This window comes from Schistocerca piceifrons, chromosome 2 (genome assembly GCF_021461385.2).
Source record: "Schistocerca piceifrons isolate TAMUIC-IGC-003096 chromosome 2, iqSchPice1.1, whole genome shotgun sequence".
Taxonomy (NCBI): domain Eukaryota; kingdom Metazoa; phylum Arthropoda; class Insecta; order Orthoptera; family Acrididae; genus Schistocerca; species Schistocerca piceifrons.
Genome location: NC_060139.1, coordinates 459,017,452 through 459,161,630, shown reverse-complemented (window position 1 = coordinate 459,161,630; position 144,179 = coordinate 459,017,452).

Sequence of the window (144,179 nt, the reverse complement as noted above, 5' to 3'; positions counted from 1 at the left end):
TTTAATCTTACGTAACGGAAGTGTGGGGCAATCGTTCGATTTGTTGCATTTGCTAAAGGCTGTTTCACTGATTACTGAAATGGGACTGCCAGAGTCAAGTACTGCCGTAAATTTTACGTCATTTACAGTAATGTGAATCACAGGATATGCAATGTTGTTATGTTTTACGTCGTGTTCCTGGAGTAAGATGCCCCTAATGTCTTCCATTTTTACGTAATTACTAGCTACGGCAGCTGCGTCGTTAGTGTCATAAGAACGTTTTGTGGCTGCCAGCGGTGTGAGTCATTGCCTATTGTCTCTTTGTTGGTGCGCGTCGTTATTGGGATTTGGAGACCTAACTTCTACAAATTCACCTCCTCGAGAGGGCCCTGCTCTGTTTGAATCCCGCCAGTTCTGATGCAATTCAGGTCTGTCGTTACGATCACATCGTCTGTCGTCATGTCGGTAGTTCCTGTAGTTTCTTTCTGGTCGGTTAAGTGGTGGAGAATTTCTCCCTGAATCGTAACTGCGCGCTGAACTGTTGCGTCTGAAGTTATTCTGTCTCCCTTGATAATAATTATTTTGGTTCCCATATTGTCTGTTTCTCTGATTGTCTCTGTGATAGTCACTACCGTGGAGAGGTGATCTTTCCCTGTAATTATTACTACTCTGCCAACGGTTGTCGTACGGGTGGTGTCTATTTTGGTCACGATTTACGTTGTAAGAATAGACCAGTCATGTCTGGTTATTGTTTCTGTCGTCACGGAATTGTGACGGATGTGACCTGTAATTGTTGTGTCCTTGTTTTTGCGTTCCGCGATTATCGGTGTCAATTTCTAGTTCTTGTAACAGTCCCTGAAAAGCTTCAATGTCGTCTTTGCAACGTCCTGCTAAAATAATATGCCGTAAATGTTCAGGTAATTTGATTAAGCAAATGCGGATGAGTTCTGAGGGGCTGTATGGGTTTGACAGGTACTGATTCTTGTGCAACATGTCTTCAAAATATTTCACAAGACTGGAGAATTCAGATTGTTCGAAATGTTTCATCATTATGATACCATGTTTTACTCGGTCTTGTGTGGCTTGAGACCAATATGCTGAGAGGAAGGCATGGTAAAATTCTCCTTCACTGTGGCAATCGTGAATGACCGATCGCATTCTTACAGCTGGTTCATTCTCTAAGTAGCCACACATAAATTCTAATCTGTGTTCCAACGACCAGTTGGGAGGAAAACAATGAGAGAATTGATGGAGCCATGCTTGTGGATGAATGTCGTTGCCAGAATTCTTAAATGTTTTGAATTTACGTGTAGTAATGAACAGCTTATAGTCAAAATCATCATGTCAGCGAGTCGCATATCGGTCATTGTTAGGTTGTGTCGGCCGTTCCATCTCAAAATTCGGTGCACATTGCCAATTTCTTTCATAACTTCCGAAATGCCCTGTGTTATTATTTTGCGGCTTTTCCGTGTTTCTAAGTCCCTCTTCCCGTGTTGGAGCGCCAGTGTCCTCTGAAATACGTAATTCTTGTATTACCCGTGTCAGCTGATCTTGTACTTCCTGGATTTCTCTTTGGTGTTGTGTATTAATTTGATTCTGATTTTGTTTGAATTTTCTTATTTGTTCATACTCTTCTGTGTCAGTGAAGGCTACGGGTCTTGTGTCATTCAGATCATCATCTACCTTTGTAGATAAGTTAGTGACCTGATCCGAAAGTTCGGCTACTTTCTCCGATAGTGTCCTTATTTCTTCAGTGTGTTTTTCTGAACCAAGTTTCAGAGTATCTACTGTGTCCTTAAAGTTTTCCTGAGTTTTTGCAAGTTGCGTAACCGAATCGGTAGATGCAACTGAGTCAAATTTAGCTTGCAAGGTCTCATGATTTTCATGAACAATAATTTGCAGTTCTTTTATGGCTGCTTCGTGATTCTGTAATGCATTTTCATGCCGCGAAAAAATAGGTTGAAAATGCTCACAAATTTGTGTTTTTACGTCATTACAGACTTTTTGACATTTCGATTCAATGTTATGTAACTCAGTAGTTAAATCTTCACGTGTTTGTTCCAATGAGTCTAACTTTTTAAGATTTTGTTCCACTGTGTCTAACTTTTGAAGCTTTTGCTGTGTTTGTCTCTGATTTTCTTCCATTGTGTCTAACTTTTGAAGCTTTTGCTGTGTTTGTCTCTGATTTTGTTCCATTGTGTCTAACTGTTGCTGTGTTTGTCTCTGATGTTGTTCCATTGTGTCTAACTTTTCAAGCTTTTGTCCCATTTGTTGCATTAATTGTAATAACAATGCACTGGTGTCTGAAACATGTTCCTCAGTGCTTTTCGGCAGTGAAGTTGCACCGGCAACATTCACATTTTGACAAGTGGAAAATGTGTCTTGACTCATTTGAGAAAACGGTGGGAACCCAAAACCTGAGTCTGCAGTATTTGCAATATTGTGTTCTGTCATTCCCGATTCCTGAGGCGAGCTGTTGCCGACCAATCGATCGATAACGCTTCCCTGTTCACTACCTGTTTCACTGTCTACACCATTGTTTGCCGCCCGCTCCATTTCCCTATGCGCAATTACCAAATTACTACTTTGAACATTAGTTAATTCATTACTCTGCGGCGCTAACACACTGCTTTCGTCTTCACTGTCATTTCTCAGTTTACTTTGGAGCCTAGTATTACGTTTTTCACACGCCATTATTGTCACAGTATTTCACACGATAACACAGAAAAGCGCAATTTGAAGAGCAAAATAAAATAACATAGCAATGGAAATAATGTCTACTTAATTGCCAGCGCAGCTGCGAAATACTTGGTGCAAATCTACATGCATGCCACAACTGTTTTACTGTACAACAATGAAAAACTACAACTACAAAGGAAATTCTCTCTATAATTACGCGCTAGCAATAAACAATAGCTACACTAATTACACAAACTACAAGAAAAAAATCAGAAGATTCCAGTGAGGTATCCTAGGCTAAGGGTCGACATATGAAACGTCCCCTTTGAACAATTTATACAAGACTGTGCTTATACTGACACACAATGTTTTTAGCGCAACGCAATCTGACTTTCAAAATTCCCTACTAAAGAATGGCCCTGACTAACATTAAACTATACCTTTCACAAATCACTTACCTCACAAAAATCTTCGCTGCTCAAGCTACTGCAATACAGTGAGCGCCACTACTGCCAGCTAAATAAAAGATTCAAACTATGGAAGGCACTAACTACTGATAGGGATAGTTAGCAAATGAAAGATATTAGTAGAGAACAAACAATGTATTTACTTTGATATCATCATATATAAATATAGCAGTTCATGACAAATTACAAATCTCCGCCATCTCTCTCCCCACATCCACCACTGCTGGCGGCTCACCTCCAACTGCGCAACGCTATGCGCTGTTCACAGCCAGCTGCCTAACACTACAATGGCGAGTATTACAACAATGCAAAGCAGCCACAGACTGCACACAGCACAGCCAGTGATTTTCATACAGAGGTGGCGTTACCAATAAAAAAAACCTAAACAGCCTACTTACAACCGATACAAACTGAAAGAGGAAGTGCCTGGTGGGTATTACCACAGCAGTGGCCTGCCCGGAAGGCACCGCCCTCTTTCGTAGTTATATTTTTGGGAGATATGACTCTCTGAAGATAACAGGTAGTTACTGTCGAAACTGGTAATGAAACAGACTGTCTCACATCAAACAACCTTGGCTTCTAATATTACTAACTAAAACAGTGTTCGTAAACGGAGTCCGTACTTTGCAACAGTGATGGAATTCTAACGCTGTCATTGAAGTGCTGGAAGTAGGATACATTCTTCGAGACAGAGGTCAAACAATCTATTAAGAGAGAAGCAGCCCTTTACAATCGGTCTTTCGCTTTTATTTAGTGGCGGAGACTGATATTGAGAGGAAATAGTGAATGTACAGATGATTTCGCACGATATAAAAACGAGTAAAGGACAATTATCCTATACAGTGTGCATTATTTGATCAAAAGTATCCCAGCACCTAACAGTTGACATTAATTTGATGTGTGAGCGCCCTTTGCCTTCATAACAGCCTCAGTTCCGCTGAAGGCAGTTACAAGCAAGTGTCTGGATATCTGTGGATGAATTACAGCCCACTCTTCCCCAAGAGCCACAACCAGAGAAGGCGATGATGTTCGACGCTGGTGCTTGAAGCGAAGTCGACATTTTAACTCCTCCCACAGATGTTCCATTTCGTTCAGATAAGTGCTCTGTACAGGTTAGTCGATTTCAGGAATGTTATTGTTCACAATATATCGCTTCACAGGTTCTGACAGGATGCAGTGTCAGGCTGCATTGTCCTGCTGATACAAGGAATCTCCGTTTCCAAACGGATCCTCTACTGTACGCTGTACACAATCGTGTAGATGTGTTGATATACTTCCGCATTTAGAGTTTTGTTAAGCACGATGAGGACACAATACACTAACAACGAAGATCTCTCCCATACCTGAAATTCACCACCTCCGTGCTTCGCTACCGGCGCTACACTCGATGGCATTTTTCAAACCCAAACCATTGCAACCACTTGCTTAAGCCTATAAACTGATTCATTACTCGAAATTACTCGTTTCCAGCCCTCCACTGCCCTGTGGCGTCGCCCTTTACACCACTTCAAGCACCACTAATACAAAATGTTGCTTGTGAGGGGCTGCTCTACCATTGTGCACCATACGTTTTAACTCCTTATTCACTAGTCACTGTGCTAGCTGGACTGCCGGTAGCACTTTCGAAGTCACGAATGATTTTTCCACTGATTCCACGTGGCTTTTTCAACCTCCCCCCTCCCAGCAGTGCACTCAACTTTCCCCATTTGTCAGCACATGAGAAGAGTCTGGTCTCGGTTTAGTTGTGGTTGTTTCTTCGCATTTCCGCTTCACAGTCACATCATCAACAGACGACTTGGAGAGCTTTAGAAGAGTTGAAATTTCCCTGATGGATTTGTTACTCAAGTGACATCCAAAGACCAGTCTACATTCGAAGTCATTGAGCTCTCCTGGCCGATCCATTCTGCAGTTACTGCTTCTCTACTCACACTCATAGGACAATACCACCTCCGACCCCCCCCCCCCCCTCCCCCCCACACACACACACTAGCACACACCTCTTATTATCCTTGCGGGTCCGGCTATAGTGACATGTAATAGCCAATTCCGCGTTACATGAGGGCTTCCGGACACTTTTAATCAGATAATGTCTTGCTGCGTGTACAGAGTGCAACAAAAACCGCATGGCGGAACTTTAAAAGCATACCTCTCATACGGACAGAGGTCAGGAAATGCTGTATTTCCACACTGGAATTTATTTCCTACCTAGGCTCTTAGGGCGCACTCACAATTATTTTTAAGGGATTAAGCAACTTTGACTGCTAGAAAAAGGGCCTTTATCAGTGAGGCATAACAAGCGTACGTCATACGCGATGGAGCTCCTCACTTGAGCATCAACGCCCCCCGGCTTGGAAATAACTTGTTCCACAAAAGAATAATAAAAAAACAACGACCAATACTCTTGGCTCCCTCTTCTCTGGTTCTGAACCAACTAGATCAGCGGTCGTCAAACTCTTTTTCTCAAGAGCCAATACTGCCATTCTGGAGCGATACCTGGGGCCTCATATCTACTGATCCTATTATTAACTAATAAGCTTCATAAATTAGTATTTATGAGCTCCCAGTGAACTCGATACACTAAGAGTGCTTCAAGTTGGCCTGGCGTCGAAATACTGATTGTTAAACACGGTACAACTGATCTCTGTTTCAGTTTGCTGCCACCGTCAGCGATTCTGAAGTTGTGACACTGTCATTGCATTGTAAGTATTACAACAGCGTTAATTAAATTACATATTCCTTGCTCCAAATATGCACCGCCTTTCAAGATGACCATTTCTGTAATGTGTATTCACGGATCCATGATACTTCCAGTTGAAATGTATACCATAGCGACTGCTCGGTACGAAGCACTCATTCCAATGACACGTAAGCAGTGGAAGACAAACGGGAGGGCACCGTTTCTATTCCGTTCCCTCGCCCTTCCATGACACATCTATCTGTGACATCACCCGCTTCGCCTCTGAAGTGGCCACCCAACCTTCCTCCTCTATATATTTGATTCGACGAATGAGTCCGGTATAACCAATAGTTGAAAATCGTCAGCCTTTATTCTTCACTGGTTTATAACTTATCTTTTTTTTCAGAAGCAGTTAAGCATTATCACGTGTTAAAAATGGAAACGTATGTTCAATATTGGTAAAGAACAGTTACTTACTATTTGCAGGAATTGGCTCTATCTGACTCCTTCGTCGAATAAAATTATTGTGTAGTTGCTAACAGTCGTCAGCCATGTTTATCATATTAACACCGTCCAGCATAGGGAGGAAGATTTTTGATTTGCCGTGGGCCAGTATGACAACTGTCGGATTTCGAGAGCTGTAGTCACAGAAGTCGACTGCTGACGCGCGCCGTTTTCACAGCCAGATTTTTAGTCATGTGTAGACTGTAAACTCTCTTTCTGGAAATTAATGTGCCGGCCGGAGTGGCCGAGCGGTTCTAGGTGCTACAGTCTGGAACCGCGCGACCGCTACGGTCGCAGGTTCGAATCCTGCCTCGGGCATGGATGTTTGTGATGTCCTTAGGTTAGTTAGGTTTAAGTAGTTCTAAGTTCTAGGGCCGGCCGCGGTGGCTCTGCGGTTCTAGACACTTCAGTCCGGAACCGCGCGACTGCTACGGTCGCAGGTTCGAATCCTGCCTCGGCCATGGATGTGTGTGATGTCCTTAGGTTAGTTAGGGTTAAGAGGTTCTAAGTTCTAGGGGACTGATGACCTCAGATGTTAAGTCCCATAGTACTCAGAACCATCTGGAAGTTAATGTAACAATAATATTTCTATACCTATACGTATTTCTGTTCATTACTGATAGAATAACTGAATTCTTAAAAAGTATTAACGTTAGTTGATGTTTCTGGATTCGGCAGTAAGTTGCAAAATTCATATCACTATAAAATTCGGCTGAGAACTGCCGGCCGCAAAAATGCTTAATTCGAGCCGCATGCTGTTCGTGGGCCGCAGTTTCACGACCACTGAGCTAGACTATTCCGAGGCATATTCAGAAAGTAAGGTCCTATTAGGCGCGAAATGTACACCACAGTCAAAATCCAATGGAACTTTTCACATATCTTTTGGGCAGTGTCCTTAGTGTGCCTGTCGCTCGCTTCACGTCGCTCTTACCAGTTAAGAGCGCAAAGTGATTATATAGAAATGTCCAAAACAACAGCTTCTCCGCCAAAGTATGTGGATCTGGTGAGAGATTTCGCCTGAAGCTATGCAGCCGACATAACGTAAATGTCATGCGTTTCCTTCTTCAAGACAATTCCCAGCCACATTCTGCAGAGACAATGAAGATGCTCCAGCACCGTTTCAAGTGAGATTGTTTGATCACCCACAAAACAGCCTTTAGTTGGCCCCCTCCGATGTTCATCTCTGCTCACATGAACCGCTGGCTACGAAGACAACATTTTGACACACATAACGAAAGGCAAACCAACGTAGTAAATTGGCGGAAAGCACAGGCAGCTGCTTTTTGTGACGAGGGGTCAGGAAAGTTTGTAGGACGCCACAACAAATGTGTAAGTCGTAGCGGTGATTAAAGAGCTAGCTGGAAGGTGTGACCAACTGTGGCGGAAAAAAAATTTTTATTTTCGCTGTGGTTTCCATTTCGTGACCGATCGGACTTTACTTTTCGAACAGCCCTCGTATTTTTAGGATCGTTTCAAATTTCTTGTGTATCGAACTCCGGCACGAGGTGCAGAAAGTCTACGTGCCCGCATTGTGGAAGGCTGCAAAATCACAAGCAGCTGATACTTCACCACGTCGGAGACTCAATGGGACGATGCTAACGGAGGACGTTTCGAACATTTCATGTAATAAACAGTTTCACATTGCGTGCTAGTGTTTTCTGTTCTTGTGCGTTTCTCATGATTCATGTACAGTGAAGAACTCTATACAATGAGTTCTAACACGGAAGCCATCTCAGTAGAAAAATTTTTTTTTCTTCTTCGTGTGAGGAATACTCCCTGAAATTTTTGACCCACCTTTCTGTTACAGCCTGTACGCCAGAGACTCAGTCTGTGTATTTTGGAACTTTCTCTGCCTATGCTTCGTTATACTAATGAATTTTCTTTCATTGTTTCCGTCTAGAAATGAATATTCACGAAATGCAGAAAGTGTGTGCGGCACCAGGAGCCGAACGCGAACCCCTGCCTTTCGGAGACGGCGCACTGACGGCTGGGTTCTGCCGGTACGCACCGCGTTCCACCTCAGAGCTCACCACAGAGAATGTCGCCATTATTTCCCTCGGAAACCGCACAAAGACTCTTCTGATAAGTATGCAGGACTAGTTCCGGGATTCATTAAGAATTCAACTTCCGTTCCCGCTTGTTACGATTTGAATTTCACGCTCAGCGGCCCCCTCTGCGGTTGTGACGAAATACAGTAGTGGAACTCCAAATTGAAGCCACGCCCTGAACGCAAAGTTGAGTGTGAAACTCAGAGAACGCTACATGGCGCATTAGAAAGCTGCATTACGGGAAGAATAGTAATTGGTACGTGGGGAAGAAAAGTTCCGTGAACACAGATTGCTCCGTCACGTGCTGGGATATTTTTCCTCTGTATTGAAAACATGATAGATTTATTGACGCTATAATCTACATCTACTAATGATTGTTCTGGAATGTCCTTTTCCATGGAAATAATGTCCTTATTTATCCGAATCATAGCAATAAATATTTCTCAGTTGGCATATCTGCTTGCCTGGCATGACTTTGCCTGAAAATGAATTGTTATTTTCGGTTTTGGCTGTGAAGACTCTGAAAATATATGTGGGAGAGAATAAACAATAAACTGATGACTCAGATTACAGAGAACTGGTGAGTAACATTGCAATGAAATGCAATTGCGTCTTTGATTTGATGTATTATGCAAAACTTACATCGTTGGGCTGTTGGTAACATTCTGGCGGAGTTGCTTTGCCATTGCCGCTTTACAAAGTGCCTTATATCCTTTACGACCGACAGACAAAGTCCACTTTTGCAGATCGTACCATGGAGGAAAACCACCGCCCAAGCACTGCTCAAACTGATCTCAAGAGCATCAGGGAAAGCAAACGTCTCCACTAAAAATTTACAGTAGGGAGTTTTCCACATAGAAAAAGCGGTAATACAAGGAAAGAAGGTTTTTAATCGATACATGGCACTGGCTTACGTCACCTACGTCACACCTCACTGCGCATACCGCGCCAGAGGCCAGCAGCAGTATTGCAAGGAGCACATTGCCACGGAGAGACTACTTCCACCTGCAACAGATACGTATGTGAACTGGTCAGCGCCACTGCATACCTTGTGAGGAATGCAAGTGTACATCTCACTTCTTTCAATCGATAAAGGTTGTGTGCCTCTTCACAATCGACGCGCTCTAAATAGGATTTACAAATGACGACAGGAGACATACATGCAGCAACTCACCGAATTTTCACGTCAATTTTATGGTGAAATCAGCGACTGAAGTATCGAAATTAATTAAACTTGTTCCTAAAGAGGTGTCAAACACTTTCCAAGTGTAGCTTTAGCTCTTAAAACGAATATTACACTGAAACTGAATTTTGCCCTGAAAACTGTGAATATCTATTGAATTATAGCTCTAAGATGCACCCGCACACTAAAGTACCGTTACTTGCCATAAAGAGGTTAGATTTAAAATTATCCATGTTATATGGATGTTAAATGGTTCAAATGGCTCTGAGCACTATGGGACTTGACGTCTGAGGTCAACAGTCCCCTAGAACTTAGAACTACTTAAACCTAACTAACCTAAGGACATCACACACATCCATGCCCGAGGCAGGATTCGAACCTGCGACCGTAGCAGTCGCGCGGCTCCGGACTGAGCGCCTAGAACCGCGAGACCACCGCGGCCGGCACACAATCTACATCATACAAAGTATATGACACAGGTTCTGGTTAAAATGTGAAAAATAAGATGCACAACATGTCTTCTTATAACCCCACAGACACTGTTACACAGTCTATATCACACAAAGTACATGGCGTAGGTTTTAGTTCTTAATGTGAAAAATACCCGACAGTACCATGGAGCTGCAAATAGTTGCTTAATAATGTATTCCTTTTGTCGTGGAACTTCATAAATTCATCTATAGACGACGACCAGTCTGAAGTCTAAGCTGAAGTCAAGTCAAGTCACAATACTGGCACAGAACCAGGTATCAATGCTCTATGTTGGGAGGAACACCATGTAGCTAATGTAAGACCTGTTTCCAGCAATACAGCTCTTACTAACGTTATTGATTGTGCATAACCCTTCCATTGCCATAACTGTCTGACCTACTTTCACGTTTAATGTTTGACGATAATAATGATGTAAGGAGGAAAGTACAATTATCTTCCTACAAGACACCACAAGCAAGAGTGATTTAAACAATCCAATATTAAATGCTCGTATACAGTATACTACATACACTGAATTTTGCAACAAATTTACGCAATTTTATTGTGCTTCCTATGCGGTGATGTTATACAGCATTATATAGAGAACACTCAAACTGAGTATTATCAATATGTATCTGAATGGTCATGAACCGAAAGGTGTAAGAAATAGATCTTCTTTTACAGGTTTATACAGTTTCATCCAACAGAAGGCCAAAGTCGACTTCTCTAGAGCATAATTTCCTGGTACGTGTTAAGCACCAGCGTTGCCACTTCAGGTGAGTCACCACCTCAATTATAGGGGTTTTATTTAACTCATAAGACTCCAAACACGAGAGTGAGCCATGCTATCAGAAGTCAGAGTCGTCCTATGCCGGTGAAAACTGGCGATTGAGATGTCCTGTCTCTGAAATGACATAGCCGCATTTCGCGCACAAAAGAAAGGTTTCGTACACGCTAGAGAATGGAACATTAAGCGTTTAAATCTTACATAAAGCTAAAAGAAATCTTATCGTGTGTTCTCAAAAAAAAAAAAATTAAAATTGCTACACCACAAAGATGACGTGCTACAGACGCGAAATTTAACCGACAGGAAGAAGATGCTGTGATATGCAAATTATTAGCCTCTCAGAGCATTCACACAAGGTTAGCGCCGGTGGCGACACCTACAACGTGCTGACATGAGGAAAGTTTCCAACCGATTTCTCATACACAAACAGCAGTTGACCGGAATTGCCTGGTGAAACGTTGTTGTGATGCCTCGTGTAAGGAGGAGAAATGCGTACCACCACGTTTCCGACTTTGATAAAGGTCGGATTGTAGCCTATCGTGACTGCGGTTTATGGTATCGTGACATTGCTGCTCGCGTTGGTCGAGATCCAATGACTGTTAGCAGAATATGGAATCGGTGGGTTTAGGAGGGTAATACGGAACGCCGTGCTTGATCCCAACGGTTGGCATCACTAGCAGTCAAGATGACAGGCATCTTATCGGCATGGCTGTAACGGATCGTGCAGCCACGTCTCTATCCCTGAGTCAACAGATGGGGCCGGCCGCAGGTGGCCGAGCGGTTCTAGGCGCTTCAGTCTGGAACCGCGCGACCGCTACGGTTACATTTCAGGTGTGTTACGACCCGTGGCTATGCCCTTCATTCGATCACTGCGAAACCCTACATTTCAGCAGGATAATGCTCGACCGCATGTTGCAGGTCGTGTACGGGCCTTTCTGGATATGGAAAATGTTCGACTGCTGCCCTGGCCAGCACATTCTCCAGATCTCTCACCAATTGAAAACGTCGGGTCAACTGGCTCGTCACAATACGCCAGTCACTACTCTTGATGAACTGTGGTATCGTGTTGTAGCTGCATGGACTGCTGTACGTGTGCACGCCATCCACGCTCTGTTTGACTCAATGCCCACGCGTATCAAGGCCGTCATTACGGCCAGAGGTGCTTGTTCTGGGTACTGATTTCTCAGGTTCTATGCACCCAAATTGCGTGAAAATGTAATCACATGTCAGTTCTAGTATAATATATTTGTCCAATGAATACCCGTTTATCATCTGCATTTCATCTTGGTGTAGCAATTTTAATGGCCAGTAGTGTATAACAGCTCACTATAGTGGATATCTTCTCTGGAGTGTAATTTCTGATCACCAGTTAAGCACAACACTTGATCCTGCAGCTGTCAGGAGCCTGCTGCTGTTAATAATTTGTATTGTCACAACTAACAGACCTTAATGAGGAAAAAATAGGAGCTAAACATCACAATCTACTAGAAGCGTGTAGAGGTACCGGCAGCTGGACTCATCACCCTGCCAAGAATGTGGAGGCTGCTGGACACTTTAGAGAAGAACAAGCGTATATAACGAGTCACAATAATATATAAATTATCGTACAGATATGAATTAAACTATGAACAGTTGTACCAGATAAGGTTTGTATTTTAGGCACAGCAATGCTTTCTACATATTCGCAGAGCATGCAGGAGTGCAGCCATCTCGAGCATGCGGTTTGTAGTGGCTTTTATCAGGCAAAGTTATTTGTGTACGTTTCTCACTGAATAATGAGGCGACATCAGCACTATTCTTATAGGCGAAAGTGTCCAAATTCTTAGTGGTGCATCGTACAGTGTTCTGACTCATGGCGACCAGCAGGCTCTGTGCATGCTGAGTGTGGGGCAATGGTGGCGCGATGCGAACACTTCAGCTACAGTGGGGTGGCGGCGGCAGAGTGGTTGATAGCATAGAGGTGGAGAGCCGTCCACCTTCCTTCCCTAGTGTTTGTTTCAATAAAACGAAAATTACAACTATGTTCCTGAATCTCCGATTTTTGCATCGTTTTCACTCAGGCCATGTGAGCTGTACCTGCAGAGCTGTCACGACAGCGTACTAGCATTGGGAATCGGAACATCTATACTGCATTTCACGTTAGGTTATCACATCGATATTATGTGTAGAGCGTCTCAGTTGTCACGGGCCAACATATCGTGATCCATGGATAAAGAAGCTCATCGCAGTAGTACAAGACGCCAATCGGCCAGTGGAGTCATGGCACAGCAATTGTTTCTTCTTTATGAGGAACTGAGTGAGAAAATGGAACTGCAAGTCATCGTGCAGAGCACATCAGACTGTGAGTCCCATGCTACTCCACCCGTGGAGTGTCACAACCATTCCATTGCATTCCTGTAACACAACAGGAGGAAGACTTGTTCTAAAATTAGACTATTTTAAGTGTAAAATCGTGTCGTCTTAGGAATATACCAGAAAGCATGCAGAAGTTCGTGTGGGCGCACTGCTTTATCAGGCAGTAGGTAGACTGCTGACATAGCGTACGCAGAATGTGGATCACTTGGCTGTGGTGTCTTGGTGGGGTGTGGGGTGGGGGTTACTAAGCAGTCATGCCAGAACCGTTTGCGCGGGGCGCGAGGAGAGTTGGGGTGGCAGAGCTCCTTTGTGGCCAGTGCGATGCAAAGCACCTCCAGCCACTAGTAGGCATCTAGTGGTGTCAGCACAATGTGGTGGTGAGGTGCGGTGAGGTGGCGGAGGTGGAGTGCCTTCCCCTTTCATCCATGGTTTTTGTTTACTTAAAGATGCAAGTGGAGAGATCCAAACTTAGAGTTAGCAATGATCATACACCTCTGGGTGAACAGTAGCTTTTGGAGAGAAAGACATATCAAGTAGGCCAGCAGACAGGTCTGGACCTGGACAAACAACTCTTTGTCTCTGACGTCATAGTACCATTATTCCAGAATGTCGTTCCTGACATCATAGAACCCACCCTACTTCCTAAAGTCTGGAGCAGTATGCCAAAGTTATACACTGATACAAGAATAGCCAGACAGGTCGTAGCTGGTATATGACGTCTTAATTATACTGCCTTCGTATTCCATATCTGGAGCAGTAGACCAGAATTCTACACTGTTTATACAGCCCAACAGGTCTCAGCTAGACGGTACCTATTATCATTTGCACATGCAGGCACATGCAGTTTGACGTCATAGAGCCAGTGTCAGAATGTAACTCAAACTGATATTCACCAACAAGTTTTTATGCGAGGGCAAATGATTGAGTTCTAAGTTGATTTTCATAAATTCCACATCTTATGTCAATGCACTTTTTCTCTTTACAGTATCACATGTACCTCTTCTGAGGTCATCTTGAAGTTCTTTTACGGATCAACGCTATTCATAATCCGAACGATCAGTTCGTCTCTTGTGTTTGCAAGTGACATGTAGGAGCTCATGAAGACCTACCGTATTTATATGTGAAAATAATAGTGCTACGGAACAGATACTGTGGCGCTAAAATCGGGCTCAAACAGGACTACGCGGTCTTTTCCTACCACAGTAAATAGGTAAAAACATGGCGTCCTGAGCTAACAAGCAACCAGCGTCGACATCACCATTGGCCACGTCTTTCTGCCTCTCTCTACAGGCTGTCTTAGTCACACGGGAATGCCCACTCGCTCTGTCGGCAAGTGGATAGCCGATTTGCATCTCGTACATAAGGCCTCCATACGTCGTTCTCGAATTCTCGCTATTCTGACCTATGCATTGAGTTGGAACTCTGTGTGATCATTTGTTGCTGATGAAGACTATTCTGGCTTCGTTCATCTGTACTGATTTCAGATCACGTTGGTTGCAGCCGTAACGTTCGCTCGGCCACCATCTGAGCACCGACGTTAGTTTTCACACGGCGTGTGGCTCGCAGTAGTGGCCTGGTTGATGCTGATGAAGAGCCCAAGTCCTTGTGTGTACTAACAGTGGTGCAACACGGGCGCAAAGTTTATTGGCCTGTGGCAGTAGCAGCAATAGCAGCAGCAGCAGCTGAGGCTCAATATAACAACAGCAGCAACAGCTGCAGCAGATTCAGAGACAGGTCGGGGTACAACAGAAGCAACGGATCGCCCTACAGAGCCCAAAATGTTCCGGCAGTAGCGTCAACAACAAGGATACGTACGCAGTCCTTCTCAACACCTACTTTTTCGCGCTTGATAATTCGATGAAATCTTCGAAAACGAATAAGCGTGCGGTTGCTGCTGCTTTTCAAGGTTAGTAACAGTTTTTGTACGCAATTTCGTTCTCCTTTAATATCGTCTTCAGGTATTCACATTAACGAGCTGATCCTGGGAAATCGCTAAGCGTGTCTAAGGCTTCCATTAAGTGCCCTGTTGACCACTCTGGTGTGGTAGTTGAAGAGAGGAAAACGAAAGGCGAAGTTTTAAATTTCTCGTTCAAGAAATCGTTTACATAGGAGAATCGCGCAGACATACCATCATTTAACCATCGGACAGACTCCCATATGGAACGACGTAGTAATAAGCACCCCTGCGTAGAGAAACAACCGAAAGATTTGAGAGCGAATAAATCACTCGGTTCGGATGGAATCCCAATTTGGTTTTACAATGACTACTTTACGGCATTGGCCGCTTTCATAGCCTGCACTTTTCTCTCTCCCAGCACAAAGTCCCAAGTTACTGAAAAAAAAAAACGCAGTTGACTCCAGATGGATAAAAGAAAGGACCCGCAAAATTGCAGACCAATAACCCTAACTTCGGTTTTCTGCAGACTCCTTGAACATATTCTCAGTCACGATATAGCAAACTTTCTTGAGACTGAAAAGTTTATGTCCACGAATCAGCATGGTTTTAGAAAGCGTCGCTCTTGCGAAAATCACCTTGCCTTTTTCTCACATGATATACTGCGAACTATGGATGAAGAGCAACAGGCAGAGTCCATATTTCTACACTTCTGGAAAGCATTTGACACAGTGCCGCATTTCAAATTGTTAACGACGGTTCGAGCATATGGAATAAGTTCACAGATATGTGAACGGCTAGAAGATTTCTTAAGTAGTAGATCCCAGTGCGTTGTCCTCGACGGCGAGTGTTTATCAGAGACAAGGTATCGTCAGGGGTGTCCCAGTGAAGTGTGATCGGACCGCTGTTGTTCTCTATACAGGGTGTTACAAAGAGGTACGGCCAAACTTTCAGGAAACATTCGTCACACACAAAGAAAGAAAATATGTTGCGTGGACATGTGTCCGGAAACGCTTACTTTCGATGTTAGAACTCATTTTATTACTTCTCTTCAAATAACATTAATCATGGAATGGAAACACACAGCAACAGAACGTACCAGCGTGACCTCAAACACTTTGTTACAGGAAATCTTCAAAATGTCCTCCGTTAGCGAGGATACATGCATCCACCCTCCGTCGCATGGAATCCCTGATGCGCTATTGCAGCCCTGGAGATTGGGGTATTGTATCACAGCCGTCCGCAATACGAGCACGAAGAGTCTCTACATTTGGTACCGGGGTTGCGTAGACAAAAGCTTTCAAATGCCCCCATAAATGAAAGTCAAGAGGGTTGAGGTCAGGAGAGCATGGAGGCCATGGAATTGGTCCGCCTCTACCAATTCATCGGTCACCGAATCTGTTGTTGAGAAGCGTACGAATTCTTCGACTAAAATGGGCAGGAGCTCCATCGCGCATGAACCACAGGTTGTGTCGTACTTGTAAAGGCACATGTTCTAGCAGCACAGCTAGAGTATCCCGTATGAAATCATGATAACGTGCTCCATTGAGCGTAGGTGGAAGAACATGGAGTCCAATCAAGACATCACCAACAATGCCAGCCCAAACGTTCACAGAAAATCTGTGTTGATGACGTGATTGCACAATTGCGTGCGGATTCTCGTCAGCCCACACATGTTGATTGTGAAAATTTACAATTTGATCACGTTGGAATGAAGCCTCATCCGTAAAGAGAACATTTGCACTGAAATGAGGATTGACACATTGTTGGATGAACCATTCGCAGAAGTTTACCCGTGGAGGCCAATCAGCTGTTGATAGTGCCGGCACACGCTGTACATGGTACGGAAACAACTGGCTCTCCCGTAGCACTCTCCATACAGTGGCGTGGTCAACGTTACCTTGTACAGCAGCAACTTCTCTGACGCTGACATTGGGGTTATCGTCAACTGCACGAAGAATTGCCTCGTCCATTGCAGGTGTCCTCGTCGTTCTAGGTCTTCCCCAGTCGCGAGTCATAGGCTGGTATGTTCCGTGCTCCCTAAGACGCCGATCAATTGCTTCGAACGTCTTCCTGTTCGGACACCTTCGTCCTGGAAATCTGTCTCGATACAAACGTACCGCGCCAACTGTTATTGCCCCGTGCTAATCCATACATCAAATGGGCAGCTGCCAACTCCGCGTATGTGAACATTGCACTGACTGAAAAACTACGTTCGTGATGAACACTAACATGTTGATGCTACGTACTGACGTGCTTGATGCTAGTACTGTAGAGCAATGAGTCGCATGTCAACGCAAGCATCGAAGTCAACATTACCTTCCTTCAATTGGACCAACTGGCGGTGAATCGAGGAAGTATAGTACATACTGGCGAAACAAAAATGAGCTCTAACATGGAAATTAAGCGTTTCCGGACACATGTCCACATAACATCTTTTCTTTATTTGTGTATCAGGAATGTTTCCTGAAAGTTTGGCCGTACCTTTTTGTAACACCCTGTATACATAGTACAGGAAGGTGTCGAAGTTGAGTGACTGTAGGAAGATGCAAGACGACTCAGGCAGAATTTATAATTGGTGTGACGAATGGCAGCTAGCCCTAAACGTAGAAACATGTAATGCGAATGAGTAGGAGGAACAAACCACTAATGTTGGGACACAGCATTATTAGTGTCCTGCTTGGCATTGTCATGTCATTTAAATATCTGGCCTTAACGTTGCGAAGCGATATGAAATGGAACGAGCATGTGAGTACTGTGATAGGAAGGCGAATGGTAGACTTCGGTCTGTTGGTAGCATTTTAGGAAATAGTGGTTCACCTGTAAAGAAGATCGCATATAGGACGCTCGTGCGGCCTATTCCTCTAGTGTTTGTGATCCTTACCAGATCGGGTTGAAGGAAGACATCGAAGCAATTTAGAGGCGGGTTGCTAGATTTGTTACCGGTAGGTTAGAACAACACGTGAGTGTTACGGAGATGCTTCTGGAACTCAAATGGGAATACCTGAAGGGAAGAGGACGTTCTTTTCGTGAAACACTATTGAGAAAATTTAGAGAACCGGTATTTGAAGTCGATCGCCACATGATTCTAGTGCCGGCAACATACACTGCGTGCAAGGACCACGAGATAAAAAAACGAGAAATTAGGGCTCATACGGAGGCATACAGATAGTCGTTTTTCCCTCGCTCTATTTGCGTGTAGAATAGGAAAGGAAATGTCTAATAGTGGTTCAGGGTACCCTCCTGAGGAGTATCTATGTAGATGTAGATGGAATCCTCGAATTATAACTACTCATAGAAGCTGAAAGCTTATCTTTCGACATTATTTGTAGTTTGTTGACTATTCATTCTGAGACACAAACGCATGCAATGGCTACTAGAGTACGTTTCAGCCAGTGCCAGAAGAAAGTGAACCAATCGCATGAATACTGGTTGGCCAATCTACTGGGGTCTTACTCGGCAGTGGAATTTTCTGAGCCCACAGTGTAGTACATATTATTCCTAATCTTTAATTCTGACTCACGTTCAGCTTACGTCTCCCGATATGGAAGTCTGGGTTTGCAGTCTTAGAAAATCTGATCCTAATTTAAGTAATGTTATTGACAAACCTCAGCCATTTGAAACTGCATCATTGAGACAACGTGCATTCGACGTTGACTCGTCAGCTGCACAATATGCATCCGACGTTGATTTTGGCTCGTATTACAGCGTAAAGTAACATTGTCGTATATCTGTTCAAAACACTTTTTGTAAAAAATTTGACAGTTTAATATGGGCTTTAGCCGTAGAAGAACTGCAACATAAACAATGTCGGTCTTGAAATTCAACTGATGGTAGGACAGCGATATCATCTGTACATAGTATGGCACCATCACACAAAGGTACAAATCAAATAGGCCGATTTGGAACGCAGTTAGAATTCTCAACATCGAATCAAGCAAAAATGTAGTTGTACTAGTAGTACTAGTGCAGTACCCCTTGTGTGTGAACTTCGAAATCGTTACCGAAGAGTACCTAAACTCCAACACACCCCTTAAGACCCAATGCTGACACATTTACATTTAGAACAATGGAAATTCGTTGTCCGAAATTTGTAGCTAACGTGAGATCCAAAGGTGAGGAATTGATATAAAATCAGTTAATAACTATATTTTAAAATCAACTGGTAGTGAAAATGAGATGAAGGGAACACTACCTTCTTTAAATGCAATTCCAATCAAAATAAACTGGTGCTTTATTACAAAAGTTCGAAACAAGAAAACCAGCAGATCAACAATACGATCTAACATGTCAGACTATTAATGAGCAAAAGTATGATGCTCAGGGAAGGATAATGGAGTCAGGCTGCCCATTCCCCCAGTGATGTGAATAAACTGTACTAACATGAACCTTACTACGCAGTTGTTGGTTGGGCGAACTAAAATGGAAAGAACCAGTCTTCGAAACTGGAATCTAACGGAGCTGTGGCGTCGGTGTATCCTTGAAAAATGGTAAACCCCCACCTAAAGAGCGAGTGTTTCACAGTGTGAACTGAAGAGTGAGTGATCACGAGATCTGCACCAGTTCGGAATCTGTGGGTCGCACTAATTCGTCAGCGTCACGTCCTACCACAGGACACCAGTATAATCGCCCCCTCTGCGATCAGACAGTTGAAGTCGCCTTTAAGACGACCCAACCAGGAGTGTTCGTGATCATGCGTTCCCGCATCCATCTCCTCCGTTTGTTCCGGTGCAGCAGCAAACCCCAATCAGGCAAAATGTTATACAATTCTGTCCAATGGCAAGAAACTGCAGTGTCAAATAATTTACCACCGAGGAACACTCAGGGCATACTATTCCTCAAAGTTTGTCGCTGAAATTCCCGACTGACATCAAGACGTGATACGAGTATCAGAACGTTGTTTCCACAACTCAGAACTTCCAGCAATCCAAGTGAACGCGACTGGAACTTCACCAGGTCCTGTTCCCACAGCAGCAGCCCTGGCCTTTTCAAGAACAGAGAGTTTTCTCCGGATGTTATCAGGTGGCTGGCCAGCCCTTATGACTTAAACCCGCTGGGTGGGCACTGGACAGTACCGTAAGTCGTAACCCCTAAATATCCCGTCCTTCTTTGAGTGTCATGAGAGTCTTTCAAGCCTCGTTCGAGTAGCTCTACCGCCCTCGTTAGCCAGGGAGTTAACCCTCCGAGTGGACAGCGGACTGCCCCATTACCCCCCCCCCCCCCCCCCCCCAGCGTTGTGTGCCTCGGCCTTCCCTCAATTTCTGGGGAAACCAATTGCTAGGTTCCCACGAATTCCCTTGGCCGCAGCGACATATGTTCAAGCAGTCAGCTCCTGTACTTTCTATCATATACAATACTCAGAATCAAGAACGGTAATCATAGATAAAGTAATGAGAATCATGTGTCCTGTACACCTCCAGTCATGACAAAGAGCAGAAAGTGTTACACTACTAATGGAAGGAGACAAGCCAGACGGCTTGTATAACCTCCCGGTAGTAGTAGCGGCAGCAGTGGCGGCTGCTGTGTTAGAGCACAAGAGCACGTGAACATCCTGACTTTTGACACCTTGTAGATTTACTGGTTATTTTTCTTTTAAAGCTGTTAAACTTAATTTAGATGCAGTGATCTGAAATACATGACACTAAAAATGGTTCAAGTTGCTCTGAGTACTACGGGACTTAACATCTGAGGTCATCAGCCACCTAGACTTACAACTACTTAAATCTAACTAACCTAAGGACATCACACACATCCATGCCAGAGGCAGGATTCGAACCGGCGACCGTAGCAGCAGCGCGGTTCTGGACTGAAGCGCCTAGAACCGCTCGGCCACAGGGGCTGGCATGACACTACATCTGCCATGCTGTGCTACATATTTGTCCTCTAGACTCTGAGAAACTTGCATCAGTGCCACGAGCACACCTTCATTTATGCACAGTTTAAGGAGCTTCTGCGCTTGCGCAACTGGCGTGACATATTGTCTTACAGGCCAAATACATTCGGATTTGATTATCAATGTGTGCGGTTCATGGCGTACGCTGCTAGCCCGTACAACTCAACACTTTACATTAGTACCACCAGGTGGTAGCACAGTGCAGCAGCCGCGAGGGATTAGCCGCGCGGTCTCGGACGCTGCAGTCATGGACTGTGAAGCTGGTCCCGGCGGAGGTTCGAGTCCTCCCTCGGCCATGGGTGTGTGTGTTTGTCCTTAGGATAATTTAGGTTAAGTAGTGTGTAAGCTTAGGGACTGATGACCTTAGCAGTTGAGTCCCATAAGATTCCACACACATTTGAACATTTGTGAACAGTGCAGCAGACTCTTATCTACTTTCGCCATAAGTCCCGCTAGACAGATATGCGAATTCACTCACTGTGTACTAATATTAGATCGGAAATCAGGATACATTATAGTTATACTGATACAGAAACCTATTTTGTGGTATTCTGAATGAGATATAGTATATTAAGTTCTGGAATTTATCATAGAGTAATCCATTTGAGGCGCGGAGTACCATAAAGCACGTCATCGTCGATAGATGGACTGCAGCATAATTCATAGTTCCGACATCTGTTAATAATACTATACATTGAAGAAACACTGCAGCACACGGAACAACGCAAGATGATGGACTACGGGCGTGCGAATTGGACATTGTTCAAGCAAACGCTCGATAGCCACATCCCACCCATACACGAAATTAACGAAACAGCACAAATTGATGAGGCAGTAGAAACCCTCGCCAACGCCGTCCAGGACGCAATGGCAGGCACCATACCTGATCGCACCTCACAACAATGCAGTGCGGCTCTGCCCCAGGAAATCCTGGGCCTAATCTCAATGAGGAATCGCCTCAGGAGACAATGGCAGCGCACCAGGCGCCCGTACTTCAAACGGCGCATTAAAAGACTACAGGGCATCATACACGATAAAATACAAACACACAGAACACAACAGTGGAACCAAAAACTCGAAGGGCTGGACACAACACGACCTGGCGTGTGGCAACTAGCCCGACACTTCACCAGGGAGAAAATATACACCCCAACGCTTCAAGAACCTGACGGACCTGCATACTCAGCGGAAGAGAAAGCAGAACTAATGGCCCGAACACTCGCAGCGTCATTCACACCGAACCTGGTACCATCAGATCCAGCGTTCACACTTGCTACTGACCAAGAGGTTACACGCATTCTAGCCCAACCATCGCGCGACGACATTCGACATGCTAGCACAGCCGAAGTCTCCTGGGCTATAATGCATTCCGCTGCTAGGAAAGCCCCTGGTCATGATGGCATTCAAAACCGTGTCCTCCAGGAGTTCACGGATAAAGCAACTGAGTACCTAACACACATAACGAATGCCATACTAAAACACCAACACTTCCCCGCCTTTTGGAAGACAGCCAAGGTCCTGATGTTCAGGAAGCCGAGGAAAGACCACAGCCTCCCACAAAATTACCGACCCATCAGCCTTCTGAGCTCGCTCAGTAAGGTTGTTGAGAAAGTGATTCTCAAACGCATCACTAGGCACTGCATAACAAATGACATACTGAGACCGGAGCAATTCGGCTTCAGGAATCACCACTCCACAACCCAACAACTCCTACGGGTCGTTGAACATATAACACATGGCTTCAACATAAACAAAGCTACAGGGGCAGTGTTCCTGGACATCGAAAAGGCTTTCGACCGTCTATGGCACAACGGCCTCCTCCGCAAACTCAGCGTCGCGGGATTCCCCGACGGGCTGCTGCGTCTAATACACTAATACCTCACAGACAGGAGCTTCAACACTGACGTGCAGGGAAAACAATCAACACGACACGGTATACACGCGGGAGTACCCCAGGGAAGCATCCTAGGGCCCCTACTGTTTAACCTCTACATAAACGATCTCCCAACCACGCACAACACAATGATGGCAATCTACGCGGATGATACCGCCATCCTTGCGCAAGATTGGAAACCATCAAACATTACGTCACGCCTACAGACTGCACTCAGAGTGGCCGAGCCTTGGCTGGAGAAATGGCGTGTTAGAGTAAACGTCGACAAGTGCGAAGCCGTTCTGTTCACTAACAGACCGAAGCAACTGCGCAAACACCGCTACTGCAGACCAATAACTCTACATACACATCCAATACGTTTCCGCGAGAAAGTCAAATACCTCGCTGTCTGGCTGGACCGGAAATTACTCTGGGGGGACCACACACAACACATGACCAACCGAGCTAGCGCGAGGCTCAAACAGCTCTATCTTATGCTCAACAGGCGTAGCACACTGAACAGAAGGGTGTCGAGGTCCATGTACATGACACTTATCCGACCCCTGATGACGTACGCAGCTCCCGTCTGGGGATACGCTGCGCCTACACGCATGCGCCGTTTGCAGCTCATACAAAACAAAGTACTCAAAATCATAAGCAGTGCTCCACGATACAGACGCATCGCGGACCTTCACCGGGAATACCGACTTGAGACTCTCACGGAGGTAATCCACAAACTCACCACCAAGACTATACAGAAACTACAGACATTCGCAGAACCCGTTTATTCTGAATCTGGGGAACTACGACCACAACCATAGATGGAAACATAAAAGACCAAAAGACATACTTGCAAGGACATAACATCTATGGCCAAGCATACGCAAACATAACGGCACAGGCGAGCCCCTGTTAATCAGACGCATTTACTGGATATGCAGCTGAAATACACTGCCGAATAACTGGCACCACACAGGGAAGCCGTACCGTATACTGCATGCAAACAAGCTCCACACATCCCCCACACAGTGAGATGATCTATGGCCGATCTCCCACTACTGTATAACGATCTTGATTGTTCCAGGAATGTAGCAGCTGCAGCAACTGGGACACATCGCCATCGATTGTCACGGTAATGATGCATGATACCTATACTAACAAATCCAACCTTGCATGAGCTATCGCAGCTAGTAAGCCACTACTGCTCTTACTACCCATCCCACTGTCGCAGAGGTTTTTTTCCCACGGCACGAGCCATGGCACTTTTTTCCCTCTGCTCTTCAAATCGCTACCCTCACTCGCGTTTCGTCCACTATCTATCACCTGATGGACCGTGTTAATGCGTAACCTTACCCACACGCACGGACAACATCACAGCCCAGTATCCTGTGATCCACTTACTAGATAACTAACATGTTTACGGAGGTGACAGTAGAACTTTTGGTTTGGTCACCACGATGGTGCGGGCGTGGTGGGGCTCCATCTCTAGTTAATGATCTTATGGTAGGCTAGGTTTATCTGTACTGTAGGCCCACATTGTAAATATAGTAGGTAGATAGTACTGCTTTAATTTAATCATTTACTCAAAAGGCAATTTGTGTTTGGAGTTGGTTGTCTTGTGTGCACGGAGCGGCTTTCATGTGGAGTGCCAACATGAACTTTGTTGAACTTGTATTAAGCGCTAACAGAAAGAAAATTACGAGGAAAAGTTAGCCGCAAAAAAACTAGGGCATTCCAGACCAGATCCGTTCTCTGAGAAAGTGACGAAATCAAATAAGTGACTACAAGCGAACATTTAACAAAGAACAGTATAATGCACATAAGTTGTTATGTGAGTGTACCGTAAGAATGCCTTATTTTCATCCCAGAATTTAGTTCTTTAACTAGTACATGAAGTAGGTTGTTGTTGTTGTGGTCTTCAGTCCTGAGACTGGTTTGATGCAGCTCTCCATGCTACTCTATCCTGTGCAAGCTTCTTCATCTCCCAGTACCTACTGCAACCTATATCCTTCTGAATCTGTTTGGTGTATTCAGCTCTTGGTCTCCCTCTACGATTTTTACCCTCCACGCTGCCCTCCAATACTAAATTGGTGACCCCTTGATGCCTCAGAACATGTCCTACCAACCGATCCCTCCTTCTAGTCAAGTTGGGCCACAAACTTCTCTTCTCCCCAATCCTATTCAATACCTCCTCATTAATTATATGATCTACCCATCTAACCTTCAGCATTCTTCTGTAGCACCACATTTCGAAAGCTTCTATTCTCTTCTTGTCCAAACTAGTTATCGTCCATGTTTCACTTCCATACATGGCTACGCTCCATACAAATACTTTCAGAAACGACTTCCTGACCCTTAAATCAATACTCGATGTTAACAAATTTCTCTTCTTCAGAAACGCTTTCCTTGCCATTGCCAGTCTACATTTTATATCCTCTCTACTTCGACCATCATCACTTATTTTGCTCTCCAAATAGCAAAACTCCTTCACTACTTTAAGTGTCTCATTTCCTAATCCAATTCCCTCAGCATCACCCGATTTAATTCGACTACATTCCATTATCCTCGTTTTGCTTTTGTTGATGTTCATCTTATATCCTCCTTTCAAGACACTATCCATTCCGTTCAACTGGTCTTCCAAGTCCTTTGCTGTCTCTGACAGAATTACAATGTCATCGGCGAACCTCAAAGTTTTTATTTCTTCTCCATGAATTTTAATACCTACTCGGAATATTTCTTTTGTTTCCTTCACTGCTTGCTCAATATACAGATTGAATAACATCGGAGATAGGCTACAACCCTGTCTCACTCCCTTCCCAACCACTGCTTCCCTTTCGTGCCCCTCGACTCTTATAATTGCCATCTGGTTTCTGTGCAAATTGTAAATAGCCTGTCGCTACCTGTATTTTACCCCTGCCACCTTCAGCATTTGAAATAGAGTATTCCAGTCAACATTGTCAAAAGCTTTCTCTAAGTCTACAAATGCTAGAAACGTAGGTTTGCCTTTCCTTAATCTAGCTTCTATGATAAGTCGTAGGGTCAGTACTGCCTCACGTGTTCCAATATTTTTACGGAATCCAAACTGATCTTCCCCGAGGTCAGCTTCTACCAGTTTTTCCATTCGTCCGTGGAGAATACGCGTTAGTATTTTGCATCCGTGACTTATTAACTTATTGTTCGGTAATTTTCACATCTGTCAGCACCTGCTTTCTTTGGGATCGGAATTATTATATTCTTTTTGAAGTCTGAGGGTATTTCGCCTGTCTCATACATTTTGCTCACCAGATGGTAAAGTTTTGTCAGGACTGGCTCTCCCAAGGCCGTCAGTAGTTCTAATGGAATGTTGTCTACTCCCAGGGCCTTGTTTCGACTCAGGTCTTTCAGTGCTCTGTCAAACTCTTCACGCAGTATCGTATCTCCCATTTCATCTTCATCTACATCCTCTTCCATTTCCATATTTTCCTCAAGTACATTGCCCTTTTATAGGCCCTCTATATACTTCCTCCACCTTTCTGCTTTCCCTTCTTTGGTTAGAACTGGGTTTCCATCTGAGCTCTTGATATTCATACAAGTGGTTCCTTGTTCTCCAAAGGTCTCTGTAGTTTTCCTGTAGGCACCTAGTGAGATAACCCTCTACATCCTTACATTTGTCCTATATCCATCCCTGCTTAGCCATTTTGCACTTCCTGTCGATCTCGGTTTTGAGACGTTTGTATTCCTTTTTGCCTGCTTCATTTACAACATTTTTATATTTTCTCCTTTCATCAATTAAATTCAGTATTTCTTCTGTTACCCAAGGATTTCTACTAGCCCTGGTCTTTTTACCTACTAGGTCCTCTGCTGCCTTCACTGCTTTATCTCTCAAAGCTACCCATTCTTCTTCTACTGTATTTCTTTCCCCAATTCCGGTCAATTGTTCCCTTATGCTCTCCCTGAAACTCTGTACAACCTCTGGTTCTTTCAGTTTATCCAGGTCCCATCTCCTTAAAATCCCACCTTTTTGCAGTTTCTTCAGTTTTAATCTACATGAAGTAGGTATCGTGTACATTTGTCCACAAAAATATAAAAAATGCACTAGAATTCCAACTTGCATAAAAATGCGTAGCGGAGAGTATCGAAAGTTTTAACATAATTTCGTTCTTGCGATAAACTGTACTTAATTGTGTACAAAACGACAAAATTCCGCAAAAACAGTTCTTCCATTTTTCATACAAGTTATGCATATTATTATTATTATTATTATTATTATTATTATCATTACTATCCGAGGCTGAAGTTTTATAAATGTATTGATAAGCATAACTGTCATATAGCAGATGCTATTAATTTCACACTCTCATATTTACCTGAATGTAAAAGTTTGTGAACACGCAGAAGGTACACCTACGAGCCGCCACTGAGTGGCATTTATAGAAATGACGGGTCATAAACTGTAGTGAAAACAAGGGACACCTATACGGTATTGGCAGTGACAGCCGGACCAGTTACCTGCAGCATAACGCGCTTAACTTGAAACGAAAAAGGCATGTGGCCGATATCTTTCAAAGCAGCTACAGTCTTTGCCACAGTGAGGAACCATACAGCACAACATGAGGCTGGTGCCACTGGCCGATACCAAAACTCCGATCTCCAACGTCTCAACAACGGAAACGTGGATTTTCATTTGGATACTGTAGCCTCTGCCTCTCTAACATCCCTAATTAACCCTTAAACGTAGTGGTTTATCGGCCTAATAGCATTGGAGGCGACTAAACGTCGTCTCACTGTTTACAGTAAGCTGCTTAATGTTTTCAGAGGTCAAGTGACAGTCAACATTACTTGTAAACATGTGCCTGTATATGAGCCATTAACATTTTTATTCTGTCTTCACCGGTAACAACAATCATTTTTAAACTACACTCCATACCACTTTGGGTTTTCACATACAAGACTCAGTTAAGATCACCTCTGGAAGTGTACTGTTTAGTGACTGGACGCTTTAGGTAAGGAATACCCTGGTTTATCTATACTTATTACTAAGTTAAAGCCACTCGCCCCGTTTATGGGCACATGTTCAAGCGTAACTTGAACAAGACTCAGTAAAAATTATACAATGGGCTTTTTCCTAATTTTCATTTCCAAACGAGGAGTGATAAATGGAGAAATGGGGTATCAAATTGACCATCGTGAGGTCTAGTTTTGCAAAAACATATTTAATTATTCGAAAGCAATCTGGGTAATTAATTTGTTGAAGAAAAACTGAAATATTTGTCGAGCAGCTGCTGTTAGCTAGGTATATGAAGTGTCAGAAAGTTCATTTCTTCAAGGCCTAGCTGTTTTGAACATAAAATATGCATTGGTGCGATATTTAATTGTCAAAATGGCTTCCATAGACTAAAATACTAAATTAAGGACGTTTCGGAGGCAGAAGACGCCAAAAATGCAAATGAGATGTCAAAAAGATCATGTTTTCTGAACAAAACTTTAAAGTAAAACTTTTTTTGAGAAAAAAACCGGTCAAATGTTTGTGAATTGACTTGTCTGAAAGCAAACTATAAAATACATTAACGAAACATTTTACACTTTTGAACGATGCTCGAAATCATGTCAGCAAATGAGGTGAGGAATGAGGATTTGAAGTTCACTGTTTAATATTAACAGAATCTTCCATCGGTTCTTGGTAGGACAACATTATAATAAGAAATGAAAAGCACCAGTTTGATTTTGTTCTACAATATTACTTTTATTGCTAACTGGTTTTCGGCTTACAAGGCCATCTTCAGACATTTACTGAGTATTATCACCAAAGAAGTTAAATGTTAGCAGACAACATTGGAAGAGAAGTAATATATCTAGAGTGAAGTAGAAACATACAGTAAGTAACATCTTTGCAATGAAATAGTAAAAACTGAAGAGTACATAAATATCAATGGAGTTGACAGGAAAACCTTTAGCACAAAATAGGAATAGCATGCGTACATAACAGTTTCTATTAATAAACAAACTAATAAAATAAGATAAAATTAGTACTATCCAAGGCTGCATCAAGAGGTATGAAACATGTAGAGTGATACACAACCAATTAAAAAAGAAGAGACAGTTGTCAATGTAAATACAGAATACATAAGGAACTTAAGCAATATCAATAAGATAATCAGAAATTAATAAATGAGGAAAATTGAGGTGTTTGATGGAACCTACAGTTTGAGAGTGTGGTGGAACTGCATTTTAACATTAACATTATAATCAAAGCAGTGGCTGTGTACAAGTTTTCATTAAATAAATAAGCAAAGTAAAATATGAACAGTATTTGATGAGACAACTACATGGGGAGTTAAACATGGACAGTAATACAAGTACAAGTTAAAAGGTAACCCTTAACTATTGAAACTACAGGCTATGTGGAATACGAAGACAACTGCAACAAATAAAACAACTTAATGACTACAGGAAAATGGTAATATGTAGGAAGAGAGAATGTGGGAAGCAATGAACAACAAAGATGATTATATGAAGTTTAGGAGAGGGGAAGTGTTGAGTTGTGTCTGGTCATTTAGGATTACATCTGGACTGTGAGCAAGATGTTTGTTAATTTCCAGGGCTTCCAGCAGGTTGAGTTTATGGCCTTTGTTTGCTAAGTGAAGTACATGGGACACTGGCTGGTAGTTGTGACCCTCACTCAGTACATGCTCAGCAAATGCAGAGTCTGAATTCTGCAACCTCCAACATTCTAGGAGGCACTGGGTTCATATTAGTTAACAGTTTTGCTTCAAATTCAGAGAATATGCTTTTGCATGAAATGATTGCATATTTAACATCCTCTTTAAACAATTTAGTAGGATCTTTAGGAAGGACTTGGAAGCCTGTGGTATTCAGAAAATCATTAACTTTATCCACATAATAACATTTCTTCAAAAGCACAATACTGTTGCCTTTATCAGATTTTGTGGCACCGATACCTTGGTGTTGTAATTTCTGTTTTAAGGACTTGAGGGGGTGAAAGTCAATAGACCGTGGGATGTCCTAGAATGTACGGGCTTCCTAAACTGCATAAACAAGATGTTCCTATTCGTCCAGTTGTATCATCATTCACTGCTCCATCTTACAAACTAGCCAATAAACTTGATGTCCTAATTAAGAGTAAGACTAAATTCAAACCAAAGCATGGTATTTCAAACTCTGTGGACCTAGTAAACAAGTTAAAAGGTATATCTGTCTCACACAGTGACATATCAGTATCCTTTGATGTCAGCAGTTTGTTTTCTAACATACCAGTATTAGAATGTATTGATATTCTGACAGAGCTGATGCACGAGTCTAATGTCAATCCTGTGGAATTGAATGACTTGAGACTGGCCACACAAACATGCCTTGCACAGAACTATTTCCAGTTCCAAGCCACTCTTTATAAACAATTAGATGGGTTCCCCTCTTAGTCCACTGTTGGCTGAATTATTTATGGACCATTTTGAACAAAATTTTCTAAAAACAGAACCTTTGAGTCCAAACATCAAATACTGGTTTAGATATGTAGATGATGTCCTGTGTATTTGGACTGGTACTACAAGATAACTCAACACATTCTTGAAAAACCTAAACAATCAACATAAAAATATCCAGTTCACTATGGAAATTGGCAACAAATCCATAAACGTCTTAGATCTCACCACTGACATCAGTACACACACACATTGTTTCAAAATTTACAGAAAAACAACAATTACAGACACAGTAATACCTTCTTGCTCTCAACACCCCATAGCTCACAAACATCCAGCTTTCCACTCAATGGTACACCGTCTCATATCTGTCCCCATGTCCAGAGATGATCTTGTGCTAAAGGTTTTCCTGTCAACTCCATTGATATTTACTTACTGTTCAGTTTTTACCATTTCATTGCAAAGATGTTACTTACTGTATCTTTCTACTTCACTCTAGATGTGTTACTTCTCTTCCAATGTTGTCTGCTAACATTTAACTTCTTTGGTGATAATACTCAGTAAATGTCTGAAGATGGCCTTGTAAGCAATAAAAGTAATATTGTAGAACAAAATCAAACTGGTGCTTTTCATTTCTTATTCACTGTTTAACGTACAGTCTTAGAATTGGAAAGAGTGTTAGAGGATATTTGTCTGGTGGATTATGTAGATCGTAAAGCCTTCTACTGTTTGGAATTGTCACATCATCTATGCCCGAAAGTACTTTTTCAGCCTCAAAAATTTGTCGATAGAGAATATTTCAAATATCAGGTAAGAAACCGAATTCTCGATCGGCATCTCATCTACTATGCGTGATTTTGAGCTTCATTAAAAGGTGCGTCAAATGTTTCTCTAATCTTATTATTTCTTACTTTTAGACAAATAATTTCAGAAAAAATGCGATCTATTTTTTTTTCAATTTTTTTAATCCGTCTACATGTGTGCGCTAAGCTCAGAAACTACTATAGCGTTTCTGATTCGATTTTCACTAATAGACTGATACACGATGAAGGTTTGTGTATGTAATTTATATATATTTCTTGCAAATTAGCTGCACTGTTATAAATGAAAGTATATTGCTATCTGCATGAGAAGGCTAATCTCAGACACTACTGTAGGAATTTTGATACGGTTTTCACCAATAGACAGACTGAGTCAAGGGAAAGATTTGCGTCTGCAATCTATTATGACTATAATACAAAAGTCGTAGATAGTGCTATCAGCGTGACGCCAGCGTGAGTCGAAGTTGGAATCTAATAGTAGCTGTGCACACGACTTTTAAGCGGAAACATCATTAAAATCTAGTGTTACTCCCCTTTCTTTCAGGGTAGACGTCGTCTGTTGCCTTGATGTAACTAGTTAAGGCGGAGGCCTGATTAGAGGCATCAGGGGTAACGACACCTATCGTATCAAGCCATAGTGGTAATTGAAAAACCTAGCAACTCAACTGGGATTTGTGGAGATTTTAAAGCTTCTGTCAGTGTTCAGTGTTATATAGATGTTTATCTTATTCCACATCCACAAGTGCTGCTGGCCTAGGTATTGGCGATTAGTTGCACTCTACGAGGGGTGTCCAATAAGTAATGCAACAGATTTCTTATGAAAGCTGCTCTTTTTTCAGGATTCCAATACACCATAGTATTTCCCACTCTTTTTTCTACAAAACCCTTTTTTCAACATAATTTCCGTTCATTGCGACGGTCTTACGCCACATTACTGGGAGGGTCAGTACGCGCGCATGGTATCACTATAACGCTCGACGTAGGAGGCAACGTCCTGCTGCATCTATTGCCTCCCCATCATCCTCGCACTGCCTGTCGCGGGGTACGTCATTCATTGGGACAAACATAAGTAGGTCGGAAGATGCGAGATCCGGGCTGTAGTGTGGCTGAGAAATATCAGTCCAATGAAGTTTTGTGAGCTTCTTTCTGGTAAACAGACTTGTGCGAGGCCTAGCGTTTTCATGGAGAAGGAGAAATTCGTTTGCATTTTTGTGATCACGAACGTACTGAAATTGTTTCTTTAGTTCCAACACTGCACGAGTCACAGCTGTGTGCGGCCAGCCGGCACGCTGGGAGTTGGATAGATTTGCGCAACTTGATTGCGATGATGACAGGCGCCTCACCCAACGACTCACTGCCAGACATCCGTACAAATTGTGCGAGAGCCTATGAATATGTACCAATCTGGCGTTTTACGCCAAAAGAAACCCTGTGACAACACTCTGCTTGGAACGCACCTCCCTTACAGAAGATATTTTGAAGGCTATTTATAGCGCCGCTAGCTACTGGAACTTCATGAAACTGTAGGAGCTGAGGCGGGAATATTACACGCTCTCCCGTAATAAATTCCGTATTTTTTCAACCAAAATTGGCAAAGAAAAAAATTGTTTTGCATTACTTATCGAACGCCCGTCGTAAGATAGGTTCAGCTGACGCTCAGCTACATTTACCCTTAGACACAGGAAAAAGTCTTGTACAGGGTGATTCTAAAGTCACTATACGTTTCAGTGATATGATAACACAATATTTGTTTCTTGCAGGTACTACGACAGAATTCTAACCAAAGAAGAATGAATCGCTGTTGTTTCTGCTCGTCTTCGTGGAATGACGTATGAACAGGATTCCGGAAAACAGGCCCCACCAGGCTTGCTATCAAGACCCTCGTCAATAAATTTCAGCGTACTGGTAGTGTTGCAGATGAAGAACGTCCAGGGAGGCCGGTCATAACGCCAGACACCGTGCAAAGTGTGCTGTGTGCGATCACACGTAGGCCTTCCGCATCTACCAGGAGACTTAATAGGGAGCCTGGTATTCCTCAAACCACTCTATGGAGAGTTCTTCGTTACAAGCTACAAAAACATGCGTACCATATACAGGTCGTACATAAGCTTGAAGCGGAGGACTACGCAGCCAGACAAGCTATGTGCCATGATCTGCTACAAGCTGTGGAAAATGATAATTTGTTACAAAATGTCTTGTTCAGTGATGAAGCTACTTTTCATACCTGTAGTCATGTGAACAGACACAACTGCAGGACCTGGGCAAAAGAACAACCAAGTGTGCTGGAGGAGCGGCAACGGAACAGGGCAAAAGTGAACGTGTGGTTAGGAATAACGAGGTCAACAGTGTACGGGCCCTTCTCCTTAGCAGAACAAACCGTTACTGGAACCACTTACCTAGATATGTTGGAACAGTTTTTGGAACCCCAGTTCATATCTGATGGGATTATGGATGGATTGGTCGTGCCTCTCCACGGATGTGGGCAGCCCGCTCTCCTGACGTGACACCCTTTGACTTTTTTGCGTGGGGGTTTATCAAGCCTAAGATATACCAGGCGAAGATCCACAGCACTGAACACTTAACACAGCGGATTCGAGCAGCAGCTGTTGAGATTACACCAGATATGCTTGGGCAGGTTTTTCGGTCTACAATGGAGCGCTGGGGGGTGTGCCTAGACATGCAAGGTGGTCATAATGAAATGTAATCAAATTATGTCCTATTGTAACATAAGCTGTAGTGACATTACGTACTGGTTAGTAAAATTTGTTTTAAGTACAAAATGTATAGTGACTTTAGAATCACCCTGTATTGTAAGCAATACTCCTTTCGGACTACAGCAGTGAGAAGATTATCTTTTCGTGTTTCGGGTATTCCTACAACGTTTCAAAAATACCACAAGCTACGAAAAGTTTATATGACATTTAGTCACTGTATATTCGGCATACGGCATTTTACATGCAAGTATTTTCTCTTACATGTGCGGAATTCCAACATCACACAACAGGGAACGCAGAGCGTCCGGAAAGAAGGGATGTGCAAATAACAGACTTGTTTATCTTACGGGAAAGAGTAATAAAATGAGAAACACACCTCGCTGAATGCTGTTTCGGAGCAGAAACTACGGATATTCTTCTGTATGATGCATGTCTCTACCATAGAGAATATGATGGTAAAATTAGACTTATAACAAACGTACACGTGTCATAATAAATCATCTCCCCAACCTTCCCTCATCGAATGGAATAAGAAAAATTTGTAACTGTGCCTAGAAGAGTACCCTTTGCCATAAGCTACATAGTGACTTGCAGAGTAGAGCCGCGCGGGATTAGCCGAGCGGTCTCGGGCGCTGCAATCATGGACTGTGAGGCTGGTCCCGGAGGAGGTTCGAGTCCTCCCTCGGGCATGGGTGTGTGTGTTTGTCCTTAGGATAATTTAGAGTAAGTAGTGTGTAAGCTTAGGGACTGATGACCATAGCAGTTAAGTCCCATAAGATTTAACACACATTTGAACACTTTTTGCAGAGTAGAGATGTAGTTGTATATTTATATAAGACACTGAATATACCGAGTCAGTCAAAAACGTTTTGGGACTGAAGAAAAAAAATTGAAAATTAAGACGACGGTTTTAAAGCTTCATGTGTCCTACGTACGCCCTCCCCTCCAACCTCCCCCCTCCCACCACCGCCACCAACTGAATACTACTGATAGAACGTTCACGCAACCATGTGATACTATTAGAAAATCCTTCTTTGGGATGTCGTTCAACTCGAATGCCACATTGGCTTGAATGTCACCCATGTCGACAAATCGTTCACCTTTCATGTGGATTTCTACACTTTGTTATTTTGTGGTAGGTTAGTATACCAAGTTTCCTCAGCCGTGATGATTTTTTCCACAAAGTGATCGTCTGCATTTAAATAAAGTCGTGGCAGACATGCAACGCATCCTTGTTTTTCTTCAGTAATCAAGGTATCCAGAGTAAACTTGCGAACAATTTTCTGTGCTTCCAAACATTCTGGAAAACATCTTAAGCTCTTGATTTATAGATGTTTGCTAGATTGTGGTTTGCGGCACAAGAACGTTGACACATTACAGCCTCACGTGCACTACTCGCCACTGCCTGCTCACAAATGACTGACTGAATGCGCATCTGTTCTTTACAGTTGTCGGTGCAAGCAGCCACTGTAGTTACTGCGCTGACGTCGCTTGTACGCCAGGAAAACCGTAAGTCCGGGAAATTTTAGAAAGGAAGGTGTACGAAGCTTTCCAGAAAGTAAGATCCGATTGGTGGCGAAATAGAAACCACAGTGAAAAATCAGAAACGTTTTATTTACAACAGTTAGCTACACCTTCCAGCTACTTCTCTACAAAGTCGTCCCTCCCATTTAGACAATTATCGTAGCGATGTACCAACTTACCGATAGCCCTCGCCATAGAAGGCAGCCGTCTGTGCTTTCCGCCAATTCTTTACGCTCGTCTGCAGCTCGTTGTCTGTGCCAAAATTTTGTGTTCATAACCAGCGGTTCTTGTTAGGAGAGATGAAAATCAGAGGAAGGTGCGTCCGGGCTGTGTGATGGGTGATCAAACACTTCCCATCGAATATGCTGCAGGTGCGTCTTCTTTGTCCTTGCAGTGTGCGGCCGGGAACTGACATGTCAACGTTATGTGGGGTTGCGTGAAATCAGGCGAAATCTCTCGGCAGGCATCCATAGTTGGCGTAGACACTATTTTATAGGCATCTTTAGCTGTTCACTGTGCGTTCAGTAATACAAATTGCAACATTACACGATCGACGACCATACAGAAGACACTACGGAACACATCTGTGCAAAATTCCATCGGATTTTCATTGTTGTTTCCATTTCGCGACCGATAGGAACTAATTTCCTGGACACCCCTTATATTATAGAATGGCGTACGATTTTCCTGATCCTTCTGCACTGGTACTATGTGTAGGTGTACTCTTACTATAATATAATGCTGCTCGGTGCTGTTCGACATACGTTCAGTGTGATACTTGTGGAAGTTTCGAATATTTATTTAAAAATAGAATCCTAGAGTATTCTGTCGTGTCCAGATTTGTAACCAACCTTCAGTCTGCATGTACATGAGGTCTTCCAAAAATCACTTTCATGATATCAAGGGCTACAGAAAAGTAGGCTGTGAAAGCAATCAACTGAGGATCTCCGGGGTCGTCCCTTTTCTCCCACCGTGTAAGCTTATTACGCGTGAATGATGACACTGCAGATGCGCCGACGTGCCGCCGCCTGTGAAAAATGTGGCTCAGTTATCACCTCATGAATATTTCATACGTCAGAGGACACCAGCGACTCTTCCATCACATAAATAAATCATCGTTTGCCACTTTTTATTTCGTCGGCTTCTTTTACTTCACGAACGTAGCTGAGATTCGTGATCAGAATTTTTCAACAATAGCCTACGAATGAAAATATCATTATTTTCAGCATTTCCACGTGCTAAAAGGCTTGTAGATACCCTCTAAGACACAATTCGTTACGAGTCAAACGAATAGCAAGGTTATATGGGAGAAGGTTGTAGACCTGATGTGAACCATGGTAGTCAAGTGAAGTTTATGCCATTCATTTGTATGGAATCAGGGCAAGTAAGAGCGTTTAACGTAAAATAGTGAGAGAATGGCAGCAAGGAACAGTCGTGTTAGGACGTGAGCATACAGTGAGTGAAATTGGCCGATTTGTTTGTGAATCAACAAGGACTGTCCAGCGTTTCGACAAGAAATGTTGTTTCATTCACAGCCAGCAAGCATGGCATAAGACTATTGATCGTAAAAGGACCCTAACCGACACGGACCAGAGATGAGTGTCATTCCTTCTCAGTGATAATACTTATAAAGACACATAAAGATCAACTTCAGTGGACCAAATAGCGCATAATCTAGACAATAGATGATGGGAGGCGTGTAGTATTGGCAGTGACTACCGATTTATCCTCTGATGCAGGTTGTAAAATTCTCAGGTGGCTTAAATAAGCTTTTAATCAGAGTACCAGCATTGTGTGGAGCTTGTAGCTCGGGCCAGAGGAGGTTCTGTGATATTTTGTGTGTGTTCTTCATACCACAACTTGGGTTCACATCTTAAGATCGCCGTAAACAGGAAACAGGGCGTATACTGCAACTCTCTTGGTGACCAAGTGTTGTGATTTCTTCTATATCTTCATCATTAGTATGTGCTGATACAACCCATCTTCAAAATGTCGACACGGCTGCCCATGTGTGTTCATGTTTGAGGAACACTTAGGCATCTATATGTACATACATACTCCGCGAGCCACCGAATGATACTTGGCGGAGGGTACCTTGTAGAACCAACAGTCATTCCCTTGCCTGTACCATTCGCAGATGCAGTGATGGGAAAACAATTGTCTGTTGGAGTTCAGAAATGGAGCGAGTGCGAGTCTGATGTTGAGGGTTGCATACCTAAGAAATCGAGCCGCCACTGGTGTGTCAAAACTGTGTTGGGCTCTCTCTTTCCTACTGTAGTTCTGTGAGTATGATGAGTCTGGGAAAAGTGGTGTTGCGATCGCTTCCTACTCATCGACTCGTTCACTTCTACTGAAGCGCACAGGGGTGTAAGGCACTTTGTTGCTTACTACAGAAGTTCAGTGCACGATCATGCTGTTGTAATGTGGGATTCACAGGGCGAAATGACCGATTGTCGGGATCAGATTGCCCCTGATAAAGCTGTGTTTTCTACTGTGTGGAACGTGCAAGGCCAAAATTAAGTGACGCAGTGTATACAATTACACATGTGCTCCACTACAAAAAGACTGATGTCTGGGAAAATGCCGTTGTCCAACTCTCCAATGAAAAACGTGCGGAGATGTTCCTATCCATATATTCTTCTTTATTCCACCTCCACCACAAGAAAACTTACATGCACCTTGAAACGAAAATAGGGTACAGAGCAACGTCACTGTTATATCCTGCAACTAAAACGTGTGCTGCCAGTGTTTACGTTTAGTCATGGCAACTTGGGATGATGGGCTAATAGCAAGTTTGTAGCTTATCATCACTTCCTTAATTTTTTCGAGGACTGCTCAATGATATGTTTCAATAGTTAATTACCGTTTAGAGAACACAGTGCGGCATTGTGTCCTGTTACTTTTTACTGTTGTCACAGAGCCGCTAACATAACAAGAGTGTGTGTACAACAATGTACAGCAATCTTCGAATAAGTTTCATATATGAACATACATGCAAACATTCACATGTGCATGTATACATACAACATACATAGACACACTCGTACAGACATACATAATAACATACATATACACAAATTAACAAATACAAGAAAACACACACACAGGGAATTGGAAGTGGAAAGAGATTGAGCCCAGTCTCCACAAAAACATTTCAAAAAAATAATTTAATACAAACAATTTACATAAGGCAAACGCATATGACCTAACACTTTTATTCATTCTATTGAGCACTTGTAAATGAATTTTAAATACATCAAATACTACCAACATGAGAACATTTGAAGGTGTCACAGAAAAGATCTGTTAGAGTAACTCTCAAACAAGTATTTAAAAGTGCCACTATTTAATTCATCAACTTAGCATCAACATTTGATTTAAAAGTCACAGTGACAGAGCATGAAATTTAACAACAAAATCACTTCAAAATTCCAATAACTGGATCAGAAGTAAGAGTTAACAAAACAATTTACCCGTACCAATAAGCAGAATAAACGCTTAACACAGACAGAATTGCTGTAACGTGGCTCGAATTACAACTTGTAATTTATAGTAAAACTCCTCACCAGTAACCTTATCGTTAAAACTTTGTTCAGAATTTTATACAAAAGTATTTGTTTTAGCCACAGGTTCCGACAGGCAAACCCAGTAGATTTAAACGTACAATAGGACACTTAAGCTTTAGAACTCTAAAACAGAAAAGACAGCAATATGAACACCATACCATAGCGCCTTAAAACAATTACATAAAATTTATGAGACAATGTCATTTTTGTATCTCTACCACACTTGTACAACACAAATACATGATCAAAATTAGTTGCGCTACTTCATTAACTATATGGGTCCTTTGGCAGAGAAGCACTCATACAAACTGAGTGTCAGCTCAGACAGATCAGCAAAAAATCCGTCTACTGCAAGACACTGCCTAGGTGGTGCAATAGTTACAGATAAATTTGTTGTTGTTTTTGTTGTGGTCTTCAGTCCTGAGACTGATTTGATGCAGCTCCCATGCTACTCTATCCTGTGCAAGCTTTTTCATCTCCCAGTACCTACTGCAACCTACATCCTTCTGAATCTGCTTAGTGTATTCATCTCTTGGTCTCCCTCTACGATTTTTACCCTCCACGCTGCCCTCCAATACTAAATTGGTGATCCCTTGATGCCTCAGAACATGTCCTACCAACCGATCCCTTCTTCTGGTCAAGTTGTGCCACAAACTTCTCTTCTCCCCAATCCTATTCAATACTTCCTCATTAGTTATGTGATCTACCCATCTAATCTTCAGCATTCTTCTGTAGCACCACATTTCGAAAGATTCTATTCTCTTCTTGTCCAAACTATTTATCGTCCATGTTTCACTTCCATACATGGCTACATACGAATACTTTCAGAAATGACTTCCTGACACTTAAATCAATACTGGATGTTAACAAATTTCTCTTCTTCAGAAACGCTTTCCTTGCCAATGCCAGCCTACATTTTATATCCCCTCTGCTTCGACCATCATCAGTTATTTTGCTCCCCAAATAGCAAAACTCCTTTACTACTTTAAGTGCCTCATTTCCTAATCTAATTCCCTCAGCATCACCCGACTTAATTAGACTACATTCCATTATCCTTGTTTTGCTTTTGTTGATGTTCATCTTATATCCTCCTTTCAAGACACTGTCCATTCCATTCAACTGCTCTTCCAAGTCCTTTGCTGTCTCTTACAAAATTACAATGTCATCGGCGAACCTCAAAGTTTTTATTTCTTCTCCATGAATTTTAATACCTACTCCGAATTTTTCTTTTGTTTCCTTTACTGCTTGCTCAATATACAAATTGAACAACATCGGGGAGAGGCTACAACCCTGTCTTACTCCCTTCCGAACCACTGCTTCCCTTTCATGTCCCTCGACTCTTATAACTGCCATCTGGTTTCTGTACAAATTGTAAATAGCCTTTCGCTCCCTGTATTTCACCCCTGCCACCTTTAGAATTTGAAAGAGAGTATTCCAGTCAACATTGTCAAAAGCTTTCTCTAAGTCTACAAATGCTAGAAACGTAGGTTTGCCTTTCCTTAATCTTTCTTCTAAGATAAGTCGTAAGGTCAGTATTGCCTCACGTGTTCCAGTGTTTCTACAGAATCCAAACTGATCTTCCCCGAGGTTGGCTTCTACTAGTTTTTCCATTCGTCTGTAAAGAATTCGTGTAAGTATTTTGCAGCTGTGACTTATTAAGCTGATAGTTCGGTAATTTTCACATCTGTCAACACCTGCTTTCTTTGGGATTGGAATTATTATATTCTTCTTGAAGTCTGAGGGTATTTCGCCTGTTTCATACATCTTGCTCACCAGATGGTAGAGTTTTGTCAGGACTGGCTCTCCCACGGCCGTCAGTAGTTCCAATGGAATATTGTCTACTCCGGGGGCCTTGTTTCGACTCAGGTCTTTCAGTGCTCTGTCAAACTCTTCACGCAGTATCATATCTCCCATTTCATCTTCATCTACATCTTCTTCCATTTCCATATTATTGTCCTCAAGTACATCGCCCTTGTATAGACCCTCTATATACTCCTTCCACCTTTCTGCTTTCCCTTCTTTGCTTAGAACTGGGTTTCCATCTGAGCTCTTGATATTCATACAAGTCGTTCTCTTATCTCCAAAGGTCTCTTTAATTTTCCTGTAGGCGGTATCTATCTTACCCCTAGTGAGATAGGCCTCTACATCCTTACATTTGTCCTCTAGCCATCCCTGCTTAGCCATTTTGCACTTCCTGTCGATCTCATTTTTGAGACGTTTTATAAAGGCACATTTGCATGCCGAGCGTGAGTTTCCTCGGAAACGCGAGATATTAATTAAATAAATAATCAGTGACAAATAAATAAAGCCTATGGCACACAACTGCAGCGCTGTGTCGCTGATAAAACAAAAGCACAATTACGTTACTCGTATGTTTGATTAAAAAGGGAGCTCTGGTTGAAGTGGTGCGAGAAGCATGTATTTTAGTTTATTGTCTGGCACACCGCCATATTTCATGTTATCGAAAATTACTGCGAGTTGCAACCATACTAGGCACTCGATTCTGAAAAGAATTTATATTTATAAAAGTAAGTAGGATTATGAACTGTAGGCTATTCATTGAATATATCTGATTTAACTAACTGTGTAATTTTTTTTGTTTAGTAGACAATCACCTCTGTACGACGTTTTGGCATGGCTGGCAAATTATTGTAAAATTGAGATTTAGATTATGAGTCCGCACCTACCGCAGCAGTCTTTGGAGACGATTTAATTACGAAGTCCGATTATTTCAGTTTTATTTCACGGTCAACTACGAGTAACATTGCCTTTACGAAAAAGCCATTGTCAAGCGTCTGATACTGAATAATTAAAACCTGACGACTCATTGGAGAGACAATCATACAGATAAAATAATTAATATTTTATTTTATTTTATTTTATTTTATTAATTTTATATTGGCGACTGCGTGTCGGACTTGTTATTTTGTCATTTGTTACATTGTTCTCTTTGTTTCATGTGAAAAATCAACTTTCTGGACCTGGACTTGACTATATGAGAAATAACAAAAATCAGAAGATATTTGCCAATTATAAAATTTTGCGGGAAGACGCAATGAAACTTCCAGCAAAATAAGGTAAGATGCAGCATCTTTGCATTAGCAGGCTTGACCAGACGTATAATTCAGTGTATTAGCTTTTCAGTAGATTCTGTAGTGTTTCTTTTCCGCATAACATTTTCAGTGATAAATTCCATTCTCAGTATCTTTCCTTAAACAATAACGTATGCAACAATACCAATACACGAGTGTACAATATGGCCGACTTCTGTACGATACATAATAACATGGCCAGCAGCCATTACCAATAATCTCAAATTCAGTTTATATTTTTAAATTAACAGACAGCCATTGTTGCTACGAGCGATTCATGCTCAACTGCATTTTATTTTAAGTCAAATATTTTCTTGAAACATATATCACGTGTGGCATGGTAATAACTAGAAAACAATACGCAAAAATGGAACAGCAAAGACGTACTATTCAGACGCAATCCGACTCGGACGAGAGACAAATGTTAGAAAATGACTTTACGACAGCAACCGGTAGTGACGATTCATCAAACATTGACGCAAGTGTTGACGAAAATTTTGACAATAGGCCTTCCACCACAAAAATTTCAAAGTCTCAATCAGAGCCCATGTTAATGCATGACGTCACGTCTAATGACGCGGCGGGGGCAGAGACCTTGCAAACGGTAAACATTGCCGACATGTTACAAATGCTAATGAAACAAAACGCAGAAAATATGGCAACCTTACAGACGCAAAATGAACAATTAAAGACACAAAATGACGGAATCAAATCTGATCTCATAGCACTCAAGACAGCTAATGACACTTTATGTAAGCGTGTGGAACTTACAGACGCCACACTGACCAAACAGATGACTGAACTCAGTACTAAATTTTCCCAGCTTAATACGAGACAAGAAAAGACTACAACTGACGTAGCACTTTTACAGACACAAGTAAAAAACCTTAATGTCACGTGTGAAGTTCTTACTGAACAAATTCAAACATATCCTTCAGTACATGACAACCTTGAAAAACGAATTACTGACGTACAGAATAAATTTGACAATGTTGAACAACACCTGACTGACATCTTACAATCTGATGCCACAGCTCATTTTCAAAATATTAATAAAGAATTTCATGATTGGGTAGTGAACAAAGACAAACATTTTGATAGATGCTTACGTGAAAATTTACCAACAATTGTGCACGACTCCGTAGCGCAATACACTGCTAATAACAAACAGCTGATCAGTGACGCAGTACAATCCGTCACTGCACCCATGAGACAATTCACCGATCGACCACAGTCTGAATGTAACGAAAATATCAGTCAAAATGCACAGTTCAGGAACCAATATACATTCGAGTATGACACACACATACCGCACACGCCAAACACACAAGAACAAAACACACCACGACTACAACACATACCACGATGTGCAAACACAAACACAAGCTATTATCATGGTAAACCACAGCAACATTATCGAAATTACTCGCCAGCTGGACATAGCAGTAATTACAATGGGACAAATCCATATCATAATGCAAAGGAAGACGAAAGCTTAATGAAACACAGGCAATTTCAGATTTTTATCCCAGAAAAACGAACCATTCATCCGGTGATTTTTCTCAAATCTTTTAGTAACGCATTTCCACGCACTTGGAGTGACCGGAAAAAGATTTCATATATTGTCGGTTACATCCAAGGCGATGCAGCTGTCTGGGCATACAGTCAAGCTGACGTATGTACCACGTACAGTGAGTCTGAGCGTGCTTTTCTGAACAAATTCTGGTCGCAATCCGTTCAGGAGCGACTCAGAAGACAAATTTTAGAACCTGAAACTTTTGACAGTAAAAATGGTAACTTACGCAGATATTTTGAAAAATACTTGAACATGGGACACTTTTTAGACGAACCAGTCGCAACGCGAGATATACTCCGTGCGTTGAAGGCCAAATTGCCTTTCAACATTAAAGAAAAACTCCTATATATCCCGGATGACGATTCAGATTATTTTTTAACAGCTTTAGATTCGGTTGACATGTTACTTGAAGATCAGCGCTTCGCGCGGCAAAACAGCAGCCACAATGTTTACACTAGTGGTATGCAAAACATGCAGGCTTGCCAACACAATTCTGGCGCGCCCTCAGTTGGATACGCGGTACGACAAAAACAGCAAACTCACATGCCGTCTCAGTACGGAAATCAAAATCAACACGCGTATTCCAATACAAACAATAGTTACAACAGTAATAACATTTCATGCGGCAATCCATACAAAAGGCACCGCGGTAATAACTACAACGGTAACAACGGATACAAAGGTAATAACAAAAACACAAACAAAAATAATAATAACTACGAGCCAAGACAGCATCAAGGTTGGACTCGTAACGATCAGTACTTTCATTCAAACTCTGCTTTACCACAGCAGCCACCAGGTCAAAATTGGAGCATACCTTACGACCGACAGGTAAGTTATAATGCGCAACAGCAACAACAACCGCAAAAGTTTGGAGATCATAATAGGCAATATCCGAATGTGAATATAATAGAAATGACACCTGATGCACAACCTCAATCTGTGTCAGTACCTAGTACAAATGCTAATCCAACAAACTAGAAACAGTCACTACTTTGCCCCAGGTCGTGGCTGAAGAATCCTTGGGGGGCGGCTTCAATGTTAATCAGTTATTTGACACCACACTTGAACAACAGAATAATGATATGCCGAGTAATTCTAAACAAAAACTACCTGTTTTATTTATAAGATACAACCACAATAACAATATATCAGATGAACTTTTACAAGACAGTACACAATGTCGTTTAAACACAAATGAAATTGTTTTAGCATCCACTGCTGGTGTAGTAGGTGGGATTCCAACTACTATTATCCTAGATACAGGTGCAGCTGTGAGCGTTATATCTTTTAATTTTTATAAAAAGATGTGTGAATTGGAACCTGTGCCTGAGTTTCCTGCCCAAAACTGTAAAATAACTACTGCACTAGGTAATAAGTCATGTAGGGTTACGAAGCAAGTTTTTGTAAACGTTAAAATAGGTAATGGAACCGTACAATGGCCATTCCTGGTTGTACAAAACCTTGTGACAAATTGCATATTAGGAATAGATATTATGAGCGAGAAGGACTGCATTATAGACTTCTCCAAAGGTAAATGTATTTTAAATGATAAAAGCAGGGTAATTATTATTGATTTGGACAGGAGAACTCTAAAGCATGACAAACACTGTACAGGGTACAAGGTTCAGTTAGTACTTGACAATGACATTCAAGACATGCAAACACACTCATCTGACGCAGAGCTAATGGACTTGAAAACATTGCTTGATCATAAGATAAGTGAAGCTACAGCTCTCAGTGTACATGAACGTATAAAACTACAGGAAGTGTTATCCAAATATTTACAAGTTTTTACCAAACGATTAGGTGTTATCAACACGTATGTGTACAAGATTGAAGTTAAGCCTCACAAGATCTTCTACCATAAGACATATAACGTACCGTTATCTCAACGACCTGCTGTGTGGCAAGAATTAAAACAAATGTTAGACTGGAAGGTCATTGAACCATCCACCTCACCTTACTGTAGTCCTCTACTTGTTGTCAAAAAATCAAATGGAAGCATTAGGTTAGTGTTAGACGCACGAGCTATTAATGAAATAATTTTACCGGTTCACACAAAACCTGAAAATTTAGAAGAGCAATTACAGAAATTTCTAGATGCAAAATATTTTTCCACAATAGATCTCGCTAATTCGTTTTGGCAGGTGGGTATCACTCCTGATTCTCGGAAATATACTGCATTTATGTTCGGGGGGCGAACCTATCAGTTTTGTGTTCTACCCTTCGGACTGAATGTCAGCTCTGGGGTATTCATTACAGCCCTGGATACCGTGCTTGGCGACGATTTAGTTGAGACAGTCACACACTATGTAGATGATATACTGATAGCTACACAATCCTGGAATGAACACGTTGACACACTTCAAAGAATTTTAGAAAAATTTGCACAAGCTGGAGTCACAGCCAACCTAAGAAAATCAAAGTTTGGTTGCAGTGAGATAAAGTATTTAGGACATATCATTAATTCACAGGGCATACGTCCGGATCCCAGTAAATTAGATGCTATCAGAAACTTTCCTAGCCCTCGAACTAAAAAGCAGTTAAAATCATTCCTTGGGCTTTGTTCATTTTTCAGACGTTTTTTGCCACAACCACTTTTGAACAGTAAACATCTGCTAAATCTACTCAGAAAGAATCAAGTTTGGATCTGGTCGGAACAGTGCCAGAATGACTTTAATACAATTAAACATGCTTTAGTGAATGCTAACATATTGAGCCATCCAGATTTCAATTTAGATTTTTGTATGACTTGTGACGCTTCACGTACTGGCTTGGGCTGTTGCTTATTTCAAGTTGTAAAGAATAAAGAGGAGGAACAGATAAGAATTATTGGGTTTGCGAGTCGCACTCTAACTGAATGTGAGCGTACATACTCCACTACTGAGTTAGAAACACTTTCCATAGTATGGGCATTCAAGAAATTCAATTATTATTTATTTGGAAAACATACAGTAATTTACACCGATCACCAGGCCCTGACATTTTTGTTAACTTGTAAACTTGTACATCCTAGACTATCACGATGGGCAGTTACACTTCAGAACTACTCTTTTGAAATTAAGTACATAAGAGGTAAGGACAACACCATTGCAGACACTTTGTCTAGACTTCCACAAGGTATGAATGATACCAACAGTGACTTAGAAAATATAAATGACTACAGGATTCTCTTAATGCAAGACAAGCAGTATCACCAATATTATATTGATATGTGCAGAAACATGGCTGAATTACAAAAATCTGATCCTCACTGGTATAAAATAATAACATTACTGGTAGAAAAACACAATCATCCTTTGACTAAGTATTACAAGTTACACAATGATGTGCTATTTTACCGCCGACATCCAAATGCTACTAACTGGTGTGTATGCATTCCCAAAGAGTCTAAACGTAATTTAATTTGGCACACACACTTAGTTTGGGGTCATTATGGGACAAAAAAGTGTTTAGCGAAGCTCAGTACATACTGTTATTTTAGCAATATGAGAAGAAAAATTTACAGGGAACTGAAAACATGTGTCATATGTCAAAAATCAAAACCTCAGAATTTATCCACAAAAACAGATTTACATTCTATTTTACCTAGTAAACCCCTGGAAATTCTGTGTACTGACATCAGTGGACCGCATCCAGCAAGCTCTGGAGGCGTCAAATATATCTTAGCTTTTTACGATATATTTTCTAAACATGTTAAACTTTATGCTTTAAAATCCGCCACTGCAAGTGCTATAATACGAAGATTCTCAAGTGATTACCTGACGCACGTGGGAAAACCTAAAGCAATTCTATCAGATAATGCAGCATACTACTCTGGGTACAAATGGAGAAATTTCTTGAAGGACAATAACATTAAAAGTATATTTATTTCGAGGTTTAGTCCACAATGTAACGCGACTGAGAGACTTTTCCGAGAATTAAATCGTTTCATGAGGACCTATATTTCATCAAAACATACTAATTGGGTGTCCTACCTAAGTCTTTTAGAAGACGTACACAATAACTTAAATATTTACCATACAAATTACACACCTAACGAGATCATGTTCAATTACAAACAGAACGATCAGTGGATAGAACCATTACCTAAGTTGTCAGACAAGGAAATCACACCTGAACAGAAAATAAAAGAAGTATTGACTACATTGACACATCACGCACAAATACGAAACAAACATCACAGAAATATAATAAAAAGAAAACAAAAATTCGAGGTAGGAATGCTTGTACTACTTCGTACTCATCATAAATCTGTTGCACTCAAACGACGCAACGCTAAGTGGCGTCTGCTATATGAAGGACCTTATATAATTGTTAACATACCGCACCCTGGTGCGTATCTGTTACAACATCGTAGAACTAACAAAATTATTGGGCTATACGCACACCGAGATCTTAGAGCATTTCATGCTGAATAATGTCAAAGTCATACCCATCAAAATATTGCTAAGCAACTCGAAAAACTCTGTTGCTACAACACAGATAATAAGTAGTATAGAAATTTTCATTTCAGCGTTCCAGAGTCGCAGTTGAAGACAGAAGAACTTTTCTTTCAACGCCGCGGCTCCACCGAGAAGACTGAATATTAAAGTAAAATTTATGATTACGTAGCAGTGAATGACATATTAATTTTTCACGGAACATTTGTTATTGTAGGTACCACTGACTTGGTATGACACCTGACGAACTGACAGACGTCATCTGTGAAGCGATCTTTTACTTTGAGAAATAGATTAGACGCACATCTCTCAACACGAAAAGCATCTATCAGTAGTCAAGGCCACACAGACACTCTACACACACGCACAAAAAACGCGAGGAATCGAACATTTTCTCTCTCTTACTATTTTGAATATTTATTGAGTAGTGAAAACGCCTGGTCTTGCCTACTGATGTAATGAATGTTGTGTCTAACCTATCTTAATTTCAGATGACATCACAAAAAACATCGATAATATCCCAGCAAAACCGCTAAAGAGGATGTAAATATCTGCAATTCATGTAATCAAATGTGACACAATGTAATAACCTATAGCGATGTAATGATGATGTAAACATGTTTATGTGCAACTGTATTATGTTTATACTAAGAAAATATGTGACGTGTGTATGTATAATTACTTATTTTTTTAACTGATGTATCATGTAAAAATTTGAACAAAACGAGTGCCAAAAAGACATTGCATAGTGAACCTCTGTTCACGGACATTAACGAACATTACTAACTCTGCAACTACGCAGAAACCTATGTGAAGGAAACGGCTAATGCCATTCATTATGCATCGTACCTATGTAAACGCGATGAACGATTCCATTGATTAATAACTACGAACATTTAGGTGAGCTATATTCAGCAAGAAACTGAAAATGTGAAGTGCATAATTCGTGCATCGTCTAGTGACATTACTACAGTACCCAACTTCAAGATGTTAACTGGATTAAATGGACACAAAGTGCCTGTCCAGAAAACAACACGACGGGTGGAAGAATTTTGGTTGGAACTTCAGGGAATGAAATGTTCTCGAAATGTGACGGACACTCTTACCTGGACTGTCCAAGGATCGACGCCAGCTATGTGCCGTCCGAGGTTCTGCAACCAAGCTCCACGGAATGTAAAAAACGAACTTCACGTGGACCAATTACTCGACGGGTCACGTCTGATCTGTAATAAGCAATGCTTTTACTCACAACGAACTGCATCACAACGACTATAATGGAAATAGGAAATGGACACGCTTATGTATTAATCACGTTGTTATACAACGATGTTACTCTGGTCAAAAAACTTTACCACGACGATACTAACCTGTAAAAAAAAAAAATTATTGTGCAGCAGATGAATATGAACTGTGATAACGACACGATGTGTATAGGTCAACGCACCTGAAACATACGGACATTTTTCTTTGAAGTATTTCAAAACAATACTATGTAACTAAGAACATTCAACAATCTAAGTTGTATTGTGTTATAACGAATATTGTAAATTTAAAACTAAGTTACCTGTCATAGAATGTAGTCTTCATATGTAATCTTGGTTGAATATTTTCTTTGTGCAACGAGTGAGAAACGCGCGCACACGAACAATATGAACTGCAATACTGTGCCGCGTGATCTAACTGTACGACATAACGGCAGTCACACAGACGCTTCTGCGCATGCGCGCACTCTATCTGCCAACATAAGAACTTTTACGGCGCACCCGCGTCATTCAAATTTTGTATATAATGTGTATAATGTGTATAATGTAGGTCATGTAAATAGTTGTAGATAACTTAGATTTTCTTGTTCCTTTAGGTGAATTGCTCGCCTGCAGGTGTGTCCTTTCGCCTCGCAATTCAGGGGGCAATATAAAGGCACATTTGCATGCCGAGCGTGAGTTTCCTCGGAAACGCGAGATATTAATTAAATAAATAATCAGTGACAAATAAATAAAGCCTATGGCACACAACTGCAGCGCTGTGTCGCTGATAAAACAAAAGCACAATTACGTTACTCGTATGTTTGATTAAAAAGGGAGCTCTGGTTGAAGTGGTGCGAGAAGCACGTATTTTAGTTTATTGTCTGGCACACCGCCATATTTCATGTCATAGAAAATTACTGCGAGTTGCAACCATACTAGGCACTCGATTCTGAAAAGAATTTATATTTATAAAAGTAAGTAGGATTATGAACTGTAGGCTATTCATTGAATATATCTGATTTAACTAACTGTGTAATTTTTTTTGTTTAGTAGACAATCACCTCTGTACGACGTTTTGGCATGGCTGGCAAATTATTGTAAAATTGAGATTTAGATTATGAGTCCGCACCTACCGCAGCAGTCTTTGGAGACGATTTAATTACGAAGTCCGATTATTTCAGTTTTATTTCATGGTCAACTACGAGTAACATTGCCTTTACGAAAAAGCCATTGTCAAGCGTCTGATACCGAATAATTAAAACCTGACGACTCATTGGAGAGACAATCATACAGATAAAATAATTAATATTTTATTTTATTTTATTTTATTTTATTAATTTTATAGTTTGTATTCCTTTTTGCCTGTTTCACTTACTGCATTTTTATATTTTCTCCTTTCATCAATTAAATTCAACATTTCTTCTGTTACCCAAGGATTTCTACTAGCCCTCGTCTTTTTACCTATTTGATCCTCTGTTGCCTTCACTACTTCATCCCTCAAAGCTACCCATTCTTCTTCTACTGTATTTATTTCCCCCATTCCTGTCAATTGCTCCCTTATGCTCTCCCTGAATCTCTGTACAACCTCTGGTTCTTTTAGTTTATCCAGGTCCCATCTCCTTAAGTTCCCACCTTTTTGCAGTTTCTTCAGTTTTAATCTACATGTCATAACCAATAGATTGTGGTCAGAGTCCACATCTGCCCCTGGAAATGTCTTGCAATTTAAAACCTGGTTCCTAAATCTCTGTCTTACCATTATATAATCTATCTGATACCTTTTAGTATCTCCAGGGTTCTTCCATGTATACAACCTTCTTTCACGATTCTTAAACCAAGTGTTAGTTATGATTATGTTGTGCTCTGTGCAATATTCTACCAGGCGGCTTCCTCTTTCATTTCTGTCCCCCAATCCATATTCACCTACTATGTTTCCTTCTCTCCCTTTTCCTACACTCGAATTCCAGTCACCCATGACTATTAAATTTTCGTCTCCCTTCACTATCTGAATAATTTCTTTTATTTCATCATACATTTCTTCAATTTCTTCGTCTTCTGCAGAGCTAGTTGGCATATAAACTTGTGCTACTGTAGTAGGTGTGGGCTTCGTATCTATCTTGGCCACAATAATGCGTTCACTATGCTGTTTGTAGTAGCTTACCCGCATTCCTATTTTCCTATTCATTATTAAAGCTACTCCTGCATTACCACTATTTGATTTTGTGTTTATAACCCTGTAGTCACCTGACCAGAAGTCTTGTTCCTCCTTCCACCGAACTTCACTAATTCCCACTATATCTAACTTCAACCTATCCATTTCCCTTTTTAAATTTTCTAACCTACCTGCCCGATTAAGGGATCTGACATTCCACGCTCCGATCCGTAGAACGCCAGTTTTCTTTCTCCTGATAACGACAAAATGGCTCTGAGCACTATGGGACTTAACATCTGAGGTCATCAGTCCCCTAGAACTTAGAACTACTTAAACCTAACTAACCTAAGGACAGCACACATATCCATGCCCGAGGCAGGATTCGAACCTGCGACCGTAGCAGTCGCACTGTTCCGGACTGCGCGCCTAGAACCGCGAGACCACCGCGGCCGGCTGATAACGACATCCTCTTAAGTAGTCCCCGCCCGGAGATCCGAATGGGGGTCTATTTTACCTCCGGAATATTTTGGCCAAGAGGACGCCATCATCATGTAATCATACAGTAAAGCTGCATGCCCTCGGGAAAAATTACGGCTGTAGTTTCCCCTTGCTTTCAGCCGTTCGCAGTACCAGCACAGCAAGGCCGTTTTGGTTATTGTTACAAGGCCAGATCAGTCAATCATCCAGACTGTTGCCCTTGCAACTACTGAAAAGGCTGCTGCCCCTCTTCAGGAACCACACGTTTGTCTGGCCTCTCAACAGATACCCCTCCGTTGTGGTTGCACCTACGGTACGGCTATCTGTATCGCTGAGGCACGCAAGCCTCCCCACCAACGGCAAGGTCCATGGTTCATGGGGGGGACAGATAAATTTAAATCACCAAAATAAACATAAGGTACTGTCAGCACTCCCCTAGGGGGTTTAAACAAGGAAGACACAAACATGAGGCAGCCTAGTTCCCACGAGCGCTATCAAAATTGGTGCACAGCATCACTATCACTCGCCTTCGAGCCAAATAGGTGATACAACAGACGGGAGTTCACCGTTAACGTCCATTATACGATGATCAGTGCCACAATGGTCTCACAGCATATACACGTCAGTGAAGTACTTTCATGGCTGAACCAATGGAAATACCACGAACTAAAGGACGCCTTTATACGTGGCCACCCATCACATAGCCAGGTTCAAGCAGGAAAACCTACCGCCTTTCCAGGTTACCACTCGCCACTTTCTTGGGCGACCTTCACATGTTCATGTCTCTGGCAGACCCTCTATCCAACCGTCCCTAGTACTGTGCCTGCGCGTGTTCTTCAAACTTGGCACCTGCGGAAGTGGAACCCTCTCGCAGCATGCCAAAGAAACTCCAAGTCGAATCACCGCCGTCACCTCACCATAAATATTGACATCAATGTTTCAATATCCTACAGTTAATTAAGAAACAGGGTGGTTAGCCCAGTATGTTTAATTCCATACTTACCAGTTTCTGCTATGGTGGTACCTAGTTTCAGCTACTCAAATGAGACCTTGTTTTCTTATGCATTTTAAGGTCTTGGAGCAAGAATCTGATATTGGGAAAAAACTCCTAACGACCTTACATTGTCCGAAAACGGGGGCAACATTTTGCCTGTGATCCCTTGTGTCCCTTTGCTTTGCCACCAGATATTCTCCACATACGCGTCTCCCTCGACAAAAACCTCTCTCTTTTTTTCTTTCTGATGTCCAAGAGGAATGTTATTTTTCACCGCCTTCCATTTATCCCTGATGTCCTCAGGATCAATAGGCTCAGGATCAACAACCACGAACTACTCCACGGTGAATTGAGAGAGAATGCGAACATTAGTTTGGTAGGTGCTCTCTTACGTGCCTCTTGGCAGGCGATATTCAAGGTAAGACTAAGCCAATTGATGCAACTATCCCTGTGTTTCTATGAACGAGAATGATAAATTATTAAGACAGGTTTCATATATCTGTTAATACAATCCGCAAATGACGGCTGAGGATAATACGAGGCAGTTACCACGTGAAAAATTCCATTATTAAATCAAATTTTTTAATCCATGTGACGTAAACGTTTGATAATTTTCACTTGCTAAGACTTTAGGAGGCCCAAAACTAGGAAATAAAATATTAAGTGCCGGATACTAAAGGCGGCCATCGTTCCTTTAGTAGGCAACAGTCACACAAACCTTGAAAAGGCATCAACCACTACTAAAATATACTTAGTACTACTTTTGGATGTGAGAGGGACCACAAATAATATACAAAAGATTATCTAAAGATTGATAATCCCTTGTGGTCTGCAAAAAAAGAAAAAAAATTCCTTCTGGTGTTAATGCTGGGCTTAGTGCTCCTACTTTATTGACGTTGACCTACTAATCTCTTAATATCTGAGTTCATGCCCTTCCAAGTCAGAAGTCCTTTAATTTTCATGCTAGTTTTGTAAAGCCCAAAGTGCCCCCTCGCAACGAATGATGAATATCACTAAAAACAGCAAGGACTAAATCTTCAGCAAGAAAGACCTTGAGTTTCCTATCGTAACGACTATGGTAACATAATACTTCATTGCCCAAGGATTAGCCATCTATCGATTCACCTCCCTCCAGCCTTTGCCGAATCTCTACCAGCTAACTATCTGGTTGTTGTCTCCCCAGTGAAGCAATCTCAGAGAGAACTGCTGCAGCTACCAACAAGTCCGGTGCCTTTGCTTCTTTAGCAGATTCCAGAACGTTCTACTACTAAGCTTATCAGCGACTTGGTCTTGTGCCTCCTCGATACGTACTGCTTCAGATTGTGGGGCCGATATTCATACCGCCTGTCGTGCAATTCTTCCGGTCTTAGGGGCCGGACAAAAACCCAACTCAGCACTTGGTCATCAATTTATAATCTAAACCTATTATGCTCCAGGTAGAATTTAAACTTTTGTAAGGCAAAGAGGATGACCAAAGCTTCCAGTGCCTTAACAGAAAAAATTATTTCAGCAGCTGACCTAACTCTCAAAGCAAAAGCCTCCACTGCCCATCGCATTCTTTACAATGAAACGGTGGCAACGCCGGCATTGATCGAGACTGTCTGCACAATCAACAGCAAATTCATATCTTGCATAAATCGTACTGGAGCACTGCTCAATGTGTGTTACAAGGTATCAAAGGCTTCCCGTTGGTAGTTGATTTAACGGGGCAACAAGTTGCCCAGAATCGGAGAAATTTGCTAAAACATTCTCCATGCCTATGAATCGGATAATGCCCTTCTTGTCCCTGGGCAAAAGGAAGTTGTAAGTAGAATGAACATCGGCCTCATCTACACTCATTTTTCTGGCTGATACTATGTGCCTCAAAAACAAGATTTCACTATAGACCAAATTCACTTTTGGTGGCTAACCATTCAAGCCTGCCTCCCTTAGATGCCCCAACACTTACCTAAGATGCTCTAAATCAGAGGTTCCCAAACTTCTGTATGTCACGCCCCCCTTCTGCCGAAAAGAAAACTTCCGTGCCTCCCCCCCCCCCCTAAAAAAATAGGGATTTTTATTAATTATCAAGAAACTATTGAAAAATTTGTGATGGTGACGTCATGTAACATGGTGGGCTGTTAATGTATCGAGTCGCAGTTATTACATCAGTCTAGTCTAGTGATTATAAGCCACTCCTAAGGTAAAGAATGTCCTTGGTAAGCAAGGAAAAATATTTGCGACCCTTGCAAATTAGTGGATGCGGGCCATTATTTTAAGTTGAGCGTAGCTTATTACTTTCACTCATGATCAAAAATAGTCGCTCAGTCACGGTGTTAACGAACATCACTGATTTGTACGCCTATAGCGCTCCACATTGTCATTGCGCATAGGTTGGCACTTATGTCAACGACGACAGTTACCGAACGGCGACAAAGGCCCAGTTCCCAGAACCAGACAAAAAATTAAAAATAAGTTTTACGAAATAATTTTGCAGACTACACAGAACTTTAAAAAATATGAATAAAACAACTTCCTTACCTTGATTACATTCCCTTGCTGCACACCATTTCTTGACCAGTATACGATTTTAGGACTACTCTTTGCTTGCCATATCTAGGATAAACTTTCGCTGTATCTTCATCCAGAAGAAATACTATTATTAGTTGAAATAACATACCACACGCAACATCAGAATCCATAACGGTTTCACGCAGTATTTATATTTAAATTAGATTCACTGTGTTTATTTTATATTGTTTCTTCGAAATAGTTTTTTATAATTTTACAGTATTACCTACATGTAAGGATAGTTAGGAGGAAAATAACAAGTTCTCTTATAATGTGACGTATTTATTATAAAAATATTATTTCCACACACATATGGCAAGAAAAAAAAATCAATGTGAAGGATGAGCTTGCATATTTTTTACAAGACTTTGAATTCTTGGCTGAATAGTAGAAACTGCGCAACGTAAATCATTGGCAATACTGAGTTTGCTTCTAAGCTTATTTTTTTATCGCCACTACCGCTGAAAATGCTCTTTCGCTCAAATAAGTGCTTTAAAATGGTAAATACAGTTTCAGTGCTTGTTTTGCTCTACTGGGATACACCGTGAAATATTTCACCCAAAATAAAGGTTTATCCATCTTCTCAAAGTCATACTTCGCTGCAGAATCATTTTTAATTTCTAAGACTTCCTCTTGTAGTCTGTCTGGCAACACATCCACGTCAACGTGAAATGGATCCGTCGCTAACCTATAATAAATTTTATCATCAAAACTGTTAGGGAAGTATCGTTCGAATTCATCAATGAGGTGCTGCAAATGGTTCGATATTATGCTCTTAGTATCAGTATCCTTAAATTCGTTTTGAAATCGGGCTTCTTCCAGGATTCCAAACAATCTGGGAAAGCAGGAATAATTGCAGGCAAAAATTTTACGTTTCCATAGTTGCAACTTACCAGTAAACGCTTTGATGGCACCCTGATGAAAAATTATGTTTGACACTCCACCTTGTAATTTCAAATTCAATGTGTTTAAAGACTCGAAAATATCTGACAGATAAGCCGTTGCAACATGAACACCGGGCTTTTTAAATTCCACATACAATTCAGTTTGTTTGTTATTTTCCAAAAACTGCATCACTTCGTCTCGAAGTTAAAATAATCTTCTTAGCGTATTTCCTTTTGATAGCCAGAGTACTTCTGTATGAAATAAGTGTTTTATACTCTGGTCCCAAGTCTTCACAAAGAGTCGTAAACAGCCTGGAATTTAACGCACTCTTTTTAATATGATTCACGATTTTGATGCACAATTTCAAGACATCATTGAGTTCCTTTGGAAGTGTCTTTGCTGCCAATATTTGACGGTGTATTACACAGTGGATAGCAGTAACGCTAGGGTTTTTTTTCTGACCATCTGCACGAATCCTGAGCGACATCCAAGCATTGATGGGGCGCCGTCTGTGCATACGCCTATCAGTTTCTGGCATGATAACTCATTTTTACAAAAGAATTCAGAGACGGCTGCCATTATATGAATTGCTTCTGAAGTTGTCTTTAACTCTGTAGAAAACAGCAACTCTTCTTTAATTGCTTCATTTTCTATATAACGAACGAAAGCTAGCAGTTGGCAACAATTCGCAACATCGGTAGTCTCGTCTAACTGTATTGCGAAAAACTGCGATTGTTTGACGGCCGTATCTAATTGATTTTGTATGTCTTCGGCCATATCATCAATCCGGCATTTCACAGTATTGTCAGAAAGCGGTATTTGTGAAAGTTTTTGTTTGCTTTCTGACCCAAGAACAATGTCAGCAGCTTTCAACAAACAGGGTTTGACTAGTGTCCCTTCGATAATATGACTTTTCTTGGTCCTTGAAATAAGTAGCGATAACTCATACGAGGCTTCCAATACCTTTTCTGATGTCTGAGCGAAGGATCCAGCAGTGTCCAACTTAATTCATTTCAAATTATCACATTTTGCTGCAAAAAATTCCTTCGGCTTCTCTTTCAATACACCATGCTTTTCCCACAAAAGGCGTTCCAGACGAGAAGGTCTCATGGAATCATTGCTCAATACCTCATAGCAAATAACATATTGCGGCTCGTCAACACCATTTTTTTTGTATAGAAGCAAGACCATATTTGATATAATCATCATTATATTTACGTTTTTTTCACGACACTCATGGTGAAGTAAAAAGAAAACAAGAAATTAACAGTATAATTTCGCACTAACACTGATTTTACTGAGGCACAACTGTGAAAGATTCAACGCGATTTCAGCAAAATCCAATACATCAGATGTGTCAACAACTGCAAGCAACCAAGTGAAATAAAGGAAAGCTACTGTCGCCTGTCGGCACCTCAGATGACTGCCTGTGAGGAGTGGGGCGAAGAACGGGGAAGCCCAGCTGCAGCGCAGGTAATCAGTGCACTGTCTGTCTGCGACCTGGTGGCCGAGCAGAGCTCTTGCTGGGAGAAATTTCATGGATACACGTCACACATCGCTGGAAAATGTGCACAGTGCCAAGCAATTATCTCTGTACTCGTACCAAAAGAAGCCATTGTCGCAGCAAAGAACGTACACTAATTTCAAACGAAATTATGCCGTATTTCAAAAAGGCAGAAGAAAAATAACTGTTTTGTCAGATAAGTAATCCGAATGAAAGAGCTGTAGTACTGACCGTTCGAAAAAAAAATAGCCTCACTAATGTACTTCATTCTCTACCTAGCTGGGTTACTTTTCATTGTTAGCAGTCACGACAATGTTTCCAGAACGGCGTGAAGTACTCTGCTCAGAACGAGCTCTTGTACTAGTTTCGCATTCACGTCGTGCACATTTTTCTGGTGACAAAGGGCATGACCCTGGCGTCCAAATTACGAACCCGCCAGTTCATTTGAAGCGTATATAGCCTATTAAAGTCACTGTAATCGCATCACATGGGGATCCGCGGGTTGACAGGGTAATAAAACGGTATTTTTGCAGTTATGCAGTATAAGTGATTATTACTCTGATGAACATAGCCTACTACCGCTAAAAGTTATGACATGATTACGTTCAGTTCATGTGTACAAATGTATGGAATAGTCAATACCTGACTTTTCTGTTTTCCAGTTGTCGGAAGTAAGTTGTTTACAAATCTGATATAGAATTAACGCATATCGCCTTCGTAATTTTGAGAGTTTCTGTGTGTGACATTCTAAAAGTGATCTTCAAAAGCTGTATGTTCTAGGATAGGTTATTGAGATAGGATTGCGGGAAGTGGGACGCCAAACGATTGTATTTAGCACCATAATCTATCATTAATACCTGCACATTCATTTTTATTAAAATATCGATATTAAAAAGAAATATTAGGTTTATACCGCTAACTTCACCCGCGCCCCCCTTGCAACATCATCACGCCCCCTCCCCCCCCCCCTCCCCGGCCCCCACTTTGGGAACCCCTGCCCTAAATAATCAGTAAAATTTGCACTATAAATGACCGCATAAATTAAGTAATTGTGGATGCGAATAAACTGTAGGTCTTCTAATGCAGAATCTCAAAGGTAAGACAAAACTACGGCACCGGTGGAGAGGTAGAAAGGAACTTTGTTAAACTTATAAATGTTGTAGACTCTGCAAAACGCTGTTAAATGCATAGCATCATCAGTGAGACGAATCTGCTAATAGGCTTGGTTAAGATACCGCACCGGAAAAATGCATGCCCCTGAAAACCATGCGAAGCAAATATGTAGGTCAGGAAGGGGAACAACGTCCAACGCCACCTCCTGGTTTAAAGCACAGTAAACTATGACCGCTCTGTACCCTGCTTTATTCTGTTTCGGCACCAAAAACTAAGGGGCCACGTATGGTGAAACGGCAGGTCTAATAATGACATCACGTAACAGCTGATTTATTATTTTACGTAACTCCCGTATCTTTGATGGCGGTACAGAGACGGCCATAGCGGAATCTGATCAGTTTGTTGAGCCCGATACTGAATCTTGTTCGTAACAGCTAATCTGTCAATCAGGACCTCAGGAAACTCATCTAGCTACTGTAATAATTGTGTGGCATCGATTTCTGCAGAGTGACCTACGATGAACTTAATATCACCAACCAGAATATTAAGTACATCACCAGTCTTGATGTGTCTACAGAATCTATGTTTTCGGTCTGGAATTTAAAACAAAAACCGTTACACGCATAATCCAACACACATAGTCCAACAATGCCTTGATAGTAAGCCCTTTAGCGACAGTAAATTTTAAAGATGATTTTAAGTCTCCACTTCATAATTTGAAAGGAGCCTGCCCTACAGTATTTAATAAATCACCGAAAACGGAAAAGCAGTTCCATGAACAGCGTGCGGAGTAGGTAATATTCCTATCCAGTGATGCGTGCAACTCCAGCGTTAATCAATGTAAGAAACATTACTACTGTAATTGAGCAACGGAGGGTGCACAAGCAAAAGGGAGATGTTCTTTATCAGCAGTGCAATCACCATGACAGGCGATCGGTGGCGGAATGCGACTTACTCATATGCGGCTCGCCACAGCTCGGTGATACAGCCACCCATCACAAAGAAATAATGAGAAATAATCAATAAAAATACTCGCACTGGGCTGCTGTTTTTGTTAGCAATGATTGGACATTAGTAAAGAACACACACTAATTAGTACTGGCTATGACAACTGGCTCCCAAACTTGTCGCGGAGTCACAAAGAAAACCCATGAAACGTTAAAATTGGTAACGTTAAACTATTCTGATTACTCTTCTAACATATATGATAGTTATTAATGGCTGGTAACAGCCCGCAAAACTTTGAAATTTTATAGCCTAAGGCTCCTTTAGGTGTTCAGCGTTAAGTGTACCCGACATTATTACACAAAGAAAACATCATTAAAGCCACATTAAATTTATAAACCTGTAAAGAGAAATGAATCATTTTATCCGCTCTGAGTAAGTTGAAACTAATGATTTCCAAACACAAAGGTGCGACGCTGGGAGTCAACACCACACACTAACCGTCATAACTACATTATTACAAACATCTACATTGCCAAAAACTCGAAAATTACCACGACTTTAAGCATTTCCCCAATGATGTTGACTTTAACTAACACATTTCGAGAGTGGTCCAAGATTTGTAGTAAATTTTTCAGTACACTTGACGTGGAGACATTCTCACTCTGGGCCCTTCAGCTACACACTACCTAAAAAGTGGTGCACCCCACGGCCAATATCTTACAGTTTGAATCTTTGGGGGCGGGAGGGCGGCGGCAGAGAAGGGTGGAGGGAAGAGGGGGGGGGGGGGAAGGGTGCAATCTCCCGCTGGATGAGCTACCTGATGCTCTCTAGACTGCCACTACGTCGATACGTTGTGAAAAACTCTGCAGTTCTCTTTGATCAGCCTTGTCCATAGATTGCTCTTCATAAAACCACCACCCTCTACTCATCTCTCACTGTTAGAGAGCCTCCACCAGCTCGAACAGTCCCCTGCTGACATGCAGGGTCCATGAATTCATGAGATTTTGTCCATACCCGCACACGTCCATCCTCTTGATACAATCTGAAACGAGACTCGTCCGACGAAGCAACATGTTTTCAGTCATCAACAGTCCAACGTCAGTGTTGACGGACCCAGGCGAGGCGTAAAGCTTTGTGTCATCATGGGTACACGAATGAGCCTTCGGCTCCAGAAGCCAATATCTACATCTGCATCTACATAGATACTCTGCAATTCACATTCAAGTGCCTGGCAGAGGATTCATCGAACGACCTTCACAATTCTCTATTATTCCAATCTCGTATAGCGCGCGGAAAGAACAAGCTCTGTTTTCCCTTACTTTTTAGTGGTGATAGTTTCTTCCTATGTAGCTCAGTGCCAGCAAAATATTTTCGTGATCGGAGGCGAAAGTTGGTGATTGGACTTTTGTGAGAAGATTCCGTCGCAACGCAAAACACCTATCTTTTAAAGATGTCCTCCCCATATCCTGTATCATTTCAGTGATACTCTCTCCCATATTTCGAGATAATACAAACCGTGCTGCCCTTCTTTGAACTTTTTCGATGTACTCCGTCAGTCCTTTCTGATAAGGATCCCACACCGGGCAGCAGTATTTTAAAAGAGGACGGACAAGCGTAGTGTAGGCAGTCATCTTAGTAGATCTGTTACATTTTCTAAGTGTCCTGCCAATAAAACTCAGTCTTTGGCTAGCCTTCCCCACAACATTTTCTACGTGTTTCTTCCAATTTAAGTTGTTAGTAATTGTAATACCTAGGTATTTAGTTGAATGTGCGGCTTTTAGACTAGACTGAATTTATCGTGTAACCGAAGTTTAACGAGTTACTTTCAGCACTCATGTGGGTGACCTCACACTTTTCGTTATTTAGGGTCAACTGAATTTTCGCATCATTCAGATATCTTTTCTAAATCGTTTTGCAATTCGTTTTGGTCTTGTGATGACTTTATTAGTCGATAAACCACAACGTCATCTGCAAACAACCTAAGACGGCTGCTCAGGTTGTCTCCAAAATCGTTAATATAGATAAGGAACAGCAAAGGGCCTATAACACTACCTTGGGAAACGCCAGAAATCACTCCTGTTTTACTCGATGACTTTCCGTCAATTACTACGAACTGTGACCTCTCTGACAGGAAATCACAAATCCAGTCACATAACTGAGACGATATTCCATAAGCACGCAATTTCACTACGAGCCGCTTGTGTGGTACTGTGTCAAAAGCCTTCCGGAAATCCAGAAATACGGAATCTATCTGAAATCCATTGTTAATAGCACTCACACTTCATGTGAATAAAGAGCTAGTTGTGTTTCACATGAACGATACTTTCTAAACCCATGTTGACTGTGTGTCAATAGACCGTATTCTTCGAAGTAATTCATAATGTTCGAACACAGTATATGTTCTCAAATCCTGCTGCATATCGACGATAACGATATGAGCCTATAATTTAGTGGATTACTTCTACTACCTTTCTTGAATATTGTTCCTGATCTGTGCAACTTTCCAGTCTTTGGGTACGGATCTTTCGTCGAGCGAACGGTTGTATATGGTTGTTAAGTATGGAGCTAGTGCATCAGCATACTCGTGGGTTGTGAGGTCTGTTGATTGGAGTAAATTAATCCAACTGGTACTCGATACAAGTTCAGACCCCCCAAGTTCCATTTCAGCAGATAGGTGTCGCTCAGGCATGTGATCTTCCCTAACATTGTACGCTAATTGATAGATTTTAAGTGACGCGTACTGCATAAATCGCCTAACAGAATCAATAAATAAAATGGACTTAAATCCGTAGCCCAAGGAATAGTGAAATAAGGACACAACCTAACATATGGTGGACATATAGGCAACAGAGGAAGATGACGCCTTCAGCAGTAGAGTTGTCTGTCCACAATGAATAGGTTAACATGTCTTTAATGTTTTCAGAGATCACATTCATACTGCTCTCTTAACCGGGTTCCAGAAAGGTAATTCGGAGAGGGAGATGATGCGAGAAGCTGGGTGCGATTATTCATTTCAAAGGCATTTGATTAAGAGGCTAATTTACTGCTCAACATTACAGTCAGAAACTGTCCTCATAACTCATCTTCATAATATACAAACATCAATATAAATATTTAAAAAGTGTTTTATGGAACTGGTCCATAACTTAATATGATCCCTGATAAATTAATGAAATTGGGAGGAATCTGACAACTAGATACAGCTCCCTTCATGGCGGTTTGTGGTCAAAGTTAAGGCATTAGAGTAAGTCACAAGCACGACACCCTCATACACGAAACATGCATCTAAGTATCTACTGTACTCCCTCTGATTAAAAACTTGGCAAGACCTAGAAAACATTCTTGAGTACTCGGGAAGTTCGTTCATGAATTAATTAATACCGCATACCGAGACACGGATATGTAAAAAGTCATTGACTGGCAGATAATTTCCACAAATGTAGGTGACAATCCTTGTTTTGTTAATGGGTCTTATGTGCTATTCGATCAAGACTACAAATGCAGACATACACACAACTTCATAAATGGCTGATGGTCACTTAATGAATCAGTTGCATAAAATTAAACAACCACAGAACAATTAAGACAAAAGTGACACGCGTGCAGACAGGTATTCATTTAACTCACTGGAGGAAAAGATAGATTCACTGGGCATAGTTATATGGAGATTTCTTGCAATTAGAGGTCACGTGCTTGCTGACGGCCACAAAGTCAGTCAAACTGTAGCGAAAACGAAGAGATAAAATGCACTTCGCAGATAGAAAGCATATGGTAACTCTGGGTAAGTTATGTCCTGATTTTTATGTTGCAGAAACTATTATAGGACTAGAGGCAACTGCTATGAAGTTCTGTAAAACACGCCAATTTATACCCAAAAAATATGAAATATTCAAAACTCGTGTGGGCAGCTTCTCAGCATAATGGTAAACTGTTCCGAGTTGGTTACTAAACCAAACCAACGTAATTTAACAAAATGCTTTGTCCATGAGCCCTGAGCAGAGTGAGCGAAACGTGTGCAACACTTACCCGATCCCAGCAGACAATATCTAAAAGCTTGTTCCAGCGGCGCACCACAGGCTCGCATGAGTGGCGGCCGGCGGTGGTGAGGGAGGGGGGAGGAGGGGGATCGGAGAGAGAGGACCTGTTGCCAGTCCCTGCACCTGAGTTCAGGAGTGGAGCGTTCACTTCCTGTTAGTGAGCTATGTCTCTGGTCCTACAACAAGCAGTTGACACAAGAATCCCACCACCGTACGATACCCTATAGTTGCTGGGAGAGTGTCCTTCAGATCAATCGCATTCTACCAGTTGAACAGACTCACACACACTCAAGGGAAAACTGAGTAAGAAAAAAGGCTAAATAAAGGGATAAGAAGTAAATAATTCCAAGTGCACACTTCTTGACCAAAGGGGATGCAGTCCAAGTTCCATCAAGGCGAAAAAAAAGCAAAAACATAGACTAGAAGCTGTCAACAAGTTGACGCACAAATTCCACTCGACTTTAATGAAAGCTGGTCTTAATGAGGTCTTTCAGCATTCGTGGTTTGTTGCACGATACTCATCATTTTATCCGGGTATTCATGGCCAGTAGTGATAGCTCTGTTTGCAGCAGGTCGGATTCCGTCAGCAGTTTCTCGACTTTGAGCTTCAGGCACTGTATCATTCCTGTGCCGTTGGGGGCCACTACTAGTCCTAGGTTGATCTTAGATTTTCGGGTGGGAACTCTGCGAATTGCGGTAAAGTGTGTTCCGTGACGGCACAAGCTGCTGGCTGTCGAGTACAATTCTAGGACGAGGTCTGAACGGACGTCACTCCTTGTCTTCTCTCAACTATGAGCGATGAGCGGTGCTTCAGGCTAGTGGCGACTCGTTAGAACGTCTCGCATTTTCTGTAGCTGGCGTCATGTCAGGGTTTCTTGCGGGTGACGCAGATGGAGTTTTTACCATCCTTGCGCAGAGTGCTGTCCTTGCTGTAGTGTTCTTGGCTGTATTTTACTATGCGCACTGGCATAGTAGAATGGCGCGCAACGCGATTTATCTCTGGTATCGAAAACATTTTCGGGGGCCGGGAGGTTACGTCACATGCTGCGATTCACGTAATTTGCCAGACTCCTTGGCTGTCTTGATTATTGGTAGCAATGATGGGAGCCAACGGTATTTCAGTGTTTGTGCATGGTGACTTCATTCTGGTGACTGAGCATATTTTATAATCTTGTCGTATGAGGACTATTTGGAAAGTAACATTCGATTAGCCCACCCGGTTAGCCGTGCAGTCTAACGCGCTGCTTTCCGGGCGGAAGGCACGCCAGTCTCCGACACGAATCCGCCCGGCAGTGTCGAGGTCCGGTGTGCTGACCAGTCTGTGGATGGTTTCAAAGGCGGTTTCCCATCTTCCTCAACAAATAATGGCTGGTTCCCCTTACCCCGCCTCAGTTACACTAAGTCGGCGATTGCTGCGCAAACACTATCCACATACGTGTACACCGTAATTACTCCACCACGCAAACATTGGGGTTACACTCGTCTGGTGTGAGACGTTCCCCCGTGGTGGAGGGGGGGGGGGGGGGGCTGTCCACTGGGCGACGAACAGCATAATAACCCTGGGTTCGGTATGGGACGGCGGGCGGGGTGGGGTGAGTGGACCACTGTGGGCTACGGCGCGGATGAAGTCTCTCCGTCGTTTGTAGGTCCCCCTTTCCATACAATACAAGCTTCGATTAGTCGCGAAATGAAAACCACAGAGAATATCAAAAATATTTCACTTGGAACAGTTTGCCACTCCTTCCAGCTACTTCTGAACATAGTCGCCACTCCGACTTAGGCTTTTGTCGTAGCATTGTACTTTCCAATACACTCGTCATAGAAGGCAGATCAAACACTTGTTGCCATTGAAAACGCTGCAGGGGTGTCCTCGTTGCCCCTGCAGTGTGCGGCCGAGAATTGTCATGAAGAGGGAAACGCTTGACAGGTATGTTATGTGGTGGCGAAACCTCGTACTTGGAGGGAGGCATTATTGTTCTAGGTGTCTGTACGAGCTCACTGTGAGCTCAGAACTGAAGAGAAAGACGTGACGCTGTTGATGGGCACACTAGAGATACTGCCCTACACATCTGTGCAACCTTTATCGGATTTTTACTGTCGTTTCTATTATCGGTCGCCGCGATGAGTGACCGTGTGGTTTGAGGCGCGATGTCACGGATTTCGCGGTCCCTCCCGCCGGAGGTTCCAGTCCTCCCTCGGGCATGGGTGGGTGTGTTGCTCTTAGCGTAAGTTTGGTTTAGTTCGTTTAAGTAGTGTGTAAGTCTAGGGACCGATGAACTCAACACTTTGGTCCCTTAGGAATTCGCACATACTTGAACTTTTTTACTCTCGGTCTATCGGACCTTAACTTCCGAATAGCTCTGGTTGTTCTTGTTGTACGACGTCCAGAGACATCATTAGAGGGATGGATGTCTCGGTAGACGATCTTGAGTGGTTTTTCTGGCGTCTTGGCTAAGTGTAAAATCCAGATGCTCGTTTTCTAATCACGGCACTAATTCGAGGTCTTCTTCCGCTGAGGGTAGAGTATTTAATAGATATCTTTTCCAAAAGTTCTGACGGAAAACGCGTGTCCCTCCAGCGCTTGCTTTACAAGGTGAGAAAGCGTCATGTGATTTTCCGAAAATTACACCATAGTGGATGGTGGTGCCGCGTCTCGTTCCCTTGTAACACCGAAGCGTTATGGTTAATTGTTGTCAGTAGTATCGTGCAGTGGAGCGAAAGTATTATTTGTCGTTACAGGGTTTGTTGCCGCGATCTTGGCAGTGTGGGCCGTTGTGAGTGCTTGCTTAAAACTGTATTCATACTCAGTTGGTGCACGAGTAGACTTGTTGGCTTTCTTGGAGGCCTTCTTCTCTGTCATAAGATTAGCACCCTTGTTGCTAGAGCTGGAGGCTCACTCCTTCCCACTGTCGTGCTCGTCCGCTTCAGTAGCTGTCCATTTTCCTACCAAATTCCCATTTTCCATTGCTTCTGCTTCCACGTGAGAAGTAGAGGAGGCAGGAATCAGTCCCATTAACATCGCAAGTCCGGCATAAAACCTGGAGTATGTCCAATCCATAGTAATGCCCATTTCATCGCCGCAATTCGCCACAAGGGTAATAGTAGTGAGGCGACGGACGGGCTTCCGACGGTCAGAGAGCCACTGGTTGTCGAGCAGCCGAAATCCGCTCGCGTCTGTGGCCTAGAGCACGTCTGCAGCGCACCCTTTCGCCTCGGTAGCTGCAAGCCGGGCTCGCTTAGTGTGCGGAGACGAAACTCCGACTTTCGTGCACACGTGCTTCCTCCTCTTGCTGCAACATCGCTGCACTGCTGAGTCTGAACGCGCCGTGCAGCCGGTTTTATACACTGGTCTCCCGCAGAGAGCGTCGCTAATGGAAAACGAAATGAGCGTTTGGTTTCATAGGCCGGGAGGTCCCTTGCGGGGCAGGTCCGGCCGCCCTGGTGCAGGTCTTATTACATTCGACACCACATTGGGCGACCTGCGAGCCGGATGGGGATGAAATGATGATGAAGACAGCACAACCCCCAGTTCCTGAGAGAAGAAAATCCCCGACCCAACCAGGAATCGAATCCGGGCTCTTGGGACGGCAATCCGTCACGCTGATCACTTAGATATCGGGGCGGACAGCGTCGCTATTGAATCAGCTTGTTGCGCTTTCTTTAAGTGTGGGCATCAATCCTAGTTTACTTAGTTCGTGCACGACATCGGTATGGAACGAGTGGCGCGTTGGCGATGGGTGGGTGAGGATTTTTTGACAATAAGCTTTCAGTTAAGTAGCCAATGAAAGTGGTACAGATTATGATTCTGATCACTGTAATGCACCGTTGTCAGGTTCAGACCTCTTGCTTCTCGGAGTGAGAACGTGTGACACTGTCGATGATAAACAATCAGAGATGGGAAAGCTAAGCTCGACTACTCCCTTGGTATTAATTGAGAGGAGCAGGCTCTTTCCCAATACTGGCTTGGCCTTCTCCCGTCTCTCGCATCATAAATAACACAAATATCACTATAAATGCCAAAGGCCCTTACCACAGTCATCTTGGGTGGAAAGATGCTCTTTAGGCCACAGCCCTTACAGCGAAAAGAAGGTGGTATTTTGTAGTAGGGAAGAAAGCCTTTGCAGTTAGAATGGGGTGTCCCAGCCAATAAGACCATACGACTTAACGTTTACTCACAGTCATTCCGTTTTCTTCTATCCCAAATTTGTTTCGCCTTGAACACTAGAGTACACCACTCTCTGAAGGTATGAAGTATATCAGTGTTAGTTAATTGGGCGGCATATTTTATCCATCTAGTGATCTGCTGGAGTGATGAAGTTACTATACATGAAAGGCGTCGGAATCCACATTCTAGTCACAGTGGTTAAATCTCGATATACCAGGACCACTTGCTTCTTCCATCCCTCTGGTAAATGAGCTAGCGTTTCATCTTTATACTTCATCGTTAACGAAACGGTAAACCCTACGCTGCCTAGTGTAAGATGTCTATTTTTTGGTGATGTTATTGGATGTGTTAATATTTGTAAGGGAAAATGATACATTTGAAGAATTGTGGGCAGAGAAACAGTTGTTAGGCAACAGCATCTGTATATATACTAAGATGGTATCTGTTCTTTCGGACATGTCCGAAAGAACAGATACCATTTTAGTATATACGTAGTTAAGGCTCATCGGCCACTTCACCATCTTCTTCTTCTGTGCGAATGCACAAACAGTGCCCGAACTCTTACGGGAATCGACAACGCGCCGCGAGTAATGAGTATAATGGGCGGGGGCACTACGAATGTAGTGCGGGACAATACGTTGAGAATGTGGGTTTCGCGGGAGGCGTGCCAGAGATAAATCCCTGCAGTCGCGCTGTCCTCTGTGTCCTCGGTGCTTCAGATGGATAGAGCCTCTGCCATGTAAGCAGGAGATCCCGGATTCGAGTCCCGTTGATGGATGTTAATGCCTGTAAGCAGCTAAGGGTGTTCATTTCATTGTAACAGTATCTGTGTCTGCGGTGATAACACTGTGGAGTCGTAGAGTCTTTGACAGTCAATAGTGGATAGCTGCATTGTGCAACAGGCGGAGGTTCGTTGAGTGAGCAGTGTAATGCATGGACGCACTTCTGGAACTAGGTGAGTCGCAGATATATTACGAGGTGGAATGATGACTCAGAAAAATGGTTGGATAGCATACGGATATAAAAAAAAACGTTTTGAAATGAAGAACAAGGTATTATTTGATGAGGAAGAAAGTTGATTTTTATTTTTGTAGGATTGTATTGTGCGTCACAGTCGAATTTTTGATAATTATTCTATTGATTGATCTTCTGAGTTAATTTATTGTACCATGGAAGTTATTAGATTAAATGAATTTTCACATTAGAGTCTATAATTGTCTGTTTTACATGTTCGTTCCAAAATTTCAGAACTTAAAGATTGAGTCATGTGTGTTATTGGCATTCTGTGTCAAGGTCATGAACCCAATTTCCCCTAGACTAATTGTAGTTAATTTTTAGCAGTATTTTTTAGCTGCTGCGGAGTCTTGCTGTGTTGCTGTTTCTGTCAGTACTTCATTTTGGAAGTGAGATTCATAATATTTGAGTGTTTCGTTTCCTTTGCGCAATCTTGGTTCTGTCAGTTTCTCTATTTCACCCCGGCCATACGTCAGTGCAGAAATTTTCGTGTGTTTCAGGTTACATTCTCAAACATGTTGACAATACAGCTTTTTTGCATACATTTACTTTTTTTTTCAACCAGTTGACACTGACCAAGTCTACTTAGCGCGGATTGCTTATTTATATGCTTATGAATGAGATTGGTTTTCAGACACACAGGATTCTTCTCAATTCCACGTAAGTGACATGGCTTTGAGCTCAACAGCACATTTTGGTTGTCATTTCACATTCCCAGGTTTGTATTTACGATAACACACACACAGCTAAACGCAGCTCGCTTAGGCTACCTCACTCCCTTACTTTCGCATTCTACTTATAAGCCACTGTAGTGGTGTACTTGTAAAAAGATGGTCTGTCGGGCTTGACTAGGCCTTGGCTGTGTGGCCGTCCGGGTGTGACGAGCACTGTCTGGAAGGCAGAGTGCGCCCAGTCCTCATGAGGCCGAGCTACTTGATTGAGAAGCAGTGCCTCCGATCACGGAAACTGACAACGGCTGGGGGATTCTTGTGCTGGCCACATGTCCCTCCATATCCACATCCAGTGATACCTATGGCCGGTGGATGACACAGTCGTCGATCGGTACCATTTGACCTTCAAGGTCTGTTCGGACGGAGTTTTGTTTTGTATTTTATAGTAGAGGGGGTAATGGTTGCAGTAGCTGCTCTCTCCAGCACGTCCATGATCCGGTCATAAATCATTCATCCAACAATGCGATGAAGGAAGTCTGTGATTTTCTCTTTTACCCGTGTTGAGTAACCTCTGTTGAATTATATCACATTTCCATTTCACTGTACATATAATATAACACAGCATGAAAGTCTTAATGGCGAAACTCTTAAGGTCTAAAACTAATTGCTGGCTGGTGTGGCCGAGCTGTTCTAGAAGCTTCAGTCTGGAACCGCTGGTTCGAATCCTGCCTCGGTCATGGACGTATGTGATGTCCTTAGGTTAATTAGGTTTAAGTAGTTCTAAGTTCTAGGGCACTGATGACCTCAGATGTTAAGTCCCATAGTGCTCAGAGCCATTTGAACCATTTGTAAAACTAATTCCAGGCGTAACCTGAGGAACTGTTATAGGGCAAATGTGTTGATAAAACATTTTAGCATATTGTATAACAGATAGAACTTTACGTAACTTTACCTCTGTTGTAAGGTATGTAAGGATATGTTTCACTTTCTTTTTATTTTCGTAAGTTGAGGATATGAAACGTAATGACTTTACATTGAAAAGCACAACAAGGCGTCAGCATATTAATCTAGACGAAACTGTAGGCTTTGGTATAATCAAATTTTTTTCTTTTTAAAGTTCAGTTCAAGGATGCCATGGGTCTGATGACGGTCATGTGATATGACCGAAACCGGTCACCTATATTCTTGTAACATACGTGGTGTGATCAAGACTGAATTTTAAAAAGAAAAATTTTAAAAATCTTTGATCACTGTCCCAAAAATGTTTATTAAAATCGTTTTTTGGTATAATCAGCATCTCACTGCTGCTGTGCTTACTTCTGGCGACGACGCTACAAACGTGGCCATAACCCGCGGCACCCAGCCGATGCAGACGTCATCAGGACTGGTGGCCCAATACAGGCGTTTTTCTGACAGGTGTACCACGTGATACCCTGGCCAATACCACCATTCTATCACGTCTGTCTGTAGCGTCTGCCTCGGGATTCATGGTAGTTTAGGTACTGGGTCACTCCAGTGTTCATTATTAGTGGCATAAAGCAAACGCGATAAGTTTCACGTTTGGTAGGGACAGTGACAGTTATTCAGATTATTAATTTATTAACGGAGAGCGACCCAATGTGGCTCACAGCCCACTATGACAGTTAGAAGGGTAGGCAACTCCTGAAATGTGTGGCGTGGGGAGATACAGAGAGCTCGGTGACGTCACCCCAAAGTTTCCTCTGTCTGTGTGGCTCGCGTCACGCGCCTACCTCCTTACTTGCACTCCTCTATAGTTTAGAGCCACAGTGAAGCGCAGAGCTCCCCTGCCGTCTGCCGGTTGTAGCCGAATGCGGTCTTGAGAGGTGCAGACCCTCCAGGAAATCCCGCCCTCGCTTTTCTGGCGGTGCTGGTGATACATTATGCACGCGACGCCAGCCCTGCAGACGCGCCCCGGCATTAATAACGTACAGACTTCGCGACCTCCACTGGGGGTGAGGAGGTGGGAGGGGGGGGGGGGGGGAAGGGGTCGCGGACGAGCACACCTGCCGCCGCTGGAGCCACCCCCTCCCACTCTTCAGGATCGTACGCCCTCTGTTTAACATCTCATACGGTATCCCACGAGACGCGAGAATCATTTATCTTGCCGTAAGCCAGCGGTGAATCCCCCGAGGATAAACTCATCGCATGAGGATACGTTGCGTGTCGCCGGGCTGAGAGGGCTGCGCTCACCAACTCCCCCCTGCCCCACCCCCTCTCCCCATGCTCCTCCCGTTTACATGTGCAGCGTTACTTCAGTACCTCATATCTACACTTTAACATTGTTACCAAAAATCTCGAAAATTTCGTGACCTATTTACTTCAAATTTTTGCACAATATTCTAATAAACATTCACCCGGACAAGGGCTACATATTTTTTCAAACAACAATGTAGAGTCGTGGAGAAAACGAGCGAGACCCCTCGCCTTTTCGTTATGCTGATCCGCACAGCTTTAAAGTCTGCTACACAGCATAACAGGCAAGGCAACGAAGTGCTACCAACATACTATGCACGTTCGCTCAGCTGATGTGCTGAGATAGCCAGCACTGGAGAAACTCGTTCTTCGAAGACGCCACAGCATCGTCTGCCACCACTTCGTGAAAAACGAAATACCTCAAGTATAAGCCAATATGTTGTATTCGCATATCTGTGACTATGACTTGGATCTAAAGTGTGGTTATGGATAGTACGTATGCTCAGATAGTGAAACTAACATCATGAATAAAGACAAGGGGAATTGAATTAGGCGTCCTTCCTTTTCCGTAACATAAAATATATTTTAGTTATTCTATCTTGAATGAACTACGCAGAAAATCATTCACCAGAAGTGAATAACTTTTTAGTAACACCAGATGATATTAACAGCTTGCCGGCGCGGGTTAGCCGTGAGCTCAGCGGCGCCATATCGCGGACCGCGCGGCTCCTTGCGCCGTCAGTTCGAATCCTTTCCCGGGCATGGATGTGTGTTAGGTTAGGTAGGTTGAAGTAGTTCTAGGTCTAGGGGACTGATGACCTAAGTAGTTTGGTGGCATAGTTCTTAGAGTCATTTTTTGACCTTTCGCGTAAATTTTCTTTACATAAACGGCCGTATCTTTAGATTGCGTTGACGTAGCTCACTTTTTTACACCACCAAGGGACCGTACACCGCAGGGTGTGCGATACATCTCCGCTTATTATGTCCACCCGTACTCGAGGTAAACGGGTTTTAAGGGTTGGGTAGATAGACGGTCAAGAAAGTGAGACTAGTAGGGTTCCATTTTTATCGATTTACGTGACGAAATCCTAAAAACGAAAATAGCTACCACACTTACTGAAGATGAGGGCCGCATAATAATTTCCCCTGCTCTTTATTCGAAATATTCCAGTTGCAGTCGATACATCAGCATATTAATCGTAGCTACGCTTTCGATCCACATCACGTTTACAGAAATGCAAATAAAATCCATTTGCCTATACACGTGGTAATTCAGATCCCACTATGAATGCCAACACGTTTTAGATGTGCGAGTATTCGCATTGCTAGCTACCTTAAGGAACACTTCGGCTGATGAACGTTTTTCGGGTGTGGCACGTCTAATGGAGAATTCAAAACATTGTAGAATACGTTTGGCAGCTACGTCGCCGTTTATTTCCTGGGATGGTGCAGAATTATCCTACTAAATTTACTCACTAATAACAGTTTTTTGTTATTTCGATAATCATCCTGAATGATTGTCACATAAGGGATGACATAAAGGTATGCAATTCATGTTTTTGACTCCAGAAAGCTCTGTGCAACAGAAGCTGCAGATAATTCTGCCATTTTCATTGCGAAATTGTCGGTTTATTCATGTCTGGGGTAATAATAGAGGGCTCTTTGCCTGGGTTGTCTGCTAGCGTAGTGAAAGGTGTTTGCTACTGCAAGGGAAGTCTGGTTTGTTTTCAGTTCTAATCTCGATGGAAGCAGATAGACTATCAGTAAAGGAACTTTAAGAAATTCTCGCAGCCCCAATACGTTTCAATGCTACCTTTATTCTGTACCGGCGCCCCATGGATGTCGATATGAAACTCTTGTAGAATTTCATACTTGTTACTGCCTACTTTTTCCGCTTCTGTCATTAACTGAATTGACTTAAGTGTGGCACTGAATGTTTTTTAACTGATTTTCGTTATGAATCTTCACACATTGCTAAATTTGCACTCTTTCATGGTAAGTCAGCAACGGTAATCCAGTATGACTGGTCTGAACGTTGACACAGACCATTCCGCGGCCGAATGCGCATAATATTTTGGTAATTCGTAACGATCTGGGATACTTTGTCTTACTAAAACAGTTATGTTATCTCGATAAGCTGAAACTCATGTTCCTTTAAGACCGACTGCGAGAAAAAAGTACGTTGCTAGTCTGTGTGGTTTAGTGGTCTTTCTCGCGTCAATTTTAAATACGATATCAGAGCAATTAAACCATTAGACAAATTGTTTCTCGTGGACATATATATTCTCTCTCCTTAAATGCAATTTTCAACAAAATTTTCATACACAACAATGGGCTGTTTCGTTTTATTCCTTACAGTCAGTATTAACAGGAAAAAAGAAAGTTGTCTTAATGGCATATACGGTTATGATTACAATACCACAGCAGAATCTGAATCATCCGAAACTTTCTAATCTTACCCGTTCGCAGATTAAAACCATGCGAAAAACTCTGCTGGATTAGTCTCTCTCATTCTCTGTACATCAGTGACCATAACTGATTTACCCACTCATTTTAAACAACGTCAATTTCCAATCAAGGTTTCCTTTGCAACATCGTTAAACAAGGCTCTTAGACAGAGAAAGGGGAAAGAGAAAGTGGCGAGAGAGGAAGGAGGAAATGAACATAGAGAGGGAGAAGGAGGAGACGGACAGAGAGAGAGGGAGAGGAGGAGAAGTTGGACAAAAGAGGGGGGAGAGGAGGAGAGGGAGGGACAGGGGCTTGAGGGAGACGGAGATTAGGACGGATATCCAGCTCTCATCCGCACCTAACAACTGCGAAGCATTCTGGGGTTCACTAGTATTTTTATGTTTCCAGAATAGATATTATGCTCACTTTAAAACGGCTCTCTAGCTATGTCGCTAGTTGAACACTTTACAACAATATGCCAAACTACAGCCCCCCTTCCCCCACACACATACGCACTTCATTTAGGAGGGACGCAGAAATGTAATAACTGCTATCTTTAGTCTAAATGTCTGATCCAGTATCAGTGTTTCTCGTGAAGTGTACCATGAGTGTTGCAATGTTCCTCGTATGTTTCATACAACTACAGAATGTTTTTGTTTGTAATCAGTATACAGTATGAATCTTTAATGGTTTTGCCGCACGTAGCTTTCGAAGTACTGCTCAATGAACACCTTGTAAAATAACAAGCGGAAAGAATACAATTATTCTCTTATTCCACTTCTAATAATAATAAAATTTTTACTCCTCAATTTTAACTCGTTTTCTAAATGATGTGTATATGATGATCACCTAAAACTGTTACGTTCTTATTTAAGGTCAAATTCACAAAACTTTATTATTCAGAAAGTAGTTTCTCAATTACTGATGCTAGTAACGTAATAATCTAACTTTGAAACAATTTTCACTAGTAAATATTCAAAATTTAAGACTTGTAGAAACCACAGGAAATGGAAATTGAGTGAGCTAGTAACTAAATCTGAGTGTACTGAACGCCCCTTTTGATATCCCGTCACTTTCTCGTTTCATCTATCTTCCCACTTTTCCCAAAACTTTCATATTTCAGAAGTTGTTAGTAAGTAAACATTTACATATTGCGTATTTCCTTATTTTATTTTATTTGCCCTCATTGACAAATCACCTGTCATCTTATTACTAATACAGGCATCTTCTCACATACCCAGAAATGAAGCTTATTTGATTTGTTCGTATTTGTAACAATTTCTAACAATATTGCAGCTTTAAATACTTATAGACTTAAAAATAATTAAGAAATGGAAATACTAAACATTAACACTTCGTGTATAGAAGATAGCAATTCCAAAAGATAGAAAAGAGGTTATGACGTACTATTATAATTTTATAGCGTATTGTAAATTCAGAAAAAATTGTAAAATAACAAGGTTCTAGCATTGAAGCTAGAGAAATGAGAGATAATAAGGCATTACATAGATCTTTATTAGAAATCCCACCACCTAGCTGTCTCTGCTGTAAGGACTCGGCATATAAGCGGGCCTGTCACAATCGACGCAGTGTACAAAATATACCGTTAATAATCATTTCATAAATTTATGTGTCCTGACGCGTATTTGTATTACTCTTAGATAACATTTTTTTTCTGGTCATACGTACTCTACACAGAGCGTAATCGCTAAATTATTTGTGTGTCTGTGACTCTCTTATTTCTACGTATTGTGTGCATAGTGTTTGTTTCGTAACAGGCATTACTGTGTTCCGGGCAACCGCAGCAGTTGAAACGCATGATGTCAGGAAAAACTCCACTAACAGATGGTGGAATTGTTGTTTATTAAAACAACCGATTTCGCGGTCTGAAGCCGCATCATCAGGTGCGAAGATCGCAGCTATACCCATCGCTCCTAGTCAAAATTTACTATTCAGTGAATACCGTCAATACGATTGAACAGAAGGAGCTAACCATGGCAATGTGTTTCGTGAATAATAAATAGAAAGAGATGTTGTGTCAGTCCTTTAACAACCAAGCCACCATTGTCAGAAAGAATGACGTCAAGATTTCAGCGCTACAGAAGAGCTGCAGTCATCGCAACTTTGTTAGTTCACAACCGGCAGGAAAGTTTTTTATTTCTCATAAATTGACTTTAGCTGAGATGCTTGTCAAAGTTACGAAAATAAGACAGTGATGATACCTCTCAGGTCTTTGGAGATTCCCTAGTCACATGCTATGGCGAGATATGCAGAACAGCCGAAAATACCAACAGCTGAGTTTCTTCGATAAGGTGAAATATCTTCGTGGGAGAACATCAGTTTTAATAGATGGTTTAGATCGTCTAGTAATGATAGAACCAGCTCTGGTCATGTTTTCGAAGATTTTCCTTGGCTGTAAAGTGAATACCAGAACTGTCCCCAATATTCCCTACAAACAAATTGCCAGGTGCAAGATATAAGAGATCCTTTCCCACAGAATCCCTGTAAACCAAACAGCAATAAAGATACAAAACACAATAAACTTTCCGCAGAATAGCTGCAAAGAGCAATGACTGCTAATCAGACACACACACGGTGCCTGTGATATCAGTGGGCGTGCTGTCCATGTCTAGAATGACGAAGGCGCGCGATCGATCTGAGTTTGACCGAGGGCAGACTGTGACGGTTGAAAGGCTCAGCACGACCATTTCGGAAACCCCACGACTTGTCGGGTGTTCGAGGAGTACAGTAATGAGTGTCCTCACACGTGGCGAAACCAAGGTGAAACCACGTCCAGTGGTCGTGGGGTTGGGTGGCCACACCTAATTACAGATGTCGGACGTCATAGGCTGGTCAGACTGGTAAAACAAAACAGGTGGTGAACTGTGGCGGAACTAATATCAGATTTTAAAGCTGAGCAGAGTACCAGTACATCTGTACACACAGTGCGCTGGACACATCTAACGCCGGGCTTCCGCAGTCAACGACCCATGCATGTGCCAATGACTAACGGCTCTGAACGTTGGCACAGTGGCAGAACGTTGCACGGTCTGATGAATTTCGATACCTTCCTCAACATACCAACGTGAGTGCGCGAATCCGTCGTCTTCCAGGCCAACAGCTTCTTGACACCAGTACTGCAGGACTGAGACAAGCTGGCGGCGATTCCGTTATGCTCTGAGGAACATTCATGTGAATATCCATGCGTCCAGTGGAGCTCATGCAGTGCACCATGACGATCAGAGTGTACTGTCCACGGGTTGCAGACCACGAACACCCTTTCGTTATGATCATGATCCCGACTGCAGCGACATTTTTCAACAAGCACAGGAGTGTGATGGAGGTTTTCGAGGAACGCAGTGGCGAGTTCCATTTGTGCTGGCCCTCCAACTTGCCACGTCTAAACCCGATCGAACACATCTGAGATGTGACTGACCATGGTGTCAGAGCTCATCACCCTCCTCCCTGGAATTTACGAGAATTAGGTGACTTTGTGTGCAGATGTGATGCCGGCTCCCTTCAGCGACCCGTCAAGGCCTCATTGCTTCCATGCCACGACGCGTGACCGTTGTTGTCCGTGCCGAAGGTGGACATACCGGCTATTAGGTAGGTGGTCATAATTTTCCGACCGCCTGGTGTAATTCGTCGTATTGTGAACGAGTACCTGTAAAATATTCCCTTACCATTATCGTACTACACGTGAATTTGACTTGTAAACCTTTTTGTGTCAAGCAGAACACATTGGTTTGCTAAGAGAGAGAGAGAGAGAGAGAGAGAGAGAGAGAGAGAGAGAGAGAATAACTGCAGCTCGAACATTAACGAGCAAAGTACCACATGTAAACTGCCTGTATCAGGAATCCATACCCTAACAGTGGTGCGTGGATCTAATGAAAAGCAGACATACGTTTTTTTCTGCATCTTCAAATTCCAACAGCGCCTTCCCTGGATGATAAACTTAACTGATCCTATCTGCAGGACAGCTACCAGCACGTTTTACACCAGCGTATGAATTCCGAGAAGGGACGTGCTACGAAAGTAGTAGTCTTGGGAACTTGGTTCACCCACAAACTAATCAGAGACATACCTGGTAAAAGCTTAATATGTTATCGAGGCCCATTTTTTCCAGTTTTCTAGGTGTAAATACGCTACGTCAGTTGCACCAAGTTGCCAATGCTTCGATCAGAATTAACAGTGCTACCGTGAACGAAACTTCTTACGCTCGTTCTAGCACTACCGATACGCAAAAGATAATTACTTGCTACAAATCAAATTATACTTGCAATTCACAGACAAATTCACATACTATGCAACCTGACTTGCAGTTTATTATTGACGTAATATGCACAAGTACTAAGCGTATTTTGCCGTTACTGTGGAGCTGCCTCTCGCATCGACTGCGTCAGGCCCCAGCCGCGTTCTCCTGAAAAATGGCGCTCACTCTCCATTGCTGCACAATAGCGTCACACTATTACCTTTAACAATTGTTTGTATTTTAATATTAAAATATCTTTCTTCGACAGCTCTACGTGCTACACTTTTAGAACGATATCTACCACAATTTGTTCTATCTCCTATTACAATTCGTAGCTTCACCACATGCTACTTTTCCTCTGTTTTTTTACGACACTTTGAAGTCTTCCGCCTGGTCAGCAAGCAGGGATGTCCACTGCTGTAAACTACTCAATATTTTTGCTTGGGACACCCGTCTGCCAGCCTTCCAAACTGTCCCAACATCTTGGCTTCTACCACCCCCCGGTGACTTGCGTTTTCACGGCCCCTTCCTGCGAAAATGACGGATCCTACTTGCTTCTGGCATTTCCGAATTCACATCCATCAGCTAAATTAAGATTTGAATGTCTTGTGATTCACTATTCGGGTCACGTTGCGGCTTTCACCACAATTACCGTAATAAATTTCTGTACATAGCTAGATATGCTTGTTATGCCGTATGAATTTGAACAGTCCTCGGATATCCGACCGGGTAGCGTCGTAATTTCTCCACAATATTTCGGCAGACGCACACGCTGCCATCTTCAGGTGGTTCCTGACGAATGCTGTGCTGTTCCTCTCGGCGGCCTATATATACTAGCCATTACCCCCCCCCCCCCATCCCCCACCCCACCGTTCCTCTCCTCGTGTCTTCGGTGCGGTGGTGGGGGAAGCGGCGCCTGGGTCTGAACTGGCGTCTGCAGTCTCTCTGCTGCCGCCGTCGGGGGCGGTCCTCGATCTCTGACGGGTCTCCTTAGTCCATTTGTGGGAAAATGCGAACACCACATCCCCGATTCCATCCACTTTGCGCAACGTATACAAGAACTTCGGCTCCAGGATAACGATTTGTTAGTGAGCTTCGACGTAGTGTCTCTCTTCACTAGGGTGCCACTGAAAGACTCCATCGATCTGATAAGCAAGAAATTCGACAACAACCTAACAAGGCTCTTCGAGTTCGTGCTTACCTAAACATACTTCCTGTTCGACGGAAATTATTATGAACAGACAGATGGCGTCGCCATGGGATGCCCGCTTTCACCGGTTGTTGCCAACTTTTTTATGGAGAATATCGAGGAGAAAGCACTAGAACAAGCCAAACAAAAACCAACTTGTTTCTTCCGCTACGTGGATGACACGTTCGTTTTTGACATGGACGGGAGAGCTTAAATTAATTTCTCGAACACCTCAACTCGCTGCACCCCAACATACAGTTCACGATGGAGGTGGAGCAGGATGGTGCCCTACAGTTTCTTGACGTCCTGGTGAAACCTGACGGCAAGCTGGTACACAGTGTGTACAGAAAACCTACACACACCGATTTGTACCTAAATGCCTTCAGTTGCCACCACAACTCCCAGTGTGAAGGCGTTTTGCGCACACCTGTTCACAGGGCACCATCGATCTGCGATCAGGAGAGCGTTCCAGCAGAACTGCAGCACCTCGAGACAACATTTCGGAAAAATGGGTACAACCAGAAGCAAATAAGACACGCACTCAGACTGCGCCAAGAGAACAAGAAGACGAAATAGAAGAACACAAGTCATTGGCGTGCATTCCGTTTGTTGGAAACACCTCAAGAAAAATCGGTAGAATCCTGGGGAAACACAATGTGAAATGTGTATTTTGACCCCCTGCACAAACCTTGACTCTACTGGGTTCAGTGAAAGATGACCTAGGCCTTCTAAAACCAGGGGATTATCAAATTCCCTGTCAGTGCGGAAAATCATACGTTGGGGAGACAGTCCGCACTGCAGAAGAGAGGTGCCGCGAACACAAGCGCCATGCCGAATTACGACAGGCCACTAAATCAGCCGTGTCTGACCATGGTATAAAGACTGGCCATACTATGGACTATGAAAAAAAAAACAAAAATACTCTGTCAGTCCTCCTACTCATGGGACTGCGTTACTAAAGAGGCCATCGAAATCCGACTACAGGACTATCTAATTAATAAAGACAGCGGCCTTCAACTTAGTCAGGCTTGGAACCCTGCACTGAGCCTGGAGAGAAAGGACAGTCCCCGACGGCGGCAGCAGGGAGACTGCAGACCCCAGTTCAGACCCAGGCGCCGCTTCCCCCACCACCTCCAGTAGCCGCCGCGCCGGCTGCACCGAAGACACCAGGAGAGGAACGGTGGAGAGGGCAACTGCTAGTATATATAGGGCACCGAGAGGAACAGCACAGCATTCGTTAGGAACCACATGAAGATGGCAGCGTGTACGTCTGCCAAAATATTGTGCAGAAATTACGGCGCTACCCGGTCGGATACCCGAGAACTGTTCAAATTAGATATGCTTGTAGTTGCTCGGTTCTTTCTTTCATTATTTTAATTTAGGCAATTATGGACAAGGAGTACGCTGAGCATGGATAGTGGACAGACATATCGCTCCCATGTCTCATACCAAACACAGTTTTTGCACAAGATTTCTTCTTGACCTCAGTTTAGCTGCAGTCTTTGGCCATGCAGACAGGGCAATAGGACGGTATGTTTGAGGTTTGTTGTTGGGTTTCCCCAGTTTTATGATCTTCTTCTGTTTCATAAGTCTTCATTTACGAAATTATTTCCCTATTATAATAAATCCACCATCATACAAATTGACTTGCAAAAGGAGGGTGACAACATAATATTCACATCATAAAAGACCTAACTGACTGCTTAGTTGGTTCTTGGAAGAATGTTTTATACACTATGAATGAGAAACACATGATGCTGATGTACTATTCTACAGTATTTATTATTTTGCAATCCGGTTTTTGGCAGATGCGCCATAATCAGGCACAGAGATAAATATGTTTGGTTGTGAAAGTTTGGAGTTCCAGGGTAACTCGATAAATTATCTAGACCTAACCATAGATATCAGTGATCACATTCTTACTTTCAATATTTATGGGAAGGCTATCACCACTGTCATTGTAATACCTGTCCATTCTCAACAACCAGCGAACCACAAACATGCTGTCTTTCGTTCAATGATATGTCGCCTAACGTCCTTCCCAGAAAATACAGTCAAATAAATATAATTAAGCAATGGCTACACTCTCGCCTTGGTGGACTCCACAATACATAAAAAGGAACAACAGGTCAACTTTTCTCTTTACTTGGTGCTCGAACCGTATCAGGAACTTAATAAACGGTGTAGAGTTCCATATTTAGAAACAGTCACCTGAATGCTGCCAGAAAGCTCAAACTCAGAAACTTTAAAAGTTCATGTTATGTGCACAACACTACTGGATACATTTTGCCCAATGATAAAGACAGAACATCGACTTCCGAAAAGAGTGGAGAATACAAAATCAGTTATAAATGTCGCACATTGTATATAGACGTGTCTGTCAGGGCAATATCAACACAGTTGAAGGAACACCATAGAAGTTCGAAACTTATAAAACGAAATTGTACCTTCACAGGCCGCCTGCTTAAAAGTGACCACAGTTACAAGATGCAACATGAAACCTCTACACAACATTCACAAAGGAAGGAGGACGAACTGCGCTTGAAATAATAGAAATATTCCGACGGTTCTTGGAGGAAAATAGACATATTAATGACTTAGACTTGCAGTATTCATCTTCTGCAATAATATTTATTTAATAGTACTTATGAACCGGCTTTCAGCTTCTTAGGCGACTCTCAGATAACGTAATACTAAACAGTTACTCCATACAATTTCAGCGATAATTCGTAGCTGTATATAGATTGTTGTAAAAATATATGAGAGTTTATATGATGATATCGAGGCAAAACACAAACAAAATGTAACAACTGAAGAGAATCTGAGCAAATAAATCTTATACTACAATATATTCAAATATTAACACTATATGAATGTACAATCCAAACATGTTGCCCAAATGAGTATGGCACAGTATCTTACAAGGACAAACCGATGAATGTGATGAAGAGGGGGGGGGGGGGGCAGGGGAGAAAGAATTCCATGGAATATGAAATTGTAACCGCTATAACAAGATTATTATCTGATAGTGGGGAAACAATAATTGGCTGCTGCTACTATAGTAAGAATGAGTAATGGAACTGTTTGTCGTTAAAGTCAAGGTCAGCATTCTTTGCTTGGTGTTTACCCTTGGAAAAACGTTTCTAGTAGTGTTGCAACCATAACACGATCTTTTTAAGTTTCTTAATTTAAGCTTTCTATACACATTCAGGATGGCTGTTTCAAAATACCGAAACGTCCACCGTTTATTAAGATCTTGAGGTGATAGGTCGAGTAGCAGGTAAAGAAGAGAGGTGACTTGTTATTTTTTTAAGTATTATGGAGTCCACTAAGGCTAGAGTGTAGCCAGTGCTTGATTTTTATTTGTTTAATTGTATTTAATGCAGTCTGGAAGTCCTCATCAAACATAGAGAAGGATATTAGTAGCTTTATCATTGAAAGAAAGGCAGTATGTCTGTAAGTCGCTGGGTGCTGAGAATTAGCAGGCATTACAATATTGTGGTGGTAGGTTACCCGAAAGTCTTGAAAGTATGAACGTGATCACTGACATCTATGGTGACGATTAAATCATTTATGGAATAACCCCGAAACTCCAAACTTTCACGCCCAAACGTATTTATCTCTGTGCCTGATTATGGCGTAATACCCGAAAATCGGACTGTAAAATAATAAATATTGTAGAATGTTACACCGGCTTCATGTTTTGCTCATTAATTATGTATAAAGTACTCTACTTCGTTCATTGTAGGTCTGAAGATGATCTTATAATAAGGTCGAAACAGATCGCCACATAAAAAAATTTATACGATCAAGACTGTTTTCAGTATATTTATAATAATTTCCTATAATAAGAACTATGTTCTTTAAAATGTTATTCTACTAAGAATCAACTGAACAGTCAGTTAGTGCACTTTTATTGTTAGTACTAGGAAGGTCTTTTAAGCCTTGGACCGACCTGTGTGGTCGAGCGGTTCTAGGCGCTTAAGACCGAGACCACGCGGCTGCTACGGTCGCAGGTTCGTATTCTGCCTCGGGCATGGATTTGTGTGATGTCCTTAGGTTAGTTAGGTTTAAGCAGTTCTAAGTCTAGTGGACTGATGACCTCAGATGTTAAGTCCCATAGTGCTTAGAGCCATTTGAACCATTTGTTAGCCTCGTTTTCCAGGACAATTTATATGATGATGGATTTATTATAATAGGGAAATATTTTCGTAAACGGAGAGTTATGAAACACACACAGATCACAAAATAGGGAAAACCAAATAATAAACCTCAAACATACTGTCCCATTGCCCTGACTGTAGTACCAAACATTGAAAATAAACTGAGATCAAGAAATAATATTGTGCAAAAATTGTATGACACGACATGGAGTTTTGCAGCTTCGACCTTATGAGCATCTGCCCTTGGCCTTGTCTACTCAGTGGCAGAATATTGCTGCCCTGTCTGGACAAACAGCAGCTACACGAAGCCGGTGGATGAGCAGCTAAAACACTAGCAACTGTTACTGGTACAATTAAGACCACTGCAGTATTCTGGCTACCTGTCTCAAGTCGCATCCCAGTACCTAACCTGAGAAGGAAGAAGATCGTCCTGAGCGAATGTAAAGAAATCTGCAACAACCAACAGCTGCCAGTTCATGAGGGCATACCTGCTATCCAAATCAACAGACACCATTCTGGACATCCCCCACTCTAGTAACTCTGTGGAGTATAACTTCAGTGTGCACGAAGCTTGGGCGCAAGAATGGTATAACAACAATCCACTGGAGCTCCATAGGCTTCTCTAGGTTAACAAATAAACGTAGGAATTTCATCTCTGCTTATGAAATGGACTACACTCAACACGACCCAGACGAAAGATGGGAGATGTGGTGTCCAGTTATAGAGAAGGGGAAAGACTTCACTGAGGATTGCACCTGTGGTTCTCCGATACAGACAGACATATCGTTCAAGAGTGCTCTCGAAATTCGTACAGTGGAAACACTTCAGAGTTCTCACAACTACAGCAGATGTGATCACATCATGAATAGTATGTCTCTAAATTTGTAAATTACGTACATATTTTATTTATATTTTTGATGTCACCTGTAAAACTGCTATAAAAGTAATGTTGTTGTTGTGGTCTTCAGTCCTGAGACTGGTTTGATGCAGCTCTCCATGCTACTCTATCCTGTGCAAGCTTTTTCATCTCCCAGTACCTACTGCAACCTACATCCTTCTGAATCTGCTTAGTGTATTCATCTCTTGGTCTCCCTCTACGATTTTTACCCTCCACGCTGCCCTCCAATACTAAACTGGTGATCCCTTGATGCCTCAGAACATGTCCTACCAACCGATCCCTTCTTCTGGTCAAGTTGTGCCACAAACTTCTCTCCTCCCCAATCCTATTCAATACCTCCTCATTAGTTATGTGATCTACCCATCTAATCTTCAGCATTCTTCTGTAGAACCACATTTCGAAAGCTTCTATTCTCTTCTTGTCCAAACTATTTATCGTCCATGTTTCACTTCCATACATGGCTACACTCCATACGAATACTTTCAGAAATGACTTCCTGACACTTAAATCAATACTGGATGTTAACAAATTTCTCTTCTTCAGAAACGCTTTCCTTGCCATTGCCAGCCTACATTTTATATCCTCTCTACTTCGACCATCATCAGTTATTTTGCTCCCCAAATAGCAAAACTCCTTTACTACTTTAAGTGCCTCATTTCCTAATCTAATTCCCTCAGCATCACCGGACTTAATTAGACTACATTTCATTATCCTTGTTTTGCTTTTGTTGATGTTCATCTTATATCCTCCTTTCAAGACACTGTCCATTCCATTCAACTGCTCTTCCAAGTCCTTTGCTGTCTCTGACAGAATTACAATGTCATCGGCGAACCTCAAAGTTTTTATTTCTTCTCCATGAATTTTAATACCTACCCCGAATTTTTCTTTTGTTTCCTTTACTGCTTGCTCAATATACAGATTGAACAACATCGGGGAGAGGCTACAACCCTGTCTTACTCCCTTCCCAACCACTGCTTCCCTTTCATGTCCCTCGACTCTTATAACTGCCATCTGATTTCTGTACATATTGTAAATAGCCTGTCGCTCCCTGTATTTTACCCCTGCCACCTTTAGAATTTGAAAGAGAGTATTCCAGTCAACATTGTCAAAAGCTTTCTCTAAGTCTGCAAATGCTAGACACGTAGGTTTGCCTTTCCTTAATCTTTCTTCTAAGATAAGTCGTAAGGTCAGTATTGCCTCACGTGTTCCAGTGTTTCTACGGAATCCAAACTGATCTTCCCCGAGGTTGGCTTCTACTAGTTTTTCCATTCGTCTGTAAAGAATTCGTGTTAGTATTTTGCAGCTGTGACTTATTAAGCTGATAGTTCGGTAATTTTCACATCTGTCAACACCTGCTTTCTTTGGGATTGGAATTATTATATTCTTCTTGAAGTCTGAGGGTATTTCGCCTGTTTCATACATCTTGCTCACCAGATGGTAGAGTTTTGTCAGGACTGGCTCTCCCACGGCCGTCAGTAGTTCCAATGGAATATTGTCTACTCCGGGGGCCTTGTTTCGACTAAGGTCTTTCAGTGCTCTGTCAAACTCTTCACGCAGTATCGTATCTCCCATTTCATCTTCATCTACATCCTCTTCCATTTCCATAATATTGTCCTCAAGTACATCGCCCTTGTATAGACCCTCTATATACTCCTTCCACCTTTCTGCTTTCCCTTCTTTGCTTAGAACTGGGTTTCCATCTGAGCTCTTGATATTCATACAAGTCGTTCTCTTATCTCCAAAGGTCTCTTTAATTTTCCTGTAGGCGGTATCTATCTTACCCCTAGTGAGAAAGGCCTCTACATCCTTACATTTGTCCTCTAGCCATCCCTGCTTAGCCATTTTGCACTTCCTGTCGATCTCATTTTTGAGACGTTTGTATTCCTTTTTGCCTGTTTCACTTACTGCATTTTTATATTTTCTCCTTTCATCAATTAAATTCAATATTTCTTCTGTTACCCAAGGATTTCTACTAGCCCTCGTCTTTTTACCTACTTGATCCTCTGCTGCCTTCACTACTTCATCCCTCAAAGCTACCCATTCTTCTTTTACTGTATTTATTTCCCCCATTCCTGTCAATTGCTCCCTTATGCTCTCCCTGAATCTCTGTACAACCTCTGGTTCTTTTAGTTTATCCAGGTCCCATCTCCTTAAATTCCCACCTTTTTGCAGTTTCTTCAGTTTTAATCTACAGGTCATAACCAACAGATTGTGGTCAGAGTCCACATCTGCCCCTGGAAATGTCTTACAATTTAAAACCTGGTTCTTAAATCTCTGTCTTACCATTATATAATCTATCTGATACCTTTTAGTATCTCCAGGGTTCTTCCATGTATACAACCTTCTTTCATGATTCTTAAACCAAGTGTTAGTTATGATTATGTTGTGCTCTGTGCAATATTCTACCAGGCGGCTTCCTCTTTTATTTCTGTCCCCCAATCCATATTCACCTACTATGTTTCCTTCTCTCCATTTTCCTACACTCAAATTCCAGTCACCCATGACTATTAAATTTTCGTCTCCCTTCACAATCTGAATAATTTCTTTTATTTCATCATACATTTCTTCAATTTCTTCGTCATCTGCAGAGCTAGTTGGCATATAAACTTGTACTACTGTAGTAGGTGTGGGCTTCGTATCTATCTTGGCCACAATAATGCGTTCACTATGCTGTTTGTAGTAGCTTACCCGCATTCCTATTTTCCTATTCATTATTAAAGCTACTCCTGCATTACCACTATTTGATTTTGTGTTTATAACCCTGTAGTCACCTGACCAGAAGTCTTGTTCCTCCTGCCACCGAACTTCACTAATTCCCGCTATATCTAACTTCAACCTATCCCTTTCCCTTTTTAAATTTTCTAACCTACCTGCCCGATTAAGGGATCTGACATTCCACGCTCCGATCCGTAGAACGCCAGTTTTCTTAATCCTGATAACGACATCCTCTTGAGTAGTCCCCGCCCGGAGATCCGAATGGGGGACTATTTTACCTCCGGAATATTTTACCCAAGAGGACGCCATCATCATGTAATCATACAGTAAAGGTGCATGCCCTCGGGAAAAATTACGGCTGTAGTTTCCCCTTGCTTTCAGCCGTTCGCAGTACCAGCACTGCAAGACCGTTTTGGTTATTGTTATAAGGCCAGATCAGTCAATCATCCAGACTGTTGCCCTTGCAACTACTGAAAAGGCTGCTGCCCCTCTTCAGGAACCACACGTTTGTCTGGCCTCTCAACAGATATCCCTCCGGTGTGGTTGCACCTACGGTACGGCTATCTGTATCGCTGAGGCACGCAAGCCTCCCCACCAACGGCAAGGTCCATGGTTCATGGGGGGGGATAAAAGTAATAATAATAATAATAATAATAATATGATGGGCAGTAATAAAAGTGATATGTAATTCAGCTTGAGAAGCCAATTTACGTTGATTAATTTTATTCATTTTAAAAAACTGTTCATGAAAACAATATCGAATGAAATAATACCGAAATAACAGATAAGACAATTAGATATTTCAGCTGCAGGAATGTAAACAGCATACAATATAATTGCTTTTGTTTTCACAAACTTTGTTAGATTTTCGAGCAAATATAAATTGATAACATTTACTCTTTCCAGGGTGACTCACTGAGTAGTCTCTGTTAACATATCACTCTAAGAATAAGGAAGTAGAATGGTACGTTCATTTTATTGGTAACTATTATCAGGTGCAGGTCAGAGATAAATTGAGGGTACCTATAGTACCACGTCCAACGTTACTCAAGAAGTTGCTTTTTCATCACACACTTAGGTAAAAAAAATAATTCCATGCTCACTTTATTAATAATTTTCTCAAAGTCTCTTTTCTGGGGGTTAAATATTACTTTTAAAACAAATGAACTTTTAGAAAGACGCTTTAGTAGGTGTCAGTTACCAACCAGCACATGGCAGTGAAAGCCTCATGTAGATTTGAGTCAGCAGGAAGCACGTCAAGGCAATGCTGCCATCACAGGGGTACAGGCAGAAGCAGGATTCGTCAACAGAGAGTACACTTCAAAAACACAGCATGCTGGTGACGGCCTCCGTACGCCCGTTGCAGTACAAGATGTTAACGGTTTCTAAGCAACTGAACAGACACAAATATCAGCAGTGAAGAACGCAGCAATTCTATTCGATACCTCCTCATTAGTTATGTGATCTACCCATCTAATCTTAAGCAATCTTCTGTAGCACCACATTTCGAAAGCTTCAATTCTCTTCTTACGTAAACCATTTACCATCCACGTTTCACATCCATACATGGCTACAATCAATACAAATACATTTAGAAAAGACTTCCTGACACTTAAATCTATACTCGATGTTAACAAATTTCTCTTCTTCAGAATCTTATATCCTCTCTACATCGACCATCATCAGTTATTTTGCTCCCCAAATAGCAAAACTCCTTTACTACTTTAAGTGTCTCATTTCCTAATTTAATTCTGTCACCGTCACCCGACTCAATTTAACTACATTCCATTATCCTCGTTTTGCTTTCGTTGATGTTCATCTTATATCCTCCTCTCAAGACACTGTTCATTCCGTTCAACTGCTCTTCCAGGTCCTTTGCAGTCTCTGACAGAATTACAGTGCCATCGGCATACCTCAAAGTTTTTATTTCTTCTCCATGGATTTTAATACCTACTCCGACTTTTTCTTTTGTTTCCTTTATTGCTTGCTCAATATACAGATTGAATAACATCGGGGATAGGCTACAACCCTGTCTCACTCCCTTCCCAACCACTGCTTCCCTTTAATGTATGACTGCCGCATGACTGCCATCTGCTTTCTGTACAAATTGTAAATAGCCTTTCGCTCCCTGTATTTTACCCCTGCCACCTTCAGAATTTGAAAGAGAGTATTCCAATCAACATTGTCAAAAGCTTTCTCTAAGTCTGCAAATGCTAGACACGTAGGTTGGCCTTTCATTAATCTTTCTTCTAAGGTAAGTCGTAGGGTCAGTATTGCCTCACGTGTTCCAACATTTTTACGGAATCCAAACTGATCTTCCCCGAGGTCGGTTTCTATCAGTTTTTCCTTTCGTCTGTAAAGAATTCGCGTTAGTATTTTGCAACTGTGACTTATTAAACTGATAGTTCGGTAATTTTCACATCTGTCAACACCGGCTTTCTTTGCGATTGGAATTATTACATTCTCCTTGAAGTTTGAGGGTATTTCTCTTGTCTCATACATCTTGCTCACCACATGGTAGAGTTTTGTCAGGACTGGCTCTCCCAAGGCTGTCAGTAGTTCTAATGGAATGTTGTCTACTCCCGGGGCCCTTTTTCGACTCAGGTCTTTCAGTGCTCTTTCAAACTCTTGGCACAGTATCATATCTCCCATTTCATCTTCATCTACAACCTCTTCCATTTCCACAATATTGTCCTCAAGTACATCATCCTGGTATAGACCGTCTATATACTCCTTCCACCTTTCTGCTTTCCCTTCTTTGCTTAGGACTGGGTTCCATCGGAGCTCTTGATATTCATACAGATAGTTCTCTTTTCTCCAATGGTCTCTTTAATTTTTCTGTAGGCAGCATCCATCTTACCCCTAGTGAGATAAGCGTCTACATCCTCACATTTGTCCTGTAGCCATCCCTGCTTAGCCATTTTGCACTTCCTGTCGATCTCATTTTTGAGACGTTTGTATTCCTTTTTGCCTGCTCCATTTTCTGCATTTTTATATTTTCTCCTTTCATCAATTAAATTCAATATTTCTTCTGTTACCCGAAGATTCTTTTTAACTACTTGATCCTCTGCTGTCTTCACTACTTCATCCCTCAAAGCTACCCATTCTTCTTCAACTGTATTTCTTTCCCCAATTCCTGTCAATTGTTCCCTTATGCTCTCCCTGAAACTCTGTACATCCTCTGGTTTAGTCAGTTTATCCAGGTCCCATCTCCTTATATTCCCACCTTTTTGCAGTTTATTCAGTTTTAATCTACAGTTCACAACCAATAGATTGTGGCCAGAGTCCACATCTGCCCCGTGAAATGTCTTTAAATTTAAAACCTTACCATTATATAATCTATCTGATACCTTCTAGTATCTCTAGGCTTCTTCCATGTATACAACCTTATTTCATGATTCTTGAAGCAAGTGGTAGCTATGATTAAGTTATGCTCTGTGCAAAATTCTACCAGGCGGCTTCCTCTTTCATTTCTTGCCCCCAGTCCATATTCACCTGCTACGTTTCCATCTCTCCCTTATCCTATTATAGAGTTCCAGTGCTCCATGAATATTAAATTTCCCTTCACTATCAGAATTATTTCTTTTATCTCATCATACATTTCATCAATTTCTTCATCATCAGCAGAGCTAATTATCATATAAACTTGTACTACTGTGGTTGGCGTGGGCTTCGTGTCTATCTTTGCCATAATAATGCGTTCACTATGCTGTTTGTAGTAGCTCACCCGCGCTCCTATTTTTTTATTCAATATTAAACCTACTCCTGCATTACCCCTATTTGATTTTGTATTTATAACCCTGTATTCACCTGACCAGAAGTCTTGTTGCTCCTGCCACCGAACTTCACTAATTCTTACTACATCTAACTTTAACCTATCCATTTCCCATATTAAATTTTCTAACCTACCTGCCCGATTAAGGGGTCTGACATTCCACGCTCCGATCCGTAGAATGTCAGTTTTCTTTCTCCTGATAACGACGTCCTCTTGAGTATTCCCCGCCCGGAGATCCGAATGGAAGACTATTTTACCTTCGGAATATTTTACCGAAGAGGACGCCATCATCATTTAATCATACAGTAAAGCTGCATGCCCTCGGGAACAACAAAAACAACAATATGGGCCTATGCGTCCACATCGATGCAAGACATTTCTGTTATCTATTTATTTATTCCCAAATTAGTTTCACCGACAAGATCGCCATCAGCAATGGGCTGTTTGATTCTTATTTACTGTACGTCACAGCATGATTTTACGATTGTTCCAATTGTTTCCATCATATTTTCTGCATTTTTTGTTGTTGTTGTTGTTGCCGTCTTTCTCGGCATACATCATGTCATCTGCAGGTTCGTTGGAGGGCCTGCAACTACTTTTGGACACAGAACAATATAACAATAAACATAATGTTTTGAATAACGATTGGGTGCGAAAGTAATGTTTTTCTGTGTCCAAAAGATGTTTTTTTCAAGCCATCCAATGAACTTGCAGATGACGTGATGTATGTCAAGAAAAAACTCCAACAAGAAGCGTAGGAAGTATGCTGGGAACAGCTGCAACAATCGTAAAACTATGCTGTGACATAATAGTAAATAAGAATCAAAGAACTCACTGACGGTGGCGATACTTGTCACTGTAACTAGTTTACGAATAAATAACAGAAATATTTTGCATCAAACAGATCTATAAGCCCATTATGTAGTTTTTTCTTCACTACACATCTGCGTTGCTGTTTGGTTAAAATATATGCCTTTCCCCTTTTGATTCCACTACATATCTTAGCTCTCTTAACACTGCTGTGATGATTAATGAAATCGACAATGGTGACTTGTTCTTTTTTTTCATCTTCAAGAGATTTAATAATTTACTTAAAGTCTTTCTGAGTGACTGATCTCGTTCGAAATGTTTTAACCTTAGCAGTCGTAATTTCTCCTGAATAGCCTTCCGTGCCTTGGAGGGTTCGGTTACAGATACAAAAAATACTCTCCGCCATACACCATTAGGTGGTTTGCGGAATGAGATGCAGATGTTGACTGTGTGGCCTAGCAGTTAGCATTTTGTGCTAGTAACACCGAGGTCCCGGTGTGATTTCCAGTGACCTACTTTTCTGTAGTGGGAAAGTCTGGATGGAGGTTTCTTCAGCATTGTGAAGTCATCTGACAAGCTGTTGGAATATAAAAGCATAGAAATTGGCGCACAAGTCGCCAAAGCAATGTTTTACGTTGATACGCTGGCACAAGGCTGGGTGACACACAGTTTTATCAACAACGAAAGTATCAGCCGTTATTTTTTCGAGTTATGGGGCGCCTGATGTGTTACTGCTATGAATCTTCTTCTTTTCAGAGTTACAGGCCGTTTCTTTCAGATTCAGATCTTGATGATGTGGCGGCAATAGGAGAAGAACCATTTTTTTGCGAAATTTTGTCAGTGGAAGACACACGGTTGGTACTTCTTAATCAATGACAGAGGTTCGGCTTTCCTTCTTCCTAGGTATTTTTCATTGTTTTCTATCCATTTCTACATTAAAGTCCGCAGTTTTCCTCTTATAGCCGTAGAGGAGAAGTGAACAGGAAACTTAACCCTGCATTCACAACATTAAAATATAGAGTGCGATTGTTGTTTGAGAATACTCGTTCTGCACTGACACTTTACAGCATGTATTCACAGTGTCGTGAGCATTCATCCAAGGTTCACGTAAACAAACCAATGGTCACTTAAATTCTGACTCTTCATTGTTTTTTTTTTTTAATGTAGTGTATTACTCAGCTTTTACAGGAATGTTCTGTCTTCTGCACATAATGTTCCATTCTAGGGCATCTTTTAAAATCAAATTCCTGGGCTGGAACAATTTTTCAGTGTTTCTTTGCTAATCTAGGCTTCCAGTTCTATGAAAAAAAAAACTGTGAAGTTTTTGCGAAGGTAGTATTGACGCGTATTGTTGACAGTATCGCGGAGATTTCTGTCTAACAACACATTTATCTATATCGTCAATTAAGTTTGTGCTTCGTGCATTTTACTTATTCTGCTTTAATGTATCTGACTCCTGCTCCACTCAGCATCGAGTCTGTGTTTGTGCAATTTGCGCACCACTGACTTACTTACCTTTCCTTTGTGAATAGTTGTTTGCACCTTCTGTCACCTTCTCTGTCGGCACTATCGCTCCTCTTTCGTTGTATTTGTCAGTTAAATTTACGACGTTAACAGCATGATGTCGCAGCTTTCTGCAGAGGTATTTCCCGAGATCGTTTTCGCGCTCTCACTGCGAGATAACAACCTGAGGTGCTTTGAGTTGGAGGGTGACTGTAACTCGTCACTCGACAAAGTTAGTTTCGGCAACGTCCGGGTAATCACTCCGCAAGAGAATGAATTTTTACGCCTGAATAAGAGGAAAGATCCTGCCGATAACAGCGGTAATAATTAAAGCGAATTCCAACGTAGATTTCATCTGAGAGATGTAACGGATTTCAGAACGTGCTGCAGCAGAGAAGGACAAGGATACCCGTACAATAGTTTCTAGGAGACAGGGAGGGGGGAGAGGGGAGCTTGACCTGGGGTATGGAGTACTTTTAATATTTTGGAAGACGAATGGCAAGTTGTAATTAGCCATTAAGAAGTTCCAGTTTCGATCTCGTTAAAAAGCTGTACAATTCGGACTTTGAAATCATTCTCTTGGAAGGAAAAGACCTAATTACGCTATACCCTTTCCTTTCCCTGACATACAAGGTGGGAGTGGAGGGGTTGGGGGGGGGGGGGGGAGAAGGAAGCACACCCTAGCCCTCTAGTATGGGCACCCTTGGAGGTAGGGTCCGCTGTATCCCTTGCTTGGCGTGGGGCTCTATCTAGACGGCAACGGACGTGTCCTCCTGTCCTGGCAGAGTAAACGAGCCGAGCTCACTCCAGGTGACTGGCAGGCGAGGCTGGTCTGCCTCAGGGGAAGCGGCGGCTCCGTGTATGGCTCAGGAGGGCTGTGTGCGTGTGCGTGCGTGTGTGTGTGTGTGTGTGTGTGTGTGTGTTGTGTGTGTGTGTGTGTGAGAGAGAGAGGGGGGGGCAGATTACCGTAAGCCCGGGGTCCGGCCGCTGCTGCCCGCTCAGCCGTGGGCACCTGAGTTGTCTGGAAAAGCGCACTTCCGCTGTTTACTTTCTCTTTTATATCGAGTGCAGCCAGCCGATCGTGAAAGCTTTTGTAAGCAGATTTTGGAACACTACGGATAAATCCTGCAGACCGGAAAAGCACGGGATTTTAAATAGCATTTTTGCGATCGCTCTTTCGTATCAGAGAGCGAATGGAGAGTTAGTTCACGCTTGTATGGATGACTGCAGGGGTCGAATGGCCTAAAAAGGGTGAGGGCAATTCTCAGTACAGACGGGAGCACGATTTATGGCGTTTGCCGTTATTACTGTGGAAAATCAAGTGTTTAATTGTAATGGCAATGGCATTGTATATAAAGTGATCCTTCAAGTTAAATTCTCTTCAGGCAGGCCATTACCGGATGACTGAAGGAATGTGTTTCTACGTTGTGAATGAGCGAATGAAATTTGTAATTATAGCATGGATTACTGAAGTTAAGCCTTGTTACTGTCCGAGTGTGGCATCTGCTCAATCTTGGCAACGAAAACTAAAAAGTTACTGGAACAAAAAGTTGCAGCCCTATCTTGTAAAGAGAATGTCATCAAAGTTTGTCAAAACTTGCATACAGAAAAGAGTCCTAATTCTTAACTATGTGTATGTGGATTAGGGGCTTAAGATGCTAGAAATGTGGCGTGTATGTGGGCCCAGAAAGGTCCTCTCCCACGTTTCTGCAAAGGACAGTGCTACTGCAAATTCAGCCAAACGAAAAAACACAATGTTAGAGTGAAAACAAATGAAAAGTGGCACAATATCAGAGGTATTGTGTGAGTGTAAACGAAACAAAGTGTGCTCTCTGTTTAATATGTGGGTCCTCATACGTGGTGCGAGGTGCGCTGCCAAATTAGTGATTGAAACGTGGAAACAGTGGATACAAGAGATTCGTACACAGGATCGACTGGCTAACAGTGCCATTATACCATGGGATGACCGCCATCTTGTTTGCAACGCCGTAACGTATCACCTGGTTGGTCATTTCATTCGACGCTGGAGCAAGGTAACACAGACTCGATGCTGAGTGGAGCAGGAGTCAGATACATTAAAGCAGAATAAGTAAAATGCACGAAGCACAAACTTAATTGACGATATAGATAAATGTGTTGTTAGACAGAAATCTCCGCGATACTGTCAACAATACGCGTCAATACTACCTTCGCAAAAACTTCACTGTTTTTTTTTTTTTCATAGAACTGGAAGCCTAGATTAGCAAAGAAACACTGAAAAATTGTTCCAGCCCAGGAATTTGATTTTAAAAGATGCCCTAGAATGGAACATTATGTGCAGAAGACAGAACATTCCTGTAAAAGCTGAGTAATACACTACATTAAAAAAAAAACAATGAAGAGTCAGAATTTAAGTGACCATTGGTTTGTTTACGTGAACCTTGGATGAATGCTCACGACACTGTGAATACATGCTGTAAAGTGTCAGTGCAGAACGAGTATTCTCAAACAACAATCGCACTCTATATTTTAATGTTGTGAATGCAGGGTTAAGTTTCCTGTTCACTTCTCCTCTACGGCTATAAGAGGAAAACTGCGGACTGTAATGTAGAAATGGATAGAAAACAATGAAAAATACCTAGGAAGAAGGAAAGCCGAACCTCTGTCATTGATTAAGAAGTACCAACCGTGTGTCTTCCACTGACAAAATTTCGCAAAAAAATGGTTCTTCTCCTATTGCCGCCACATCATCAAGATCTGAATCTGAAAGAAACGGCCTGTAACTCTGAAAAGAAGAAGATTCATAGCAGTAACACATCAGGCGCCCCATAACTCGAAAAAATAACGGCTGATACTTTCGTTGTTGATAAAACTGTGTGTCACCCAGCCTTGTGCCAGCGTATCAACGTAAAACATTGCTTTGGCGACTTGTGCGCCAATTTCTATGCTTTTATATTCCAACAGCTTGTCAGATGACTTCACAATGCTGAAGAAACCTCCATCCAGACTTTCCCACTACAGAAAAGTAGGTCACTGGAAATCACACCGGGACCTCGGTGTTACTAGCACAAAATGCTAACTGCTAGGCCACACAGTCAACATCTGCATCTCATTCCGCAAACCACCTAATGGTGTATGGCGGAGAGTATTTTTTGTATCTGTAACCGAACCCTCCAAGGCACGGAAGGCTATTCAGAAGAAATTACGACTGCTAAGGTTAAAACATTTCGAACGAGATCAGTCACTCAGAAAGACTTTAAGTAAATTATTAAATCTCTTGAAGATGAAAAAAAAGAACAAGTCACCATTGTCGATTTCATTAATCATCACAGCAGTGTTAAGAGAGCTAAGATATGTAGTGGAATCAAAAGGGGAAAGGCATATATTTTAACCAAACAGCAACGCAGATGTGTAGTGAAGAAAAAACTACATAATGGGCTTATAGATCTGTTTGATGCAAAACATTTCTGTTATTTATTCGTAAACTAGTTACAGTGACAAGTATCGCCACCGTCAGTGAGTTCTTTGATTCTTATTTACTATTATGTCACAGCATAGTTTTACGATTGTTGCAGCTGTTCCCAGCATACTTCCTACGTTTCTTGTTGGCGTTTTTTCTTGACATACATCACGTCATCTGCAAGTTCATTGGATGGCTTGAAAAAAACATCTTTTGGACACAGAAAAACATTACTTTCGCACCCAATCGTTATTCAAAACATTATGTTTATTGTTATATTGTTCTGTGTCCAAAAGTAGTTGCAGGCCCTCCAACGAACCTGCAGATGACATGATGTATGCCGAGAAAGACGGCAACAACAACAACAACAAAAAATGCAGAAAATATGATGGAAACAATTGGAACAATCGTAAAATCATGCTGTGACGTACAGTAAATAAGAATCAAACAGCCCATTGCTGATGACGATCTTGTCGGTGAAACTAATTTGGGAATAAATAAATAGATAACAGAAATGTCTTGCATCGATGTGGACGCATAGGCCCATATTGTGGTTTTTGTTGTTCCCGAGGGCATGCAGCTTTACTGTATGATTAAATGATGATGGCGTCCTCTTCGGTAAAATATTCCGAAGGTAAAATAGTCTTCCATTCGGATCTCCGGGCGGGGACTACTCAAGAGGACGTCGTTATCAGGAGAAAGAAAACTGACATTCTACGGATCGGAGCGTGGAATGTCAGACCCCTTAATCGGGCAGGTAGGTTAGAAAATTTAATATGGGAAATGGATAGGTTAAAGTTAGATGTAGTAAGAATTAGTGAAGTTCGGTGGCAGGAGCAACAAGACTTCTGGTCAGGTGAATACAGGGTTATAAATACAAAATCAAATAGGGGTAATGCAGGAGTAGGTTTAATATTGAATAAAAAAATAGGAGCGCGGGTGTGCTACTACAAACAGCATAGTGAACGCATTATTGTGGCAAAGATAGACACGAAGCCCACGCCAACCACAGTAGTACAAGTTTATATGATAATTAGCTCTGCAGATGATGAAGAAATTGATGAAATGTATGATGAGATAAAAGAAATAATTCTGATAGTGAAGGGAAATTTAATATTCATGGAGCACTGGAACTCGATAATAGGATAAGGGAGAGATGGAAACGTAGCAGGTGAATATGGACTGGGGGCAAGAAATGAAAGAGGAAGCCGCCTGGTAGAATTTTGCACAGAGCATAACTTAATCATAGCTACCACTTGCTTCAAGAATCATGAATAAGGTTGTATACATGGAAGAAGCCTAGAGATACTAGAAGGAATCAGATAGATTATATAATGGTAAGGTTTTAAATTTAAAGACATTTCACGGGGCAGATGTGGACTCTGACCACAATCTATTGGTTGTGAACTGTAGATTAAAACTGAATAAACTGCAAAAAGGTGGGAATATAAGGAGATGGGACCTGGATAAACTGACTAAACCAGAGGATGTACAGAGTTTCAGGGAGAGCATAAGGGAACAATTGACAGGAACTGGGGAAAGAAATACAGTAGAAGAAGAATGGGTAGCTTTGAGGGATGAAGTAGTGAAGACAGCAGAGGATCAAGTAGTTAAAAAGAATCTTCGGGTAACAGAAGAAATATTGAATTTAATTGATGAAAGGAGAAAATATAAAAATGCAGAAAATGGAGCAGGCAAAAAGGAATACAAACGTCTCAAAAATGAGATCGACAGGAAGTGCAAAATGGCTAAGCAGGGATGGCTACAGGACAAATGTGAGGATGTAGACGCTTATCTCACTAGGGGTAAGATGGATCCTGCCTACAGGAAAATTAAAGAGACCATTGGAGAAAAGAGAACTATCTGTATGAATATCAAGAGCTCCGATGGAACCCAGTCCTAAGCAAAGAAGGGAAAGCAGAAAGGTGGAAGGAGTATATAGACGGTCTATACCAGGATGATGTACTTGAGGACAATATTGTGGAAATGGAAGAGGTTGTAAATGAAGATGAAATGGGAGATATGATACTGTGCCAAGAGTTTGAAAGAGCACTGAAAGACCTGAGTCGAAAAAGGGCCCCGGGAGTAGACAACATTCCATTAGAACTACTGACAGCCTTGGGAGAGCCAGTCCTGACAAAACTCTACCATCTGGTGAGCAAGATGTATGAGACAAGAGAAATACCCTCAAACTTCAAGGAGAATGTAATAATTCCAATCGCAAAGAAAGCCGGTGTTGACAGATGTGGAAATTACCGAACTATCAGTTTAATAAGTCACTGTTGCAAAATACTAACGCGAATTCTTTACAGACGAAAGGAAAAACTGATAGAAACCGACCTCGGGGAAGATCAGTTTGGATTCCGTAAAAATGTTGGAACACGTGAGGCAATACTGACCCTACGACTTACCTTAGAAGAAAGATTAATGAAAGGCCAACCTATGTATCTAGCATTTGTAGACTTACAGAAAGCTTTTGACAATGTTGATTGGAATACTCTCTTTCAAATTCTGAAGGTGGCAGGGGTAAAATACAGGGAGCGAAAGGCTATTTACAATTTGTACAGAAAGCAGATGGCAGTCATGCGGCAGTCATACATTAAAGGGAAGCAGTGGTTGGGAAGGGAGTGAGACAGGGTTGTAGCCTATCCCCGATGTTATTCAATCTGTATATTGAGCAAGCAATAAAGGAAACAAAAGAAAAAGTCGGAGTAGGTATTAAAATCCATGGAGAAGAAATAAAAACTTTGAGGTATGCCGATGGCACTGTAATTCTGTCAGAGACTGCAAAGGACCTGGAAGAGCAGTTGAACGGAATGAACAGTGTCTTGCGAGGAGGATATAAGATGAACTTCAACGAAAGCAAAACGAGGATAATGGAATGTAGTTAAATTGAGTCGGGTGATGCTGACAGAATTAAATTAGGAAATGAGACACTTAAAGTAGTAAAGGAGTTTTGCTATTTGGGGAGCAAAATAACTGATGATGGTCGAAGTAGAGAGGATATAAGATTCTGAAGAAGAGAAATTTGTTAACATCGAGCATAGATTTAAGTGTCAGGAAGTCTTTTCTAAATGTATTTGTATTGATTGTAGCCATGTATGGATGTGAAACGTGGATGGTAAATGGTTTACGTAAGAAGAGAATTGAAGCTTTCGAAATGTGGTGCTACAGAAGAATGCTGAAGATTAGATGGGTAGATCACATAACTAATGAGGAGGTATCGAATAGAATTGGGGAGAAGAGAAGTTTGTGGCACAACTTGACTAGAAGAAGGGATTGGTTGGTAGGACATGTTCTGAGGCATCAAGGGATCACCAATTTAGTATTGGAGGGCAGCGTGGAGGGTAAAATTCGTAGAGGGTGACCAAGAGATGAATACACTAAGCAGATTCAGAAGGATGTGGGTTGCAGCAGGTACTGCGAGATGAAGAAGCTTGCACAGGATAGAGAAGCATGGAGAGCTGCATCAAACCAGTCTCAGAACTGAAGACCACAACAACAACAACAACAACAACAACAACAATGGATCAGTGTGGAATACACCACTGCTTAAGATTTTCTCGCTTGAACAGAATGATAAAAAATCAGATGTGGATGCATTCTAAACTTTGGTGATCGTATGAGTGGCTCGATATCCTCTCACAAATTACTGAATAGTATACCTGAAACACACATCATATGATAGACATGAAACCAACTGATGATCACAAAACGATCTTCTTAATACTGTACACAATCATATTAAAGTGTTGGATACGTAAAAACAGAAATATAACCTTCATGCCTCACGCCGATTTTTGTAACGCAAGTGGGCGTGCAGCGCACTTTGTACACATTTAAAGAATAGCTGTCGTCATGTCGTCAAGGTAGCTATGAATGAGCAAAATCACAGTTTAATCTCAGTTTAATTAAACAATGATAAAATAAACTTGCATTATAAGAGCTAAATCACTCTTTAATTAAAAAATAGAAAAATAAACTTTCATTATACGATTCTCATGCCATGTACAAGTCTTACCCCAGAGTAAAGACAGCAATGCAGTTGCATTAGATTACAGTCATCCACTTATTAGACTGCTAATTATCTTGTATATAGCTGCCTCATTGTGGGTTCGTGGCGCTAGCTTTGAATCTGGGTGATTTTCTTGCGCAGGTTGTACAGTTTTTCTCACCTAGCACACAGTTTATTTTATATTACTACTGTTCACTTGTATGTATGACAACACAGCTTAGCACTGGGGTAGCTGAAGCAGTAATGAAGGAATAGATATTGGTTTTCAATTGAAAAGCAACGATGGAATTGTGCAAGAAAAAACATATCTATATATCTTCAAAACGTATTTTGTGAATAAAACTCAATGACTGATAACAAAATCCGTTTTATTTTTAAATTTTTTGTAGTGGTGATAAAGAACCACTTCTCTCTACGGACACAGTACAGAAAATTATTTGGTACTGCTAAGACTGTGGTAAAAGGTATTCTCAGGTACTCGTCACTACTTGTAGATCAGTACCTACTTAAACAGGAATTTTTAATAAAACTTAATGACAATTAACGAAATTGCTTTTTATTTTCTATTTTTATTTATTTATTTTTAAGTACACTCTCCCACTTGGTAGCAAGCACTATGGAAAATACATTGGTATTGATAGTGTTAATCTGCTCAACAAGAGATGCAAGGAGCGCGATATTGCATATGCTACAAATAAGGGTCTGCTGCTCGCCACACTGCAGTTCAGATTATAGTTGATAAAGCTAAGGCAGTACGAGCAAGAAGAGACATTGGTATGGGACAACGCACTGTGGCATTTGCAGCAGACAGAATTAATGGGCAACAAACTTAAGTTGGATTTGGTAGTAAATTTCTGACAATTTACTAATGCTGATCGTTTTACATTAAAGAGGGACAAGGCAACACAGAGGTGTTTAAAAATTGTATCCAGTCAGCAGTGTCAGCGGCTAAAAGTGTCCTGGAGTAGTAAGGATGAAGAAGAAGAAGAGTGATTAAAACACATAGGTGGAATTACTTCATTTCTAGTTGCTGCACTGTGCGTCTTTCAGCAATTGGTTCTGCAGATATAAGTGCTACTGTCACTGCCCAAACTGTGAACAATGCTAAAACTGACCAGGAACGGCAGGATGAGGTCAAAAGACATAACATAATAATGGAGTATGTGGCCACTGGAAAAGGACTATATTTTAAACCATACAGGTAACAGCTTGGACTCTTAGTTAAAAAAAGCTCCTTCCCATACTATCCAATGGACCACATACAAGTGCCGATCTGCTTAGATTCGTCAAGAAATTCGACATTCCAAGATTTTTTGGCGAGTGTACGAAGAAAACATTGCCTATGTGGACATGTAATTAATGGGTGCAGAACTGCAAATCATGATGTTGCCAGAAGACGTGTAACTCACTGGGTGGTGTAAGTTATGTGTGTTAAAAAAATCATCAATAGCATCTACTATTTTGATTTGTTTGGTTACTTACATGCACCGACACTTAACCATCAACAGTGCGTTCTACAATTTTCAGTGCCACCGAAACTTCGATAAATGATTAATTGGTATCCTATGCATCATTTTCCCTCTGACATTTCCAGAGACAGATATATAAAGACCAATATTACACATCCATTCCTCAAATGAGGTTTTGGTTTGATGTCCTACACTCTGACTTCAAAACAATGACCATCAGTACGACACACGAATAACTTTCCACCAACTGATGTAAGCAGAGGACCTTGTAGAATCTCAGTGATTTTATTGGAAACGTACAACAGCATTCCCAGTATCACCAGTGCAGACTATAAACTAAATCTAGAAGATGGAAAAGTTGTAGAAATAGAACATGCCACATTTTGATGACTTAAATGACGTTTTTAAATGGTCTGGAAAAGGGACTGTGTTAGGTGCAAACATTACTAAGCTTACTCGGAGATAAGTAAAATACAAAAGTCAACACACTTTAACCAGGATGATTCACTAGAACCGCTAATAGGTTTCTCAAGAAGTCAAGTTTTATATCATTCTGACAAATTTTTCAAGCCAGATCAAAGAACGGATATGCTGCCTGTCAGTACATTTCTCGTTGATTGTAAAACTGCAACAAACTCTTATCTCAAGGATAGATTCATTCACATAGTTTGCAGATACTTCCCTACAATTGGGCCAGCATATAAAACTGCTGAAGCTCCTACCAACGCCATATATATTGCAGTGATCATTCACATATTTGACCAGCATGAGCGACATGTTGTGGACCAAGATAGTCAAATCATTGACTTCATTGGTGAAAAAAATTATAGTACGTCTCCATCTAACGCAGGATGGGCGTAAGGTACTAAAACAAGCACGTACAGTCCTGACAGAACTGCTTCGCAATGGAAGCACAGTGTGATAACATAGAAGAAACACCAGTTCTATAAATCACTTGACCTGAAACCTCACAATGATATAACTCAATGTATAAGTTCCACTAGACTATGTAGAACAAATAGTTTGCCAGGAATGTTTTTTGCACAAATTCTATGCTTTGGCTACGTTTAATGAAAATTATAATATCAGGAGCCTTATCAAGTACCAGAATCCCTTAAACCTTCCAAGCAAGCCTTTCCTATATTTGGATGTGATATTTCAGAAAACGGATGGTAGCCTTTGAATGGGATCAAGCTTAAAAGTAATGCTTTGGCATTCTTATTTCAGGAAATAAGATACGAACTGAAAGGGGTTGAGGTTGACCACATACTCAATGTATGCATACCATCTCCTTTTCAAACATATGTTTCCACATAAACCTTGGATTTGAGCAGTTTAGAAAATGCAGGCTAGTTCTTAGACAAATTGGCACACAAGACAGCTGTGGGTTACAAGCGATTTAGTGCTTCTACACTTCGTAAGATTCTGATGATGTACTTCAAGTACATGCAACGAATTATTATGAATGCCAAGCAGTAACTGTTTTTGGTAAAAACTGCAATGGATAATAACTCACATATTCAAAAAGGTGCTCAAGAGAATGAGATTATCATCAATAAAATAAAATGGAAAACATCCCACATTTCTTTAAAACATGAGTAACAATTCTAAGTTTTAGAAATTTTGAAAGTGGTATTCATCTACCATCAACTTTCCATTAATCGCATTTTTTACATAAATGACATTGAGCCGTTTGAAATAACAATACTTTCTCAACAGAGATACTTTCTGCACTAATAATCATGACTAGTACTATGAGGTGTCTAAAAATAATACTTGTATACAGATACTCCTTTTTACACTAATAATAATGACTCAAACAAAAAATACAGTATACAACGCAATATCTGTCCCCTGAAATTCATTACAGCTGTCATACTTTACAATGATTAGAAAGGAAAATAAATTACAATCTGGCTATCATAATATCATTTCTATCATTTCAGGTACAGCAATTACAACTGCAAAATGTTAAAATTGATGTATTGCGCTACCACTGATAGACAGATGTTCAAATAGAAAAATTAGCTGTATCATTTGATACACTTTTTAAAAAGATAGACTGAGTATGGTAGCTACATTTTTTAAAGCTGCAGACTCAGGTGAGCAACAGCAGATGAAAAAACTTATGTACAATATATACAGACTCATATACATAGTGTGTGTGTGTGTGTGTGTGTGTGTGTGTGTGTGTGTGTACTAGTGTCTACAGTACACATTTGTTTACAGCACATATACGCTCACAGAGAAGTACATTCCGTACAAATAAATATAATTATATTCAGTCGCTTACTCTAGTGAATAGTGTGAATACAGAAGAGCTTCGTTTCTGGAGCACCACCGTCACCTCTAGGCAGGCACTCTAAGTAGTCCCTAAACCTTGACATCCATTGATTCCAAATCACACATACCCTTTGCCAGCCTTTGGATGGGACCTGTCACTATACAGTATGCATACATATTCTGTCTAATACTCTTCAATGTGCAACCTGTTCTCCTTGTCTTTCATAAGGTCGATAACATTATTGTCGGCAGGTTTTATTCCATAAGGATTATTGGCCACATATACCAATGTGTGGAATGTGTTGGGGTGTTGCATCATTTCATATGGGTTGCAAGCCTTCATCTTGTAGATAAAGTTGACTATATCCACACAAAGTAACAACCCCTAACGAAACAATTATATGTCAAGTATGGATAGATCAAATAAAATCATGCTGACATAAAGATATTTCATCATTCCACCAATTCATACCCATATCCAAAGCGACGAAATTCTGATTGAAGATCGTGGCCCACTTAAAATTTGGCCTGGCGATGTAAATTTGCACCATAACACACATCTCATTTCATTCTGAAATATATTTCGTGTTGGTTCCTCAGGTTTTCGATTGTCCTGCCAAAATGTCATTGTTCTTTAATTTAAAAGCCCTTTTTAAATTATGTGCTCCTGAAGCTCTCATTTCGGTGGTAATATCGATATATTCTTTCAACCAGTGTGACTGCCTGAATTCAGTAGCATGGGTGATTAATTAGTTCCATTGCCAAACTGACACATTTCTTAAGGTTTCCATAATGCATGATGTATCTCTGTTTATCCCCCAGTGTCATGATCAGCTTGGAGAGGGAACCATCTTACATAACTAATAACTTTGCACATAGTGTGCTCCATGCAAACTATTAGAATATGCCATTTCTGCCTCCACGACAAATCCTACACCAGAGTCCACAACCACAGCCTCGATTTTTCCTAATCCGATGATCTCTTCACCAGACAGCCATCGAAGCCGTCCAGTCAGCAAAAATTGTTGCATGTCATGCCTGTATAAATTGTTTACATCAAGGTACAGGATGTAACTTGAATTGTTAGATGTATTGAACTTCTCACCCATCTATGAGTAATTTGCCTTGGTACATTTGTGGATGCATAGGAAAAGTCTCCCTCAAATCCTCATTCAAAAAAGAGCAACATGTCAAAATAGGTCTAGAGGCCTATGCTAACACACATCTTTTTCAATATGGCGTCTCTCGAAAGCCAACACATGGTTAAAATAAGGCAGTTTCCAGAGTATATGTGGTGACACATAGATTCCAGAATATCTTTGAGAGGTCTACAACAAAGCACATGTCCATTTCCATGAAAAGTCCTGTATATTCTCTTAAATTGAGGATGTTGAATCCCTACCAATCAGTCACTACAATTATGACATTGCCTGTAGGGTTACAGGTTAATCCAGCTATGTTGGACAATTTGGTTTCATTGAGTCTCCCCACTAAATCCAGACAATCATATGGGAAGACACCCTTTTTTGTCACAAGCTGAAGCTTTGCATCATTGAGATATGTGCCTTGAGTGATGAGCATGACCTCCTGTCAGCAAGTTTCTGAAGTGGTGGATGCAAAAATGTAGTGAGCTTGGAAACAGAGTGTAATTCTTGGTGTGATCTGCTTGGAGAATGAGATGTATTTTTTAACACTCTCAGACAGGAACCTAACATGTTTCTTCTTCAAGCTGGAATCAGCCAAATGCTTAGCAATGAAGGGTGCATCATAGCCACTCAAATTGTGTAAGAAAACAGGTATGTGTACAGTAATTGGTATTTCAAATTGCATACATTGAGGGGCTACACATCGAACTTCCCCATTAGATGATACTGACCCTTATGTATAGTTTCCGCTTTTCTATTAAATGACCACAAATGATATTTAAGTCCATTCCTACATAAATCATCAAAGTCACCGTACACTACAAAGGGACAATGCTCCTGATAGTTGGAGTTCTAAAATTTTAAGAATTCATTTTCCTCTATAGGCACTTCGACATGTACAGGTTCCTGTGAAGAGCGATCAATCAGATCTTTTACTCAACTGGGAGGAAAGTAGTTTGGACACGTTCATTATCCAGCAGTAGTGTTAATTTTTCTACTTGGACAATAGTAGTAAATATAGATAGAGCTTTTGCTGACTGGTCAAATCAGATAAATGAAGGTGTCCAAATACATAGTTCGTGACGTTACTGTCATCATCTTCCTTGTTTACCTATGGGCTGTAAACATGAACCAATATATCAGTATTCCGCCACTATAATTAAGGTATGTTCTGAAGCTAAATGGGGAAATCCTTACCACCAGAGTTATCAAACGCATGAATATTATTACCTACATTGTATCCATCTTGATTCTGCCCATCTGTGCTGTAATTTATTTTGTAAACCAGGATTCAACATGCAAAATGAAACTCATTGTCAATATTTTGGACATTAACAGTGGCCTTGTTGTCAGCTACATCCTCTGGAAGCTCGATTTAGCTGGAGCTCACATTTAATGGAATAAAAACATTTGGGTGGATTTTAAGGTGGATCATTTGGCTGAGTGCCTTAATGGACCCTCTAACCTGTGTCTTGGAAAAATGGCTAAGTATTACACTCAAGTTAAAGTACAAAACCACTTAGCAACTGAGGTGGTCCATGATGTCACACCCTTTTCCCCAAAATATGGACCGTGCTTCTGCTTCTCTCCTCAGCATCACCAGATTGTTTTGGGGAGTGTATCAGTTCACAGCATATCACTGCACTGCAGTTAATGAAACAATATCATCCATCACTAACGATTTTGGAGAGCTCCTTTTCCAGAATGCGTAGACATGCATTCAGGAAATGGATTAGAACTCAGTGCCCATCAGAAGAGTTACCTATGTGAACAAACAAAATCTACTCTTCAAATGGTTCTGAGCACTATGGGACTTAACATATGTGGTCATCAGTCCCCTAGAACTTAGAACTACTTAAACCTCACTAACCTAAGGACATTACACACATGCACGCCCGAGGCAGGATTCGAACCTGCGACCGTAGCGGTCACGCGGTTCCAGACTGAAGCGCCAGAACCGCACGGCCACACTGGCTGTCAAAATCTACTCTTCAAATACACTTAGAGACACTCAACAATTTAATGCTGGACTGCAACTAACATAATGCATATCTGCATTTTTAATATGATGGTAGAGAGAGCTGCTGCTAGTTGGAGTATAAATAAAACTAGCAGTGGTGAAAGTTGACAGCCAAGATTCTGACAGGTTGGTATGCAGCAGTGACATGATGGCCACTGCCATGATGAGCATGTGCTGGATGTGCATGGTGTGAGGAGTGTGACTGGCCCAGTCACAGCAAACATGCCAGTATTAAGTGTAATGATGCGTCAGGTCATGGTGATGGTAGTGGCAGAGCTGTTGCCACCCCAAGTCAACCTACAAAACATTAAAATATGTCTGGTGGAAAAAAATAAAATGAAGAAGTATAACATTCTAAAAATATGGTGAACATATAATATGCATACTAGAATAACAAATTTCTTTGGTGTTTATCCAAAGCATCATTGAGGTCAGTAGCACTTCATTATGGTATCCTCTCAACATTGTTTGGTGCTTCCTCCAACCTTTCCAACATATCTGTGTCACTGACATCATCATCATCATCATCATTATCATCACACAAGGTGGATGAGAACTGGCCAGCCTTCACATATGGAACCCCATACAACCTCATACACTGTGTGCTGGATTAGGATGGGCTCAGTATTTCTGAAACAAAAATAACACTTTTTGAGTTAAAGTGTAAATACACACACAAGCACACCCATATACACTTTATAGACATATTACTCACCATCTAAACTATCATCCACAGAGTGCATTGTAGGAGCTACATCTGATGGGCTAGCTTCATCGATCAATTTTCCAGAAAAGTTTGTTAGCGGTGCCAGATCCTCCATACCAGAGCAACCTCCCACCATTGGAGCCAATATTTACCACATCAAATATTCCTCCATGTTGTCGTCAGTGAGGTTGGAATCACTGAACATACTCATACATCTACATGTATAACATTTGAAAGATTTGTAAATGCTACCACCGCACTTAATAATTTGCGATCTACAGTAAAACATAAACTAATAGCATACACACGCGTTACTTACACTGCATATGATGCTTTTCAGCTTTAAGCTGATGATTCAATTCCACCAGCGGTCAAGGGATGTATGCCTGCAAAATATTGAATTCCTGGATAGCATATAATACATAACACACACACACACACACACACACACACACATACACACACACACAAAACAACAGCTTGAAAAGAATTCCTACTTATAACTTGAAAGGGAGTGCAGGTGTGATACCCTCAGTATGCAGAAACTAATCTGAGAAAAGACAACATGATAAATTGCAAGTATGTGATTGACCACTGGCTGGATCTGTCACTCCATGATAAATGTTGGAGTAACCATATCAACTGTAACATGGGCTTCCTGAGCTTCAGATAGATGCACATCTGATATGTCCCCAAGCTGGTATGAGCATTTACTCCCAGCACCATATGGATGCACAATTGCTTCATCTTTTATGTTGTAGATGTGCAATTCAGTACCAGAATGGTTTCAGATGGCACTGTTACAGCTAACACACACAAAATCTGTGGGCTGCAGGAGGGGAGGTCGCACCTATAACTGTCTATCTGAAATGGTATGGTACATGTATTGACCCGTCAGATGGAAAGATATACACGTGGTAACCAGAATCATCACAATAATGTTAACTGACATGAAATACTGAGAGAGGACAACATCGAAAAATTACACTACAGTGGAATGGCAAAGTGTGAATAACAACATGTTTTTGTCGGAATGACAACTGAGGTTCATTAGAATGAAATGCTATGATGTTAAGCAATGTTTTACTTAGAAAATTATGTCAGAGTTAAATATTGTAGGGGCTGGAATACTGTGGAAATGAGAACATACCACTGTTGTGAAAGATGTGAAAACGCAAATTTATTCGGTCTTTTGATAAGTTGCAATTGGATCTCCACCCACAATAACTTGTGTGGAAAGGGAGAGCAAGTGTGATACCCTCGGCATGCAGAAACTAATCTGAGAAATGACGACATGATAAATTGCAGGTATGTGATTGGCCACTGACTGGACCTGTCACTCCTTCATGATAAATGACTGGCTGCACTGGTAGCAAGCCTTCTAAAGGCCAGCCTTGCACGCCTGTGCGAGTGGCAGTTGCCTCCAGGGTAACAGAGAGTAGCAATGGTTGGACACCAAGGAGGGGGGGAAGGGGAATTCACTTGTACCGCCATGGCCTCAGTCATCCACGGGCTGGCGAGGCACACACATGTGCAGAACATCAGAACATTTGTTTCACTGTGCTACTGAGATGGCCATAGCCCCACACTTTTTCTCTTGTTATCTGTCTGGACCTTCTAATACTGTGTACAGAGCACAAACGACGGTGGGTGAGAAGTGATTCTAGTTTACCCGCCATTTTTAAGTCGCTCTGTTACCCAGCCGATCTAGAGAAGTGGGAGATGGGAGGTTCGATAATGGCATCATAATCAGCCATCTTGACTGACATGTAGTGATGTCATAGTCCGTTATCTTGGTAGCCACCTTTTGATGTCATAGTCCATAATCTTAACAGCCATGTTCAGTGACATTGTAAGGTGGTTCAGCATGAAATGTGGATGGCAAAAGGGTGGAGTGACCTAGACTTTGATCTTGCTGGACATTTATCAGCATCATGGTGGTAGCCATCTAGCAACAAGCACAGTGTGCCAGCTTTGCTACAGCCATATTACTGCAACCTGAGGAGATAACGTCACTAATGCACGTTTGAGCCATGGCGCTCAATTCAGCGACAGCTGGTTTGAGTTGCGGCGGCGGAAGAAATTTTCACTACAAGAACTTGACATAACAGTGATCTCAGAAAAGTACCAGTTAGTTGAATGTAGTCAATTGCAGTCACTGGAAAAGGAATGGACAAGGTACAGGGACACAGCACTAGAAGTGGCCAAAGAATGTCTTGGAACAGTAGTGTGTAAAGGTAGCATGAAGCAAACAGCTTGGTGGAATGACACGGTCAAGGCAGCCTGTAAAAGGAAAAAGAAGGCATATCAAAAATGGCTACATACTAGAACTCAGGTAGACAGAGAAAGTTATGTTGAAGATAGAAACAAAGCCAAACAGATAATTACAGCATCCAAGAAGAAATCTTGGGAAGACTTTGGAAACAGGTTGGAGACCTTGGGTCACGCTGCTGGAAAACCATTCTGGAGTGTAATTAGCAGTCTTCGAAAGGGAGGTAAGAAGGAAATGACAAGTATTTTGGACAGGTCAGGAAAACTGCTGGTGAATCCTGTTGGTGCCTTGGGCAGATGGAGGGAATATTTTGAAGAGTTACTCAATGTAGGTGAAAATACGATCAGTAATGTTTCAGATTTCGATGTACAATGGGACAGGAATGATGATGGAAATAGGATCACATTTGAGAAAGTGGAGAAAATTGTCAATAGATTGCAGTGCAATAAAGCGGCTGGGGTGGATGAAATTAAGTCGGAACTCATCAAATACAGTGGAATGTCAGGTCTTAAATGGCTACGCAGGATAATTGAAATGGCTTGGGAGTCGGGACAGGTTCCATCAGACTGGACAAAAGCAGTAATCACACCAATCTTTAAACATGGAAACAGAAAAGATTTTAACAACTACAGAGGTATCTCTTTGATCAGCATTGTTGGTAAAATCTTCTTAGGTATTGTTGAAAGGAAAGTGCAAGTATTAGTTGAGGACAAATTGGATGAAAATCAGTGTGGGTTTAGGCCTCTTAGAGGTTGTCAGGACCAGATCTTTAGCTTACGGCAAGTAATGGAGAAGTGTTATGAGTGGAACAGGGAGTTGTATCTATGTTTTATAGATCTAGAAAAGGCATATGACCGGGTTCCTAGGAGGAAGTTATTGTCTGTTCTACGTGATTATGGAATAGGAGGCAAACTTTTGCAAGCAATTAAAGGTCTTTACATAGATAGTCAGGCAGCAGTTAGAGTTGACAGTAAATTGAGTCCATGGTTCAGAGTAGTTTCAGGGGTAAGACAAGGCTGCAACCTGTCTCCACTGTTGTTCATATTATTTATGGATCATATGTTGAAAACAATAGACTGGCTGGGTAAGATTAAGATACGTGAACACAAAATAAGCAGTCTCGTATATGCGGATTACTTAGTTGAGATGGCAGATTCTATTGAAAGTTTGCAAAGTAATATTTCAGAGCTAGATCAGAAATGTAAGGACTATGGTATGAAAATTAGCATCTCCAAAACAAAAGTAATGTCAGTGGGAAGGAGATATAAACGGATTGAGTGCCAAATAGGAGGAACAAAGTTAGAACAGGTGGACGGTTTCAAGTACTTTGAATGCATATTCTCACAGGATGGCAACATAGTGAAAGAACTGGAAGCGAGGTGTAGCAAAGCAAATGGAGTGAGCGCTCAGCTACGATCTACTCTCTTCTGCAAGAAGGAAGTCAGTACCAAGACTAAGTTATCTGTGCACCGTTCAATCTTTCGACCAACTTTGTTGTATGGGAGCGAAAACTGGGTGGATTCAGGTTACCTTATCAAGGTTGAGGTTACGGATATGAAAGTAGCTAGGATGATTGCAGGTATTAGTAGATGGGAACAATGGCAGGAGGGTGTCCACAATGAGGAAATCAAAGAAAAACTGGGAATGAACTCTATAGATGTAGCAGTCAGGGCGAACAGGCTTCGATGGTGGGGTCATGTTACACGCACGGGAGAAGCAAGGTTACCCAAGAGACTAATGGGTTCAGCAGTAAAGGGTAGGAGGAGTCGGGGTAGACCAAGGAGAAGGTACCTGGATTCGGTTAAGAATGATTTTGAAGTAATAGGCTTAACATCAGAAGAGGCACCAATGTTAACACTGAATAGGGGATCATGGAGGAATTTTATAAGGGGGACTATGCTCCAGACTGAACGCTGAAAGGCATAATCAGTCTTAAATGATGATGATGATGATGATGATGATGATAACTTGACCAGCAAGAGGAGAAGGAGAAGTGCTGGTGTAATGTAGCTAGTGAAAGTGATCCATTGGTCAGATGAAGACTTTTAAGCCTGGTCCTCCATGTGGTGTCCCAGAATGTGCCAGTGCCAGTTTTCATCCTGCCCCATCTCTAACCATCATGTATCACATACACGACACCACACGATATACACTCCATTAGAATCACATACTCTCATTGCATAGATTTGTAACAATTCTCACACACTTCGTGGAAAGTGGCCATTGTGCGCGGGATAAGAAAGTCTTCCACGATTAGGCCAGTGAACAACCCCAGGCGGCACCCCCCAGTCAACAACGCCATATGTCTCCGTCTTTATTTGCAGAGTTTATTTGTATTTATTGAATAAATGTGGAAGAATATCACAAGGCTTCAGGAGAGATGTGTACAAAACATAAGCCTCTGTTAAATCAACACATCTAGAAACCAGAAATTCTGCATGCAAGTAAGGAAGGAGAGATACAAGATAACTCGTTTTCCCTGCATTTTACTGGAATACAAAACATATTTTCCATACAAGTAGGTGTTATCATAGGTCCACTCTGTCCATTCTAAATGGAGCTTCATTATATTTGTGCGTAATCTGTGCACAAAGGTGAAGATTGCCGACCTATCAGTTTAATAAGACACAGATGCAAAATACCAACAGGAATTCTTTACAGACGAATAGAAAAATTGTAGAAACCGACCTCGGGAAAGATCAGTTTGGATTCTGTAGAAACGTTGGAGCACGCGAGGCAATACAGATCCTGCGACTTATCTTAGAAGATAGGTCAAGGAAAGGCAAATCTACGTTTCTGGCATTTGTACACTTAGAGAAAGCTTTTGACGATGTTGACTGGAATACTCTCTTTCAAATTCTGAAGGTGGCAGGGGTAAAATACAGGGAGAGAAAGGCTCTTTACAATTTGTACAGAAACCAGATGGCAGTTACACTGAAGAGCCGAAGAAACTGGTACACCTGCCTAATGTCGTGTAGGGCCCCCACGAGCACGCGGAAGCCCTCCGACACGGCGTGGCATGGGCTCGACTAACATCTGAAGTAGTGGTAAGGGGAACTGACACAATTAATCTTGCAGGGCTGTCCATAAATCCGTAGAGTACGAGGGAGTGCAGACCTCTTCCGAAAAGCCCATGGCAAGAGATTCCAGATATGCTGAATACTGTTCATGTCTGGGGAGTCTGGTGACTAGCGGAGTCTTCTTGGAGCCATTCCTGCAGCCACTCTGTAGCAATTCTGGAAGTGTAGGGTGTCGCATTGTCCTGCTGGAGTTTCCCAAGTCCGACGGAATGCGCAATGGACATGAATGGAAGCAGGTGATCAAACAGGATGCTTACGTGCGTGTCACCTGCCAGAGTCGTATCTGGATGTGTCAGGGGTCCCTTACCACTCCAACTGCACACGCCCCACACCATTACACAGCTTCCACCAGCTTGGACAGTACCATGCTGATATGCAAGGTCCATGGATTCATGAGGTTATCTCCATACCCATACTCTCCCATTTGCTCGCTACAATTTGAAACGAGACTTGTCCGACCAGGTAACACGTTTCCAGCCATCGACAGTACAATGTCGGTGTAAGCATGCTCAGGCGAGTCGAAAAGCTTTGTAAAGTGCAGTCATCAAGGGTACACGACTAGGCATTCGGCTCCGAAAGCCCATATCGATGATGTTTCGTTGAATGTTTCGCACACTGACACTTTTTGACGACCTAGCATTGAAATATGCAGCAATTTGAGAAAGGATTGCACTCCTGTCATGTTGAACAATTCTCTTCAGTCGTCGTTGGTCCCGTTCTTGCAGGACCTTTCACCGACGGCAGCGATGTCGTTGAGTTGTGTTTTACCGGATTCCTGATATTCACGGTACACACGTGAAATGGTCGTACGGGAAAATTCCTACTTCTTCGCTGCCTCGGAGATGCTGTGTCTCATCGCTCTTGCGCCGACTGTAGCACCTCGTTCAGACACACTTAAATTTTGATAACCCGCCATTATAGCAGCAGTAACCGATCTAATTGCGCCAGACAATGGTTGTCTTAATAGGCGTTGCTGACATCAGCGCCGTATTCTCCCTGTTTACGTTTCTATGTATTTGAATACGCATGCCTATACCATTTTCTATGGTGCTTCAGTGTATAAGAATCGAGGGACATGAAAAGGAAGCAGTGGTTAAGATGGGAGTGAGACGGGGTTTGTAGTCTATCCCCGATGTCGTTCAATCTGTACATTGCGCAAGCAGTAAAGGAAACAAAAGGAAAATTTAGAGTAGGAATTTAAATCCCTGGAAAAGAATTAAAAACTCTGAGGTTTGCCTACGACATTGTAATTCTGTCAGAGACAACAAAGGACCTGGAAGAGCAGCTGAACGGAATGGACAGTGTCTTGAAAGGAGGATATAAGTGAATATCAGCAAAAGCAAAATGACGATAATGAAACGTAGGCTAATTAAACCAGGTGATGCTGAGGGAATTAGATTAAGAAATCAGATACTTAAAGTAGTAGATAAGTTGTGCTGTTTGGGGAGCAAAGTAACTGATGATGGTCGAAGTAGGGAGGATATAAAATGTAGTGTGGCTGTGGCAAAGAAAGTGTTTCTGCAGAAGAGAAATTTGTTAACATCAAGTATAGATTTTTGTATCGGGAACTCTTTTCTGAAAGTAATTGTACGGACTATAGCCATGTATCGAAATGAAACGATAAATAGTTTAGACAAGAAGAGAATAGAAGGTTTCGAAATGTAGTGCTACAGAGGAATGCTGAAGATTAGATGGGTAGATCACTAACTGATGAGGAGCTACTGAATAGAATTGGGGAGGAAAGGAATTTGTGGCACAGCTTGACTAGAAAAAGGGATCGTTGGCAGGACATGTTCTGAGGCATCAAGAGATCACGAAGTTGGTACTGAAGGGCAACGTGGAGGGTAAAAATCGTAGAGGGAGACCAAGAGATGAAAACACTAATCAGATTCAGAAGGATGAAGGTTGCAGTAGTTATTCGGAGATGAAGAGGCTTTCACAGGATAGGGTAGCATGGACAGCTGCATCAAAGCAGTCTCTGGACTGAAGACCACAACAACAACAACAACATCAACAAATCTGTGCTACAAGCTATTGCCTAAAGAGCATTTCTACAAATGTCAGCTCTAGTAGTCACAAAACAAGGATCAAGAAAATGCAAACAAGAACTGTGACGTCGGATCCGTGCTATACACCAGAAAAGCTGATAAAAAATCTCGAACTGGAATGATATTATCTCGAAATAGCTGATAAATTCTTACACATACTGAATGCTGTTAAAGTATTTGGGAACTGAGATGCTGAACTTTTCCCACCAGCTACTATCGAATAAAATTGGCACAGTTCGCTTTATTTCTCTATGAGGGTAAATGTCATCATGTAGGATGCTCTCATTTAGATTGAATATCTCAATATCAGTATTTATACGGAAGTTGGAGCGTGGACTGATCAAAGAGGTGATGAAAAACTTAGCTGCACATATCAAAGACGTATTATCTACACTCCTGGAAATGGAAAAAAGAACACATTGACACCGGTGTGTCAGACCCACCATACTTGCTCCGGACACGGCGAGAGGGCTGTACAAGCAATGATCACACGCACGGCACAGCGGACACACCAGGAACCGCGGTGTTGGCCGTCGAATGGCGCTAGCTGCGCAGCATTTGTGCACCGCCGCCGTCAGTGTCAGCCAGTTTGCCGTGGCATACGGAGCTCCATCGCAGTCTTTAACACTGGTAGCATGCCGCGACAGCGTGGACGTGAACCGTATGTGCAGTTGACGGACTTTGAGCGAGGGCGTATAGTGGGCATGCGGGAGGCCGGGTGGACGTACCGCCGAATTGCTCAACACGTGGGGCGTGAGGTCTCCACAGTACATCGATGTTGTCGCCAGTGGTCGGCGGAAGGTGCACGTGGCCGTCGACCTGGGACCGGACCGCAGCAACGCACGGATGCACGCCAAGACCGTAGGATCCTACGCAGTGCCGTAGGGGACCGCACCGCCACTTCCCAGCAAATTAGGGACACTGTTGCTCCTGGGGTATCGGCGAGGACCATTCGCAACCGTGTCCATGAAGCTGGGCTACGGTCCCGCACACCGTTAGGCCGTCTTCCGCTCACGCCCCAACATCGTGCAGCCCGCCTCCAGTGGTGTCGCGACAGGCGTGAATGGAGGGACGAATGGAGACGTGTCGTCTTCAGCGATGAGAGTCGCTTCTGCCTTGGTGCCAATGATGGTCGTATGCGTGTTTGGCGCCGTGCAGGTGAGCGCCACACTCAGGACTGCATACGACCGAGGCACACAGGGCCAACACCCGGCATCATGGTGTGGGGAGCGATCTCCTACACTGGCCGTACACCACTGGTGATCGTCGAGGGGACACTGAATAGTGCACGGTACATCCAAACCGTCATCGAACCCATCGTTCTACCATTCCTAGACCAGCAAGGGAACTTGCTGTTCCAACAGGACAATGCACGTCCGCATGTATCCCGTGCCACCCAACGTGCTCTAGAAGGTGTAAGTCAACTACCCTGGCCAGCAAGATCTCCGGATCTGTCCCCCATTGAGCATGGTTGGGACTGGATGAAGCGTCGTCTCACGCGGTCTGCACGTCCAGCACGAACGCTGGTGCAACTGAGGCTCCAGGTGGAAATGGCATGGCAAGCCGTTCCACAGGACTACATCCAGCATCTCTACGATCGTCTCCATGGGAGAATAGCAGCCTGCATTGCTGCGAAAGGTGGATATACACTGTACTAGTGCCGACATTGTGCATGCTCTGTTGCCTGTGTCTATGTGCCTGTGGTTCTGTCAGTGTGATCATGTGATGTATCTGACCCCAGGAATGTGTCAATAAAGTTTCCCCTTCCTGGGACAATGAATTCACGGTGTTCTTATTTCAATTTCCAGGAGTGTATATATGAAGATAGTAACTGTTCTCGAAAGAACAGATACCACTGATGACCGTGCAGTTTCTCTAGAATAAATGACAATTAATTGAAACCCTCATCTGCCGACAGGTGTTATTGCTATACCTCGATGGGTACTGTTGAAAATGTGTGCCCCGACCGCGTCCCGAACCGGGGATCTCCAGCTTACAGGGCAGACGCTCTATCCATCTGAACCACCGACGACACAAAGGAATCTTGCGATGGCAGGGACTTATCCCTTGCACGCTTCCCGTGAGACCCACATTCTCAACTGTCCACAATCTACACTCGTAATGTATCTAATAGATATTTGCCCATTCACCCAGCCATTGACCTTCGTCTGTGGAATGCGCACAGGTTGCCCGAACTCTTACGGGTATGATCACCTTAGTGGGAGCGAGTAATGAGTGGATGGACAAATATCTATTAGGTACATTACGTACGTCGATTGTGAACAGTTCGGAATGTTGGTCTCACGGGAAGTGTGCAAGGGATAAGTCCCCGCAGTCGCGCTATTCATCTGTGTCCTCGGTAGCTCAGATGGAGCCGGCACGGTAGCTCAGCGTGTTCTGTCAGAGGGCTGCGTGCTCTCTGTAATAAAAAAACTGAATCAACGATTAACTTGAACGGATGTCTCGAGGTGTCCGCCCAGATCAAACGCAACGAACTTCATCGAACAAAAACGAAAAATGAAAAAAAAAGATGGATAGAGCGACTGCTATGTAAGCAGGTGATCCCGGTTTCGGGACCCGTCGGGGCACACATTTTCAACTGTCCCCACCGAGGTATATCGACATCTGTCGGCAGCTGAGGGTTTCAATTAATTATCACATATTATCTGTTCTTAAACGTTCGTTGAGCACCTTCAAACTATGCAAGATATTTCTCGAACATGTAAATTGAAAGGATTGCTATATTTTTTTAAAAAAATAAACGTTTTTCAATAGGGAACGAAATGTTTAGAACGTATTAAATCGAATTGCATTGAACCAGACCAAACAAATTGAACGTAATAAAATGGTAGACTACCAGCCTAAACGTTCAGAAGCCATTGCCTGCCTTGTTTTCAGTCTATGGCATATATATAACTGAGAATGAACAAATGTTGAACAATAAAGCACCTTCTGAAGAAAACCAACATGTGGACCTTGTCATACTTTTTTTATTAAAAAAATGGTTCAAATGGCTCTGAGCACTATGGGACTTAACTTCTGAGGTCATCAGTCCCCACGCCCGAGGCAGGATTCGAACCTGCGACCGTAGCGGTTGCGCGGTTCCAGACTGTAGCGCCTAGAACCGCTCGGCCATCCCGGCTGGCATACTTTTTGTATCCTTTAATCTATGATCAGATCAGTGGTCGAGCATCAAAAGTCTATGGGCTAGGTATCGAAAAACGCAGTTGATATTTTCACGCTACGAGTTCAAGATTAACATTCGTAATTGGAATAACAACACTCTTGAAACGTCCCCTTGGAAAAATTAATTAATTACTGTGCTGATAAACCTCTTACATTATTTGATTTTCAAAAAGCTGAGCAGAACTGAACGCACTCAGACATTTCGCTCTTTACCTATTCTGATCACCACTATACTGACACACAATATTTTTAGCGCAACGCAATCTGACTTTCAAAAATCCCTACAAAAGAATGGCCCTGACTAACATTAACCTATACCTTTCACAAATCACGTACCTCACCAAAAATCTTCGTTACTCGAACTACTGCAATACAGCGAGCGCCACTACTGCCAGCTAAATAAAAGATTCAAACTACTGAAGGCACTAACTACTGATAGGCATAGCTGGCAAAAGAAAGATTTTGATAGAGAACAAACAATGTATTTACCTTAATAGTGTTCAAAAGTCATTATATATATAGCAGTTCATGACATCCAATCTTACAAATTTCAAAACTCCGCCATTTCTCTCCCCACATCCACCACTGCTGGCGGCTCATCTCCAACTGCGCAACGCTACGCGCTGTTAACAGCCAACTGTCCAACACTATAATGGCCAACAACAATGCAGACCAGCCACAGACTGCACACAGCACAGCCAGTGATTTTCATACAGAGGGCTACGTGGCGTTACCGATATAAAAACCTAAACAGGCTACTTACATAGCCGCCATGCTCCCCACAAAAGATTTCACAAATTGTTTTGGACAGTGACCAATACAGATTTGAAAAAATGTTTCATAATTACAATAACAAAAAAAATCAAATGCACACACTTATTGATACAATGTTGGTCAAAAGCTAAAATTTTCTCACAGTCCATAAAGACAGTCCTGATCATTCATCACAGTAAAATTGCAGTGTTTCTTTTTCTCAAAGTCTGAGCAGTAAAAGAAAATGCACATGGAAGTAGTGGATTTCCATGCAGTCTTGAAGAAGTAGTGTTGTCCTTGCAACGTAAAGACAGTGCTGACTCTTGACATGCAGACAGGTAATGGGCCACAACAGAGCAAACCCACCGCAGAGTCAGTCGAAGTTTTGAAGAATATTGGTAGGTAGGTCATCACAGAGCAGACCCACTGTAGTCCTGGTAGAGATTACGGTATTGGTGGGCCACCAGAGGTGCAGACCCACTGCAGTCCTTGTAGAAATAATGGTATTGGTGAGTCATCAAAGGTGTAGACCTACTGTAGTGGGCTAGCAGCCATCCGTTGCGACTGTGCAGGTGCACAATCACCATTGAAGAGTCTTGCGGAGAATATAGCAAGTCCATGAACCACCACTTGTGCACTCACAAAAAATTTTTTTTGAAATGTCCTTAGAACCAGCAATGCTGTTATCCAGTCCCTTGCTGAATTATTAACAAAAGTGCAAACACTAACAGTCCTCTTTTTTTTCACATATTGTGCAAATACTATGACCAACAGAAACGTGTGCAGTGAAATGTAACTTAATTTGAAGAACTGGTGTCTATACAATTACAAATTTACAACATAAGAATACAATTACAAAGGTACAAAATACATCATTAAAGAACATAACAATACAGATAACATTTGTAGCACAGGCTTTACAAAAGAATCGAAATAACATATACATCAGTGTTACAGGAAAAAAATACAGATAACATTTGTAGTACAGGCTTTACAAAAGAATCGAAATAACATATACATATTCGTCGACACTTCAATATTTCATCATAATTAATACATAGCATAATCAGATTCCTCATATAGCATCAGCTTATTGATCATAAACATACCTCAACAGTATAATACACATTGTCATCATAATAATAACATCATAAAAACTCAGCCAAATCTCAAAAACGTCGCAGCTTTCTGCAATAATTTCAAAACCTAAAAAAAATTCTCTGCTCATTTCAATAATGTCATCTACCTCAAACGTACTTTAAAAATCATGATCCCATACCAAATACATCACTCAAAGCTCTCATAGTATCACAATGGTTCCGAAAAATATATGAACAGTTCACAAAGTGCATACAAAATACAATTTCATAAGTGTGAAGTTATCCAACTGTGTAATTATGTAAACATCTGTCACTGATGTAGTAAAATAAATGTTTGTCTCTCTCAGTTAATGATCAGATAGCTGTGTAATTTATGTGTTAGAGAAATATGGTACCGATGTGTAAAGTTGTATAAGCAAATACCATATTAGCTAGGGCTCCTTGTGCTTGCCAAACACATGGTACACAAAGAAAGCATGTACCCCCCTGAGGATTAATGTAATTATGCCCTCAGGTGTTACAGATTACAGCAATGGAATGAAATGTATCACGGAAAACCTTTGTATCATTGTACTTCAAATATCTTTAAAAATAAATGTTTTAAATACAAAATTAATCACTCAAATACGTGTACCGTAGCGCTAAACTGTGCGTCTTGTTGTAAGATAATCTCTGTGGAAGTGTCGTAGTTATCGTCCTGCGAAACCTTTGTATCATTGTACTTCAAATATCTTTAAAAATAAATGTTTTAAATACAAAATTAATCACTCAAATACGTGTACCGTAGCGCTAAACTGTGCGTCTTGTTGTAAGATAATCTCTGTGGAAGTGTCGTAGTTATCGTCCTGCGAAACCTTTGTATCATTGTACTTCAAATATCTTTAAAAATAAATGTTTTAAATACAAAATTAATCACTCAAATACGTGTACCGTAGCGCTAAACTGTGCGTCTTGTTGTAAGATAATCTCTGTGGAAGTGTCGTAGTTATCGTCATGCGAAAGCTAAGTTCTGCAGAAGTCAATGTACTTACCTCATGATAAACAAAAGTGAAATGCTTTGCGTATAGATATCTTAGTTATTACGCTTATTGCCGTGATGAAGAAAGTACTGTGCTGTAACGAATTGTTGTGCTACTGAAAAGGCTGTCTCATTGTAGCTATACCACAAAAGTTACTACTAAAACATGTTTTACTTTCCGGAATAATACAGAAAAACTGTGCAGATATAAAAGAGATACACCGCAAAAGCGACAATGTAGATTGTGTCACATATTAATAGCGTCGTGATATAATCGTGTAGCTATCAAAGAAACCAAATACTAAGTCATCTTTAATCTCACAGAAAGTACTTCAAATAAAGAATGTCTTTTCAAGTAAACCAAAATGTTGCATTAATAGCTCATTAGCAGTATATGTTCTAAGTATGTAAGCCTTATAGTCGTTACGTAATCGTGCAACTAACAAGCAAGAATGTACACACACAATAACACTGTGTCCTCTGTTCACTATCACAATGCAGTGGTAATTACTGTCTAAATAAGTTCTCTTGGTTCTTGACTGGATATTTAATTTCAAACATTGTTGCACGTTAACAGATTCTAAGTCTGACAAAGCATACTAGTAATGTAAAGTGAAAAGTTATATGGAAAAGACAAAGTTAAAAAGCAGATTATCTTTCAATAAACGGTTTTACATGTGAAATGTGGTGTAAGCCTTTACTCTTCCTAGTACGCAGAGTTTCAACTTCAACGCAATTATCATGTGGTATACGTCGGATTCTGTAAGGTCCATTGTAAACTAGAAAGAATTTGTGACTCAAGTGTTTCTTCTTATGTGACAATGAATGAGCTTTAATGAGAACTTATGAGGCTTCTGCTATCAGAATATCGTCCACATATAAGGTGATGTGACGTTTTAAGAACTCCGGTAATTTGGAATTTAGCCCGCGAATGAATGCTGCCAAAGAAATGTTCAAACCAAAAGGAAGTTTCCGAAACTGATAACAAACGCCGAAACAAAGGAAAGCTGTGTATTTTCTACATTCTGGATGAAGTTCGATCTGATAAAAGCTGGATCTGAGATCAATAGAAGACAATACTTTTACACCATTAAAATTTTGGAGAAGTCCTTCCAACGTTTGCGGCCTGTCTGTTTCAGGAATGATGATAGTACTGATTTGTCTCGAATCTAAGACAAGCCTGATCGATCCATTTTTCTTCTCAACAACATGTAATGGATTGTTGTATGAGCTTACTGCAGGCTCAATAATGCCCTCGTCAAGCATAGATTGTATTTCTGTTCTAACACGGTCCCCATAATGCGCCGGAATTACGTATGGTCTAACACAAAATTTAGTATGCTCACGAACACGAAATTGGTATTGAAATCCCTTGACTGTTTCTGTTTTGTGAATAAAAACTGTGGAATGTGCTTGTAAAATCTCAAAAAGGTCTTGCCTATCAGTGTCATTACAATTCTCAATTGTTTGAATTTTATTCTGAATTAACTCATTAGTATCAAATGCGCCGTCGATATCATCCCTGTCAGTACTTGCAGAGTGATTGTTAGTGTCAAGTTCCGTCGAAAATTCCGAACTGTTGTCTAACAGGAGGAAAAGCCGAGGTAGAGCCAATCTTCAAATTTCAAAGCTATTGACTTATCTTCTTTCTTTAAACTTATTTCAGCATCGTGAAAGCTTAAGATTGCTTTGTATTCATTGAAAAAGTCTACTCCAAATATAATTTCCGTCGACAGTAATGGAACAATAAGAAAGTTCGTAGAAAAGCTGTGGCTTTCACAAGAGAATTCTAAGTTGGTTTGTTGGCGTACATCTACACTTTTTCCAACGATTGCACCTTGTAATTTAATCTTACGTAACGGAATTGTGGGGCAATCGTTCGATTTGTTGCATTTGCTATAGGCTGTTTCACTAATTACTAAAATGGGACTGCCAGAGTCAAGTACTGCCGTAAATTTTACATCATTTACTGTAATGTGACTCACAGGATATGCAATGTTGTTATGTTTTACGTCGTGTTCCTGGTGTAAGATATCCCTAATGTCTTCCATTTTTACGTAATTACTAGCTACAGCAGCTGCGTCGTCAGTTTCAGAAGTACGTTTTGTGGCTGCCAGCGGTATGAGTCATTGCCTATTGTCTCTTTGTTGGCCGGCGTCGTTATTGGGATTTGGAGACCTAACTTCTACAAATTCACCTTGTCGAGAGGGCCCCGCCCTGTTTGAATCCCGCCAGTTCTGATGCAATTCAGGTCTGTCGTTACGATCATATCGTCTGTCGTCATGTCGGTAGATTCCATAGTTTCTTTCTTGTCGGTCACGTGGTGGAGAAATTCTCCCTGAATCGTAACTGCGCATTGGACCGTTGCGTCTCAAGTTATTCTGTCTCCCTTGATAATAATTAATTTGGTTCCCATATTGTCTGTTTCTCTGATTGTCTCTGTGATAGTCACTACCACGGAGAGGTGATCTTTCCCTGTAATTATTACTACTCTGCCAACCGTTGTCATACGGGTGGTGTCTGTTTTGGTCACAATTTGTGTTGTGAGAATAGCCTTGTCGTGTCCAGTTATTATTTCTTTCATCGCGGAATTGTGACGGATGTGACTTCTAATTGTTGTGTTCCTGTTTTCGCATTTCGCGATTGTCAGTGTCAATTTCCAATTCTTGTAACAGTCCCTGAAAAACTTTAGTGTCATCTTTGCAACGTCCTGCCAAAATAATATGTCGTAAATGTTCAGGTAGTTTGATTAAGCAAATGCAGATGGGTTCTGAGGGGCTGTATGGGTTTGACAGGTACTGATTCTTGTGCAACATGTCTTCAAAATATTTCACAAGACTGGAAAATTCAGATTGTTCGAAATGTTTCATCATTATGATGCTATGTTTTACTCGGTCTTCTGTAGCTTCAGACCAATATGCTGAGAGGAAGGCATGATAAAATTCTCCTTCACTGTGACAATCGTGAATGAGCGATCGCATTCTTTCAGCTGGTTTATTCTCTAAGTAGCCACACATAAATTCTAATCTGTGCTCTAATGACCAGTTGGGAGGAAAACAATGAGAGAATTGATGAAGCCACGCTTGTGGATGAATGTCGTTGCCGGAATTCTTAAATGTTTTGAATTTACGTGTAGTAATGAACAGCTTATAGTCAAAATCATCGTGTCGGCGAGTAGCATATCGGTCATTGTTACGTCGTGTCGGCGGTTCCATCTCAAAATTCGGTGCACCTTGCCAATTTCTTTCATAACTTCCGAAATGCCCTGTGTTATTATTTTGTGGCTTTTCCGTATTTCTAAGTCTCTCTTCCCGTGTTGGAGCGCGAGTGCCCTCTGAAATATGTAATTTTTATATTACTTGTGCCAACTTATCTTGTACTTCCCGGATTTCTCTTTTGTGTTGCGTAGTAATTTGATTCTGATTTTGTTTGAATTTCTTAATTTGTTCATACTCTTCTGTGTCAGTGATGGCTACCGGTCTTGTGTCATTCAGATCATCATCTACCTTTGCAGATTTAAGTTAGTGAACTGATCCGAAAGTTCGTCTACTTTCTCCGATAGTGTACTTATTTCCTCAGTATGTTTTTCTGAACCACGTTTCAGAGTGTCCATTTGTGTTGAAATCGTATCTACTGTGTCCTTTAAGTTTTCTTGAGTTTTTGCAAGTAGCGTAACCGAATCGGTAGAAGCAATTGAGTCAATTTTAGCCCACAAGGTCTCAAGATTTCCATGAACAATGGTTTGCAGTTCTTTTATGGCTGCTTTGTGATTCTGTAATACATTTTCATGCCGCGAAAAAATAGGTTGAAAATGCTCACAAATTTGTGTTTTTACGTCATTACAGACTTTTTGACATTTCGATTCGATTTTAAGTAACTCAGCAGTTAAACCTTCACGTGTTTGTTCAAGCGTGGTGTCTAACTTTTGAAGCTGTTGCTGTGTTTGTATCTGGTGTTGTTCCATTGTGTCTAACTTTTGAAGATTTTGTCCCATTTGTTTCTGATTTTGTCCAACCGTTGTGTCTAACTTTTGTAGCCTTTGTCTCATTTGTTGCATTAACTGTAATAACATTGCACTGGTATCTGAAACATGTTCCTCAGTGCTATTCGGCAGTGCATTTGAACCGGCAATATTCGCATTTTGAAAAGCAGAAAATTTGTCTTGACTTATTTGCGAAAACGGTGAGGACGCAAAACCTGAATCTACAGTATTTGCAAGATTGTGTCCTGTCATTTCGGATTCCCGAGGCGAGCTGTTGCCGACCGATCGATCGATAATACTTCCCTGTTCACTAATTGTTTCACTGCCTACACCATTATTTGCAGCCCGCTCCATTTCCCTATGCACAATTAGCAAATTACTAGTTTGAACATTAGTTAATTCATTATCGGTGGCGCTAACACACTGCTTTCGTCGTCACTGTCATTTCTCAGTTTACTTTGGAGCCTAGTGTTACGTTTTTCACACGCCATTATTGTCACAATATTTCACACGACAACACAGAAAAACACAATTTGATGAGCAAAATAAGAAAACACATTAACATAGTATTGAAAATAATATCTCGTTATTTGCAAGCGCAGCTGCGAAATACTTGGTGCAAATCTACATGCATGCCACAACTGTTTTACTGTACAAGAATGAAAAACTACAACTACAAAGGAAATTCTCTCTACAATTACGCGCTAGCAATAAACAAAGGCTGCACTAATTGAGCAATCTACAAGAAAAAATCAGGAGATTTCAGTGAGGTCTCCTCGGCTAAGGGTCGACATATGAAACGTCCCCTTAGAAAAATTAATTAATTACTGTGCTGATAAACCTCTTACATTATTTGATTTTCAAACAGCTGAGCAGAACTGAACGCACTCACTCAGACATTTCGCTCTTTACCTATTCTGATCAACACTAAACTGACACACAATATTTTTAACGCATCGCAATCTGACTTTCAAAAATCCCTACAAAAGAATGGCCCTGACTAACATTAACCTATACCTTTCACAAATCACTTACCTCACCAAAAATCTTCGTTACTCGAACTACTGCAATACAGCGAGCGCCACTACTGCCAGCTAAATAAAAGATTCAAACTACTGAAGGCACTAACTACTAATAGGCATACTTAGCAAAAGAAAGATTTTGATAGAGAACAAACAATGTATTTACCTTAATAGTGTTCAAAAGTCATAATATATATAGCAGTTCATGACATCCAATCTTACAAATTTCAAAACTCCGCCATTTCTCTCCCCACATCCACCACCACTGGCGGCTCACCTCCAACTGCACAACGCTACGCGCTGTTAACAGCCAACTGCCCAACACTATAATGGCCAACAACAATGCCACCCAGCCACAGACTGCACACAGCACAGCCAGTGATTTTCATACAGAGCGCTACGTGGCGTTACCAATATAAAAACCTAAACAGGCTACTTACACTCTCTGTGCTATACAGGATGGTGACAGGTGCTTACCGATATAATAGACGAATTAATCTCTTCCATTTAGCAATGTCTGATGTCAAACCAAAGTCCTAAAATGGCTGAAGGTACAAGGTTAAACAGTTCTAATAAACAGCGAAGTAATTTAATGCTCAGTGATTCTCAATATAGCCTATTATTGACCACAACTCGTAAATAACATCCAAAATTACCTAAATATGGTAGCAACAGTGAAATTCAAGGAACACACAATTTACGAAGTTTCGTATTACAAAAACTGTTATCCTTTCCTTAAATTTGTATCTCACTAGAAAGCTCAGGTGACGGACCAATCGGAAAAACTTCCTCTTTTCGTCAAACTTGCTGGATTGAGGATTATTTGAAATAATTAAGGATTGTATTTCGTCATTAATAAAATCATCATAACGCAACTGACTCGTCTCGATGTTAATACCAAAATTCCACTTAAATTTTTATACGGCTAGAATAACTGAACAGCATTGAAATAGTGACAGCTCTAGGAAAACTAGGTTAAGATCATAATGTTTTTGAACTAGTTCAAAATTTCACTGTTTAGTCAAATTAAATGTACACTACTGGCCATTAAAATTACTACACCACGAAGACGACGTGCTACAGACGCGAAATTTAACCAACAGGAAGAAGATGCTGTGATATGCAAATGATTAGCTTTTCAGAGCATTCACACAAGTTTGGCGCCGGTGGAGACACCTACAACGTGCTGACATGAGGAAAGTTTCCAACCGATTTCTCATACACAAACAGCAGTTGACCGGCGTTGCCTGGTGAAACGCTGTAGTGTTGCCTCTTGTAAGGAGGAGAAACGCGTACCATCACGTTCGCGACTTTAATACAGGTCGGATTGTATCCTTTCGCGATTGCGGTTTATCGTATCGCGACATTGATGCTCGCGTTGGTCGAGATCCAATGACTGTTAGCAGAATATGGAATCGGTGGGTTCAGGAGGGTAATATGGAACGCCGTGCTGGATCCCAACAGCTTCGTATCACTAGCAGTAGAGATGACAGGCATCTTATCCGCATACCTCTAACGGATCGTGCAGCCACGTCTCGATCCCTGAGTCAACAGTTTGGAGGACAACAACCATCCGCACGAACAGTTCGACGACGTTTGCGGCAGCATGGACTATCAGCTCAAAGACCATGGCTGCGGTTACCCTTGACGCTGCATCACAGACAGGAGCGCCTGCGATGGTGTACTCAACGACGAACCTGGGTGCACGAATGGCAAAACGTCATTTTTTCGGATGAATCCAAGTTCTGTTTCAGCATCATGATGGTCGTATCCGTGTTTGGCGACATCGCGGTGAACGCACATTGGAAGCGTGTATTCGTCGTCGCTATACTGGCGTATCCCCCGACGTGATGGTATGTGGTGCTATTGGTTACACGTCTCGGTCACCTCTTGTTCACATTGACGGCACTTTGAACAGTGGACGTTACATTTCTGATGTGTTACGACCCATGGCTCTACCCTTCAGTCGATCCCTGCAAAACCCTACATTTCAGCAGGATAATGCACGACTGCATGTTGCAGGTCCTGTACGGGCCTTTCTGGATACAGGAAATGTTCGACTGCTGTCCTGGCCAGCACATTCTCCACATCTCTCACCAACTGAAAACGTCTGATCAATGGTGGCCGAGCAACTGGCTCGTCACAATACGCCAGTCACTACTCTTGATTAACTGTGGTATCGTGTTGAAGCTGCATGGGCAGCTGTACCTATACACGCCATCCAAGCTCTTTTACTCAATTCCCAGGCGTATCAAGGCCGTTATTACGGCCAGAGGTGGTTGTTCTCGGTACTGATTTCTCATGATCTATGCACCCAAAATTGCGTGAAGATGTAATCAAATGTCATTTCTAGTATAATATATTTGTCCAATGAATACCCGTTTATCATCTGCATTTCTTCTTAGTGTAGCAATTTTAATGGCCAGTAGTGTACTATCAGGAAACCATAAAAGCATATTTCCATAATCAAGCACAGATGTATGAACATTTAATTTGTTTAAAAGAACCATTACAATCTGTTCTGTTTGTAATGTCAATAAGGTTTCTTGATAAACACCTCTAAGAAAGTGACGTTGTAAGAAATCATTTGATACTGAAAGTTTTTCGAACGCCTTACTGTTTCCTGAGGTAAAACAGATTTCCATTGCGTACACTATCGAGTGTAGACGTGTTTGTATCGAGCTCTGTGAACTGAACTACTGTACAGTGCCGATGAAAGTTGTGCAGTACATACATTGGATTGCTATCAGCCTACCAGTGAATAAATGAAGATATTTATCAGCGCGTACGGCCTTCACAATTACTTAAGAGACATTATTTACGTCTCTATACTGCACGGATCTACAATGTGAAGAAGAACAACAGAACGAAAGATGAGTACAAAAACTTTCATTCCGTGCTCTTTCAGCTAATCTTCCAGAAACGGAATTTGTTGCGCTAAACTCATGACCTATGTAAGCACGTAAAAGTCCCAGGTAAGAAAGGAGAGCGCAGCTTACAACATGGGTCAAGAAAAGCGAGCAAGGATTTAAAAATGTCAAGAACAAATAAAACAACGCCCAGTTATTAGAACATCCATATGTGTCAAGAACATGCTACTTAGCTTACAATAGGTCTTTGTACGGATTCTGTGAAGATTTGTAACAAAAAAGAGACAACAATAAAAAAGGAAAGATGAAAACCACAGCAATTTCCAATGAATCAATAATGATACAGATATTCAGTAATGGAAAACACTGTGCAGGCTTTACTGTTGTGTGCAAACATAGTATGCGCCAGTTTTGCAGCAGTCGCTTGATACACCTACTTCTACATCTACATAACTATGTTACAATTCACAACTAAGTACCTGGCAGAGGGTTAATCGAGTCGCTTTCACTATTATTTCTATACCGTCCGCTCTCGAACAGCGCGCGGGTTAACGAGCACTTAAATCTTTCCGTGCGAGCCCTGATTTCTCTTGTTTTATTGCATCGTTCCTTTTTCTTTATGTAGGTGGGTGTCAATAAAATATTTTCGCGTTCGGAGGAGAAAGTTGGTGAATGAAATTTCGTCGAAATATCTCGCCGCAGCGAAAAATTCCTTGCTTTAATGCTTGGCACCCTAACTCGTGTATCATATCCCTGACACCCTCTCCCCTATTTCGTGATAATGCAAAACGAGCTGCCCTTCTCTGAATTCTTTCGATGTACTTTGTCAATCCTCTCTGGTCAGGATCCGATGTCGCGCGACGGGACTCTTAACAGACGATGGACAAGAGTAGTGTAGTAGTGTAGGCAGTTTCTTTAGTACATCTGTTGCTCCTTCTAGAATGTCTTCTAAACTATCTATACACATTATAAATAACAGAAAGGAGGAATTCCAGACGACACTCAGTTTCACTCGATGACTTTGTATCAGATATTACCAACACTGACCTATCTGACAGGAAATCACGAATCAAGTCGCACACTGAGCCGATGCTCTATGATAACGCTATTTGCTTAGAAGAAGCTTGAAAGTCTGCTGAAAACGAAAGATTAATAAAGTGAACACTGATGATTAAAATGTAAATTAAACACTGTACTGAGGTCTGACAACGTGACATCACAGAAAATAAATACGTTTTTATAAAACAGGATGAATAACCAACACTGAACGAGTAAATGAATAAGATGCGAACCGACTAGGGTTCTTTCTTAAGCTAGGCAGTGGCATGACTTTGCTAGAGTTTATTGCTCTTTGTTATACTTCTCCAATGGCATCATCCCATCTTCGGAATTACATTCAATATTAGGAGAGCAGCGTCCAAACAGGATATTAGAAATTCTGTTTTTCTGCTTCAGTCTGTATCGTGCTAGAGTCTGAAATTTTCTATAATTCGCTCGAACTCCACTACTTACGGAGGTATGGAAGATTTTTTCCAAATTAATTACTCTTCTTTAATGTATAACATGGTAAGCTTGTAATAACGGCTAGAATAGACTTAATTAAGAGAATTAATGATTTACCGGGTGAAGGGAGGTAATTATATCAGTTTTAATAACCTCTCTCGCGTGTAAATCAGCCACATGTAATAAGGGATGCACCTCACCTTCTTCCACCAAATTACATCCCGTAGGCCAGAATGGAGACTGTATTGATTGCTAATTCCAGGCACAAGATGCTGTAATGAATTTTCGCAAGTATTTAGGAGGCAGTATTCTGCGAATTAGTTACTTCCAGCTCAACATCGGTAACGAAACAAAATTTAGTGGAATATATCACATACAGCGTTAAAAATGTCATGGTAAACTGGGGAGAGTGCAACACGCACTTGGCCCGGCTCAAGGGTACAAATAATGCTGCCGGGTTGAAAATATAACTATAACAACAAATTCTCTAGGACGGTCTCAGATGTGCACAGCTACCGTAGAAACTGCCTATTAATTTCACAGAGAAAACGCTAGGATCTGTCTAGTATCCACGAGATAGAATTTTTTGTCCCTCAAGCGTAGTAGATATATGCGCTCTCCCAAAAATAATTTCGTTTCTGGGTCATGCGCAAACGGCACCTCACGAAACGAAATGTGAGCATCTGGAATGAGCGCTTGTTGCTAGACCGTCGCTCAGAACGTATTGTTACATTTAATGAAAATTGCTGTTTAAGTGATAAAACCGAGTAAAGTGTGTGTGTGTGTAAGAGTTGCCAAACATATATGTATACAAATTTTCTGGAAGTGAAGAATAGAAATATCTTGTTTTTGGAAAAGGAAGTGAACTGCATTGTCGTTGTCGACTATTAATCGACAGAATTGTACCAAATCACACACACACACACACAGAATTGTAAGTGTACAAAGTTCACTAAAATAGAAAAGGAAATGCATTCTCTATAGTTTTCATCCAACACGTAACAACCACTCATAATTTCTTAATTACGGTAATTGGATTATTTTCTTGTATAATAGTATGGTGCTGAACTCCAGTGACCAATTTTGATGCAACAGGACGTGTAGTTTGAAGGAAGTTTGTGTACCAAGCAATCTCCATTTCTCACGAAAAGCAGATTGCTGTTTGATCTTATTTACTTACAACAATGGTCCCTTAGGTACGAAAAGCTACGAAAACGTGGGCTCAAAGCTATCCACAATACGGCCAAATAAGCAACACAGTCGTATTTTAAATCTTCAAGAGCAATAACTTCCTCCAAATTATAATACGTCACCAACTGGTGCAAAAGTTGATCATTTAAGGAGGAAGCAACCAAAATTCTGGTACCAGTCACGACTTAAAGTAAAGTCTCAATCAAAAATCAATCTCTCTCTCTCTCCAAACGCGTATATAAATATTCATATTATCAACATAAGTCATTTTATAAATTGTCAGGAATTAACTGAAGTGTTAGATACGGCTTCGCCAACTAACTACCTAAGTAGGAGGGGCGTTCGCTAAGTAATGCAATATATTTGTTTTTCGGCACCGAATGTCGGCGGCGCTATAAGTAGCGTTCAATATGCCGTCTGTAACGGAGGTGTGTTCCTAGCTGAGAGCTGTCACTGAGTTTCTTCTGGTGGAAAATCAGAGCATCACAGATAATGACAGCCGCTTGCAGAATGTCTACGTAGACCAGGCAGTGAACAAAAGCACGGTGAGTCGTTGGGCGAGGCATCTGTCATTATCGCAAGAAGGTCGCGCAAAACCTGTCCGATCCCCCGCATGCTGGCCGGCCGCACACAGCTGTGACTCCTGCTGTGTTGGAACGTGCTGACAGCCTTATTCAAAGTGAGCGACCGATCACAATCAAACAGCTCGCTGCTCAACTGGTCGTCTCTTGTTAGTAGAGCTGACACACTCGTCCACCTGTTGGGGTACTGATAGATTTGCGCCGTCTGTATTCCTCGTCCTTCCCCCCCCCCCCCCCCCCCACACACACACAGAAAAAACTTACCAGCAATGAAGAACCATCTGAGTGGAACTGCTTGCGCGTTACGAAGCTGAATGTGACAACTTTTTGTCGAACATCGTCACATGCGATGAAACATGATTTCACCATTTCGAGCTGGAAACAAAACGGCAGCACATGTACAGGCGCCAGACCACCTCTAGACCGAAGAAAACGTTCAAAGCCGCACCCTCGGCCCGTATAGTCATAACGACGGCGTTCTGGGACTCTGAAGGGGCTACTCTGTTTGATGTCCTCCCTCAGGGTGTGACGATCAACTCTGAAGTGTATTGTGCCGCTCTCAGGAAACTGAAGAAACGACTTGAGCATGTTGGTCGCCACAAATATGCCAACAAACCCCTCACGAAAGTCTGCACGTCCATGAGAAGCTCACAGAACTTGATTGGACTGTTCTTCCTCATCCATCCCAGTGCCCGGATATCGCATCTCTCGAATTCCATGTGTGTTGCCTAATGAAGGATAAATGCAGTGGGAAGCAGTACATGGATGATGGGTAGGTTGCTGATGCAGCGAGACGTTGACTCCGACGTCGACCAGTAGAGTGGTAGGCCTACTACGTTGGCATACAGGCCGTATCACTAAGGAGGCGCAACGCCGTCGCACTGAACGGAGATTATGTTGAAAGATAGGGTTTTGTAGGCAAGAGAGTGGGGAATAATATGGTGTACTGGAATGCTGAATAAACCCAGTGTGCTTGCAGAAAAAATGTGCTGTATTACTTAATGGACATCCCTCGTGTTACCTCCCAGCCCAGCTATAGGCTACGTCGCCCAAGATTTCTAAACCTAATACATCTACACTACTGGCCATTAAAATTGCTACACCACAACGATAACGTGCAACAGACACGAAATTTAACTGACAGGAAGAAGAATCTGTGATATGCAAATGATTAGCTTTTCAGAGCACTCACACAAGGTTGGCGCCGGTGGCGACACCTACAACGTGCTGACATGAGGAAAGTTTCCAACTGATTTCTCATACACAAACAGCAGTTGACCGGCCTTGCCTGGTGAAACGCTGTTGTGTTGCCTCTTGTAAGGAGAAGAAATGCGTACCATCACGTTTCCGACTTTAATACAGGTCGGATTGTATCCTATCGCGATTGCGGTTTATCGTATAGTGACATTGATGCTCGCGTTGGTCGAGATCCAATGACTGTTAGCAGAATATGGAATCGGTGGGTTCAAGAGGGTAATATGGAACGCCGTGCTGAATCCCAACGGCCTCGAATCACTATCAGTCGAGATAATAGGCATCTTATCCGCATGGCTGTAACGGATCGTGCAGCCACGTCTCGATTCCTGAGTCAACAGGTGGGGACGTTTGCAAAACAACAACCATCTGCACGAACAGATCGACGACGTTTGCAGCAGAAACTGTCAGCTCGGAGACCATGGCTGCGGTTACCCTTGACGCTGCATCACATGCAGGAGGTCCTGCGATGGTGTACTCGACGAATCTGGGTGCACGAATGGCAAAACGTCATTTTTTCGGATGACTCCAGGTTGTTTACAGCATCATGATGGTCGCATCCGTATTCGGCGACATCGCGGTGAACGCACATTGGAAGCGTGTATTCGTCTTCACCATACTGGCGTATCACCCGGCGTGATGGTATGGGGTGCCATTGGTTACACTTCTCGGTCACCTCTTGTTTGCATTGACGGCACTTTGAACAGTGGACGTTCCATTTCAGATGTGTTACGACCCTTGGCGCTACCCTTCATTCGATTGCTGCGAAACCCTATTTATCACCAGGATAATGCACGACCGCATGTTGCAGGTCCTGTACGGGCCTTTCTGGATACAGAAAATGTTCGACTGCTGCCCTGGCCACCAGATTCTCCAGATCTCTCACCAACTGAAAACGTCTGGTCAATGGTGGCCGAGCAACTGGCTCGTCACAATACGCCAGCCACTACTCTTGATGAACTGTGGTATCGTGTTGAAGGTGCATGGGCAGCTGTACCTGTACACGCCATCCCAGCTCTGTTTGACCCAATGCCCAGGCGTATCAAGGACGTTATTACGGACAGAGGTGGTTGTTCTGGGTACTGATTTCTCAGGATCTATACACCCAAATTGCGTGAAAATTTAATCACATGTCAGTTCTAGTATATTATATTTTTCCTATGAATACCCGTCTATCATCTGCATTTCTTCTTGGTGTAGCAATTTTAATGGCCAGTAGCGTACATCTGCACCTACGTATATAATCCGCAAGTCACTATACAGCGTATGGCGGAGGATACCTTGTACTACTGTGTCATTCCCTTTATTGTTACACTCGGATAAGGAGAGAGAGAAAAACGACTGTCTATGTACTTCAGTACGAGCTCTAATTTGTTTTATTTTGCTTTTGCGGTCCTTACGCGAGATGTATGTTGGTGGCAGCAGGATCGTCGCAAATGCCACTAGTCTAAACTTACTTAACACTGTTTCGCGAAAAGAAGTCTTTCCTCCGTGGATCCCCGTTTGACTTCATGGAGCGTTTTCGCAATACACGCTTTTTGATCGAACTTACCGGTAACAAACCTAGCAGTAAGACTCTGAATTGATTCGATGACCGCTTTTAATTCGACTTGGTATGGACCCCTAAAAGTAGAGCAATACTCAAGAATGCGTAGCGCAAGTGTTCTGTACGTGGTATCCTTTACAGATGATCTAGACCTTTCCAGAATTTTCTCAATAAACCGAAGTCAACTTTTCGACTTCCCCACAATCGACCTCACATTTTGTTCCATTTCATATCGTTTTACAACTTTACGCCTAGATAATTTTAATGGCGTGTGAAGCAGCATAAAAGGGTAAGCTTAGTTTCGCACGAGAGATGCTTTCTAAATCCGAGTTGATTTGAGGATATGAGTTTTGCTCTTTCAAGGACATTTATTATATTCGAACCTGGAATTCATATGCGAAAGAAATATTGTCAGTGTTCCATTTATTCTGCTTGCGTACGTACGACGTCAAACGCCACATCATCAGTACGTTACTGGACAAAGCCGACATCCAATACCGACAGGTCCAGATGCTCCGTTGTTGACGTTCTAATCTCGCTTCAGAGCTCCTTCGCAGGATAACTAAGAAACATACGGATCTTCTAGTTAACAGCACACAATTTAACAGTGGACCTCTTGAGGCATGAATGGTCACCTTTAGAAACTCTCAGTAAGCCACGAGGTAGTAAACCTGTAAAATATGAATTATAACACCTGCCAAGAATCAGATGTCAATTCAACGGACAGTTTTGGACGATCGCATAGATACCTATGATCCAATTCATCGTTTGCCCTCGTCGGGATTCGTTGTGGGTAATCGAGCTGACAGAAGAACAGCTTCAGCGTCAGTCAGAGCGTCATGTTTCTTGATGAAGTTATTGCTGTGACCAAGCGAGTAAAGTCTCTGTCGTAGGAAGTAACTGGTTCAAAAGTTAGGCGAAGGGACCTGAAATTGCATGAAGATGTTCCAAAAAAGATGTCAGTTGGGCATTAGTTTCCAGCAGACTGATGGCAAAATTTGGGAAAAATTACAACCATTACCGTAGCATATGTTCCCTGATACAAACACTCGCTTTTCACGCCGAAGTGCAGAAACGTCATCACATCCGTTTGAAAAGAATGTATGTCTCTGAGCCCTACGAAGTCGCATTTCCATCACGTGAATGAAGATCATAAAAGAATCTACCTGTAGTATTACACTTTGTAAGAGGACGTTCTACATATTCAGAAGCTGTCAGCTATGTCATCGGCTCCTGTGTGGTTGATGTGATCCAAACTCATTTGTTATCTTCCAGTTTTCTATGCTGTGTCAAAACCGAATCTGTAGCAGTATGAGGCCTCTGGAAATCGTATTTGAGATTATTTCGTCAGCTGCCGAAAAGGTCAGAAACTACTGTCTGTAGCGTCTTACAGCCTATTTTTGAAGTTGGAAATTGTTTAAATCAAACTAACAAAACAATTTTTGGCAGATGTTATTAAAACCTGCAATGACAGAGACATTCAAGGCTGATACGTCACAGGACCTCTTGACAAACTGTCAATAACCTTGAAAGATGGAGCATCGAACGTAAATTCACTAACGAACCAATAAAAATAATGAAGACGCATTTCAACAGGCTTTGCAAAAATGAAACGCTGACAGACCAAGCAGCTAGACTCATAACGATACTTTATTTACCCAATGTCTGACGACATTTACTGACAACTAAGTAACTGGTTTTAAGGAATGAAATAAGTTGTAGGTACACAAAGCATTCCTTTTTCGCCACGTGGACTTCACTTTACTATTTATAATCATTCAGAGGGCACTCTGAAAAAGAAAGGCGAAGCAGGAGTTTCACGTATCTTGTGAACTACAAATATACAAATATTTATACTGTTTATATTTTGCAGTGATCAGCATTTTGAGGCTTTTGCTACAGAAGTAGAAAATTATGGGATGTTACTGCAACAGTCAAAATATTCTGGGCTCCAGATGATTATTTTGACAAAATGAGATAATGTTAAGTGAAGTTTCAATTTAATTTTTAGGACATATCTGGTCTAGAGCTACTGAAGTTCCTTGCCATTTCATACACTCTATCTCTCCCTCATACAATTTAAAGAGTTGTGAGAACCAGGAGCACTTCTACTGATAATTTTGTAGCCACATTGACACAGTAGAGCCACTGCGTAAATACCTGTAGTTAAACCAGATGATTAATAAATGAAAGCTTTTTCAGGTGCGAAAAGGACTTGCTCTCTGAGGGTTCCGTGCAACCTTAGTTATACAGTATATGCAGACATTTCATCCGTCCTGAGACTCGAGGATCTCGACGATTTTACCTGTTATCGACATTGAAGCTGGCAAAGTTACTGGTCTCGCGAATTGCATCACTTTCGAGAATGTTTTAAATTTAAGTTTGCTACATCTCGCGGATAGAAGGGTTCTGGTTGCTACATTGCTGTACAGTGTTTTGCGCTCCAGCGTAAGGTGGCTGCAGTGGAATGGAGCGAATGAAAAATGAAAGATGTGCACATAGTTTAGGAGCTGTTCTGTCAGATGGTCATAATTGTGTACTGTCAGAACTAAGACCGAAATATTCGCGTGGTACCGATTGCTGGAGTTTAATGTCTCGCAAATGTTTTTTTATCACCTTAAAATATGAAGTCGAGTTGGTGACGTTCCCTTGTTAGTACGTGACGTAATTTTATAACTGATACCTTTAAACATTCTTGAGAACTCGCAGTCTTAACAGATGGAGGGTCAGACAGCTAGTCGCATAACAATTGACTTTTTTCCGTAATATGATTAAAAATTAACAATTTCCGGATTTAATATTTCCTCTACTTGCACTGTGAAATCTTGATACTTGCCAAATTCCATTATTCTATGTTAACAGGAAGCCCCCTAAACGTTTTCACGATTGAGTTTGCAACTATAAAAAAGTGTAACATAAATGGCCATACATTTTGATAGCATCGGCTAAGAAGCTGTAAATCTTCACTCTGCCAAAGGACCATAGCCCTAGTATTTGACGTAAATTTCAACTTAATACATCTACCCATTCCTGAGAAGAAGGGCTTTAAAAGACTGAACTGATTCCCTTTTTACCGCATGAGGCACGGAACCCTGAAAACAAATTGAAAATTTACAGATGTGTTTGAGAAATACAAAACTAGAAGGATGTTCACAACACTTTCCTTGTTCAGAACTATAATATTTTGTGTAACATGGACATACACTACCTACTCTGAAAACTGCTTTAATACAAATTTTACCTGTGCAAGCGGAATAACGGCCTTAAACCACGTTATACAAACAGAATAATAACTGGATAAACATCGTAGAGCGTCGACGATTGTCATCAGAGAATCAAAATGTAATGTTTAATGTTGGTTTTACACCCAAGTCATCATTTTTGTGAGACGACAGGAAGTCATCAATATGAGCAGACACTGAAGTGAGCATGTATGTTGTTAATGCACATGGGATCTTTATGGTGGCTCTCTCCTGAATAATATTTTATAGAAGTGAGAACAAGCAGGCAGTAAATCTTGCAGTGGATGTTTGGGTCTTGGAAGCTACGTGCAGTTATTAGGGAAAGAAAAATCTCGGAGCACTTACCGGGGACATAATGCTAGTCCAAGAATTTTTCACACCGGTGTGCGGTCAGTGCTTTCGGCGGAAGAAACGAGCACTGCCTATCTGGATCTACCTGCTAGGCGCCTCTAGTCGCAACAAAGACAGGAAAGCAAGAGAAACGTAGGTCTCCCATCCACAGCGTTTCGACAGTGTCGTCAATGCTCTTTGTGAACAGAGATGGCGGTTATAAAAATTCATGAGTTCCCATGTTCACCGTGGATCGGCCACTTCAAGGGAGCCATCAGGTGGTGTCGTCCCTCTGACAGCCAAGCCTTTTTTAGAAGCGTCAGGCCTTCTAAAGAACTTTAGAATAGAACGCAACCTTTGTGGCGGCTCTGGAATGGTCTATGTTGGGACACAAAAGCACTTCTCTTAATTTAGCTGAGACCCTTGGTCGGCCGGCCGGTGTGGCCGTGCGGTTCTAGGCGCTTCAGTCTGAAACCGCGTGACCGCTACGGTCGCAGGATCGAATCCTGCCTCGGGCATGGATGTATGTGATGTCCTTAGGTTAGTTAGGTTTAAGTAGTTCTGAGTTCTAGGGGACTGATTACCACAGATGTTAAGTCCCATAGTGCTCAGAGCCATTTGAACCATTGTTTGAACCCTTGGTCTTAAAATCTGGTCTTCACTTTAGCCCTAAACGGAAACCAAAACATGCTGCCTAAAGTGGCCAAGGTAAAAAAAGAAAGTCGGGAGCATAATGCATTCTCCTGTCTCTGCGCGAATTTATGAGTCAGGGATTGGCCCTTCTCCAGAAAAGAGAAGAATATTATTAATTTTGATTAGGATTGGCTGACGAACACAGCTCATAGGTTAAAGGGGAGACACGGAGTTCATGCAGTCTTGTGACTGGCATGAAATCCTTGTGGGGGCAGTGGCGTGACTGCTTTTGGGGAGTTTATTGAGGTTTGATGGAAAGAAAGGAGCGGATAAACTTTGTTTTCTGATTCCGGCTTCGGTCTGGAGAGGATACATGTCTTGACTCTTTTTATTAGTTGGTTGCACTTGGGACACTTGTCCTGAGCATGACTTCACATTGGCTTTGGCCATAAGTGAGGAGACTGTGGTGAGGACTTAGCTGTACTGACAGTTTAGACCTCAGCCATCTCAGACAACTCATCATACTGAGGGAAATCTAATTCTTGTCAGGTATGCCACCTTGACATTTGATATCCTTGTGCGCACTGCCATATAAGTGAGTCAAATTGGTTTGTAGTATGACAGGCGAACGGGAATATCATACACTGGTATTTGCAGAGATTTCAAGGCCCAATTACAGAGTAATTGTCATCCGCCTAACACATCACCGCCGCAACTTTGCATATTTAGTGCCCGCGCTAACGAATAACAGGTGCCGCATATGACTACCCTGCAGATGCTTGCACCACGATTATCACCTTAGACGGCGCTGCACATTGATAGAGGGATGTAGTATTGCGGGGCTGTTAGGGTAAGTAGAACCACACTCTCGCCACTTGTTCTCAGCTGTGTGGAATAAATCCATCGAAGTCTACTTAGTGTTAGATCATTTCAGATCGCCTTATCCCCACCCAGTGGAGTGGTTCAAATGGCTCTAAGCACTATGGGACTTAACATCTGACGTCATCAATCCTCTAGACTTAGAACTACTTAAACCTAACTAACCTAAGCACATCACACACATCCATGCGCGAGGCAGGATTCGAACCTGCGACCGGAGCAGCAGCGCGGTTCCGGGCGGAAATGCCATGAACCGCACGGCCACAGGGACTGGCTATAGTTGAGTGGTAACTATTTGTTTCATCTGCTTGTGTTGCCAACAGTTTATGATTTATTTGTCATCTCGCTTAACATGTGTTGTTTACGTTACTTCATGATCAATGAACTTCTGCCGTAATTTTTTATAAAATATCAATGCTGTGTTGACATATTAATCACCCATCAGTAATTGACTACAATAATGACAGGCCACCATTTCATTACATTATTTCCGCTTCAAGTTTATTTAGATTCTGATAAAAGTGAATCTCTAATGCAGGCCAACAACAACAACCACTGCCAAAGGTAAAAATCAATTTAGCAGACGCATGGTACTGCTAGACAAGTAGAAGGCTTACTTATTAAAGTGATTGCTGTCAGCACGTAAAACGATAGTCACCTGTAACTTTACAAATCAGGTCGGCCTCGGTGGCCGAGCGGTTCTAGGCGTTACAGTCCGGAACCGCGCGACTGCTACGGTCGCAGGTTCGAATCCTGCCTCGGGCATGGATGTGTGTGATGCCCTTAGGTTAGTTAGGTTGAAGTAGTTCTAAGTTCTAGGGGACTGATGACCTCAGATGTTAAGTCCCATAGTGCCCATAGTACCACAGTGAAGCGCCTAGAACCGCTCGACCACAACGGCCGGCTCTTTTAAGAGAAGTGATGAACTGACCACAGATAATTCCAAAATTGTAGACATTTCAATAATTTATTTTTGAAGAATTAGTAAATAATTTAGGTCTGAACACTTCCGTTTTGGATGGATTACCTTTTCTAAGAAGAGCATTTGAAAACAGAGGTGATAAATTTGGACCCTTGCTTTTGTATTTTCGGATAATTAATTGATTTAAACAGCAGTTCGCTTATCATAACAAAACTTCCTCACGCAGTGGAGTGGATAACAGTCGCTGAAATTGCTTGGTGAATGTCTCCCGCATGTTGGCGTCAACGAGAGTGATCGACTGCAGGCGTGAATTGCTGGCAGAAATACTGTGTGCGGCGCCTTTAATGAATTCTTCTTCGTCGGGACTACTTGATACGTCAGACTAGGGGCAATACACTGGAGTAAGAGGCCAGTACAAATGATACTGCTATAAAATGTGTAACACCGAAACGGATCACAAAGTACTGGAGAGTGTAGTGTCAGTCCAGCTGCGCACAGTATCGTTTGATCGCTAAAGTTGGCAGCGAGAGCAGTCAGAGTAACAGTATCGTTTCAGTAGCGGGGGGACGGGATGCCAAGAAAATATTGCTGCACTGTATTCTCACTCAGGAATCGATCTGTACAAGCATAAAGGCGACAAAACTGACCAATAATAGTTAACAATACGCCACCAAACGCAAATTTTTCAAATCACGTTCCATTCCGTTAATTTACAAACTCTCTTAGTACTCTATTGTTCAGAATGAGGTATAAGTCTAGAATAGAGTCAGTGGTAGTACGTACGTATTTGATGTAGGAATCCTGTCAACGCTTGCGGTGAGGTATGACGGGAAGTGAACACAGTGCGTCCGTTGCTCGTTGTATGCAGCCAATGAGGGAGCAGCAGCACACGGGAAGTAATACAAAACTTTGATGTGAACGTACGAACAGGTAAAAAGTAGTAACAAGCTAGTTTCACTCGCAGAAATTCAAATGTAGTCCTACATTTTGTATAACCACATTCTCGAAAATCTTGACATATTCGTAAAAAACAGAAATTAATTTTTGACAAGCTACTGTACAAATACAGGGTGACAATTATTGAACTGTATGAAATAAAATCGTCCTAACTTCTGAATAGTTTGCGTTAGGACATTCAAACTGCAAGGTTGGCCGTGGGGCATTGTGGGAATTAGTATGCGCATGCATGATTTGGTTCAGCGGCAAGGCCCACTTTCATTTGGATGGGTCCGCCAGTAAGCAAAACTGGCGCATTTGGGAGACTGTGAATCCACATTTGGTGATCATGAAGTCTCTTCACCATCAACGGGTGGCTGTGTGGTGTGCAGCATCCAGTCACGGAATAATCGATGTATGGATGGCACGGTGACTACAGAACGGTACGTGAAGGTTTTGGAAGACGATTTCATACCCATTATCCAAAGTTAACCTGATTTCGACAAAATGTGGTTCATGCAAGATGAACTCGATCCCCTAGAAGTAGAAGTGTGTTTGATGTCCTGGAGGAGCACTTTGGCGGCCGCATTATGGCTCTAGGGTACCCAGAGGCCACTGACATGGGCCTCGATTGGTCGCCATATTCTCCGGATCTGATCACATGCGACTCCTTTTTGTGGGGCTATATTAAAGACAAGGTGTACATCAGTAACCCCAAAACTATTGCTGAGCTGAGTACAGCCGTCAGGAGGTCATCGACAGCATCGATGTTCGGACACTTCAGCGGGTCATGCAGAATTTCGCTATTCGTCTACGGCACATCATCGCTAATGATCGCAGGCATATCGAACATGTTATTACCTAAATCTGTATATCTGTAGTGACGCTTACATGTCGAATGAAGTATGTGCATGCCGCAGTTTGTAACCAATTTAAGTTTTTTGTCATATACTTCAATAATTGTCAGCCTGTAAAGTGGTCTAGGGGTAGCGTCTTTGATTCATAATCAAAACGTCTTTGGTCCCGGGTTCGATCCCCGCCACTGCGTAAATTTTGATAAATAATCGGCA